General features: G+C 47.0%; 2 protein-coding genes, 2 non-coding genes and 1 pseudogene across 4 annotated transcripts; all 5 read right to left on the bottom strand.

Annotated features, from left to right (window-relative positions):
• Positions 1 to 12,684: 12,684 nt before the first annotated feature.
• On the bottom strand, positions 12,685 to 17,337 carry HSPA8 (heat shock protein family A (Hsp70) member 8). The gene is made up of 9 exons (XM_042905316.1): positions 17,231 to 17,337; positions 16,292 to 16,501; positions 15,754 to 15,959; positions 15,360 to 15,512; positions 14,712 to 15,267; positions 14,289 to 14,491; positions 13,851 to 14,049; positions 13,412 to 13,644; positions 12,685 to 13,109 (listed from the first exon to the last, which is right to left on the bottom strand). The coding sequence occupies exons 2-9, from the start codon at positions 16,494 to 16,496 to the stop codon at positions 12,924 to 12,926; spliced, it is 1,941 nt and encodes a 646-aa protein (XP_042761250.1). The 5' UTR covers positions 16,497 to 16,501; positions 17,231 to 17,337; the 3' UTR covers positions 12,685 to 12,923.
• On the bottom strand, positions 14,134 to 14,219 carry LOC122201585. Its single transcript, XR_006194266.1, has one exon. It is a non-coding gene; the product is annotated as a small nucleolar RNA SNORD14 (small nucleolar RNA).
• On the bottom strand, positions 14,561 to 14,648 carry LOC122201584. Its single transcript, XR_006194265.1, has one exon. It is a non-coding gene; the product is annotated as a small nucleolar RNA SNORD14 (small nucleolar RNA).
• Positions 17,338 to 19,380: 2,043 nt separating the features above from the next.
• Positions 19,381 to 116,817, bottom strand: LOC122199661 (CXADR like membrane protein). The gene is given in 8 exon segments (XM_042904915.1): positions 19,381 to 23,358; positions 23,361 to 23,605; positions 24,184 to 24,325; positions 25,310 to 25,432; positions 25,894 to 26,061; positions 27,039 to 27,240; positions 44,128 to 44,285; positions 116,703 to 116,817. Coding segments are annotated over 8 exon segments (1,122 nt in total). The 5' UTR covers positions 116,734 to 116,817; the 3' UTR covers positions 19,381 to 23,305.
• On the bottom strand, positions 38,257 to 39,370 carry LOC122199662 (annotated as a pseudogene).
• Positions 116,818 to 138,401: the final 21,584 nt, after the last annotated feature.

The raw sequence follows: 138,401 nt of genomic DNA on the forward strand, positions 1-138,401 counted from the left end.
TATAACAGAGCATCCACTCTGCCAGACACGGCAAGGCTCTAAAGGACTTCTAAGTGTAGGTGCTGAATAAAAAGAACATAGAATTTCTCGAGGTGGGTAACCGGAAGTGTATAAAAATGTGATAGAAATTAGCGTCAGTGTGTTGGAGGGCTCAAATGGTCTGCAGGGGCCATCTGCCCTACCCTCAGTGGGGCAGTAGGAGAATGCTGGAATGGGAGTGAGCCACCCCAGTCTGCAGTCTGAGCACGGGTGCTGTGAGTTAACAGCAACACAGAGAAAAGAGTTTCTTTTTTTTTTTTTTTTTTTAATTTTTTTTTTCAACGTTTTTTATTTATTTTTGGGACAGAGAGAGACAGAGCATGAACGGGGGAGGGGCAGAGAGAGAGGGAGACACAGAATCGGAAACAGGCTCCAGGCTCCGAGCCATCAGCCCAGAGCCTGACGCGGGGCTCGAACTCACGGACCGCGAGATCGTGACCTGGCTGAAGTCGGACGCTTAACCGACTGCGCCACCCAGGCGCCCCGAGAAAAGAGTTTCTTAATGGTAGGAGCTCAAGCCAGAAGGCTTGGGTCCAAATCTCAGCTCTGCAATTTACTATCTGTGTGACGTTGGGTAAGTTACGTAACTTCTCTGGATCTCGGAAAAGAGGAAGGAGTAATAGTACCAACCCAAGAACGTTGTTATGGCTTAAAAGAACTGTCTAGGGGCGCCTGGGTGGCTCGGTCGGTTAAGTGTCCGACTTCGGCTCAGGTCATGATCTCGCGGTCTGTGAGTTCGAGCCCCGCGTCGGGCTCTGTGCTGACAGCTCAGAGCCTGGAGCCTGTTTCGGATTCTCTGTCTCCCTCTCTCTCTGCCCCTCCCCTGTTCACGCTCTGTCTCTGTCTCAAAAATAAATAAACGTTAAAAAAAATTTTTTAAAGAACTGTCTAAACTGCCTCACATACAGTAAGTGCTGTATATAATTATTAAATGAAATAGCATACTTTTCAGTGAGCCAGTTTATTTTCTGGGCTTCCATAAATTAACGAGGTGCAATACATAATTCGTAAGGATGCTTCGAGGTCTACCAATTCCGTGATTCCATGCTTTCAGAAATGAAGAGTTAACTGGTAGAATAGGTCGTAGCAAAAGCTTTCTTGATAATAATTAGGTCAGGGTCCAGGGTAAGAAACCAGAAACTAGGGGCGCCTGGATGGCTCAGTCGGTTAAGCATCCGACTTCAGCTCAGGTCATGATCTCACGGTGTGTGGGTCCGAGCCCCACATCGGGCTGTTTGCTGTCAGCGGAGTCCGCTTTGGATCCTCCGTCCCCCTCTCTCTCTCCGCCACTCCCCGTTTGCACACACATGCATGTGCATGCGCACTCTCTCTCTCTCTCAAAAATAAACATTTAAAATTAAAAAAAAAGAATGGTTTTGGAACCAGAGGCAATAACTTAAGAATTGGCACATTAGCTCCCAAACTGCTTCCTGTTACTTCAAGGCAACCACGGAAGCCGGTCCTGACCTCCAGAGTAATACCAGTACGTTCATACTCTTCAACTAGGCAAAAACAGCCATCCCAGCCTCCCCATGCTTTCCTTTTCCAGCCTAACAGAGCCTCTGTGTTGATTTCTCCACGGTGGGCTCCTTAGGACAGGGAGTCTGGGAGGCTCATTTCTGCGCCCCTCTGGAGTCAGCCTAACACCATGACCACACCAGGGGCTTTCTCAGAGTCGATGTGAATTGTCGGATTGTTCTAAACGTTCAGAAATTGGTCTTTGGGGGCGCCCGGGTGGCTCAGTCGGTTAAGCGTCCGACTTTGGCTCAGGTCATGATCTCACGGTTTGTGAATTCAAGCCCCGCGTTGCGCTCTGTGCTGACAGCTCAGAGCCTGGAGCCTGCTTCGGATTCTGTGTCTCCTTCTCTCACTACCTCCTCACCCCCCAAAAATAAATAAAAACATTAAAAACAAAAAACAAAAAAAGAAATTGGTCTTTGTATTGAGCCCAAATCAGCCTGTCCTCAAAGCAAGTGGTTTACCCAATTCGGCAAACCACCTCACCCATCCCAGGCCTCAGTTTCCCTGGTCTGATTACAGTTCAGTCCCACAATCAAGGGAGTGGGTTGAGAGAAAAACACAGAAGGGACTGGTGGGATAATTTGCATGCCCTCTGCACCCTTCCCTCGCTCTTGGCCTAGCTTGTCTTTCCTCCTCAGACTCCTCAGTATTCTAGAGAGCCGGCCAGTAGACATCCTTTATAAGAGTCGTGGGCTGGGCCGCCTGGGTGGCTCAGTCGGTTAAGCATTCAACTCTTGATTTCAGCTGAGGCCATGATCTCATGGTTTCATGAGTTCGAGCCCCACATTGAACTCTGGGCTGACAGCGTGGAACCTGCCTGGGATTCTCTGTCTCCCTCTCTCTCTCTGCCTCCCCCATTCACTCTGTCTCTGTCTCTCTCAAATAAACTTTAAAAAAAAGAGTAGTGGGCTCTGAAGAGGGGTTAACCCTTGGCAAGGTACAGGGGTAGTCTTCTTGTACTGTTCGCAACAGAGCTGGCATAATGCAGGGGAGGGACGTAACCAAACAGGGTCGGGAGTCAGACTGCATGTCACTTCCTGTGTGACCTTGGCCCAAGTAACTTGGGCCTCGCTTACCCAACTGAAAATTAGAGTAAATAATGAACGCAAAGGATTGTTGCTATTCGTGACAAATAATCAATGCTCGGTATGTATTAGCTATTTCCGAGTGCTAGGTACTTGACACGGTGCTAAGTGTCATTTTACTACCCTGTCATTTAAACCTTTACACACCTTGTGACTGGATACATCACACACCCCCACTTTTAGAGGTGAAGAAACTGAAAGTCAAGGGGCCACGCAGACAAAAAGAGGCAGTGCCAGGGTTTTTGAACCGAAGGCCAACTCCAGAATCTGGGCTCAGGGTGGTTCTGCCCCGCACAGGGCACTTGGGAAATCTGTGGGAACATTGTTGATTGTTGCCACGATTGGAGGCTCCACTGGCTTTTAGTGCGTGGAAGAGAGGGGTGCCTAGCATCTTGCAACATTCAAGTCAGTTTTATACGTGGAAGAAATGTCCGCATCCCAAGTGATTCCTGAACGTTTTCCAAATATTCATATAGGTGAAAACAAACGTTCCAGAATTAACTATGTATACAACAATAACATGAAGGATTTTTTGCAGATTTTTACAATTCTTAACGTTTATTTACCTTTGAGAGACAGAATGTGAGCAGGCAAGGGGCAAAGAGAGAGAGGGAGACGCAGAATCCGAAGCAGGCTCCAGGCTCTGAGCTGTCAGCACAGAGCCCAACGCGGGGCTCGAACTCAGGAACCGCGAGATCATGACCTGAGCCAAAGTCGGACGCTTAACCAATCAAGTCACCCAGGTGCACTGATAACCTGAGCCATCAATGCACTGGCCTGAATCCGTGTGGATTTGTAACTTGCTTTCACAAAGTTTCTGCAGGAGTGAGCATCTCACTTCGTCCTTTGCGCCTTCCAGCTTATCTGAACTTGAGCATGAATCTATCGAAACACGGTATCTTATTGCAAGTTGTTTTTCTTTAACTCTCCTTCAGATTTACAATTACCACAGAACGTGTTGGTTATCTGTGAATAGTAGATACGAATCTATGTATCTATGAATACTATCCATGGTGGTAAAGAGGATATTACAAAATCTTTCTTATAGAAACAGAGGTGCGAGCTCTAATAGGGTTGGGAAGCCCGCTGCATTGTGAATACACTTTCTAAAGATGGCTAGGATTTAATTGACCAAGTTTCCATTCAAATCAGGGATCATGCAAGATTGTGCCTTTGTTCATCTCTAGGCCACACCCTGTTCTAAAACAAAACTGTGTCCCTTCGTTCAACAAACAGGCACTGCCAGAAAAAGAGCAGGTAGCAACTACCTCTAAGAGTGGTGTTATTATTCTCTTTTTATTTTATAATTTTTTTTTAACATTTATTTTTGAGACAGTGAGAGACAGAGCATGAACAGGGGAAGGTCAGAGAGAGAGGGAGACACAGAATGGGAAGCAGGCTCCAGGCTCCGAGCTGTCAGCACAGAGCCCGACGCGGGGCTCGAACTCACGGACCGTGAGATCATGACCTGAGCCGAAGTCAGACGCTTAACCGACCGAGCCACCCAGGCGCCCCTCTCTTTTTATTTTAAAGAGTATTTATATATTTAAAAGTATTTTGAGAGGGAAACTTGCTTGAGGCTTTCACAGCTGGGGAAATATGGTATGCAAACCCCAGAGCTCCAATTCTGCCCCATGATTCCAAGAGAGGCAGGGTCGATAGGAGCGGCATATATGAAAATAAAGAAGCCACCATTCCGACCTCAGAGGCTCTCCCCATCCAGGGGGAAGCCAGCCAGGCTTGCAAAACATCTCCCAAATGTGTGAAAAAGGCTATACTAAAGGTGCAAAGCATACAGGGAATTCTGGGTGGGGAAGTCACCAGCCTCGCCTGGGAGAATTCCAGAAAGAGAATATCTCATCTGGCTTTTGAAAAGTGAATAGATCACCAGGTAGAGAAGAAGAAAGAAGCCATTCTAAGCCCCCAAGTCCTGCTTGGAGGATTTGATTCTCTCTTTGCTCTACCAGTCTCCATTCTTTCTGGGAAGCCACATCTTACAACACTCCTTGCTACTTCCAGTCATTTCCTTTAAATGGGGAGACCTATGTTTACTTACGTTAGCCCTCTTCCTCCATCCTGGTCCCTGCAGACGGTTTTGTCATGGATAGATTGCCATGCTCAACAAATTTACCCTTAATATAAGCATAATGCCCAAACCCCCTGTGTTAAATCCAAAGTTGACATCACACTTAATGGTGGAATATTAAACACTTTGTCCTAAGATCAGAAACAAAGCAAGGATGTCTTCTGTCGATGTCATTCTACTCAACATTTTACTGGAGTCCTAATCAAAGCAATAAGGAAAGAAATAGAAGTAAAAGGCATACAGACTGGAAAGGAAGAAATAAACCATCTTTCCTCACAGACAACATGATTGCTTCTGGAAAAAATAATAAAGAACTCCACAAAACCATTACTAGAATTAATAAGTGAATTTAGCAAGTCACACAATACATGGTTAATATTTTAGTTCAATTACATTCCTACAAAGTAGGAGTGATTAATTGGAAAATGAAATTTAAAAACAGTTCTGTTTTGGAGTACCTGGGTGGCTCAGTTGGTTAAGCGTCCGACTTCAGCTCAGGTCATGATCTCGTGGTTCGTGGGTTTGAACCCCGCATCGGACTCTGTGCTGACAGCTCAGAGCCTGGAGTCTGCTTCGGATTTGGTGTCTTCTCCTCTCTCTACCTCTCCTCCTGCTCGTGCTCTGTCTCTGTCTCTCAAAAATAAATAAATGTTAAAAAAAAAAAAAAACAGTTCTGTTTACAGAATTTAAAAATGTAATAAGGAAAATCTAACAAAAGATGGAAACGTTCTTCATTCTAAAATTATAAAACACTGCTGACAGAAACTTAAAAAGAAATAAATATCACACTTTTGGATTGGTGCTCAATACTGTTAAGAGGTCAACTTTACCCAATATAATCTGTAGCGTCATTAAAATCCCAATTATAATTCAAGCTACATTTATGGTAGAAAATGAGTTTGTTCTTAAAAATCTACATGAAAAAGCAAAAGATCTAGAAGGGTCAAAACAAAGTTCGGGAACTCATACATCCTACCTGATTTTAAGACTAACCATAAAGCTATAGTAATCAGACTTAATCAAATACAAACTTAATCAAACCTCACTGTTCCAATTATCTATCACTGTGTAACAAAGCATCCCGAAATAGTGGCTTAAAACAGTAACAATCATTTACTTTGGTCACGAAGCTGGGGATTGACTGGGCTCTGAGTAAAGATGGAGTCAGTTGATGGCCGGGGCTGGATCATATTCAAGCCTTTGTCACTCACGTGTTTGGGGTGCAGACCAGGACCGCTCAACAGCGGGGGCTCTTCTTCCTATGGGTCTTTCTACTCATGGGCCTCACGGGGGTGGGGGGGGGGGGACTTCCTGAGGAGTAGCTGAAGATTCCTACAGTGAGGGTCCCGGGAATCAGGTGACAGCGGCATGGATTTAACAATCTAGACTCGGAAGTTACCCTGAGTTACTTTCTCCGCTTTCTGTCTGTTGGAAGCCAGTCCCCAAAGCCAGCCCATATCCACAGGAAGAGGAATTAGATTCCATACCCTCATGGCAAGGAATGTCAAAAGAAAAGTTGCAAGAAAAAAAAAAATTGCAGACATGTTTTAAAGCCACCACATGGGGGCGCCTGGGTGGCTCAGTCGGTTGAGCGTCCGACTTCGGCTCAGGTCATGATCTCTGAGTCTGTGAGTTCGAGCCCCGCGTCGGGCTGTGTGCTGACAGCTCAGAGCCCAGAGCCTGTTTCAGATTCTGTGTCTCCCTCTCTCTGACCCTCCCCCGTTCATGCTCTGTCTCTCTCTGTCTCAAAAATAAATAAACGTTAAAAAAAAATTTTTTTTTAATAAAAAAATAAATAAATAAATAAATAAAGCCACCGCACGAACCAAACAAGTGAAGAACCTGACATAAAACTCACTTTGGGCCTAAAGAAAAGCATGGTAGAAACAAGAAAGCTTCTGATTAAATGGGAAATGCCACCTAAGACTCAGAACTTTCCTGAGACTTCTGTGGGATTAATCAGCAATGGCAAGTGGGTAAAGCTGACTGGGGGTGGGGGGGGACTTTTCCCCACCTCATACAAAGTGCTGACCTTACTCACCTAGGGGAGGTCCCCAAAATTTCACGTGCCTTCTTTCACATCCAATCCTTTTATTTATTAAGTTTATTTGTTTATTTTTAGAGAGGTGGGTAGGGGCAGAGAAAGGCGGGGGGAGACAGAGAGAATCCCAAGCAGGCTCCACACAGTCAGTGCAGAGCCCAACATGTAGCTCGAACCCACAAACCATGAGATCATGACCTGAGCCGAAATCAAGAGTCAGAGGCTTAACTGACTGAGCCACCCAGGCAACCCACTTCCGGGCCTTTTAAACATGCTGTTCCCACTGATTGGTATGCCCTTCCTCCTTCCTCTATCTCCTAGTCCTTCTTAGGTTTAGTGTAGCATTTGCCCCTCCGGGAAGCCCTCGTTGACCCCCAAGCCTGGGTCAAGGCCCCTTCCGTGGGGTCCCATAATTCCCTGTACTTCTCCCTTTCTCAAGGCCCATTAGTGTCTTGCTGCCTGTTTGGTTATTGGTCCCTTTACTGCAGTTGAAGCTCCCTGAGGGCACAAGGCACGATTTTGTACACCTTCGTATTCACAGCACCCCTGGTAAGGTAGACTACCGACTTTCAGGGAGGGTGTGGCAGATTTCTGAGCTACAACAGGACTCAAAGCCACACAAGGAGGCGGCTGCGGGATCTCTCGCTTTATCCCAAGGTACGGTTCATCACCTCCCTGCACAGGCAAACTAGAAGTGGGCAGAGCAGATCTAACAGCACGATTAGCCAGTCCCTTGGTGTGAACAGCCAACACTACGATCTGCTCAACCGTGGCCTCCCCTCCAGCCTCCCCAAATCAGCCAACTCCCCTTCGCAGCTCCTCTCCGAGAGCAGATCGACCTGCTTCCCACTAAAACCACAGACGCGATAATAGGAGGGGAAAAAAAAGGGTCGAGGTGGGGGGGGGGGGTGCACAATTGGTGGCAAGGACACGAGCATAGATTAATGATGCTGACCTGGTCCTGGCCGCCCCGGCCCGGGCTGGGGAAAGTTCATAGTTGATACCCATTAAAGGGCTTAATGAAATAATTATAATTCGCACCCCAGAGCATCAAAGAAATCAATACGGGGAACTCTGGAGCACTCTGGGGGTGGCACCTCCCTGGCTTCGCAGTTCAGCGCAGCAGGCAGAGCTGGTGGAAGTAAATGCAGTCCACATGGAAGCTGCATTAAAAGAGGGCAGTAATAGATTAAAAGCTGCCGGGATCCTGGCGACAGTCGTCGATATCCTTTATTCCCTACCTCGCTCCAATTCTGCCCCCTCCAGGCACTATTAGCCCAAATCAATGGGCTGTCAATTGACATCACCAGCTCCAGCATTAATGCGAGCTCACAAAAGCAGCCCGCCCTATATTATCACTTCTCTCGCTTCCAAATTACCACATAATGCAGGCCACCGGCAGCCTGTGACATGTTAACACTACACACGATTTGTGCGGATTGGACTAAACGTTTCATGGCTAAAGATTTCATCAGAGACTTGATGACAGAAATAAACTGCTGCCCACGGGGGAAATCGCTGGCAAGAATAGAATTAGGCATTGTTTGGGAATCCGCAGGGATGATGGGCTGGTAAAGGGATTCGAACCCACGACCTGTGAGATCATGACCTGAGCTGAAGTTCGGAGGCTTAACCGATGAACCATCCTGGCACCCCTAAATATATTTTAAAGATCTTCTGGATACCAGTCCTTTATTAGATATATGGTTTGCAAATACGGTCTCCAATTCTGTGGGCTTTTTTCACTTCCTTGATGGTATCCTTTACGCAAGTTAATTTTCAGGAAGTCTTTTTGTGGCTTGTGCTTTTGGGGTCGTATCTAAGAAAACCTTGCCTAACCCAAGTCAAGATTTGGAGCTCTGGGGCTGGCTGCATCCTTTGAATGCCCTGATCTGTGGCCCAGCTCCTTAGAATAGGCCCTATTCCCTCCAAGTTGTGCTGTCTGTCCGCTCATATGGCAAAGACTAGTTGTGCCTCCTCTGCTCACCCAGCCCACCCCCACCTACTGCCCCAACTGCAGGGCAACCTAGAGACATCAGGGGGTCCATCAGGCCAAAGATTCCGACAGTCCCGTTGCTGCCAACTTTCATTTGGCTAGACCTATTCCAGGCTTGACTGATCATTTCCTCCTCTCACCAACTCTAATCCTGGCTCCCAAATTCTGCAAGGAGCCGATCTGTCAGGGGCCTGAGCTCAGCCAGCCAGCCAGCCAGCCACTCACCACTCCAAGACCCATGACCGTGACCACACCCTCAGAAAGCTCAAAGGGAGTACATTCTACCACCAACCCATTGGGTGCCTGTTCTACTCCTTTTTCTTTCACTTGTGCCAAACACTAGAAATATAGGAGTGTGTGAATACTCTTGCATTCTTGGGTTTGAGTCTGGGGGTAGGTGGGAATTCAAGCATTTCATACAAATAGGATTCTCAGGAGGAGTTCAAAATAACACAGAGGCTTAAACTAGGGACAGTGTATCCACTAAGACTACTCTAACCACAGAGATTTAACCCTTTTTCTCCTCCATGGTTTTTTGTTTTGTTTTGTTTTGTTTTTGAGAGAGAAAGTGGGGGAAGGGCAGAGAGGCAGAGAATCCCAAGCTGGTTCTGCCAGCACTGAGCCTGATGCAGGGCCCGATCTCAAGAACTTGAGATCCTGACCTGAGCAGAAATCAAAGAATCAAACACTTTCCCGATGGAGCCACCCAGGCACCCCTCCCTCCCAAGTTTCAAAGTCCTAGATCTAACCACCACCTCCAAACCCCAAGTACTCGGAGACCTCTACTCAAAGCTATAACCCCAACCAGGAAATACTTTACCTAGAACACGAATGTGAATACACGGGGCTTTCTTCCTCAGCACTTGCTATGCTTCGGGTTAGGCAAGACCTGTACTTTCTTCACCTACCCTTTGCAGTTGCTTTCTAAATAGCTACTGCCATCTAGTGGGCAAAGAGGCCCTTACACCCATATGCAGACCCCACCCCACCAATGAAAATTCTGAACTTTTTTCCTACTTATGTTCCACCATCACTCCACGCTACCTTACCAGAATCCAAAAGGCTGTTTTTCCTATGAAAGTAGAGGACCTGGAAAATTACATGTACTCCATAAATATTGTTTGAGCAAAGGACTGTTTGCAAGTATTACCACGCTATTTTGTACTGTTTTAAGTATATAAATATTAATGCTGTTGAAAGTAAATGTCTTGCTGTGGCTTTACAGATAAAAACTACGCCCTCAGTAGTTTAACAATTACTGTTGACTAAAAACTTCAGCTATTGCCAAATACATTTAGCTGAAACCGACATTAACTCTTAAAAAGGTGGAGATGGGAGGAACAGTGCATTTTTTGCTCCCTCTCCCCAGTCCAGTGGGATCCTGTGCAAAATTTAGGAACCAGCCATCAAGCACCATGATGTTACCGCTTATAACCACAACCCCAAATCACCATTAGTAAAATTGCCTTTGCCACCCTATATAGATTTACGAGTGCACAGCTGACCATCCACCCATCCTTCCCCTAGGAGGTTGTTTAAAAAAAGTAGGAAAAGTGGAAGCTACCTGTTAACTCTAAACTGAATGTAAGTGGTAAACACTACCGTTTCTTCCTTAGGTCCACCTTCTCTCCATCTTCTAAGCATTCTTCTTGCCAGAGTTTTCCTGCAAGCATGCCATTTTATACTTTGTTACTTTGGAGTTACCAATTTATCTTCAGTCACTCTCGCCTGCTATCCTACAGACACATAAGGCTGAAACACATTTTTACCAGCTTTTGTATCTATACCCACAAACCAGGTTTCTTGCACAGCAGGAACCTAATTAATCACAAAAACAAAAGTTGATTTGAATCACTGTGCTTCTCAAACGCCCAGACTGCTGACTGCCACTTGCTAAAGACGAATCTCCAACTGAATACCCAAAGCATTGGGGCGGGGTGGGGGGACGACGCTGACCATGAACTCAAATAAAGGCTCAGATGAGGGCGCCTGGGTGCTCAGTCGGTTGAGCGTCTGACTTCGTCTCAGGTCACGATCTCAGTCTGTGGGTTCAGGCCCTGTGTCAGGCTCTGTACTGACAGCTCAGAGCTTGGAGCCTGGAGCCTGCTTCAGATTCTGTCACCCTCTCTCTGCCCCTCCCCCGCTCATGCTCTGTCTCTGTCAAAAATAAAAAGAATGTTTTCAAAAAATGCTCAGATGAATATTGGGACCAAGTTATTAAGTACACAATTGCATGTGTTTTGAGGACCAAGATTATGAAACTCCTTTAAGAAAATATGCTTTCCAGTATGAATCCCAGATGCTCTCTGTTGAAAGGAGCCAGTTTCAGAACTCACCATGGTAATGGAGCAAAAAATACAGGTTTTGGAATAAAGCCGATCATTATTTGAATATTTCGATCTGCTCTCCTACCGTGCAACTTGAAATCAATGCAACTCAATCTGTGTCAACTGTAAACACCACCTTATGCAGATTAATTTTAATTCTAGCAGAGTTAATTTCCACCTTCTCGACAAAGCCCCGTTATTTGCCCTAGCACAGGTATGGCTTCTCCCATTTGCATAAAGGGACTGCCACCACTTTTCAATCTGTTTGTTCCACTGATTATACTACTGTTCCTTTTTGAGATCTCAAGTCAGAGTTTTGTTCCAGTTCATAAAGAATGCAGTAACAAAAAGGGACTGAAACAAGTCCGATTGAGAAACCAAATTATATAAATACTCCACCCTGGGCCTTTCCCAAGGATCACGCATTGCTTTCAAATTTTGGATAAGCTAAGGGAAAATAAATATAAATCACATATGGTACCCCAAGTCTCCTGTAGACTCCCAAGCACTACATGGGCATGGCCATAAATCACTATGTAGTGAAGTCCATGTAGTAATAACCTCATTTAGAGAAAAACTGAAGACTGCTAAACATCTTCACTATACTCACTGAACTAAACGAAGATCATTCTGCAATTACCACTGAAATCCTAATATTAACTGTCATAACAGGGGTCACCCAGGAACCAACAATTCTATAAAGGCAGGGAAAGATGCCAAGCAGATCTTAAAGTTGGACTGTTCCACTGGGAGCATTAAGACCTCGCCAACACACAGGTTTCTCCTAACCTGACCACCAGATGGCAGGTATGTCACCAGGCACTGTGGGGAACAATCCCCTTACCTGTTTCCTTACTTGAGGGTTCTCAGGACAGAGCTATCTATACATTGCACACAAGGACATTTTGGAAATTCCTGGCAGCACTTTTTGGGTAGCCCAACATGTTGGCTAACATTCCTCAAGAACCAAGGCCACGCATGTACAGCTTTGCTCCAAAACCAGGATCACATAAAGGCAATCCAGTTGAGTGGATTTAAGTGGAAATGTAGCAATGTTTGTTCAGCTAAGTCCCTGAAGGTTAATCGGAGTTTAGGTATTAAAGTCAGAATTAGATGCTCATGGTTTGATTCTATGGGTAAATAAACCCTACCCTCCTCAAACTCCACTGCCACCCCCCCTTCAAGTTCCCACCCAGCCAAGGTGAGAAAAAGGAACAGAACCATTATCAAACGTGCTGGCGCAGGGCTTTACAGTTCCACGTGGGTCAGTTTCACATGCTTAATGCTACTTCCGGACTATTTCACTGTTCAGACTGACCATCCAAGCACAAAAACCCCTTCTGATATTTTTAATACTTCCTTCCCATTAACAGTTCTCCCAACACTGAAAAATCTGCAAATTCAAAGTTCACTTACTATTAAATCTCAAACCCCAAATACAACATTAACATGAATTCATTAACCCGAGGCTTCTTTTGAAAGACAGAACTGCCCAAATACTATTTTGTGTGATTTGCAGTTAGCCAAATATCCATCCAGCCCCAAACCAAAAATGCCTGCTGCCCTTGTATAGACTCAAGACAATCATATGGTGCCAATTTTAAATACAGTTTTATTTAAGACATTGCATTTTCCACTTAACAATACAGTGCTTATAAAGTGCAATGTTGTATTTCCTTTCCTTGTGCACATATTCCATATTCAAGTATCAAGAATGCCCAGTTTTATTAACTATAGCAGCTCAACTTCACTGCCATGGAATTTGCTACAAATTTGGGTCCTTCAAATGTTTTGTGTGGAACAATGCTAGACCTATGCTCAGGTTGGCTTAATCAACCTCTTCAATGGTGGGCCCGGAGGAGGCACCACCAGAGGGGGGAGCTCCACCACCAGGGAAGCCTCCAGGCATTCCTCCAGGCATGCCTCCTGCACTCTGGTACAGCTTCGTAATGATGGGATTGCAGACCTTCTCCAGCTCTTTCTGCTGATGCTCGAATTCTTCTTTTTCTGCAGTCTGAAGAAGAAAAAACAATTCTTTACTATAGGTTCCTCAAAGGAGGAAACTTCCTACCAAGTCAACCTGATGTTCCTAAAATGCAAAGACCTACCGTCACATAGGAGTCTTAATTACCAATGTACTCTTGGGTCACTCAGACATCCAAGGAAGGAATCTAAGTTGCCAACACCTGAAGTTCTGGTGGAAACCGCGAATGTATGGACCATTCATCACTGTGACCGATTTGTATCGTAAAATCCCATCTAATCTTGCTGAAACCCCATACCCTCCCCACTCCCAATTTATTAGAAATAACAAACCTGGTTCTTATCCAGCCAGTTGATGATCTCATTACACTTGTCCAGAATCTTCTGTTTGTCCTCATCGTTGATTTTACCCTGAAGCTTTTCATCTTCGACAGTTGCTTTCATATTGAATGCGTAAGATTCAAGGGAATTCTTGGAGGACACCTTGTCTCGCTGCTTCTCATCTTCAGCTTTGTACTTCTCAGCTTCCTGGACCATGCGCTCAATGTCTTCCTTGCTCAAGCGACCTGTGGAAGTTAACTGGTCTTTTAGACAGAACTTTTGACATTGAACCTTCAGTTATCCTGCCAACCTTAACCGTTAATGCTCCAAATCCATTAGAAGCAAGCCCTTGGGTTCAATGCCCTTGGACAGATTTTATAAGATCTATGGTCCCTATGACCCCAGACCCGATCTTTTAAGACAAAGGAAAAAGTGCCAAAGTTGTGCCTACCTTTGTCGTTTGTGATGGTGATCTTATTCTCTTTTCCTGTGCTCTTATCCACAGCAGAGACATTGAGAATGCCATTAGCATCAATATCAAAGGTGACCTCGATCTGAGGAACGCCACGGGGGGCAGGAGGTATGCCTGTGAGTTCAAACTTGCCCAGTAGGTTGTTATCCTTGGTCATGGCACGCTCACCTTCATAAACCTTGGTAGGAAATGAGAATTACTAAGGAGTTGCAAGCATCACAGCGTACCAGTTTACAGACGTTCAGGTCAACCAGGAAAGACCTCGCTCAGACATCCAAGGAAGGAATTGGCCAACACAAGACTTCTGGTGGAAACTACGAATGGTTTTGGAATCGATCATCATAGCAGGACAAGTCTTCCCAAAATCTCATAGGACCTGAAGCATAACTGAATCGGTACCAATACAGTAAAACATACCTGAATGAGCACACCAGGCTGGTTGTCAGAGTAGGTAGTGAAGGTTTGGGTCTGTTTGGTAGGAATGGTAGTATTGCGCTTGATGAGAACAGTCATGACTCCGCCAGCGGTTTCAATGCCGAGAGAAAGGGGAGTGACATCCAACAGCAGCAAATCTTGAACATTTTCAGATTTGTCTCCAGAAAGGATGGCTGCCTGCACAGCTAAAACAAAAACGTTTAATTAAAAAAAAAAATAAAATAAAACCAACCTCGTTACCTAACAAACGTCTATCGCTCAGACATCCAAGGAAGTTAGACCATCATCAGCTTAAGCTTTTGGTGGAAACTACGAATGTTTAAGAATCACTCATCATAGCGAGTCAGCGTGGGGCTTTCAAGACCACCTGTTAGAACCATTTAATTCGAATAGTGGGATTATTACCTGCACCGTAAGCGACAGCCTCATCAGGGTTGATGCTCTTATTCAGTTCCTTCCCATTGAAAAAGTCTTGTAGAAGTTTCTGAATCTTGGGGATACGCGTAGAGCCGCCCACCAAGACAATATCGTGGATCTGAGACTTGTCTAGCTTGGCATCCCGAAGGGCTTTCTCTACAGGGTCCAGCGTGCCACGGAACAGGTCAGCGTTTAATTCTTCAAACCGGGCACGAGTAATAGAGGTATAGAAGTCGATTCCTTCGTATAGAGAATCAATCTCAATACTGGCCTGGGTGCTGGAAGAAAGCGTACGCTTGGCGCGCTCGCAAGCGGTACGGAGGCGACGGACCGCCCTCTTATTCTCACTGATGTCCTTCTTGTGTTTGCGCTTGAACTCCGCAATAAAATGGTTTACCATTCGGTTGTCAAAGTCTTCTCCACCTAAGTGGGTGTCTCCAGCAGTAGATTTGACCTCAAAGATCCCGTCTTCGATAGTGAGGATTGACACATCAAAAGTGCCACCTCCCAAGTCAAAGATCAGCACATTCCTCTCGGCTCCAACCTGCAATTAGAATACAAGGTGATTACTCATCCAAATCTCCAATGGCTCAAGTCAGTCGTTAAACGAATCCCAGCTCCACAAAGGAGACATACCTTTTTGTCTAAGCCGTAAGCGATAGCAGCAGCTGTTGGCTCATTGATGATTCGAAGTACATTAAGACCGGCAATAGTTCCAGCATCTTTGGTAGCCTGACGCTGAGAATCGTTAAAATAGGCAGGTACTGTGACTACAGCATTAGTAACAGTCTAGAAATATAGAAAAAACAAAACCATGTTAGAGATCAGTTCATAAATCCAGCAATACTCCCATCTCCGTCTACTTCTGCGTGTACTGAAGATAGCAATCACATGCTTTCTAAAGATAAGGCAGTCAGATTACTAATGTGTATCCTTCAAGCAAAACCCCATGCATGAATTCATCAGGGAATCTAGTGCATAATGCTGCAACTTCCAGCCACGTGGTCTCTAGGATTAGCAGGCTACTCACCTTCCCAAGGTAAGCCTCTGCGATTTCCTTCATCTTTGTCAAAACCATAGAAGATACTTCCTCTGGATAGAAACTTTTGGTCTCTCCCTTGTATTCTACTTGGACCTTGGGCCTGCCGGCATCATTCACCACCATGAAGGGCCAATGCTTCATATCAGATTGGACAACAGCGTCGTCGAATCTACGTCCAATCAGGCGTTTGGCATCTAAAGAAGTTTATCAGGTCAAGTGTTACATTGCATCTACCAAGTAAGAACCCTAGTACACCATTACTGAAATGTGAAGATCAGAGACCTAGCAACCAAACTTCAGATTAGTCAAATGGACTCAAGTTCTCTCTGGCAGAATTGCTCAGATTTTCTAATCTGGTACCCTATTTTTAGCATTTAAGAGTACAAAATTACCAGGTAAATTCTTAAAAAGGCTTTTCCTATTTTCAAAACTTTCATGGCTACCTCAGATTGATAAACTTTGAACTTTCTCATTCAGTCTACACCACTTAAAACTCAAGGCATGTTGCTCACAATTAACAGCTTACCAAAAACTGTGTTGGTGGGGTTCATTGCAACTTGATTCTTTGCAGCATCACCGATCAATCGTTCGGTGTCAGTAAAGGCGACATAACTTGGGGTGGTTCGGTTTCCCTGATCGTTGGCAATTATTTCCACTTTCCCGTGCTGGAAAACACCCACACAGGAGTAGGTGGTGCCAAGATCAATGCCAACTGCAGGTCCCTTAGACATAGTTGCTGGAAGAAAAAAAAACCCAGGGTTTCCTAAAAAACACCAACACTTGGAAACGCTTCCTGCTCCTCAAGCTATCAGGTATGGACACTTTGGGAAGAAGATTACACTCAGCACCTCCCCCCAAGAAACACTGCCCTTGTCGGAGGAAACCACGCGGGAGGGCCAGAGCGAAAAATGCTGCAAACGGGGTGTTACCGTGCCAACCGCGGGCGAGTCCGGCCCTGAATCAAGCACCTGCCCGGAGGGTCTGCGACAGGAGCACGTGGCCTCGACTCACAGCGCACCCTTCTCCAACCCCACCCCCCACCCCGTGCTCCGGAGCCAACACAATACGGCCTGCGTGGCGTGCTCATAAGCCCCCTCCCCCCCACGTTGGGCCCGTGCCAAAAGCGGCTTCCTCTTTTTGAGAGCCTAGGGAAGGGTCCGCTCCAGGGGGCCGGCTGGACTTCCCGTGCCCCGCAAACGGATGCGGCCCACGCCCAGCCCTCCCCGCGGGCACCGCCCTGACCCCGCGGCGACCATCACGGCCTGCAGCCCACGTCCCGCTTGCCCGCAAGGCCAGGTCCGCCGCCTCCCCGTAAGGAGCGCGCCCCAGGCGGGCAGGGGCCTGGGGGGCCCCCCCACCTACAAGAAAATGATCAGAAGCGTCTGGGCCTCTGCAATCCCGACCAGCCCGGTGGTAGGTTGCACGTTTCTTAGAAACTCCCAAAAGCTCAGAAGACAGGCCTTACCTTCAGGATGGGCCCGGCCCCGCTTGCCAAAGAAACAGCTACCGGGAGAGCTAACGCCGCGTTGAATGAGGCCGGTTTCCGCCCGCCACCCTGTCTCTTATACCCTGCCTCAGAACCTTCCAGAAGGGGCCCACCCCTGCCGGCTGCCCATCATGACTTCCTCGACCAATGGGCACGCGGCCATCTCTGTGAGCCCCAATGACTAAGCCGGCTCTACCCTCGGGCCTCGCCCACTCCCGCCCCCATCCCACCCCACCTCGCGATGACGCACTCACCGCAGCGTTCTGGAACTTTCATTCTCGCCCCCGCTCTCCGAACGGCCCCGGGGAAAGGGAGGGTGGAGCCGTGAGAGCCCGCGCGCGGGAGTCCTCAGTCACCCCAGGCGCGGGGGGCCGGGCCGGTCGGGGGGGGGGGGGGGGGTGCATCCGCTTCTGCGCATGCGCTCCCCGTCAGCGCGGGCGGGAGCGGACGGAAGGAGGTGGAGGAAGAGGGGCGGGCAATTTTGGAACCAGCCAATGACAGCGGCACTAGCCGCAATCTGGATCGACGCGCAACCGGGGGAGGACGCGCGCAGGGCCTGAAGGGAGGGGTCCGGCCCCGGCAGCCCGGGAGCGAAGACGGAAGTGGAGCGAGGACAAAATGGCCGCGAAGGTTGTTGCGCCCCTCCCCCCCTCCGTCCTCGTTCTGTCTTCCTTACCCCCCATTTCGGCGTTGTAGAGGCTCGTTTAGGCCCTCCCGGATTCCACGTTCCTATGTTTCGTATCTAGGGTGCCTTTGGGCTAAGTCGGCCTTCTAGGAATCGGGAGGAATGTTCCCACCCCTGAGTGCTACTAGGGTGTCTTGCCCAGGGACGCACAGATCTGTGGCTGGAGGGAGCCGCCTGGCCCCACTTGGGTGTAGGAAGAGACAGGTTAGCCAGGCCAAGCCTCCAGAACCCTCAGTCACCGTGGCACCTGGAGGCCGGCAGCCCTCGAGGCCGAGGTTGGAGGGGCTCCGGCTTTTCAGAACCTTTAAGGCCGGATGCTGTGCCTGGACCCTCGACAAAATAGGTGGCCAAAGCCGCTTCCCTGACCCCAGACAACTCCGCCACTCCCCACCTCCCGCCAAGAACAGGTTTGGCGTCTCGGCTCTGCCTCTGCATTTGCCCAAGTCCCGCACCTCGCAGTTATTTGTGAAAAAGAAAAACTTAGCCAGGTTTTTCCGTGGAGGAGAATCAGGCATTAGGAACCTGGGTTCCGGTAGCCCCGTGTCCTTGATTTAGACTCTCGGAGCTGCTTTTATTTTCAGTAACATGATGTAATGTCTTTCCTGCCTTGACTTATAAAAAACGAAGCGACAGATCGTTCAGAGGCATCTCGAAAACATTACTAATCGAGTCCACGAAACAGTACTACTTAGAATTAAATTGTGGTGCATGGTGGCAGGTATTTAGGCCTTGTCATTCTAAGAGCCTTTCTCAGTACCTGGAAATGTTTTCCAGTGTGTTCTTTCAAACAGGCAGGGCAGCTGATACTCTTATTTGATAGATAAAGGGGCAGATAGATGAAAAGATTTTTTTAACACTATCTGACACAGTGGTGTGGCCTGAATTAGAAAGACCTTCCAGACAGTGGCTCCAGAAAGGGTGTCACAAGAGTGAGGACACCTTGTCCTTGTCAAAGCCAGTAAAGCCTACAGACGGATTCAAACATACGAAGGAGACATTTTCTTTTCACATTTGCTTTTTCCGGGGCAATGTTGGCTTGAGTACGTGGAGGTATATACTTAATTTCTTCCCACCTCCCAAAATATTAATTTTATATGGTGTTTCGCAGCATATAAAGTGCTTTTATTTGTTATAGCATTCAATCATCAAAACAGTTTTCTGAGATATACATCCGGTATGAGGAGAAAAATGAGGTTCAGTGATGTTACTTGTGGAAGGATTAACAGCTAGCTGAGCTCAAATGGAACTTAGCTCTTTTGATTCCAGGATCTTTGGTCTGTGTTTGTTTTGTTTTTTTATTTTTTTAATGTTTATTTATTATTCAGAGACGGAGCGTGAGTGGGGAGGGGCAGAGAGAGAGGGAGACACAGAATCTGAAACAGGCTCCAGGCCCTGAGCTGTCAGCACAGAGCCTGATGAGGGGCTCGAACTCACAAACCGCAAGATGGCGAGCTGAGCCGAAGTCGGAGGCTTAATGGACTGAGCCACCCAGGTGCCCCTGGTCTGTTTTTTAGTTACACTACAGTGTAATTTTCTTTCTAGAAACACCTATAACTTCAACTCCAGAAAGTGGAAGATGTGTGCTGTGGGAGGCTCCCTTCAATTTTCTTTCGTATCTACAGTCTTCTCCCACTCAACCTATCAAGGACAGTCTCTGAACTATATCCCACATATCACAGTTTTTAACTAACCTCTGAACTACCCACATTTTAACTACTGAACCATTGGAAAATGGAACAAGGGCCAAACCACCTAACAGCAGTGATTAAAGTAGAGTAGATAACCAGTTTCCAGTCATTCAAAAGTACATTGTAGGACTTGAACTATGCTCTTATTACATAGAATGATTCAGAGTTTGTGGATTTAAAGGTCAATAAGATGACTGTCCTGTCTCCACCTCTTTAAATGCACAAGGTTTCAAACACATTCAGGATGGAAAATTAAAGTTTGGGGGCATAGGAACTGCAGTGAAGAAGTCTGAGGGCTTGGGTTTTTGACTGGGGAATGGAGTCCTTAACATATGTGAGCCTGTCACATGTACTAAGTGCTCTGTGTATATCACCTCCTCTAATTCTGTGAACTTTGTTTCAGATTCATTTGAATCTCTTGTATTTACTTCTTTTGAGATTTATTTGAACCCCCAAGTGTGGAGTTCTGTTGGCACTTGACCTTGGCATAAAATATTTGCTTAAGAAATACTATTTATTTTTGGTAAAGTCTTTTAGAGCAGGAACTCTGCCATAACTTGGTATCTGCAGTACTGCTTAGCATCTTGCCTTGTGAGAAAATAGTACTTGGTATATTTGGGACTGAAATCAATAAATAATAGATCCTATGTAGGCTGAGTTCTTCCATCCTTCTTTTGTCAGCAAGCTAATGAACAAATTTCCAGTGCAGGTTATACGAGCTTCACCTTCTACAGTATCACCTTTACTTATTTATTTTTTAATTGCTGATACAGATGCATCTGTAATAAATATTTGGTTTTTGTGATCAAATACAGTCTCAATTACAAGGCAACTTAGAAGTTAAAATATGAACAGTTTAACACCAGAAATGAAGCAAAATTCTCTATCTTTTTGCATGAGCCATTCGGAAAATATTTTTACACAGTGTAACAGCAAGGGCATCAACTTCATTATTTTCCAAATTTCAGTTTGGTTTATATGTTTTATTGAAATGGTTATTCTCTAAACATTCACACCATTCCATCGTTATCTTCTTCCACAAACATTTTTTCCTTCTACCTTTTAGTTATTTTACCATTTTGTTGGTTTCCCATTAAAGGATCAAATGTATTTGACTCGCAGTGTTAATGGAATATGGCTTGAAACCTGTAGTGTCTCAAAACTGTATCTTAAGCCCAGAATTTGCCATGTCTGAACCCAAAAGCCAGACTCCAAGAGAAGTGCACTATCATTGCTAAGACTTGAACATCTTATCTCAGAATTTTCAATTCCTTAGAATTTCTCAGATATTAGGTAGTTATCTGTGATTTTTGTTTTGTAGATTTCCACTATGAATAGATTTCCAAAATAATCTGGATATCCAACTGGTATTTGTCTTTTAATAACTAACAGGTTTAAATAATCTAAATCTCCATATCATGCAAAGGGGACCGATTCCTGCTTTCAAAGGCATAGGCAGGAAACCTTAGGTTCAAAGGTAGAAATAATGATAAGAACAAATTGCTTGTGATGGTACAGCCACAGCCTCCGTAGTGTACTTGTTTGGCTCAGGTACTGTAGGAATAAGAATTCTCAGAATCACATAGCAGAAGTGATATGTTATCACACTACCAGAAGAATAAAAAAGTAGAGTAAGGAAGGGAGTTAATATCTTACAATGAGGCAGTGTTAGTATAAGAAGCATTCCAAATATGCCAGCCTTCTTAAATTAATAGACATTCTTTACATTACTTCCTCAATGTCTCCTATTTCCCCCCTTTTTTTTAAGAGGAAGATAAAACTCAGATTACAATTTTCACCCAGGGATCAACCCCTGTTTCTTAAAGAACCTTAGAAGGAAATGCATTTGCAGTATCTGAGGGCTCTATTGTGAGAAACACAGACGTGAAAAAACAGAGAAATGGGGCAAAATCTCAGATCCACCATTTCTCTTTAAGCATCTGATTCCCATTTTAGAAACCATGCTGTCATCTCCAAATTCCGCACGATTTTTTTCTTCCCTGCAACCTGCTGCCCTTTTAATAATAAATATTTTGCAATACCCACGGTGATCTGGTGACATCTGCACTGGGGTCCTTGCAGGGCGGTTTCAGGCCTACATTCTTACCACATGATCAGACTAACAGAATAGTTGGTCCGTTTTGATTAACAGAACAGTCAAAAGGATTAAAAAGGCAAGTTCTTGTATTGGAGGCTGCCGCTTCCTTTTTATTTTTCACACCTTGTTTTTTCCCCCATGAATCAACTCTTCTGATGGTTATCCTGGTGAATCATTTCTGTTGTTTCCAGGATGGTAACAGTTCAAATGTTAGCAGTCACTCATCCAGCCCTGTCCTGCCACCCACTAGTTATCCTCACCAGCTCTTCCTTAAATATAATTCCCTTTCCTTCCAGCCCACACCTGGACTTCCTCAGAGGCTAGGCTGGGAAATTACTGAAATTCTGTGTCACCCTCTCAGGAGGGAATGGTAATGATGTACTTGCAATGCCATTAGGAAACGGTAATCCTTGATCTTTTTGATAATTTAAGGCTTAGAATTATCAAAAGTCCCAGGTTCACGTCCTTGTCCTAACCTAAAATGAAAACAAATGGAGGAAGCTCCAAGTTTGGTATAATAGTAAACTTCTTTATACCGCTCCTTGACATGTTACGGAATATGAAGAGAAAACCGATCTAAGCTCTCTTTCTAGTCATAGTCAGTCTTGAAATTCTGATTTCATATATTCTCACAAGAGAATGCAAGGATATGTAAGATGATCTTTCAGCATCTCTGAACGAGCTCTTTTTCTCTAGAAGACTTCTGAGAACATTGTCAAATGACACGTAGTGAATGTTTTCTTGCTCCAGAGATATCCAGCAGGAAAGTCCTTAGAGACATCAGATTTGAGGGAAAGTCCACAACTGTTCCAGTATAGATTTCTGATATCTGTCAGTGACCCTCTGAACATGATTAAGGTGGAAAGTTTTTTGCAGTCCCTGGTCACACGTTTTGTTTTCCTCTCTTAGTTCTCTTACTGTTCACTAGAAATAGGGAGATTAGTAGTGGATAGAGTGGGAAAACTGGCACCGCCCGCTAGTTCGGCGCCTTGTGAAATTAACATCCAAACCTTACGGTAAATGAAGTCAGGTCAGAAGAAACGTTACTTCCTTCTTTGAAATTTCTCAGAAGTGATATGCCCAGTACCTGGTGCAGCTAGGTGTAATATAAGGCTGTGGGTTCCCCTTGACTCTGAATAATCACAATAATCCAGTAGATTTGCAGAAATGCATAGAAAATTTATGAACACCACCTCATTTCCCCTTGACTATGGTGAATCAAAGTATTGATACAAAACATTTCCGGTGAGAAGTTTTAAGTGTTCAGTTCCCCTTTCCCCAACTTTTTCCACCACAGGTCCTGGCCAACAAACACACAGAGTTGGACCCCCGCTTTTCCCCACTCTGGTCTCAAGGCACCACGAGATGCCTTTTTGGAGATGAGCAGTTTACATCCTTTTTCTTGTTCAGTGTCCTAGAAAGAAAGTGCTCATTTCAATCCAATCCACGCAATGCTCACCGCTACTTAAATGGCCGGTCATCTGGTTCCAGGGGGTTGTGTGGCTGGTGACTGAGCTTCAATGACTAGAAGAGTCCTAAGATCCTGACTCCTAGGAAAGCATGGGAGTCAAGTCCACTCTAATTCAGACGGTTTGCAAGGCTCTGCTCTGGCTGGGGATCATGCCGGGTGTGGTTCTGCTTTGGTCAGGGTAGCATGGTGGACTTTCTTTGGTTCAGAACCTCTCCCCGCTGGCCCCACCAGGCTGTATGCATGGGTGGCCAGCCCCGGCTGGGGTGCTGCTTCCGTCGACAGTGTCCGCTGGCTGCGTGAGGCACTATTTGCTGTGGAGCGAGTGGAGGAAGAACCAGAGCGTGAGCTTCGAGAGCCTGAGGAAGAGGAGCTAGGTTTCACCAGGCGGGCTTTCGGGGCTTCCGCATCTTCTCTGAAGAGGAAAAAAACCAGCAAAGGTAAACTTTAACACCGGCAAGACTATGATACACCTTCCACTACGGTTGCTTCCTTCTGAGGCTTCCCAATAAATTCCTCAAGCCGTAAACTTCACATTATACCACTGGAAGGCAGCCATTTAGGGGAAGAGGGACTTCCCCAGTCGCTGAGACTTAGCGGTTGACTTAGGCAAATGGATGTTTTGTTAGCCCTGAAGTCAACTCTATTACTCTGGGTGAGTACACACTTACCATTGAGATTGATCTGGGGTTTGTCTACGCAAACCCTTTCACGGCCCATCAGTTAAGCCCATTCCTTATTATAGGCCCTTCATAAGTGGACACGAATCAGAAGTAATGTAAAGTTGATCTTTTAATTACCAGTTGAGGATAGCCAGTTTCACAATAAAGGCAAGGGAAACCAGACTTTCTGTCCCTAGGCTGGAACTCCTTGCCTACCAGAATAATCCTTTTAACAGATTCACGGTTAAGAGCAAATGGGACATTTATGTTCGCTGGTCACTACAGAGCTGGAAAGGAAGCCTAGGACAAGGGATTTTGGAGGGAGGTTTACCGAATTTCATTAGGTCTCTCTTCTTCCTCATATCTCTCTTTGTCTTTCCTTCGGATTAGCAGCCATACCAGGAGGAATGTCAGCAGGGCTCCAGCCACCATGCCTGTCACTGCTCCTGCAATCATGCCGATGCTTTGTACATCTGTTTTCTCAGAAACAAAAGCAGAAGTAAAACCAAACATAAGCTAGGGAACGCATGAACTGAAAAACATAAGCCCCGGGGGTGCCTAGCTGGCTTACTCTTGATTTGAGGACTCTTGATCTTGGGGTCGTGAGTTTGAGCCCCATATAGGGGGTAGAGTTTACTTAAACAAACAAACAAAACCCATAAGTCCTGGGCAGGATGGGTATTTCCAGATCTTTCTATCTTTCGGAGTTTCCCATTTACCCTTGATGTATGACTGTCCTTCTTGGTATTGAAAGGTGGCAGAATATGCCACCCCAAAATATGCCTCTTTGCCATTAGGACTGTTTTAACCTAATTTTTTTTCTTAATGTTTATTTTTGAGAGAGAGAGTACGAGTGGGGGAGGGGCAGAGGCAGAGGGAGACACAGAATCTGAAGCAGGCTTCAGGCTCAGCACAGAGCCTGTCGCGGGGCTCAAACTCACCAACCACAAGACCATGACCTGAGCCAAAGTCGGACACTTAACTGACTGAGCCACCCAGGTGCCCCTAAGCTGATTTTTTTAAAGCAGGCTCCACACCCAGCGTGGTGCTTGAACTCACAACCCTGAGATCAAGAGTCAAGTCCTGTGCTCTACTAACTGAGCCAGCCAGATGCCCCCTTAATCTGATTATTTTTGAGAAACAGACACAGGAGAAGTTCTAAAAACAAAGTACAAGTTCCCCTTTTATAAGGGAAATTTACATTTATAAAGGAAATCTCCCTCCGGTCCCCTCCTGGACATAACACATTTCTTTAGGGAGCTGACAGATTCACACGCTTATAAATACAGTTAGCTACACCAGTCGAATGGTCACTGCAACTACCGAATTTATTTTCACGGTCACCACGTCCTCCCGGAAATAAAGATTTTGGCCTTGACCTTACTCTTACTTGCGATGAAAGGTGCTGTACGCCAAACCACGACGCGACCACAGGAATAAACCGTTTGGATACTTACGCTGTACCGTCACTCGCACCACACAGCTTTCCTTCCCCGCCTCGTTGCCTGCTGTGCACTGGTAGAGCCCAGAGGAGGACATGGTGAGATTCTGCAGCAGAACGCGTCCAGGGTTATCGTAGTCTACACAAGCAGAAGGAACGACTGTAATCCCCTGAGGGACAGGGTCTCTGTATTGTTTGCTTCAGTGCATCATTGACCTAAGATTCTCTAACACAATTTGGTGAGGAGGAGGTGGTAGATTTCTTGGAAGACGGAAAAGGCAAACGTTCTTTTAACGTGTGCGTCCGCCAAGAGTTACAAAGGACTGAACGTGTAAGGGACACCAAACACGATCATTTAGATACAATGGCTACGCAGTATATTTCTTCCTCATTTCTCCTGCCACTTTTAGGTGCCATTTGAGGAGGGAAAGGATGGATTTTTCTCTTTTCCCGTCCCGGTTGACGGATGAAAAGTAGGAGCTCAGGGAGATTTGGCCGTGCATTCAAGGTCACGTGGTGAGTTGCTGACAAACCGGATTTAGGATTCATGGCTAGAGCACCATTCTGTGGTCTCAGCAGACCGATGGGAAGGTGACTTACCAATCCTGGACCTGGGAGGGAGATGCTCATCCTCTCCCTCCTTCTCCCGAACTCGCTGCCAGTCATACACAATGGGCTTTGTGCCAGAGGCTGACTCACACTGCAGAGTCAGGTCACTTCCTTCCGTCAGCTCTCCTTCCAACTCACACTTGGGCTTTGATGGTCTCACTGGCAAAAAGAAAGAAGCTTCAAAGATGGCCACACGCCAGACTCCGTGGAAGAGCTATGTCCTGTTGAGTTGTTTCTCTAGCTGGCCATCATCTGGTCAACTTTTGGGTGGGGATTCAGTAGCCTTTTGCTACCTAACTATGCTTTACACACCACCCCCAGAAATACACGCCCCCTCCATCCCCTGTGTGTGCGTGTGTGCATGCGCACACACACACACACACACACACACACACACACACACAATTCTGGCTGCTTCCAGTGGTGCTGTTGTAATTTCCAGAGGCTCCCTCAGAAACCTCCTCATCACTTCTCAAAGAGGACACTGTTCTTTAATTAGAAATTTTAGGGGTGTCTGGGTGGCTCAGTCGGTTGAGCGTCTGGCTTCAGCTCAGGTCATGATCTCACGGTTTTGACTTCGAGCTCCGCGTCGGGCTCTGTGCTGACAGCTCAGAGCCTGGAGCCTGTTTTGGATACTGTGTCTCCCTCTCTCTCTGCTCCTCCCCTGCTCGTGGTCTGTCTGTCTCTCTCTCAAATAAACATTAAAAAAATTTTTTTAAATAAAAAAAAGAAGAAATTTTAGGAAAGTTGAGTGTGATTTTACTAATACTGAAACAGGGACAGAAGTCTGTTAACTCGGAAGCAATTAAATGGAACTCAGCAGCTCTCGCTGTCAGAAACCAGAAAGGGAGTTGAATCGTACCTGCGAGATTTAAGTTAAATACAAGAACACCACTTCAACGTCAAAGGAGATTTAAATTTTGTAATGCACTACCATGGAAAATTGTGATTCTTCTTTCTCCTTTTATTACGTCTAAAATATAGAACATAAACTGTAGAACATGCACACTTCCTTCCGGAAACTGGACTAGCTGATCTCTGCATGCATGATGCAGGGTATTGAAAAGTTTCATACCCCTATTCCTCACAGAGCCCTTATTACTAAGATACAGGCGTTTACCTTGGTGCTGTCTTACCTAAGACTTTTAAGGTGACGTGGCTCCACACATAGCGCCCTGAATTCTTCACCTTGCAGGTGTACCGGCCCTCATCACTGGGCTTCAGGGGCTCAATCTGCAGGGAAGCATCTCCTGCCAGGAAATTGGAAGCAAAGGCCACTCGGCCCTTCTGTTCCTCAGTCAAGTTACTGTAGACATGATGACTGGAGTAAGTGATCACCTGTGGGACAGACCAAGGCAGGGTCAAGCAATGTGGCCCTCAGCCTTCCTCTCTTGCCGATGTCAAGATGAGGGACGAGGACACTCCTAACCGAACAATGCAGCCAAGACTGGGGCCGATTCTAAGGGTCCGAAAGACCTCTGTTCTGAATGAAGTTAAAAGCACAATATGTTTCTCTAGGCCTTTCTTCTCCTTCCCAAAATAGCAACACTTCATATTTGTGCACGTTTTAATTACAGAGTAGCAACTGTTTCACTAAATTCTCAGAACCATTTCATTTAAAATTTTTTTTAAGGTTTCTTTCTTTCTGAGACAGAGGGAGGGAGACAGAGCAGGAGTGGGGGAGGGGCAGCGAGAGAGGGAGACACAGAATCCGAAGCAGGCTCCAGGCTCTGAGCCGTCAGCACAGAGGCCGACGCGGGGCTCCAACTCACGAACTGTGAGATAGGACCTGAGCCGAAGCTGGCCGCTCAAGCGACTGAGCCACCCAGGTGCCCCAGAACCATTTCATTTTATAGGTAAGGAATTTTAAACTTGAGTTACTTGTTTAATCATGACCACACAGCTAAGGCAAGGAAGGAAGTTAACGCACAATAAATATATCAAGAGCTGGCTGTGAGGAGAACTGGCAGAATGGCATGGGAAGGAGACTTTCTAACTTTTGCATTTCCTACGAACTGCATGCGAGCTGTTCAAAATACACAACACTCAGGGCAGCTGGGTGGCTCAGTCAGTGAAGGTCTGACCTCGGCTCAGGTCATGATCTCGCGGTTCGTGGGTTTGAGCCCCGTGTCGGGCTCTGTGCTGACGGCTCAGAGCCTGGAGCCTGCTCCGGATTCTGCGTGTGTGTCTCTCTCTCTCTCTGCTCCTCTCCCACTCACACACACACACACACACACACACACACACTCTCTCTCTCTCTCTCTCTGCCCCTCCCTCACTTGTGCTGTGTCTCTCTCAAAAATAAACAAACATTAAAACATTTTTTTAAAAAATACACAACACTCCTTGTTCTGGGTGCTTTTACATCTAGCTTATTTCTCACATGATTTTTGCAAGTTAAGTAGTCCTCCTCCTGCCTTATCTGTGGTTTCACTTTCCGTGGTGTCAGTTACCCAAGGTCTGGAAGCAGATGATTGTCCTTCTGACATATTGTCAGAAGGTCAATAGTAGCCTAACACCGTATCACAACGCCTGTGTCGTTCTCCTTGTCCGTCTCATCACAGAGGCACTCTGTCATCTCACATCATCACAAGAAGAAGGGTGAGTATGGGACAATAAGATTTTGAGAGGGGGAGAGAAAAACTACGGTCGTATAACTTTTAAGTCATTTTATTATTAGTTACTTTATTAATGATTGTTAATTTCTTACTCTGCCTTACTTATCAATTAAATGTTATCACAGCTATGTATGTATAGGAAGAAACACAGTGCAGATAGGATTTGGCATTATTCATGATTTCAGGCATCCAGTGGGGGTTTTGGAACACATCCCGCGTGGGTAAGAGGGGGACAGTGTATTCATGATCTCCATTTCACAGACAAGTAGCAGAACCCGGATTTGAACATCACCGTCTAAGGCCATTCAGTCCGTTGTCCCGGTATACCACTTATCTCTCAGCCACTTCCTGTGGCCGTCTCCACTCGTTTCACTGCTCATTAACTGCTTTTCTAGAAAGTTTGGAAATGAAGGAGGAAAAGCGACACTATCAAATCAATCTGTTTTGTTCTTACAAAAGTTTAGAGTCCAGGGGTTCCTGGTTGGCTCAGTCGGTTAAGTGTACAACTCTTGATTTCGGCTCAGGTCATGATCTCACGTTTTGGGAGTTCGAGTCCCACATTGGGCTCTCTGCTGTCAGCACGGAGCCTGCTTGGGATCCTCTGTCCCCCCCGCTTCTCTCTGTCCTACCCCTGGTCACTCTCTCTCTCAAAAATAAATAAACGTTAAAAAAAAAAATCAAAAGTTTAGAGGCCAGCCAAAGGGTTCAGAGGAGTTAAAGAGTAGGAGTCAATGCTTAAAATTCAAGTCTAATACTGAGGACTTCATTGTTTGGCTTTCCTTTGTGGGGGGTGTCACTGACAATTAGTAAAGGGAAGTCGGGTAGAAAAAAAATGACATCCCTTCCTTCCATAAAATACATGTCAGCCATCATGCCTTTGTTTTTCAAGGCAGGGAAACCAAAGTTTAGATCTCTCTAGCAAAAAAAAAAAAAAAAAAAAAGAGTTTTTGTGAAGTTTCATCTGCCTGCATCACAGCCCATAGTTCTTGAATCCTTCCTGGGTTCTGTTCCTCCTTTGTCTCACCCCTGTTAGTCACAAAAACCATACTGATCTAGTCCACCAAGACTTCAAGCTATATAACTTCAGCTTTGCCCTTCCTACCACTCATCAATCATATTCTTAAATTCATTTGATTTTAAATGCGAGCAAACATTTTTTTGGAATGACTGCTTCCCATCAGGTCCGGGGGAGGCTATTCAGATGACTAAAACCCTCTTCCTGTGTTCAAGTGATTTAAAATCTAATGGGATTAACAAGGAGAGAAGTATAAACATAGAAAAAGGATTAATTAACTTGAAATAGTATCAGAGAGAATGTCCCAGAAAAGTTGGAAGCATTCGAGTTAGGCTTTGAAAGATAAGTAGATGAAATAAGAGATAACAGAGGCAGGGCGAAGCGGGCTGCAGGGAGCATTCCAGATACACAGAAGGCACTAAAAACAGGCTTGCAGGCATAGGGGAGTCTCCCAGGCACATTTCTGGCTGCAGCTGTTCAAATTGTTTTGCTCCGCTCAAGCCCTGAACCCGTCCTCCATCACAGGATGCTCTACAATGCATCAAATGCTTTCCTGAAAAGATGTGAAGCCATCCAAGAAAACGTCCATCCGTTCTCTCTCCATTATGTCAAAACCCTTCAGTGGCATCCATGTTACCTTCGCCACCTTTCTGAGAAACGAGTTTTCTCCTTTCTCTGCATACTGTTTTTCATCAGCAAACATGTATTGCGTTCGCATGGCAGGGTACAGGGCCGGGTGCCGGACAACAAGCAGGAATAAGACACCAGAGCCTACCCTGGGGACCTCACGCTCTTGTGGGCGACACATTGGGGAGAAAGAAGTAAGAGAAAAGTAAAGGTAGACCCTGCAACCGATACTAAACTTGAGACATTTTCAGGGTGCCTGGGTGGTTCGGTTGGTTGAGCGTCCGACTCTTGATTTCAGCTCAGGTCATGATCCCAGGGTCATGGGATGGAGCCCTGTGTTGGGCTCCACGCTGAGCGTGGAACGTGCTTAGGATTCTCTCTCTCTCTCTTTCTCTCTCTCCTCTATGCCTCCCCCCCACTCACACGCGCTGTCTCTCTCTCTCTCTCTCTCTAAAATAAAAATAAAAAATAAATAGACTTAAGACATGTTTAGTATTCAATTCCACCCCCTCGTTTCAACCAGCACTACTGTTGTGATCGTTCTCATCTCTCTGTGCCAACACAGTTTGGGGCCCCCGTTTCATATTGCCAGCTGCGTGGCTGCGTCTGTATTTCTGCCCTCTGCAGCCTGTAACATTGTAAATTGGACGCCAAGTTAATACCAATGTAAAACTCACAGGGGCTCTTTTCCAGCTCAAAAGCCTTCAGTGGCTCCCGGCCACCTCTGAATGATGACCGGACTCAGTCTAGAGTCCTCACAGTGACCTCTGCTTTACCTTCCCAATCTCAGCTCCTATTGGCCACCTCCCCTACCTGCATACTGTCAGGTAACATCACCTCCCTTCCGTTAACACAGGTTATGCTTTCTTTGTACTCCATGCCTTTGCCCGCTGCATTTTCCCACACGGAAACTCCCTCTTCTCCATCTCTCCACATAAAGAATTCCCATTCATTCTCTTAAATCCAAAATCAACGTTAACTTCGAGTGACACATTCCCTGTTAATGACACTCAGATTAATGGTCTCTTCTCTTTGCTCTCACCCGCAGCGTTTTTTTGTGTTTTGTTTTGCAGCATTTTTATGCGAGGAGAAATCGTGAAAGACTTTGGTCTCATAGGTTGCTGGATCCCCTTCCTGTAAGGCTGGGTGTCGTCCAGGAGAGCGTTGAGGGCATTCGGGTTTTATGTGTCTGTTGCCCTGAATGGTCTTCGGCTAGGCTGTTTTGCAACTCGGCAGTCCTTTCGTGAATACACAGTCCCTGAAAACAGACTCTGTGCTTGGCCCTGTGCTAGAGAGGATACCAATTCAGAGAACATTGTTTTATGAACGTGTTGAGGACCGGGACGTGCCAAAATACGCCACTTTGCACGTGCCTAAGAATTCATTTCGAATGCTGAAGGCGTTTGAGTTCCTGAAGTTCCTTATCAGACCTAAAAGCAGAGCCTCTCAAAAGAATTTGTCCTAAATCCCCTCCTGAGAGCAACTCTAATCTCTTCGAGGAGACCAGAAATCTGGCACCACACCCCCCACCCGGACAGACAAGGTCACAGACTAGCAGATCTCCCATCTGTTCTTCTGAGGGCCCATTTCTTTTCCTCAGAAGTCATTTGCTTTTCCCTAACTGCCCTCTCTCCTCTTCCCTTTCCCCCACTAAGTTAGGCAGACAGCCGAATTCTAGCCACCCCTTGAGGTTGCTCATCTGTGGGTATTCGCTGCACGCTACATAAATGGTACACAGAAGTTATAAACTTGTTTGTCAGTTTCCCGTTAATCTGTCCCTTGAAATATAAGGGTTGTACATCTGAAATATAAGGGTATGTGTCAATTGCATCTCAGTTAAAACATTTTACACTTTTTAAAGAGAGACAACAAACCAACAAAAATCTTTTGTCAGTCCAATTTCTAGTGCCCCAGCTGGAGATCCTAGGAAGAGAAAGGGGAAAAGATATTCTTTTCCCTCTCCTGCAGTCTTAAAAGACAACTTAGAAAAGAAAAGGGTAAAGGGCACCTGGGTGGCTCAGTTGGTTAAGAGTCTGGCCTTTGGCTCAGGTCATGATCTCGCAGTTCATGAGTTCGAACTCCGCCTCGGCCTGGAGCCCGCTTCCAGCTCTGTGTCTCCCTCTCTCTGCCCCTCCACCACCCCTGCTCACACTCTGTCTCTCTCTCTCCCCAAAATAAATATTAAAAACAAGGGGAAAATTATGACCCTCATATACATAGAAATAGGCCCATGTCGAAGATTTTATTGCACTCGCTAATAAATGATGGAACCAGAAAGATTTTGCAACAGGTTCAAATGAGAATTGGACTAAGATTCATAGTCTCCTTCGGACAAACTTAATTTGCATTTCTACAAACAGGAACCACAGCCATGCAATGGGTAGGAAACAGGGAAATCGCTATGGGCATTCCACGAGTTAATTTGTACTTCTGCAGAAATTAATACGTGAGGAGAATTAGACCCTAATTCATCTCCGGAAAATATGGAGTCTAAGCACGAAGATGATGTCTGGGAGGGACCTTGTATGTGGGAGGTGGAGGCAAGTGTTCCTATTGGGCTGGGGGGGAGCCTCGAAGGGTTAGATTCCTTGAAGACCGCTCCCCTCTGCCCTGCCCCTACTCCCCGACGGCCTCCTCTGTCAGCAGGTGGCTTCACGGTTCAACTCTGCAAATTGAATAAGGTGGTCAAAGTAGACCTTATTGGAAGGAGACAGGACAGTCAATACTTGAGATGTGGAACTAACCTTGGAGCTTTCTAGGAGAAAGAGAGTTCTAAGTGGAGGAAAAAGCCAGTGCAGAGACCCTAAGGCAGAAGAGTGCCTTGACATACTTGAGGACCAGCAGAGAGGTCAGGTAACTGGAGTAAGCCAGGGGAATTGTAAACGACGAAGTCAGGCAGTGGGACCAGATCCTGCGGGGGCGGGGCTCTGGTCCATTGTAAAGATGGTGATGGCTTTCATTTTGTGGAAGTGGGGGGCTATTATAGGATCTTGAGCAGAATAGCATCATGATATGATTTATTTTGAGAATAGGCTGTAGGAGGCCGAGAGTGGAAACAGGAAAACCAGTCAAGAGGCTATTCTAGTAAAGATCCAGGCAATAGATGCACAGCCTCTACGGTGGTAACAGTGGAAGAGACAAGAAGTGATCAGATTCAAAGTGTACTTTGAAGATGAAACCAACTGGATCTCCCAATAAACTAACCCCCTTCTTTAAGCATTTTTTTAATGTTTATTTTATTTTTGAGACAGAGAGAGACAGAGCATGAGTGGGGGAGGGGCAGAGAGAGACACACCCACAGAATCCGAAGCAGGCTCCAGGCTCCGAGCTGTCAGCACAGAGCCCGACGCGGGGCTCAAACTCACGAACCGCGAGATCATAACCTGAGCCGAAGTCGGATGCTTAACCGACTTAGCCACCCAGGCGTCCCGTGACCACCTTATTTAAATGTATATTTGTGGTATGAGAAAAAGAGAGGCGTCCAGGACCACGCTCAGGTGTTTGGCATGAGCCTCTGAAAAGAGAGAACAGCTACTAACCAAGAGAAGAAAGCCAGGGAGAGGAGGTTTGGGGTCAGAGTGTGCACAGTGAGGGGAATCAGGAGTTTGGTTTCAGATACTTGTTAGACTCCCAGAGGAGGCATAGAGTAAGTAAGCAGTTGCATAAAAATGAGTCAGATATTCGGGGTGGGGGGGTAGTCCTGGAGATATACATTTGGGAATTCTAAGCTTGTGGATAGTATTTAAGGCCGTGAGACTGGATAAGATCCTGGAGGGCACGAATCTACAGATTAAGAAAAGAAGGCATAAGGAGGCTATCCAAATGGTGGATATCTAAACACAAAGGTTAAAACTCATTAAAATACCACAGGGTTGGGGGGGCGCCTGGGCGGCTCAGTTGGTTAAGCGTCCGACTCTTGATTTTGGCTCCGGTCATGATCTTGAAGTTTGTGGGATGGAACCCCATTGTGGGGCTCTGTGCTGACAGCGCGGAGCCCGCTTGGGATTCCTTCTGTCTTCTTCTCTGCCCCTCCCTCATTCACACTTTCTCTCTCTCAAAAATAAACAGTTAAAAATAAATAAACAAACAAACTTAAAATACCAACCTCAGAGTAAAATTGATAATGCCATCTCGGATCTTTTTTCGCTGACTATTCAAGTCCAGCCTTTGCTCACCATTTCCAGCCTCACCCCTGGATGAGACCGCCTCTGCCTCCTACCCTCTCTTTCCTAGAGACTCAGTGAGTTGAATCCTGAAACCACCCGCTGAGGCAGGAGGCAGTAGGGGAGTAGGGGCGGGGGGAGCAGCCTCGAAGGGCTTCATTACACTCATTATCATACAAATAGAAGACCTCTCCCTACCCCAGCCTGAACACCTGCCCACAGCCTCCCACAGACACCACAGGGAGGTCACTCCTGAACTTCATCTTCACGCAGGGGAATATTCTGGAAAGTACAGGAAATGCATGACTTCAATCAAATGTGCAGTGTTTACTTCCGGACAAAAGTTTCACCTTGAAGTTCTGCATTCTTTTCAACAGGGAGCTGTAAATTACGGGGGAGGCGACAGAGGGAGAGAAAGGGATTTAGCTTCAGGAATTTGGGGTTTAGATCCTAGCTCTGAAATCTGTCTTGGGCAAGGGGCTTCACCTTTTAAAGTCTAAAAGGTATGAAGCCCTGCACAGTCCATGAGTTCGAGCCCCGTGTCGGGTTCTGTGCTGACGACTCAGAGCCTGGCGCCTGCTTCAGATTCTGTGTCTCCCTCTCTCTCTCTGCCCCTCCCCATGCCACCCTCTGTTTCTCTCTCTCTGAATAAACCTTAAAAATGAATGAATGAATGAATGAATGAATGAATAAATAAAATAAAAAGAAGGTTTGAAGCCCAAGTTTTCTGGAGAAGAATTAAGGTCTAATTTTCTTCATGTATTAAAAGAAAACTACAAAAACAATTCTTAGCTCCACAAGCTTATAGTACTAATTTTAAGAGCAGATATCTGTGGAAGGACCTCGTTCCTTTGCTCACTGACCATTCAGTGACTACACTGTGACAAATTCAGCACTCGGCCCCGGAGTTAGGAAAATATGCATCAGGCCTGGAAACGAAAATCCATCAACATGACGCAATACGTTCGGCCAGGGGGTTGTGTTTTTATTTAACAAACGCGTATGTGGTATTTATTTTGTGCTAGGCACTGTCCTAAATACTTTACAAGTATTAACTCCTCTCATTAAAGAGAAAACCTTGGCAGTGAAACGTTCACGAGATTAAGGAGATTAAGGAAGTGAGTCTCTGAGACAAACTGCTTAGACTTAAGGCCGTTCTTTTGTTTCATAAATACTTAGAGAAGGCCTTCAACGAAGTGGGTACATATATCCCAATCTAAAATGGGGCGGCTGCAGCCTGGTCCTACTCAAGTGGGGCTGTTTTTGTGGGCCCTCCTGTGTTCACTAACTCATTACTGCATTCCCATGGAGACTGGGGATCCCAGGAAGGAGTTCTTAGAGCCAGGCAGAGGTTTCTTTCCTATTCTTATCCCTTAAAATGTGACCAACCTTGTGTGCCAGGCTACAGCCAGTAATGTGGAGAAGAAAGGCAAAAGAAATATAGATAAAATTAAATTTCCTTACAACTTGCAGCTCATTGGGGCATCTTGGTGGCTCAGTTGGTTAAGCATCCGATTTTGGCTCAGGTCACGATCTCACCGTTCAGGAGTTCGAGCCCCACGTTGGGCTCTGTGCTGAGAGCCTGGAGACTGCTTCGGATTCTGTTTCTCCCTCTCTCTCTCTCTCTCTCTCTCTCTCTCCTCTCTCTCTCAAAAATAAATAAACATTGGGGCACTTGGGTGGCTCAACCAGTTAAGTGCCCGACTTTGGCTCAGGTCATGATCTCACCGTTTATGAGTTCAAGCCCCACATTGGGCTCTGTGCTGACAGCTCAGAGCCTGGAGCCTGCCTCAGACTCTGTGTCTCCTCTCTCTCTGCCCCTCCCCTGCTCACACTATGTTTATCTCTCTCAAAAGTAAATATAAAAAGATTTTTTTAATAAATAAAAAAAAAGAGAATCATATTTTTTTAAAAAAAGAAAGGATAGGTTTCTTGGGGGCTAGTGGAAGGAGTGACCATAGAAATGCCAAATCGCTGAGACAATAGCAAGAGGAGGAAATAAGTTAGTGACAGGAAAAAACCTGGAAGGCTGAGATCTTATCTCCTAAGACTGAAAGTTGGGGGCTGATGTTTGGAGTAAGATGGGAATGCCTAACAGGTGCTCAATTAATGTCACTTTCTTTCTGACTTCTTCATATTACCTCATAGGTGCATAATCACTACGAGGAAGTTAGTTTGTACTTCCTAGGAAGAATGAAGAGATTCTAAACCTAGAAACCGGTAAAGCGCTGGGTAATTTTTTTTCTTTTCTTTTTATTTATTTTTGAGAGGGGGGTGGGTAGGGAGAGAGTGCAGGAGCTCAAGCACCAGCAGGGGAGGAGCAGGGAGAGACAGAATCCCAGGTGCTGTCAGCGTGGAGCCCGAAGCGGTCTCCAACTCGTGAGATCATGAGCCGAAATTGAGAGTCAGAGGCTTAACCAACTGAGCCAGCCAGGCACCCCAAGAGCTGGGTAATTTTTATGAATTTTGGGGTTTTGTGGGCTTTGGGAAGTTGGTGAACCTTTACACATAGCAGGTACATACAACCGAAGCGTAAGTTTCATGAACTAGCTTTTCCAGTCGGTGGTAAAAAAAAAAAAAAAAAAAAAAAAAAAAAAAAAGTCTGCTCACTTAGAATCCACTACAGGGCCTTGATTTTGAAAACCTTAGCCCCAGGGCTGCACCAGGGCACAGTGATTGAGAGTGAGCTGGCTGGAAATTCCACCGGTTTACATCCAAATGGGAGCCCCGCCACTTAGAGCTATGTGATGGGGGTCAGTTAATCAACCTTTCCAAACCTTTAGTTCCTCAATTGTAAAACAGGAATAAGCTACTTCATTGGGCTTTTGTGGCAATGAGAGAATAAGCGCTCACAATTACTTTCATTAGTCTGATTCTGGGTTTACGAAAGCCCCTAAGGTTTCCAAAATTGTCCAGCCCGGTACCCAAACAACATTGGTCATTCCATACATTTGTATATTAAAGCTTCCCTAGCTGAAAGCCTCCATTTGTTTTTCCATCACCTGTGTGCCCTATGGACCAAAGCTTAGCCCTCTGAATGTGGCACCTAAGGCCAGTACAGCCACCTCATCTTTGGTCCCTGTCCTCACCTCTCTGAAGAGCCTAGTCCCCAAATTCGATGTCCCTTGATTCTGGAACAACACCCTCAGATGTGTCTTTGTCTCAGATCATGCAGTCTTCTTCTTTTGAAATGCTTCTCTTTTATTTTTGCCTACACGACACCTACAGGCCTCAAGATCAAGCTCAAGGGCCAGCTTCTGTGTATTCTAGCCTTTCCTGGCTCCCTGTGTAGAATCACTGACTTCCTCCAGCAAGCCTCAGCCCTTTGAGCAAATCTCCACCATAGCACTTAGTACATTCAGGTAGGGCTGACTCCTGAGAACTTTTCTCTCCTTTCCCCCAAATCCTGCCCCATTATTATTATTATTATTATTATTATTTTAGAAGATTTTATTTTTAAGTAATCTCTACACCCAACATGGGACTTGAACTCACAACCCCAAGATCAAGAGTCACATGCTCTACCGACTAAGCCAGCCAAGAGCGCCCCCTCCCCCCGCCCCGTCCCATTAATTAATGAAAGAAAAAAAGAGGTGGGGAGACAACCAAGGTAAGTAGTTAACATCTTTGGAAAGCAGACATTATACAACTCCGTAATAATCTGACTATAATTAAATAACCATGACCTAATATAAGCATTTTACACTCATTTATGACACAGGTTGGGGATCAGTTACAGCCTTGCAGTTTGTCTCCATTTTTTCAGACACACATTTAATCTTAGATACTTGTGTCTCTTTGTTTTGTTGTGTGATTTTTTTTTTTTTTTAGTTTAAAATAGTTTTATAAGGATATGTTATAACATACGACTGTTCACGCCACCAAATTTTGATCATAGAGCTTATTTTGTTTGGCAGCAGCGGGCAGGTTTCCAAATAGTCATCATTTTTCTCTGGTCTGCACAGACGTCTTCTCATTAGCTGCCTTCTGCTTTTGTTGCATTATCTCAGAGTCCCTCGGCTTTCCCTGAGAGGTAGTCAAGCTATCCTCTTTTTGATGAGGGAGCCTAAGGCCAGCTGACACCCCGCAACCCCCTTGCCCCGCCCCAGGTGGGACCTGTGTGACATTCCTCAGGCACTCCAGGCAGCCCAAGAACAAAGGAAAGAGAAAAACCAATGGTTGACTGATAGAGATCACAGTTAGCCAGGATAGGAGTCTCCCATCACTTTACAAAAGTCTTAGTAAATTACAAGAAAAAAGCAATCTTATCAATAGCCTAATCTCCAGAAACCCATAGACTCAGTTTCCCGGAGCCCCAACATCACCCTCCCCTCCATAGTGCCGCGGGGAACAAAGGCAAGAAAAAAAATGGTAAATAAAATTAAGTTTCTTTAGAACCTGCAGCCCACTGACAAATACTTGAGACAGGCAGAGTAAAACATTCCTCCAGGAACTCTCAGTCTTAATGTTAATGCCTCACTGGAGGGAAGATAACTTTAGTTCAACAATAACAAGGCCTCCGCAGTCCTCTTTAGCATATGAAAGTCGTTTGGGGAACCTCCCTTTGGCCTTTACCTCCCCCGACTCCACGGGTCCTGTCCCCGTGCTTTAATAAAACCACCTTCTCGCCCCAAAGACCTCTCAGGAGTTCTTTCCTGGCCATCGGCACCAGACCACCGCCCACCAGTCCAAAACCACATCATTTTCTTTTTCCCTTGCTAATTTCCTGGGGTTTCTTCATGTTTTTCTGGCGGGCAAGTTCTCGCTAATTTCCGAGGGCCATGCAGACCCCGGACCGAGCCCGGAAGAGAGCTACTGGGGAGAGAGTCGCGGCCTCCCAGCTCGCTCAGCGAGGCTGTCGGTCATGCCCACCCGCAGCTCTTGAAGGCTAAGCCCCCAGGGGCGCCCTCTGCAGGGCAGACACCTCTGCTCCTCCCACAGCCCCGCCCGCCGAGGCCCTGCTTTGTTGTGGTTTTAATTCTAGGAAACCCAGAGCTGAGGCTGAGTCCTTGTTCCAGGTGTGACGGGAGAACAGTGCGCATACATTTCAATCCTTTTGCAAACAGACCACAAATGAAGTACATGAATTGCAGCTGCTGTGGGGCTGTTTGTCTTCTGACATTCCTGGTGGACCCGTTCCCGGCGCATTTTTGAGAGGAGGAGGACGGTTTGTTAGGACCTGATGGAACAGATGGAGCAGCTCAGCTTTCTAGCAGGGGCTCTGCTGCGCCAGGGCCCCGCGCAGTAATCGTGCAACTGCCTTGAACGGAAATGGACGTAGGCCCCTCTCTGTGGTTTTGATGAGGGTTTTTCCTGTTCGGTATCAAAGAAAAGGGGCAGAGGGAGAAAGGATGTGCCAGAGAGGTCTGGCAGGGGAATGAGAACATCCCTGTCCTAATTTCTTCGTCTGAAAAATAGAGGGGAAAGGTCTCCATTGTGTGTCCATTGTGTGTGTGGGGGGGAGGTGGTCACTCCGACTTTGGAAATGAACTATGTGCCCATCCCTAGAACCAGGAGGAAAGCTCCAGAGTTCTAGCGGCCACGCTACCCACCTGGACTGAAATTCAAATATTCCCCAAACTGCCTACCCACCCCCAAGCGTTTCCGGCACCTCTGAGCATCCTAGAGAAAAGGGGTGGAGCCAATTCGGCTCAGATTGAAACGCAAAGCTAAACTTGGGGTCTAGGTCATTGGCTAGCCTACCTTAGGCACCACCTCCGTTCCAGCCCCTCCCGGATTTTTTTCCCCACCCTCACTCTGATTCCGGACATGGTGCCAAATTTACCCGCTACATTTTTATTATGCCCATCGTGATATTCCAACTACCCATGGCTATAGTTTAAGCCCTTATTGTATAGCTTGAAATTGTTCAACTGACCTTGCTTCCATTCGAGTCTGCTTTAAATCAGTGCGGCGCTGCGCGGGGCCGTAGTGATCATCTGAGATGGATATATGTCCCTTTCACTCCTAAAATCCTTCCAGAAACTCCATGACATCATAGAAAAGGATCTGAGCTCCCTAGCATGGTACACAAGACCTTTTTCACGTTCTGGTCCTGCAACCTCTGCGTGCTTACGTTTTGAGCTCCGCCTGTGCTAGCTGCTTACTTTACCATTTCCCACAATATTGCAGCCTTTGCGTCTGTGCTCTTGGGAGATCCTCAGGGCAGTGCCTTCTATCAACAGTCAGATCAGCTGTGACTTCTTATAGGGAGCTGCCCTTGGCCTTTCCCCCTCCTCCAACTAATTGTGGCCAGTGGCTCCTCCTTTATGTACATCTAGAACGCTCTGCTTCTATCATGATCTATGTCAAATTGTCTCTTTACACATTTATCTCTTCAACCACCTCCTTCATGACAGAGTATGTGTATAGTGGGAACCCAGGGTTTATTCAATTTAACCTAAATTGCTTTTTGAACTTTTAGAACGTTCAACAGTGCCAGGCTTGTTCCAGCATTAATTAGGGCCTTGGCATAATTCGCTCTGTCTGGAACAATTTTCTTCCCACATTCTCCTGATTTCCCACATAGCATGTATTATAACTTCAAATTATTTATGAAGGGAACATAGCTAGCAGTTAACAGCCCAGGTACTGACATCACAGTGCCTCATTTCAAACTGCAAGATGGGTGAACTTCTGCATTTTTCTCACTGTGTGTTTGTAGGTGCACATGCTGTATGTTGTTCCTTTCTTTTTTGCAAAATAGGACTAGTAATCCTGGTTTCGAGGATTAAGTTAAATGAGATCATATGTGCTAAACAGACTTGAACCTGGCAAGTAGCTAATAGTGCTCTCTGCTTAAAAAAATTTTTTTTGTTTGTTTTAAATTATGGAATGGCTGCATTGTAAGCCCCATGAAGGCAGGGACTTGGACATCTTCTTCAGTATTGTAACCCAGTGTCTACCATGGCATACGGTAGGTGCTAAATAAATCCATGTAATCTGAATGACTGAATAAATGATTGATTCTTACTTTGGACTATGATAGGAAAAGACAGGATTCAGTAGGCAGAGAGGGAAAGGATAGGACCTGAGGTCCCTGGGGGGCTGGGGGCGGTTGGGGTGGGGAAGCACATATTTTGGAACACGGCTGTGAGTGTCTGACCACAGCAAACTCCCCTGGGCCTAAAGTTCCTCTTCAGACTATAACTGACACCAGGGCGCCTGGGTGGCCCAGTCGGTTAAGCGCCCGACTTTGGTTCAGGTCATGATCTCGCGGTGTGTGAGTTCAAGCCCCGCGTCGGGCTCTGTGCTGACAGCTCAGAGCCTGGAACCTGCTTCCAATTCTGTGTCTCCCTCTCTCTCTGTTCTTCCCCTGCTCACGCTCTGTCTCTCTCCCAGAAATAAATAAACATTAAAAAATTAAAAAATTAAAAAAAAAAAGAACGTCAGAGACACCACCCACCCCCCTCAGGATTCCCTCAGGAATTTGATAAAAGATCTAACTAAAATAAGTAGTCATGAAACATATGACCCACAAGGAATGATATGGCCATAGACCACCCCTCATACAGTGCAGTGGTGGCCATCGGGAATGGACAACCCAGCACCTAGAGCTTATTGAGCCAGTAAGGGTGTGACCTGAGAGGGAACGAGTGGCAACCAGCACCCTACAAAACAAGGACCCTTGTCTATGGTCGCAGGCATTCACACTTTGAAATGCCCCCTCTCTGGAAAGAGAGCTTCCATACTATTCTTACTCTCTGATTTTCCAGTCTAATAAACTTCTGCCTGCTGCTCATTCTGCCTCCACCTCTTCATTCTTCCAAGTGGTGAGACAATGAATCCCAGATATTGAGGGAAAAAATCCTGCGACAGGAGTATGAATTGAAGACAAGTAGGGAACTGTCCCTGCTTAAAACGTCTCTAAAAGCCCTGCTTGAATCAACAATTAACTTCTAAGCCTTATATTCACTTGGCTACATAAACATGCAACCTTTCTTTTTCTTTAAATGAAAACTCATGGCTAAAAAGTTAGACGAGCGGAGTTTTTTATTTTTTTAATTTTTATTAGCAGACATGGCTCTTATTTGCTTCATGCAGAACTGAGACTATCATGTCTATGATTGACTAAGACCCTGTTGGAATCAATATGCTCAGGTTAAGGTGACCTTGCTCTCCAGAGAACAGAGAGACTCAGGACGATGTACTATGAGAACAAAATGACAAAGTGATGTAGGAGCTAAAATCCAACAGTTACCTTGGATTTTTTTTTTTTTTTTTTTTAGTGAAAATCTTAGCTTTGGGGCACCTGGGTGGCTCAGTCAGTTGAGCATCAAACTCTTGATTTCAGCTCAGATTATGATCCCAGGGTCACGGAATCGAGCCCCGTTGTGGGACTCTGCTGAGTGCTCCCTCTGCCCTTCTCCCCTGCTTGCAGGCTCTCTCTCTCTTAAAAAAAAAAAAAAAAAAAAAAAATTTCTTTAAGAGTGCCTGGGTGGCTCAGTAGGTTAAGGGTCCGGCTGCTTATGCTCAGGTCATGATCTCATGGCTCCTGTGTTTGAGCCCAGGGTCGGGCTCCGTGCTGACAGCTCAGAGCCTGGAGCCTGCTTCGGATTCTATGTCTCCCTCTCTGCCCCTCCCCTGCTCTCACGTGTGTGTGTGTGTGTGTGTGTGTGTGTGTGTGTGTGTGTGTGAGTGCGCACGTGCACTCTCTCTCAAAAATAAATATTAAAAAATTTATAAAAAATAATAAAAACCTTAGCTTCCCCCAGCACAAACCATGGTATGAAATCAGCGGTATAGACAGAGGAGAAGAAAGGACACCTTTCACTTTTTAGTAGGGCAAGAGGTAAATTTCTGAAAAGGACAAAAAGTCTAAAAAGTCAGCTTCCCTGGTATTTTGTGTGATGTTTTTAAATCACAAAAATTTCGACCAACAGATTTTTATTTATTTATTTATTCTAGATTTCGTTTTTTAAGCAATCTTTACACCCAATGCGGGGCTCAATGTCACAACCCCGAGATCAAGAGTTGCACACTTCACCAATGGAGCCAGCCCAGGTGGCCCTCAACCCAAAGAATTTTTAAAAGTCAGTGGGTAAATGGAATAGGAAGAGTTACGCTAGAAAAGCCAGGTGGAGGAAAGGTACAGAGGCTGAATGCAGCCAAGTCAGACAGGATAATACAGTAGCTAACTTAGTTCTCGCTCGGTAGAGACCAGCCCAGCGGATCATTGGGAGCAAAGCACTCACTACAAGCTCTGTTGACACTGCCCCAAAAGCACAGAAACACCAACGGACCTCCCATCCTGAGCACCGAAGACCCAGGGTCAGTTCCTTCATTCTTCCGACTCCAGAACCCATATCAATTCTTCTGCTGGCCAATTATTGAAGCGTTAACATTTTCAGTCCCGTCCTGCATCGTATGTGGTTTGTCGTATTATATACAATCTCTGAGCTTGCGAGTCATGGCTTTGTGCAAAACTTAAATGTAGGCAGGTGGTAATGGTTTCAGAGGATGGGGAGGAGCAGGCTTCCTAGTATAGATTTGGGGTTCTGGCCACTTGGCTAGGGAGTCAAGCTACCGTATCTTAGCTCCCTTCTTAGGAAAGACACTAATACTGCAGATTCCCTCCTCGGGCAAATGATAGGTGGCTTCCTAGGAGTGTTTGCTTGCCCAAAGAGCACAGACTCTCTTAAGACCCAAATACCTTTTCTTATTTATAATGTTTGTATCTGAAGTCTTTCAACTATAAGCCAGATGGAAGAAACAGAAAACTGGAGGACTGAGGGAAGGCGACTGTAGGAGGGTGGGGAGGGGAGCCGGGGGAGGCGAGGGGTCTGGCCAGTTGCACACTCACCACTTTTTGGTTCCCTTCGTTGTCGGTGAGCAGCCATTCGATATCCAGCGTGTCTTTTTCCGGAAGCCCCAGTTGATGGTGACAGGGCAAGGTGACCCTTTCCTCTGCCACTCTCTTGATCTCAGTGTGAGTCCCCAAGGTTCCAGCATAGTAGGACACTGGAAAAGAAGAGCCTCTAGTGAGTAATGCAGAAACTGGGTAGCAACGTATAGGAAGCAAATATTACAAATAATAATTATTGGATGTTCCTGCAGGCAAGGGGCAAATCAAGGTGTCCGAAGAACCCTAGACCAGAAGCACCGGAAATCCTGGAATCGGACAGTGGTTCCTCCATTAACTGAATTCATTGTATCTTCCATGGCCCCCCAGATTACACTCTTACCTACCTTATTGGTTTTTTATGAGTGACGAAATGACTCAGGTCAACAACTGTGTGATCTGAACCTTCTCTCCCTTACCAGCAGAGGCTTCCTTAAGAACAGAGACCGAGGGAGAAAGGCAGGGGTTGGCATCCTCCCCAGAACAGGCTCTAGGTACCACTTTCCCTCCTTGAGCCATCTTAGAGACAGGCGATCCCCCCACAGACCTACAGGGAGTGCAGGATGCCTCAGAGAATAAGTGGGCTCTTATAGGCAGTTACTACTTCCTTTAGGGACACGCATTCTCTTAACCCCAACTTCTGTCTTCCATTCTTTATAGTTTCACACCACATGGCTTCAAAATGTAGAGGCAACCCTTCCTATCCAAAGTGAAATTCCAAGTTCCCACATTTGGATCCCGTCCCTCCACCCATCCGGTATCCCTTTGGCCACCGGGATTTCGGTTCCATTTTTGACTTTCTTTACCTCTAATTTTCATCTTTTTAAAAATATTTTTTAAGTGTTTATTTATTTTTAAGAGAGACAGAACGTGAGCGGGGAAGGGGCAGAGAGAGAGGGAGACACAGAGTCCAAAGCAGGCTCCAGGCTCTGAGCTGTCAGCCCAGAGTCCGATGCGGGGCTTGAACTCATGAGCTGTGAGATTATGACCTGAGCCGAGGTTGGACGCCTAACCGACCGAGCCACCCAGGCGCCCCTAATTTTCATCTTGTTCCAGGAACGGTATTCCATCAGCAACTTCGGGTTCCAAAGCTCACCTTCTTTCCTTCCTATTAATCTCAGACATTGTTGGCCATTAAATCCACAGAATTAAAGAACTTCCCCTGGACTCTAGGTGTGATGTGTCTGGCGTTAAGGTGGGCTGTAAGGTCCTCCTTTGTCTCCTTACACAGTGACCAAGAAGCTCAGCGTGAAAATGGTCTCTTTCTCTTTCTAGTCACTTACAATGTCCCCGTGCCTCATTCACAATGTAACAGAATCATACAACCTCTGAGTTGCAATAGCCCCCAGCGTCAGGGTTTCTACGAAGTCCCCTTTCCCGGGGAGAACTCACTCTGCCAGTTCAGAGAGTTTTAAGCACTAAGCATCAAGGATCATGACTTAACGGAAGCACGTAAGCTACCTTTTTTATTCTGTGTTCATTTCCCAAGATAGATTAGCAGTAACTCTGTGGGAAGGAAAAGAGCCTGAAAGAAGGAAGAAGGGGGCAGGAGAGACTGTAGTTCCCTCTCCGGGGAGGCAGACTGGTTTGAGGTGGCGGGGCGGGACCCCCAGAGGCATCCACCCTGGAGAAGCAGCAGGTGGATTCCCAAGCTCGGAGGCAAAGAAAGGAGACCACAGAAACCCATTGGGCCTAAGAAGGGGCCTTCAGAACCAACGGGATAAGCCCCTTCCGGAGTCTTACTGACGCTCCCAGTAAGGTTTCTGTTCTTTCTGTTTAGAACTTAAACCGCGTTGAGGGTGGCCGCGGTTTTGTGAGCCCTTTGTGTGCCTTGGCTGAACGCTGAGCCCTCAACCCCATGAAGAAAGCGTTGTTATCCGCCTCTAGGGATGAAACAGGAAGAGGAGCTCAGCACTTTGCTCAAGATCACGCCGCTAAAGGTGCCAGATCGGGGGCTCAACCCCAGATCTGTCTCGCGGCAAAGCTCACGCCCTGACGGCCATTCTGTGCCGCGTCCGCCCTGTGTCGTATGCGGCTTCCCGGACACCCGGTTCTCCCATTAGCCTCTAGGCTCCTTGAGGTTAGGTACCATCCACCGCTACGTTCTTAATGCACTCGGCTCAGGGTCTCTCACATCGCAGGTGCTCACTAAATAGTTGTTGGACTGACTCAGATTTAACCTGTGTACTCCTTTCACCCTGAGCGAACTGAGGCCCAGGGATAAAGGAGTCGCCCTGAGGTCCTACAAATCACTTAAAGGCAGAAATAGCCCATACAAAACCCATCCTCCCCCTGTCCCGGGAAAGCACACTTCCTATAGAGCAGCAGGGAGATTAGCCCAAGAAGGACTTCCGCCTTCTCCCCCTGCTCACTTTCCCCTGAACACAACAGTGATCAAATGAAACCAGCATCCCACACCCCTGGCAAAGCTAGAGAACCCAGCACCGATCTGGTGCATACAGTAGGCACTCTACGTTAAATACAGGCCAAGAAACAACCAGGCAAGTTGCCGATTGGAGCCACTAGAGGGACTCAAAGGCTCAGATTTGGTTGCTGTCCCCAAAGGAAAGGAACAAAGCGGAGGGTGGTGTACTTCACCAGAGTGCCAAGTTCTATTTATACCATATCCAGAATTAAATACAGCAGGGCAGGGAGGGGGCCAGCCAGCGGATACAAATGACTCCACCAAGGCAGGGAATCTCAGACTTCAGGGGTTCGCTGGGATCCCTGCAAATTTCCCAAATTGCTCCTTCTGTGCTCCCCCCACCCCTCCCCTGTGGCCGATGGCCTGAACACACAGGTGCCTGGGCTCTATTTATAATTCTCAGGCTTGGCAGTGTGTAAGGGGACGGCCAAGCATGTGTCTGTCCACTGCCTGGTGGGTGAGTGGGAAAAGCCAGCCGTGGGCTCCCGGGCATCGAAGGTTTCATCTTCATCGAGAAAGACTGTAGGAGGGGCACCTGGGTGGCTCAGTCGGTTAAGCGTCCGACTTCGGCTCAGGTCATGATCTCACGGTCCGTGGGTTCGAGCCCCGCGTCGGGCTCTGTGCTGACGGCTCAGAGCCTGGAGCCTGTTTCGGATTCTGTGTCTCCCTCTCTCTCTCTCTCTCTCTCTCTGTTCCTCCCCTGCTCACACTTTGTGTGTGTGTGTGTCTCTCTCTCAAAAATAAACATTAAGAAAAAATTATAAGTCTTAAAAAAAAAAAAAAAAGAAAGACCTTAAGAGATCATCAAAACTTAACTTAGGAGGAAACCACAACCCAGAGAATTGAAATGTTAAGTCACAGAGTTAGCGGCAGAACTGGTAGTAGGAAGATACAGCTGATCTGGAACAAAGCAGGGTTAGGGACATCCGTGCCCCTCGCAGTCCAAAATCCACGTATAACTTTTGCCTCCCCCAAAACTTAACCGCTAGCCGCCTACCATTGACGGAAATCTTTACCGACAACACAATCATTTAACACATAGTCTACATGTTATGCGTATTATACGCTATATTCTTGCAATAAAGTCAGCCGGGGAAAAAGAAAACACTAAGAAAATCACAGAGAAAACACTTGCACACTACTGCACTGTCAGAAATCCACATATAAGTGGATCCACACGATTCAAACCGGTGTTGTTCAAGGGTCAACGGAAGTCTCCACTGGGTGTCTGGGACACTCGTGGTATTGGTGGCGGGGAGGTGCTGGAAGGTAGCAGGGGTGCAAATCCTCTCTGTGTGCCCGTGCAAGAGGCAGTCATGGAAGCCTTGGGCTCTCCCTGAGGGAAGGCTTCTGCGTGCAACTCAGGCACTTACCACAGGACCTTTGGGAGCCTGAGCTTGGGAGAATTAGCCTCTCTGAACCTCAGTGTTCTCATCTGCAAAATGGGAATTAACCAAGACACTGGAGGTAAGGCACCCAGCAGTGTGATGGCACATGGGAGTCTCCCCCCCCCCAAAACGTCAGTTGCCTTCCCCTACTTTCCTCTACTAGAAGGAGGATTTTTGTTTTCTCTTTGTTTTTAATGTTTATTTATTTTTGAGAGAGAGGGCACAAGCGGGAGAGGGGTAGAGAGACAGAGAGGGAGACAGAGAATCCAAAGCAGGCTCCAGGGTCTGAGCTTTCAGTGCAGGGCCCGATGTGGGGCTAGAACTCGTGAACTGTGAGACCCTGACCTGAGCCGAAGTCAGACGCTTAACTGACTGAGCCACCCAGGTCCTCCAGGATTTCTGTTTTATCTTTTCCTCAGATGATGGCTGCCCACCTTTGGCTAAGATGAGTTTAAGGTTTTATTCTCTAACGGGCATTTATATTTACTAAAGATTCTCTTTAAAAAAATTTTTTTTTAATTTTATTTATTTATGAGAGATAGAGACAGCACGAGTGGGCAAGGGGCAGAGAGCAAGGGAGACACAGAATCCGAAGCAGGCTCCAGGCTCTGAACTGTTAGCACAGAGCCCGACGTGGGGCTCGAACTCACAAACCATGAGATCACAACCTGAGCTGAAGTCGGATACTTAACCGACTGAGCCACCCAGGCGCCCCCTAAAGATTCTCTTGAACCTCCTTTAAAGAGATGGGGCAGGGGTAACGTTTGGTTTTCCAGCATAAATACTTTTATATAACTGAGGGACATAAGATATCTGTTTCGAAGGTAAATCCGCTGAAGAGATAATAGTAAATTTTAAAAAGGAGGTTTCTATAACCAGTTGACTGTTCCATTCACACGAAAACAGACGGAATCTGAGCCTTTAACCACTTTTATGCTCAGAGAGCCAGCATCGTTTCTGCTGTCAGGTAGACAGATGTCTTGGACGATCCATTCAAGCAGGTTCATGCAGTCCAACCACACGAAGCCTATATTCCTCACACGCTTGTGTCCCATCACATGTGGAGGCCATATTTCTGGATCAAACCAATGACATACAGACAACTCTGTCAGCTTGGGCAGACGCGGCAAGAGCAAGAACTTGGCGAACTTTCTCGAAGGGCTCTTCTAGCGCTGCTCGTACCCATCTTGCTCTCGCGGATTCAAGGAGGCAAAAGACCAGGAGAGCTTTTCACAGCAACCAGGATGCTGCATTTAAAGTATCTACTTCTCTCTTATTTCCCTAACGGAGAATTCTTCAGTTTCTCAAGTACTCCCTGATGCCCACGGGGTGCAAGGTGCCCTAGGACCTCATGGTTAAGTCTGCACGCTCACTCCCCGCCAAGGATGGGCCCTCCAGCACTTGTCGTCGACACAGGCACCCAAGGCTCCCTGGTGCCTCCACCTAGGAGAGGCCACAGTGATTGGTGCACAGGTCAACGATAGATAGGTGCTTTTTTTTGGTAAGACTTGAGCTATTTACCAGGCTGTGTAGACACGCAGTTTGCAAGTAACAAAGTTAGAGAGCGGCAGTTAGAGTCACTCCCTGATGTCGGGTACAGGAGCTGTGACCTCACCCCGTTCCATGTACAGTGGGGCCCCCACCAATGGGCTTCTGGGGTGGGTAACGCCTCCTTCCACTAGGGATCGTGTTTTTCTCAATGGGCCTGTTCGCTTACCTGAACGGGAAGAGAATTTTCTTGTATTTCCCTTCACATGTTCCAGAAAGCCTCATGAGAATCAAAATCATCAAATGTCCGTCAGGAAAATAAAAAGGACTTGGGATATTTTTAAATCAACTTCTCTTGTGTTATAGATCCAGAAACCGAGGCTCAGAGAGAAGTGACTCACCCAAAGGCCTCCTGATTTCTAGACTAATGACATACATACAATTCTGTGTGTGTGTGTGTGTGTGTGTGTGTGTGTGTGTGTGTGTGTGTGTTTGCAGGCATGCGCCTTCCTGGCTGTTTCTGGAACACTATGTACAATTCAAGAGACTGCATGATGTAATAGAAAGAGCATAAACTTTGGAGTCAGATCAACAGGGACTTAAACAGTACCCATAAGTCCAATTAATTTCCTGACCACTCCACGTCATTTTTCCTCCCTGCGAAACGAGAAGAAAAACATCAACCCGGAAAGACTGTTGTAGGATTATATATGATGTATGTAAAGTGCCTAGCACAGATACACGGTGTACAGTAACCAGTCACACATGGTAATTATTATTATTCATAATTCTACAACTGTACTTCAAAAGGCAAGAAAAACCAGAAGAACATGCTGAGGAGATAAAGCAGGATGGCGAGGAGTTTGGAAGTCATTTTGCTGGATAACTGTTAGTATTTGGCCGTATTTGCTTTGTCTCTCTCTCTCTATATGTGTATTTTTTGCTGCACTGGTTGAAAGTAAGTCGCAGATAGCAGAACATTTAACCTCTAAATGTTTCAGCAAGCACCTCTGAAAACTAAGGGCATTCTCGGGGCGCCTAGGTGGCTCAGTTGGTTAAGCGTCCGGCTCTTGATTTCGGCTCGGGTCGTGATCTCATGGTTTGTGAGTTCAAGCCCTGAGTCAGGTGCTGCACTGCCATCATGGAGCCTGCTTGGGATTCTCTCTCTCTCTCTGCCCCTCCCCAGCTTGCACACACACTCACTCTCTAAATAAACACCAAAAAAAAAAAAAAAAAAAAAAAAAAACCAACGAAGGGCATTCTTCTACACAGCAATAATATCACACCTAAGAAAGTTAATAATACTATATGGAAGCTCATTTATTTTTTTTAAGGTTTTTTTATTTTTAAGTAATCTCTTCTACACCCAACATGGGGCTCAAACTTACAACCCCGCGATGAAGTCACGTGCTCTACTGATTGTGCCAGCCAGGCGCCCCTGGAAGATCGTTTCTGACAAGAGTGGGTGAAGGAGGCTCTGGTGATAAGTGGGATTGAGATAGTTCTGGAAAGACAGACATGCTTCTCCTGCGCAGCCCAGAAGTGGTGTAGGGGCAACTTGAACAGAATGCAGCATGGTCTTCTCCTGTCCCCTCCTTCAAGCTCCCTCACTGACAACTAGAGAAGTCTCTCTTCTATATATTTTGCCTTCCCAACCTACTCCCAGTTCCACCCCAGAATCTCTTGGGCCATTTCCCTTTATGAGGTCTTCGGAAAAGGAAAACCACATTCACTGTGACCTACTAAGCAACTGATATGCTCTCGTGTCTTCTCAAACACAAACATATATTTGATATTTAGAGAAAGCCTACAGCCAACTCAGTGAGGCTTGTGGGTCATCAGTGGAATTTCAGGCATCTGAAAGTGCGGGTGACTTCTTACTTGTGTCCCCCCAGAGGCGACTGTTTGTTCTTGAAGTCCCTAAAATTCGTGGTGTGCGTGTGCAAGGACCCAGGTGGCAGCCTGAGAGGTGGCTCGGGTCAGGGGGCCAGATATTGAACTTCCTCCCCCTCTCCCGTCTGTGGGTTGGTTTGGGGGATGAAAAGAGAGAAAGGGAGAAGGAAGAGGAAGGAAGAGGGAACAGGAAGATGGAGTGGGGGAGGGGTGAGTGAAGAAGGAGCCTAAGAGCCTGAGCTAGTGGGGGAAGGTCAGAGGAAGAGGGGAACGGAGAGCCTCACACTACAGAAGGCAATTGAAGACATCTTCAGACTAAACACAGATGGATTAAAAGTGATCGCCTCCCTTGGGGCGCCTGGGTGGCTCAGTCGGTTGAGCGTCCGACTCTTGATTTCAGCTCGGGTCATGATCCCAGGGTTGTGGGATCCAGCCCCACACTGGGCTCCACACTGAGTGTAAAGCCTGCTTAAGATTTTCTCTCTCTCCCTCTGCCCCTCTCCCCTGCTCATGTGCTTTCTCTCTCTCTAAAATAAAATAAAATAAAATAAAATAAAATAAAATAAAATAAAATAAAATGATATATAATTATCTTGGGGCACCTGGGTGGCTCAGTCGGTTAAGCATCTGGCTCTTGGTTTTGGCTCAGGTCATGATCTCATGGCCATGAGTCTGCTTGAGACTCTCTCTCTCTCCCCCTCTCTCTCTCTCTCTCTGTCTCTTTCTCGTGCGTGTGCGTGCTCGGCACCCGCTCCCCTGCTCCGCTCTCTCTCTCTCAAATAATAAATTTAAAAAAGATATATAATTATCTTGCTAGCTGGGATCCTGAGCCAAAAGTGAGATGACATTTAATAGAGACAAATGTTAGAAGTTACAGCTAGACGCAAGCCCAGAGCAGGAAGGCCAGGGGACCTGGGTGGCTACAAGATTTATAGTGACCACCAGTGTGATATGGCTGCGGAGAAAACTGACAAGAGTCTGGGCTGCATTAACAGAGGTCTGAGGTCCCAAATATGGGGTGGCATACTTCCATCGTATTCGATGCTAGCCAGAGGAGGGGGTCTGAAAAACATATCCAGTGAGTAAGGGTTGACACAATTATAGGGGAAAACTTAGGAAGATGGGAGGCTAAGGGACCGCGTAGTACCTACCTTCCAACATTTAAAAGGCTGCAAAACAAGTATTGTTACTTGTCGGGTGTTCTTCTAGAAGGTAGGATTGGGTCCAGATGGCATAATAGCTTGGACCATAAAATGATAGACTGGGAGATCTCCAACACCTCTTTCCAGTTCTCAAATGATATGGTTTTCTTACAAAAGACTTATCCCATTTCAGCTTCCTATGTTGACAGACTTTCTAACAGTCCTGTCTGACAGGAGAATGAGCTGTATCATTTGTTTGTTTGTTTGTTTACTTATGTGTGTTTATTTATTTTTGAGAGACAGAGAGAACGAGTGGGGGAGGGGCAGAGAGAGAGAGAGACAGAGAGAGAGAGAATTCCAAGCAGGCTCTGCACTGTCAGCACAGAGCCAGATGCAGGGCTCAAATTCACTAACCGTGAGATCGCGACCTGAGCCAAAACCAAGAGTCAGACGATTCACCAACTGAGCCCCCCAGGCACCCCCCTTATTTCGTGGATTTTCCATTACCGGCATCATTCAAGTTGGGGATGCGTCAGGGGCTATAAGAGGGATCCTTATACATGGATGTTGAATCAACATCAAAGTCCTTTCTAACTATAATATTGTATGAAGTATTAATTGATACATTAATATCCAAGGCATTGTCCTAGCTGAATGGGATGCAAAGTATAAGATAAAATGTATCCTATTGTCAGTATAGTGTGTTTTGTCACCATCAATCATCTCTTATGCAATTTACACAAATGATCTAGTTTGGTTTCATTGTTATCATTGCTTTTAAAGATTGTTGAGGTGCTTTTTGAAAGAATTCAAGGGAACTGACCCGGGCAGTTACATTTCTTTCCTATCTGTGGACGTTTAAATCCACAAGGGGGCAGAATTTACTTAGAGAGGCTTAGCCATGCCTCCTCTTTAATGCAGTTCTTCTATTAGCAAGAAGGATGATAATTGACAAAGAATTATAGATGACCTTGGATTTAAGCTTGATAAGCACTTTGTTGCCACTTGTGATTATATACTAAATTTCAAACGATGCACATTTAGTTTTCAAGGGCAACAGGAATCAGAAAATATGGTCAGACGTTTGAGAGGAACCTTATCAAGGAAAGAGAAGCATATACTATTTTAGTAGCTTAAGTTCACGATTTTAACTTTTTCCAACTGAAATGGATGTTTACCTTGAGATCAAAAACCTTATTTTACTTGTAGAATTTATTATGAAGCAAATCGATTACTCAGGCGCTGTGAAGTATTGTTTTAGCAGAGAGTCAATAAGAAAAGACAAAGGGAAGGAACAAAAATCCATCACAGATGGCTTAGAAGGACTGAGGAATCAGCAAAAGAAATCTCAAGGTCTTTTCAGTCTTGAAGTATAGTCTTTGTTCTAGGCCGGCACCGTACTGAATTACAAAATCCTGGAATGTCCTGGCTATACGTAATCCACAATCTCAAGTTTGGGAAGGGCTGCAGAAGGTCATTGTCTTGCCTTCCGGACAATCTCATATTTAAAACCAGTCTGCTGAAACGTATCAAATAGTTCATGTTCCCTTATTATCATTGAGAATCTGAAATCGTAGCAAAACTGTTCCAAGATATTGATATCTGTTAGGATCAAATTTTTTAGTATTGTACAATCAGGAGATGCTTAGGGATATTGACTTCTATGTCGTAGGATAATCAGCGATACTGACTTCTATGGAATGTCCTTAAACAAACACCTTATCCTCAATGCTTCAGATTCTGGGTGCCCCAAAAAGAAACATTGACAAAATGGTGGGTAACCAGAGGGGAGTAGCTAGAAGTTCACCTTTGCTGGACGAATATGAGTGGCATTCCTGCTACCCTACTAGATGCTGCTGGAAACAAAGATCAATGTCATTGTCTTTTGTCTATAAAGAGATCACGATAATAAAGAAACAAAACAGGTATTCAACAAACCCAGTTCAGGACGGTGTGTGATCAATATCAACGTGACGGTCAGGAAGTGGTAAGGGAATTAAGAAGAGGAAGATCACCAAGGTGATCAGGGATGGCTTCATAGAAGAGGAAGTATTTCACCTGGGCCTTGAAGGATTATTAGTGAATGTGCTGCCGAAGGGAGCACTGGACCCTGAAGAACAGATTGGAATTTTAGCAGTGATAACTGAGGGGATGGCATTCCAAAGACTGAAAATGGCAGCCTGACTGCTTAGGAAACCAGTTGCAAAGCTGACCTCAGTACTTGACAGATTGGAACATCACCGTGGACCCTTGGTCTTGACAAGTTCCCACAGAATGGGCAGTAATATCACATAAACGGCATGTGAGCTGTGTCACAGTCCTACAGACTGGGGGTTGACTTTGTTGACTGTGCAAGAGTTTTATCCTGATACCTCTAGCAACAATTGTCAGAGAAAGGATACTGACCTGGTCCACAGGGATCAATCACCCTGCTGCTCAGAAATACACTTGTTATCCCTCGGAATTCTGTTCTTGGAAACACGCTAGTCCATTTTCCATACACGTATTCGTTTTTGTGCATGTAGGAAAATCTGTGCAGAGAACCCTACAAGCATGTCTGTGTCCGTACACAGATCAGACAAGAATGTGAGCCTTTTGATTCTGAGATTCTGAGAACTAGATCCCTCACTAACCTATTTCATCGACATGTCTATTTATAGCCTCTGTCTCATTTCAAATGCTAAGTCTCTTTCTAAGTCTAAATCTTTTATTACCTTCGGCAGAGATTTGAACAGAGGGAGGAAATTAAAAACAGACACGGTCTTACAGTTGAGAATGCAATAGTCAGTTGTTAGGGATTCATGGCAATAGAAAATTGAGATTACGCTGATAAAAATCCACTGATAAATTAAAGCAGCAATTCAGCCATTATCTATCCCATCTACCTTCCTATAAAAACTAATAACAAAGAGAAGATGATCTTCAAAGAGAAGATCTCTTTCTCCCTCAGTCACCTTCTCTAGGGATAGAGAGGAGAGTCATGAAACTTTGAAAATGAATAAAGAAAAAATGTCAACCAAAATGGAGTTGGGAAGTTCTGAAGGGACGTGCTTATGCAGGTACCACTCCTCAAAACTTACTTTACATACCCCAGCAGGAAGAAGGAAGGTTTTCTTTTTGCCCGGCAACAACTCAGCTAATGAGAACCACTGCAACTCAGCCAATGAGAAGTCACCAAAACCCCAAATTCTTGCTCTGGTCCAATGGACTTTCATTTAAAACAGCCCCTCCCAACTTCCTCCTTTCCTCTAGAAAAGAATATTCTTCTCCTTTGTTGTCTGGACTTGCCTATGGTTCACCATGCTTTGCATGTCCCAAACTGCAATTCCTCTGCTATTCCTTGATTAACTCATCTTGCTGATAAACTCACTGGTTATTTTCTTTTCAAGGTTCACAAAACAAACAAAAAGAATCAAAAAAGCTGTATTTTCTACTCACAGGCAAATCATTTCCTACATGAGACAAAATGATAGATAATACACATTCGCCATCCAGTATATTTTAAAACCCCTCTATGGAAACATTTCTTAACAATAACTAGCAATTTTTGAATGCTTATTATGGGCAAGGCATTGTGCTACTTGATTTCTATTCATTTCCATTTTAAAAAAATTTGTAATGTTTATTCATTTTTGAGAGAGAGACAGAGACAGAGCATGAACGGGGGAGGGACAGAGAGAAAGGGAGACACAGAATCCTAAGCAGGCTCCAGGCTCTGAGCTGTCAGCACAGAGCCCGGCACGGGGCTTGAACCCACGGACTGTGAGATCATGACCTGAGCCGAAGTCAGACGCTTAACTGACTGAGCCACCCAGGCACCCCTATTCGTTTCCATTTTTAATCTTCTCAACAATCCTGTAAGGTAAGCACTAACTATTATTACCCACACTCTACAGACAAAGACACTGAAATGCAGAGAGATGACTTTGTCCAAGATCACAAAGTTAGTAAGGACTGGTGCCACAGTTCAAACCCAGCCATTTTAACTCTAACATCCATACCCTTAATGGTATATTATACTGCCTCCCAGGATATATATGTAACAAAAATTTTATTGATCGAGTGTCACGCTAGCATTCTTATGAGTTCCCTCAAAGTTTTTCTTCATCTTTTCTACTCTTGGCCACATACAGAATTGCTTCTCAATATCTCTCTACTTATGCTCCCATTTTTTGCATATATAAAAATTCACACTCTTCTTTACTGTTATTTGGAATAGATTAAATACTGTGATTACAGGGGCGCCTGGGTGGCGCAGTCGGTTAAGCGTCTGACTTCAGCCAGGTCACGATCTCGCGGTCTGTGAGTTCGAGCCCCGCGTCAGGCTCTGGGCTGATGGCTCGGAACCTGGAGCCTGTTTCCGATTCTGTGTCTCCCTCTCTCTCTGCCCCTCCCCCATTCATGCTCTGTCTCTCTCCGTCCCAAAAATAAATTAAAAACGTGGAAAAAAAAAATTTAAATACTGTGATTACACAATGGCAGTTTAGAGGACACTTTTAAGAAACTAGATATGAATATAACGCTGATCAAAAGAAGACAGACACAAAACAGTATATACTACGTCATTCTATTTACATAAGTACAAAAACAGAAAGAATTAGTCTATACTGTCGGAATTCCAAAGAGTGGTTACTCAGAGGAAGAGATGATGAGTAGAAGGGAACGTAGGGAGGCTTCTAAGGTGCTGACTATGTTCTATTTCTTTTCTTTTCTTTTTTTTAGTTTATTTATTTATTTTGAGAGACAGAGAGAGAGAGAGAGAGAGAGAGAGAGCATGCATGCATAACTGGGGGAAGGGCAGAGAGAGAGAATCCCCAACAGGCTCTGGGCCATTAGTGTGGAGCCCTATCTGGGGCTCAAACTCACAAACGGTGAGTTTGGCTCATGACTTGAGCCAAAATCAAGAGCTGGACCCTTAACCAACTGAGCCTCCCAGGTGCCCCTGTTCTATTTCTTGATTTGGGTGCCTGTTGGGGCATGTTCATTTTGTGAAATTTGTCAAGCTGTATACTTACAGGTTGTGCATTTTATGTATTACACTTTTTACTAATCATCTATTGCTGCATAACAAACTCTTCTAAACTCTGCAGCTCAAAACAACCAACATATCTTATCTCGGAGTGTCTGGGAGGCAGGAATCCGGGCAGAGCTCAGCTGGGCAGCTCTGGACTCTCATGAGGTGGAATCAAACTGCTGGATGGGGCTGTGGTCTGATCTGAAGGCTCACCTGAGGCACAGAGAATCCACCTGTCAGCTTACCATGTGGTTGGTGGCAGGTCTCAGCCACCACGTGGGCCTCTCCACAGGGCTATATCACCACATGGCAGCTGGCTTCCCTCGGCGTGAGGGATCCAAGAGGGAGCACAAAACAGTGCCTAAGATGGAAACTCAGAGGAGACATTTGTTGCCATATTCTATTTGTTATAAGCAATCAAATCATTCCAGCCCACATTCAAGGAGAGGGGACCAGCAGGAGGCAGGAATCATTAGGGACAATCTTAGAGGCTGCCTACTACCCAACTTAATAAAAGCTTTAAAAATTATACAATAACTTCCTCTACCTCTCCACTCACAATGATAATCATTGTCTTATAGACTTAAAAAGTGCTTTAACCATTCATTAATGTTTTGGTAATCACAACATCCCTTAAGAGTGAGTGATGACATGAATTTTTCATTCTGTTTTATGGAAATACAATAATAAGTTTGATATTACCACTTTTATATTTGCATAGCACTGTTCAGATTTCACAGTTCTTCCCCACATGTATTTTCAGTTTTGCTCTGCAGAATGAGTGGGAATTATAGCTTAGCGTTAGTTTATCTGAAAGTACTATGAAAATTACAAAAACGTTTTATAATATTAATAGTAACTAGCATTTATTGAGCGCTTACTATATACCAGTTACTGTATGCTAAGGAATATTTACGTATGTATACATATGGTGTGTGTGTGTGTGTGTGTGTGTGTGTGTGTGTATACTTAATCATTCACTTAATCATTTAACCCTATGAGGCAGGGTTTTGCCTCATTTTACAGAACAAAACCGGAGACTCAGAAAGGCTACTAATTTGCTAAGACTCCAGAGCTAATAATATCTAGAGCCAAAATTCCAACCTAAAGATTCTGATGCCAGACTTCCTATGCTCTACAAAGAAGGTAAACTATAATCTTCATATCACTCTGATAATACATTTTCCTGGAATTATGTCATGGGATTTTTTTTTTTTTAGATAGAGTGAGTGAGCAAGGGGCAGAGAGAGGGAGAGAGAGAGAGAGAATTCCACGAGGGGCAGGGAGAGAGAGAGAGAGAGAGAGAGAGAGAGAGAGAGAGAAGTGGAGCTCACCCCAAGCAGGGCTCGTCCTCATCCCACGTGGGACTCGAACTCATGAACCATGAGATTATGACCTGAGCCAAAGTCAGATGCTTAACTGACTGAGCCACGTAGGTGCCCCTATCATGGGAAAATTTTTATAAAAGTTGTGCCATCCTGATCTTGGTGTGTGTTTGGGGGCAGAGGGGCAGAACTGTCTTCAGAGATTATGGCAGGTAGAATGCGAAAGACAGTAATTCCCCGTATGGTGTTTGTATCCAACATTAAAGACTATTTTAATCCTTCTCCGAGAGGCTGATGCTACCGAGCTGTGATCATTCAGGTAAAGTGCTTGGAATACATTCTTACTAACATATTCATAAAAAGTTGACCATATTCATCATACTATTCACTTAGCACCAACTCTTTCTAAAGGGCTTAAAAATAATTAGTGTATTAGATAAGCTCTTAAGGACTGCAGTGAGCTTTAATATTCTTCTTACGTCAAGTGTATGAGCAGAATTGTAATCAGGTATAGCTCACGCTTCACAGGAAACATAGAGTTTCTCTTCTTCCAGAGACAGATAATGGCAATTAAAAATCTGGACGTTGATCTGTATGCTACTTAATGATGGTATGCAGATAAATCAACTACAGCAGACAGCAGCTTCTCACATTAAGGTGGCAAGAATAGATCCAGAATTGCGATCTGGCTCCCTGCACTCAGGATATATCCCTGAAGAACATGTCAGTTCTCTGCAAGGGAGGATTCGTAATGCCAAGTAATTTCCCCTAACTTTGCTCTCTTCCTGTTACTCACCCACACCCAGATGACTCACATGGCCGCTTCTTGCTCATTTATTCATTCATTCCCTCATGTATTTATTCAAATGGCCTAATGATGAGTCTTGGCTTTGGCGCGCCCAAGAACTGTCTTCCAGATGATCTTCGAATCAGCAGTGCAAACAGGTTCCGGTTGACCTCCCTTTCCCCCTGCCCCCTGACCAGGTGTATTTCACGCTTACGCGGGAGAGGACTGGTGAAGAACAAGACGTCACCCAAGTGCTTTATAACTTAAGATGGGTGGCTTCCAAATCCAGGTCATTATTAGGACCACGTAAAAAAGCTTTTAAAAAACTTATTGGGATAATATAATATAAGCGTATGGTAAACAAACAGAACAAAATGGCATATGGTGAAGAGTCAGCCTCTTGCCCGCACCCGGGTCTCAGTTTCCCTCCTATAGGTAACACTTGTCAGTTCCTGTGCATTCTGTGTCTCATGCTTGATTCACGGTTCGGCTGGGTATAGAATGTTAGGCTGGATAGGATTCTCACTCAAATTTCAGAAGGCATGGCTCCATGGACTTCCAGCTTCCCAGGGTTACTGTTGAGAAATCTGATGCCAAATTTAATTCCCATCTTTTGTAAGTGACCTCTTTTTTCTGAAAGTTTTTAGGGTCTTATCTTCATTCCCAGAATGAAGATGGGTGCCCAGATGGGTGTTTGTTTGCAAGTCTCTTGTTCTGTTCATTTCAGTCTGAAAGCCTATTTTATTTAAATGTCAGGAAATGTTATTATACTATTTAAAAATAATTCCTTCCAGAGCGCTGGGTAGCTCAGTCAGCTGGGCATCCGACTCTTGATTTCAACTCAGGTCATGATCTCATGGTTTGTGGGCCCGAGCCCTGCATTGGGCTCCATGCTGACAACCTACGGAGACTGCTTGGGATTCTGTCTCTCTCCCGCTCTCTCTGCCCCCTCCCCTTCCCCCCGCATGTGCCCATGCTCTCTCTTTCAAAAATAGATAAATAAATAAATAAACAAACAAAGAATAATTCCTTTCATTTTATTTTCTTCCCGTTTGTATATATATGTGTTATATTGATCCTGGATTGATCCTCTATTTTTCATGTTTTTCTCATGGTTTTTGATTGAGTTTTTCCAAGAATTTTTTTCAAAGGCTCTCTCAGGGGACGTTATAAATACGGTAGTTGTTAAAATCAGGGATTCAATATATTTAGTATACACGCCTTTCTGGGTGTATGACCTTTGACACTTCCCTTACCTCTCTGTGCCTCAGCTGTCTCATATATAAAATGGAGGGGAAATAATGGTACCCAACTCATAGGCATTAAATGAGGAATAAAGGAATGCTATGCTGGTAAAGTTAGCTTTCATACAAGCCTGGTACATAGTAAATTTTCAATAAAAACTGCTATTATTATTATTATTATTATTAATCTGTTCCTTTTGCAAAACATCGTACAATATCTTCCCTTATGTCTCCGAGGATATTAATCACAGGGTTCCCTGCAAAATCTCTGTTTCTATTTGTTTTCCTCTTACTTTTCGCAAATGGCTTTGTACGGTGGGTTTCTCTGTAGCTTTTTTTTTTTTCACAGTGGCCTTCCCAAATGTCAGCGTCTGTAGGCTTCTTCTCGGAAGCTGTTCTCTTTCTCCGGAGGAGAATTCTTAAATCACCCATCTGTCAGTGGGAGGTGGGCAGTGGCCCATGATCTCTGAGCTGGGTGAGGAAAGGGGTTGGGGAGTCCAATTTGAAATGCAAATCAAACAGCCTCAGAGAGAAGGCCTCTCAAACTCCCTTCTCCTGTGGGATGGGGGAGGAGCTGGGCCGTTCCATGGAACGTCCAGCAGGAGAACCTGAGATCTTTTTTAAACAGATTTTCACCTGACTCCCCAGCTTTAAGACCATGTCTCTGCTCCGCGTTTTGCTGTATCTGTGGCGCCTCCAGTTCCTGAGACTTTTCGCGAACTGGCTCCCCATCCATAAGCAATGGGGGCTCAGCTTTACTAGATTTAGAAGACTCTGTCTTTAACCTGGTCGATACCGCATTTGGGGGAAAAAATATTCATTGTTTGAGATGGGACACAAGAAAAAGATCCCTCTTGAGGTTCCACCTTGAAAAGAAAAAGACAGTGTTTGCACACAGCCGCAAGACAGCCCCGTTTTTGTGCAGCTCACCCGCACACAGTGGGCGTGCACACACACGCACAGACACGGTTCACCGCGTCCGTTTTGACGTTAAGAACCGGGGCTTGTTCAAGTCACAGGTGCCCCCACGTTACACAAGGAGGCGGTTGAATTGCACGTGCACCGCGAGAAAGTGAAAATAAACAAGAAAACAAATATGGCAAGCCCCATGTCCGGGTGTAGAGATTACTTAAAAATCAAATTAAAAAAAAAAAGCAGCCTTGAAAAAAAACAAAAGAAACAAATACAGCAAATACAGGTGCTTGGCATTCAGAACTCGGCCCAAAGCTAACACTTAGGAATTGTCATTAAAGGGGTTTTCACTCCTTACAAAAAGGCCCTCGTTGCATATTTTAAAATTGCAAGATCCCAGAGAATTTGGCAAGTCAGTTGTCTCTCCTGCATCTGCTTCGCTTCACCCAAACATTTGTCAGCCTTTCTTTCTCCTTTGTTTCCTCCCTCATTCTCTTGTCCTGGTGGATTTATATCCATTTTAGTCCTTCACTTTCATCTCAATGGGATTCGGGGAGCAGAGAAACACAACGGTGTTCCATCGACCACATGACCTCAAACATCAGTAAGTGATTTGGGTGGGGGCAGGTATCGTCTTCGATACTGCCCTGATTTTTTTTTAACTTTTTTTTTTATTTAATTATCGTTTTTGGGAGAGAGAGAGGGAGAGACAGAGCGTGAGTGGGGGAGGGGCAGAGAGAGAGAGGGCGACACAGGGTCGGAAGCAGGCTCCAGGCTTTGAGCTGTCAGCACAGAGCCTGATGGGAGGCTCCGACTCATGAGCCGTGAGATCATGATCTGAGTTGAAGTTGGACGCTTAACCGACCGAGCCACCCAGGCGTCCCTATTGTCTTCAATACTGTAGACACTTTCTTTTCACCGTTTTTGAGAATAACTCAAGGCTTGATAGTATCTGTGGCTTTTTACCCTCCCTCTTCCTCTGTCCAACAGGCAGTCATCTTGGCAGGGCTATGTCCCTCCTCTGGGATCCTGCCATGGAACCCTGTGCCCTTTGGGGTCGTTCTTTGAGAACAGAAGTGCTTATTCTTGTACTTGGGATGTGCGCATCGGGACAGGGTGGTCACGCTCCTGCCAGAAAGCATTTCTGCTGGAACAGCCTTTGCTCAGCATGATAGAAGAGGGAAAGGAAGCTGCTGCTTCCCAGCGCATTCTGTCTCTTCTCCATAAGATCTTGCCTGAGAGAAGGGCACAGAAAAATGTGAGAGCAAGTCTCGTCTGGAATGAGAAAACCGTGAGTCCTTTTGCTAATCTTGATTTAGGAAATGCACAGAGAAAAGGTGTGCGGGAATTTTGTGAATGTCTTCCTTTCCTTTCCTTTCCTTTCCTTCCCTTCCCTACCCTTTCCTTTCTTCCTTCCTTCCCTCCTTCCTTCCTTCCCTCCCTCCCTCATTCCTTCCTTCCTTCCTTCCTTCCTTCCTTCCTTCCTTCCTTCCTTCCATCCTTCTTTCCCTTCTTCCTCCCTTCCCTTCTGTTCACCAGGCATGTTGCATTTAAGCTATTTTGGTCAGACTGGGGGAAAACGCGTCAAGGTTCTCAGACCACATGAAGGAAGTGCAGAAATCCTGGGGACGAAGTCACCATGCTCAGCATAAATGAAACCCTGTTCTGCCAGACAGAGTTCCTGCCTGTACCCTCCTCTCTTCTGCTGTGTCTGCAACTTGGAAACCCTACCAGAGACTGAGGCCTTCTCAGGACACATGTTTGTTGAACTCTTTCGTTTTCTCTGTGGTCTTTAAAAGCCACTGTGGTTTTTAGTCCTGGAATCAGCTTTTCTGGGCATGATACGTTGGCCTCCAGCTGTGACCTTTCTGGGGCCATGAACTCTAACAGGACTCTAGCAGAGATCTGAAGATTCTCGTTAATGAGTTGGTGGCAAACCCCGTGAGGAGCTGCGGGGGACGGGCAGGCAGACTTCGGTGACTACCAGCTCCTGTAGCGACCAGTGAACCAACCACGTGACCAGGTACCCCTTCCCAGCCTTGCACGGGAATGCCGTGGAAGACAACGGGAGTAGGGTTAACATGGGAGTCCCGGTTCCGTCCTCACGGAGCGTCCAGTAAAGTGCTTAGATGAAAGAATCAAAGAATATCACAAGACAGCACAAAATTGGTACAACCTGGAAAGCCACAGGAACTCAGAGGAGATGGCAGCCTGTGGATGATGAAATCAGTGAAGGATATGAAACTTCCAGTGTGAAAGATCCGAGCATTTCACTGGGCGGGGTGGGTGACAGGGTGAAGGGATTTGGCCAAGCCAGAGAGGCAGGAATGAGTGCTGGACGTTCGAGCAGGAGTGGATTCATCACTCAAGGTTGCAGAGAGGAAGGAGTGAGTCATCTGAGGTGAGATTTACGAGAGGGAAGCTTCTAGAAAAACACTGTTTGAATTGGCCCCTCGAGAACAGCTCTAATTTGTTGTTGTTGTTATTTTTAGTTGAACAACTGTCTCTGTTTTTATGTACAATTCTCCCAGCTCACTGGTTAACCACGGTTTGGGATTAAATCAGAGGCAAGTGGAGACTTATTTTTGCCACCCCCCCCCCAACTTTCTTAAATTCCCACACTTTTGGTGGACCGTGCTGTCCAGGTGAGTGAATGGAGATGAAAAGGGACAAGGCTCTATCTCGAAAACTCAGCAGACAGGCCTATGTGGCAGCAGAGGACTGAAGTGCCAATATGACTGGGCTGTGTCTCTGAAATAATCCAACAGCCACCTGTCCACGTCACCTTTTAAAATATCTGGTCAGGGGGCACCTGGGTGGTTCAGTCGGTTGGGTGTCCAGCTCTTGATTTTGGCTCAGGTCATGATCTCTTGGTTCGTGAGACTGAGCCCTGCATCGGGCTCTTCACTGAGCATGGATCCTGCTTGGGATTCTCTCTCTCCCTCTCTCTCTGCCCCTCTCCTGCTTACGCTCTCCACCCACCCGCCTCAAAGAAAACAAAAAAACAAAAACCATTTACAGTATCTGGTCAGGGGGCGCCTGGGTGGCTCAGTCAGTTAAGCTCCCGACTCTTGATATCAGCTCAGGTCATGATCTCACGGTTCATGAGATCAAGCCTCAGGTTGGGCTCTGTGTTGACGATGCGGAGCCTGCTTGGGATTCTCTGTCTCTCTCCCTCTCTCCCTGCCCCTCCCCTACTTGTGAGTGTGCACGCTGTCTCTCTCTCTCTTTCTTTCTCTCTCTCAAAATAAATAAACATTAAAAACATTCAGGGCATCTGGGCAGCTCAGTGGTTAAGCATCTGACTTCAGCTCAGGTCATGATTTCCCAGTTCGTGGGTTCGAGCCCCACGTCAGACTCTGTGCTGACAGCTCAGAGCCTGGAGCCTGCTTCGGATTCTGTGACTCCCTCTCTCTCTCTGCCCCTCCCCTACTCGTGCTCTGTCTCTGTCTCTCTCTCTCTCAAAAATAAATAAACTTTAAAAAAAATAAAATAAAAACATTAAAAAAAAGAATATCTGGTCAGATTACGTCATTTCATGGCCATCATTCATTCATTTATTTTTTTATATGAAATTGATTGTCAAATTGGTTTCCATACAACATCCAGTGCTCATCCCAACAGATGCCCTCCTCAGTGCCCATCACCCACTTTCCCCTCTCCCCCATCCCCGCATCAACCCTCAGTTTATTCTCAGTTTGTAAGAGTCTCTTATGGTTTGCCTCCTTCCCTCTCTTTTTTTTTTTCCTTCCCCTTCCCCATGGTCTTCTGTTATGTTTCTCAGGATCCACATAAGAGTGAAAACATATGGTATCTGTCTTTCTCTGTATGGCTTATTTCACTTAGCATCACACTCTCCAGTTCCATCCACGTTGCTACAAAAGGCCATATTTCATTCTTTTTCATTGCCAAGTAGTATTCCATTGTGTATATAGACCACAATTTCTTTATCCATTCATCAGTTGATGGACATTTAGGCTCTTTCCATCATTTGGCTATTGTGGAGAGTGCTGCTATAAACATTGGGGTACCAGTGCCCCTATGCATCAGCACTCCTGTATCCCTTGGATAAATTGCATTTAATAAACACTTCCTGCGCATCTGCTAAGTGTCAGACACTGAGATTGCTGGGGATATAGCAGTGAGAAAAATGGGTGTTCTCCTTATTTTGTACTTCTCAAACAAATATGCTCATCTCCCTGGGGGACATGGGCAGTATGACAGGGCCACAAAAGCTGTAGAATAATCACGTAATCAGTATTTTCGGGGAAGCTCGTGGTGAGCGATTGAAAACAAGGACCTGTATTTTTTTAAAAATATGAGAACACAAAATTCATATGCAGTTTTAAGCTAAAGCAAGACTTTAAAGAAATGCCCTTGTGGCAGGTTATTCTGGGCTGTGTTGCCAAGTCCCCCGGGGTACACATGTAGGTTCCTTCCTCTGCCTTTAGGCGTACTTGGGGGGAAAGTCTGCAAAGCATTGCCTTCCTTAACTGCCTCCGATGGCCTCACCTTGGGTCTACAGGATCAAGGGGAAACTCCTTTGTGAGCATTCAACGTTCTATATCTGTAAGAGTGGTCCTGAGCCACTTTGCTGAGAACTCACTCTCCCTGCTTCCTAGACCCCCCTCCCACGGCAGGAGTGAGCACGCCCTAAACAGACAATTACTGAGCACCTATTCAGTACCCACCAGCCTCTGTAAAAGTATTAATGAGTTCATTCCTTATCTATCCAGTCATGAATTAAATATTTACCAGCTTTCTACTACTGAGCCAGGTTTATGAAGATAATAGTAAGGAAAACAGAGTTAGTCTCTCCCCTAATGAAGCTTATAATTGTCTAAAGAAGACTCACAAGAATAAAAGAAAAATAATTATAAGTATCTAATTATGTTTAATGTGATAAATTAATATGATTAAGTAATTAGATCAAATCTGTAAATGTGATAAATGTTATACAGGAAAAACATGGGAAGCTATAAACCTATACTTTCATCATGAAATATATTTGATTTCATAATATCCTACACAGCTAAATAATTTTTGAGTACAGTAGAATTCTTCCTTTTTAAACTTTTCCTTCACCTATTCAAGCTCTTTTTGAACCGTATTGTTAGACTTTTCCACCTTTTGAGATAATGACTTCTTTTCCGTATTGGTAATTAAGACTGCTCGGACAGGGAAGGGGGTATTAAGGGGACAATCTCTTTCACATTTAAAAACCAGAGATAGGGGCATCTGGCTGGCTCAGTCGGTAGAGCATGTGACTCTTGATCTTGGGGTTGCAGGTTCGAGCCCCACGTTGGGTGTAGAGATTACTTAAAAATAAAATCTCTAAAAAAACCCAAACAAACAGAGCTAGCTCTTCTGGAGGAATGACAGCAATTCTACACAAAATCTTTCAGAAACCAGAGAAGGAAGGAACACTTCCCACCACATTTTATCAACATTACTCTGATTCCAAAACCCAGATAAAGATATCACACACACACACACACACACACACACACACACACACACACACACACAAATCTCACACACAAAAACCACAGACCATGTGAACATGTATGCGATCATTTCTTAACAAAATCAGATCAAGTAACAAATACAAAAAATAATGAATCAGACCAAGTAGGTTTTATCCTCAGAATGTAAGGTTAGTTCAACATTAAAAAAAAAAAAAAAATCATTGTGGGTTGCCTGGGCAGCTCAGTCAGTTAAGCATCCAACTTCAACTCGAGTCATGGTCTCACGGTTGGGTTGGTGAGATCACTTTGGATCCTCTGTCTCCCTCTTTCTGCCCCTCACACACACACACACACACACACACACACACACACACACGCATGCTCTCTCTCCCTCTCTCTCTCTCTCAAAAATAAACATTTTTTAAAAATCAATGTAATTACCCATATTTATAGAAAGAGAGAGAAGCAATATCATTTAAGCAGATCAAGAAAAAGAACATAATAAATTCAACACCCATTCATGAATTAAAAAAAAATTCTCAGCAAACCTGGAAGAAGAGGAACTTCTTAAAAAACAAAACTGAAATAGAACTCCCAGTAAAAAAAAAATTGGCAGACTAATTTAAAATGTAATCATCAGTGATCTTTTTATTTTTTTTTTTTTAACGTTTATTTATTTTTGAGACAGAGAGAGACAGAGCATGAACAGGGGAGGGGCAGAGAGAGAGGGAGACACAGAATCCGAAACAGGCTCCAGGCTCTGAGCGGTCAGCACAGAGCCCGACGCGGGGCTCGAACTCACGGACCGTGAGATCATGACCTGAGCCGAAGTCGGATGCTTAACCGACTGAGCCACCCAGGCGCCCCACCAGTGATCTTTTTAAAAATCAAGTCATAAACTGTATAGATGTGGGAAGAACCCTGTGGAGCCCCTATGCTCATCATAATAGTTGTACCTATTTTATAGAGAGGCTGTAAGTATAAAAAGATAGTGCTCACTGAGCTAATTTTATTGAGCACTTGCTAAGCGCTCAGGGAACACTATCTTTTTATACTTACAGCCACCCTATAGAATAGGTACAACTTTTATTCTAATTTTACGGACAATGAAACCGAGGCTTGGAGAAATCAGGTAAAATTCCTAAGGAAATATGACTCACAAATGGCACAGCCCAGTACTTGAAACTAAGGACTGGGGGCTTAACCACTGTCCTCACAACGTCTAGCCACTTTGCCTTACAGAGTAGGTGACTGAGTGTCAGGTCACACCGATGCAAGTTAATGGCAAGACTGGGACAGGAACCCGGGCCTTCTGACCTCCGGGGCGCCGTTTTTTTCCAGAAACTATGTGCTCCTTTCACATCGAATCCTTCCCCCCTCACTCCTCCTTTTCACCAAAACACACATTTTGCCTCCATGGAAGCTCTAGGCCCAAAATACTAGAGAAATAAATATAATTTAGAGAACCAAGGATTGAATTTCATCTCCTACTCTGTTCGCAGTGGAAACCACTAAGCCACAGACAGGAAGCCGCCCACATTCAGAAAAGAACAGGCTGAGGCAGGATCGGGTGGGAGCCTCCCTTCCTAGGAATGCACACGGTGAGAAAGCACATGTGTTAAAAAGAAAAGGAAGTTAAGAAAGTTAGAGGCGGGGATAGAGAATACTGGATGGTATTTACCTTCTAGAAATGTGAAGCTCTGGGGCCCGAACAGGGAAACCCCAAATGTGTAAGTGCCTCAAGAGGCCTGGGACTGGCCTTTTGGTGACAAAGATCAGTTCCCATCCCAGCGGCTTACTCACATGTTACCTAGAACAGCCTGAGAGGTGCTGGGAAGTGACCCCCCGGGGCAAGGAGGCTCAGGTGTTTTGACCTGCGCTCTGGAAAGCTTTGGCAGTGTTACAAAGGAAGAAAAACACCCTTGCAATCCGAGCAATGAGAGTCAAGAAGAACAACGGTGTGGGCTGGATGGTGTCTGAGCAGATCAGGAGGGAAAGAACAAGGTCAGCACACTTTCTTTTACACACGGTGGAAAGCCCCTAAGTGACACTCTCACCTTCCCTGGCAGGCACCCAATGTGACCAACGTCATACCCGTGTCTTCTGCACGAGCCGGGAATGTACAGCAAGCATTCTGAATGATGAGGGTTGAGCTTCTGAAAATGGTTGGGGGGTAGAAAAGTAGTTCACGGGTCAGAAAACAGTTCAAAGATCTAAAACTTGGTTGAGGGGCGCCCGGGTGGCTCTGACGGTTAAGCCGTCCGACTCCTGGTTTCAGTTCGGGTCATGATCTCGCGGTTTGTGGGTTCGAGCCCAGTGCTGAACTCTGTGCTGGCAGTGCAGAGTCTGCTGGGATCCTCTCTCTCTCTCCTTCCTCTCTGCCCCTCCGCCCCCCTCAAAATAAATAAATAAACTTAAAAAATGTATAAAAAAGAAAACTTGGTTGGAAGTTGCTTCTGAACACCATCATGGTCTCTCCACGGGGGTGTGATAAGTCACACCCAACTGAAAAGGTGTGCTAAGACCCAAAAACTCTTTGTTTTTCTTCCCTAAATGGATTTCAAAAATAATAGACATCATTCCAAAATAGGATCTAGATGATTGTTTTTCCTTCCCTCAAACCGCATTTGGTTCGAGTTCTTTGTTCTCCTCCCTCAGATATAAAGGGTACAGAAGAAATTCCACTTGCCCTGTCAGTTCCATTAACAAATATTTCCTGGTAGCCACAGAGGTTAGGCAACAAACAGGGAAAAGAATATTTGGAGTCTTGGAGGGAATATTGCACTCCTCTTAGCTTAATTTTATGTATTTAAGATTAGGAGCAAAGCAAAACAAACAGACGATAACAACAAAATAAGCCCCAAATTTACTTCTCCAAAGTCTCAAAATAGTAGGTTTAAAGACAGCATGGAGAACGGTCACCTAAGTGGGCTTGGGTCCAAAAGGAGTCCTTAAGTATGATCCCCCTCCCCCCCTTTTTTTTTCCCTTACGTAGATCCTTCACTTTAATAAATCTGGTTTTATTGTCCATAAATTGCCTAACAATAGTCCTGATTTCGCTGGTCTATTGTAAGGATTAATCACAGGAAAGCTGGGTTTAAAGCACACAGTATGAAATCTACCTTAGCTATTATAACAAGGAGTACAAAAGTGGAAAGAAAGGAATAATCCTAGTGAGAGGGAGGACGTAGAGGCAAGAAACCTCTCAGGAAGCAGCAGAACCAACCCTAAAGATGGAAACAGGGCCTCTAGTTTCCCGACCAAACTGCAGAAAGACAGGATTTCTATCTTCCTTCAGGCTGACTGAGCCCCACACAGACACAGGCCAGTAAGTGCGCAGCAGCCCTTATTCAGGCATTTGGGAAAGGAATGATTGCTTTGGGGAACTGTCAAACACAATTACTGTATGATCCCACTTAAGTGTGGAACAGGGGAAGCCGTTTGGAGGGTGGATGTGGAGAAAACGATTTCTTTAATAAGTCACCACAGTGTTTCCCACTTCTCTGCACTATGACATTGTAATTGCACCCAAAGGAATTCCAGAGTTGTTGGATGACCCGGAGAAATGCTCAGGGAAAGATGAGAAATTTCCAGGGACTTTAGTAGAGAATTGACAGGAGCTAGGGACTGGAAATTAACTGGAAAAGTAGATGGGGCCAGACCAGGAAGAGTTTGCGCGACATACTAAGGAGATGAGAATTTCTCCTTGAAGCATGGGCAACCGGGAGCCAGAGGAATTGCAGGCAAGGGTGTCTCATGTCCACATTGACACTCTAGCATGACAGCTCTGTTCGCAGTGTGACAAATTAACTGCAAAGAAGGGGCCTGGATCACGGGGGCCAACTGCAATCAATCTGAGAGCAGCAATAAACAAACGAACTGTTTTTGATCCTGGGAAAATTTTCCCTTTTCCTTATTCACCTCAAGAATAACAACACGTTGGGCGCCTGGCTGGCTCAGTCCAAAGAGCATGCAAAACTTGATCTCAGGGTCGTGAGTTCAAGCCCCACATTGGGCGTGGAACCTACTTAAAAAAGAAAAAAAAAGAGAGAGAGAGAGAGAAGCATACCAAAATACTCAAGAAAGGTGCCAAACATGATTGCAATGTTCGTGCTGATGTTCTGAGAAAGTAAGGTAGTTCTGTGAAAATGGCAATCCTGATTTGTGGAGTGCAAACGATAGGCACGAATGGCCAAGGCTAAGGGGAGACAGGTTTTTTTTTTCTTAATGTGTTTTTATTTTTGAGAGAGAAGACAGAGCGTTAGCGGGGGAGGGGCAGAGAGAGAGGGAGACACAGAATCCAAAGCAGGCTCCGGACTCTGAGCGGTCAGCACACAGCCTGATGCGGGGCTTGAACCCATGAACCTTGAGATCGTGACCTGAGCCGCAGACAGACGCTTAATGACTGAGTCACCCAGTAGCCCCTAGATCATTACTTTTAAGCAACACTTCTGAAATCTAGGCCCAAAGTGTAACTTTCTCATAACCTGCCTTAAGTGGAATCTCACGTATGGGCTGGCCAACAGCCCTCAGTTTTTAGGAATGGCAAGCTGCCCACACTGACTGACAGGGTCTGTCCGCATTCCAAACTGGGCGAGAGCAAACCTCCCCTGTCCAGTTCCTGGAATCCCACAGAAGTTTCCATGCAGCCCTTCTTTTCTAGAAAACCAAATTAATCTTCCACCTTTGAAAGCTTGAATTTCCCCTACAAACCGCTTTCAAATTCAGAAGAAACCGGTGCGAAGCAGGGGAGTGGGTGGGTGGAGGGAGTGAGAGGAGAAAAGGCCCGTGAAGCCTGCGGGGTCCCAGAGGGGAGATGGCCATCTCCCTAAGAATGAACCACGTCACCAGAAGCTGCGCTGGGGACGTGTGCTCGCTGTTTGCTTTGGCCAGCGCTGGCTGAGAGGTCGCAGGGTTACTTCTCCCCAGGGACCCTGAGCAGGGCCCCAGGCAGCCCCAGCTCCCCCAGCACGCTGCCTGCAGCCTGCAGCCCTCGCCTGGGGCTGCCCTACCATTTCCGGAATGTCCTAGAAAGGGGAAGCCCGCCAGCCCCAAGGGGCCCAGCTCTGAGCAAACAAAGAACTCAGAGGGCCTCCCGAGCTGCTGGGCTTTACGGGGGTGGGCTGGGCGGAAGGCGCAGGGCTGGGGATTGAAACCACATGGGCTGGAGGGTTCGAGAATGCCTCAGACCCCACCAGGCTTTGGGGTGGAGGAGGTGGCAGGCTGTGAGGCCTTTTCTGACTCCAGTCTCCCTCTGGAGGGCCCTGGACCACCAGTGTCCCCGCAGAAAAAGCACTACTGTAGCTGGCTTTTTCTTTTTTCTTGTCCCCCTTAATTTAGTGAAAAGTCATTCCTCACCTCCCACCCCCGAATAACAGAAAATGACCAGAAACCCCAAGGCCTGGGGCCTCTGACTCCGAGCCCCGTCTCCTGGATTTTTCTACTTATAGGAGGTTTCCCAACTCCCTCCGGTAAGACAGCAAGAAGGGCTGGATTTGGGGGTGAAGGTCCGGGGCCGGTATGTATATCAAAGTAGTGTAAGAGACACATTAATCCTTTTTCAATGTAAAACTTCACAGGCGCCTGGGTGGCTCAGTCAGTTGAGCCTTCGACTTCAGCTCAGGTCAAGATCTCGTGGTCCATGAGTTCGAGCCCCGAGTCGGGCTCTGGGCTGATGGCTCGGAAGCCTGCTTCCGATTCTGTGTCTCCCTCTCTCTCTGACCCTCCCCCGTTCATGCTCTGTCTCTCTCTGTCTCAAAAATAAATAAATGTTAAAAAAAAAAAATTAAAAAAAAAAACTTCGAAGAATTACAAGACTAATACAGAAATATATTCTCTCATTCTCCTCAACCCTCCTCCCCTCCCCCATGTAATTCCTGGTAGCGATTTTATAAATGCTCTTCTAAAGTTTCCTCTCTGTAGTTTATACGTACATGCATGTGTACATATACATAGAAAACTCCGTTTCATGTAGAACAAAATGAGATTTGTGTTGTGTGTACGGTTTGCCATTTATTTTCACTAGGCTTTGAAAGTTGTTTCATGCCAGACTATAGAGATCAAACTTTTGTTCCCAAATTGGATTTATAATTATAAAAAGTGGGGAACAAGCAAGAGAGAGGGATTAGTTATAGTAACTTACCAGCAGTTTTTTTTTAACTTAAAAAAATTTTTTTTTTACCTTTATTTATTTTTAAGAGACACAGCACAAGTGGGGTGGGGCAGAGAGAGAAGGAGACACAGCATCCAAAGCAGGCTCCAGGCTGCGAGCTGTCAGCACAGAGCCCGACGCGGGGCTCGAACCCACAGACGGAGAGATCATGACCTGAGCCAAAGTCGGACGCTCAACCACCTGAGCCACCCAGGTGGCCCTCAGCAGTTGTGACCTATAGGCCAAATCTAGTAACACTTTTCCTGTCCCTGCCCCTGCTCCCCCTTCTGTATGACCCGGAATTAAAAATTAAGAATGGTTTAGGACATCTAGGTGGCTCAGTTGGTTGAGCGTCAGACTTTTGGTTTCAACTCAGTTCACAATCTCACAGTTGGGGCCCTGAAACAGGCTTAGCGCTGACACCGGGGAGCCTGCCTGAGATCCTCTCTCTCTCTCTCTCTCTCTCTCTGCCCCTCCCCCGCTCACACACACTCTCTCTCAAAATAAATAAACTTTTTAAAAAGTTAAAAAAAAAAGTTAAAAAAAAGAATTTGTTTTTACACTTTTAAATGGCGGAAATACAAAAAAAGAATAATGTTCTTTGTCACACGAGAATGATACGAAATTCAAATTCAGTGTCCATAAATCCAATTCATTGGAACACAGAGCTACATGTATTCGTGTCTCATCACCCACGGCTGCCTTCACGCTACAGCTGAGTATTTGCAACAGAAATTGCAGGGCCTACAAAGCTTAAAATGTTTAGTCTCTGGTCCTTTACGGAAATATGTGGCAAACTTCTGAGCTGTAGAACAGTTTTCGACTTAGGAGGAACCACCTTGGATGGGAGATTTCAAAAGGCTATTGTATTCTTAGAAATAAAAAAAAGGGGTGCCTGGCTGGCTCAGTCGGTGGAGTATGCGACTCTGAATCTCGGGGTCGTGAGTTCGAGCCCCCGTGTGGGGGGCGGACCCTGCTTAAAAATAAAATCTTAAAACAAAATCAAACATACAACGGAAGAAAGAGGACCGGGCTGTGCGCTAGGGGCCTGGGTTTGAGAGCCGGTGATGTTGTCCTACCTGCAGGAAGGAACTCAGTTTTGTCTCTTTATGGCTGAGTGTCCATATCTGTAATACTGAGGGGTTAGACTGGATCTCGAAGCACCCTTTCAGTGATAACACTTTAAGATTCTAACTCTGTAATTCTTACATTCGCTGCGGCTGGCCAGCCATATGTCAGAAGATGGGCTGTCATTAGTTGGAGAGAGAGAACCCTCTAGATTAGCCTGTGGGGCGGTGGTTGGTGCCTCCACCGTCCCGCCATCTGTTGCTTCGCTACCCTGCTGCCCCGCCTCCCCCAACCTTTGCTAAAAGGCTTCCTCTCGGACAAGTCTAGACCAGAGTTTTTCAACTTTGGTTTGGTTTCGCTTTTTTCAACAAGTCAGCACTGGTGACATTTTGGGCCAGATAATTGTTTGTGGGAGCTGCCCTGTGCTTTATGGGATATATAGCAGCATCCCTGGCCTCTGTGCACTCGCTCTATGACCCCTCCTCCCCCATCAGGTTGCAACAATCGAAAGTGTCTTCAGACATGGCCAGATGGTTCCCGGCAAACAAAATGGCCCCCGTTGGAGAATCACCGCTCTCTAGGGTCTCTTTCTAAGCCTGGCTCAAGCTACCAGATTCTGGTTCACAGTGGGCTCCTCCATCTGTAATGTAAGGCGTTTACCCTGTATTGTAATTCAGCACTTGAGCAGAAAAAATTAATTACTGAGTTAATTTACATAGTTTTTCATAAAGTGGTTCATATTGGTTTGGGTTCATCATTTGCAGTGTGCCGATTTCACCCCCCAAAGCGTAATGAATGTGTTCGGTAAGACAGGGACGGTGTTTTGTAACTTCTTTGATTTCGCATGAGTGCCCACAAAGACTTCAATAGTACTTTTTCACACAAATATTCTCCTCTCCACTGTGGCCCAGCAGGACAGCTCTCTGTCAGAGCCAGAGAGAATTAAGTGGATCTGGTCAAAGTTCTTCAGGTGGGACCTTGATCCTGGAGGTCAGGGGTGGGATAAGGGAGGCAATGGGAGATCCAAAAGTCTAGGTGCTTCCCTTACGGGTACTCAGATGATCTTAAAGTTGAAATGTGAGCCGAAGATTAAAGAGCCATCTTTAGGGAAGTTTCCATGGCATCTGGCAGAGGAGACAAAGGAACCTATAGTAAGTGGCTTTGACCTCCGAATCCCACAGTCAAAACACTAAGTGGGAGGAGGGGGAAATGAAAGTTGTGGGGTTTCTGTTGTAAAATCACCTAGGAAAAGTTGTGGTTGAGGCTCCTGGGTGGATAGGATTTCTGAAAATAGTCAGTCTGCTGTTGGACAGGAGTTCACGATTTCTTAGCTCCAAGCCAAAGTCCTACCTCTCATCTCTGGTGTCTCTTGGGTACGTCCAGGGAGGGACACATCAAGAACCCAGTGAAGGTTCCTGACAACCTATTCCCTGGGCCAATCCTCTCCTGTGTGATGGCACTCCAGAGTTCTGGGGGGGGGTCCTATTTCTAGCCCTACTCCCCAAATTTTTAGCAAGCTGCTTAAGGGCAGGATCCTTATCACTGTCCCTATTTGGTGGAAGGAACAGTGGCCAATGGAATCAGAACACATGGACCTTAGTCCCCTACAAGCTGAGTGACTATTCCTGATCATTTTCCCTGACCCTCACTGCTCATCTCTGATAAGTAGGGATATTGCCATTGTGGTGGATAGACCCTAAGGGGGCCCCCCTAATCCCTACCTCCTGGTATTCATGCTTTTGTGTAATCACTGGCCCTTGAATGTGGGTGGGACCTATAGCTAGCTTCTAACCGATAGAACATGGCCAAGGAGATGGGCTGTCACTCCCATGATCACATCAAATTATAGGCTCCCACCTAGCAGACTGGAGTTAGAAGCACTCCTGCTGGCCTTGAAGAAGCAAGCTGGCATGCTGTCTGCCTATGGAAAGCGCCACATGACAGGGGACTATAGGTGGTCACTGACAGCAAGCTAGCAAAAGACAGAAACTTTCAGTCCTACAACCACAAGAAACCGAATGCTACCAGCCGCCATGTGAATGGAGAAGCCCATCCTTCCTCAGTTGAGCCCCCAGATGAGAACCCAGCCCTGGCCAACACCTTGGATGTAGCCTTGAGAGGCTCTAAGCAGAGGAGTTAGTTAAACCACGTCTGGACTCCTGGCCCACAGAAATTGTGATAATAAACGTGTGTTGTTTTCAGCTGCTAAATTTGTGGTACTTTGTTACATAGCGATAGGTAGTTAATACACCCGCCCCTTTGGTCTGTGTGTAAAGGATCTGTAATCTGCAGGGTACGACATACTCACAGCCCAACATCTAGCATAGGGTCAGACACATCACACTCTCGATAGCTCTTTGTGGATGATGATATTCTTGGTCAAACAAGGTTAAAATGAGCATCAAAGTTGAGTATCATGACAGAAAAGACTGTGACAAGACGTGACACGACAGAAAAGCAACAGATTGTGGGTCTTTTGAAAGGTGCAGGGGAGTTCTTCACCTTGAATATTTGTAGGCAGATTGCACGTGGACCTCGGGTTGCCAGCTGGCGGATCCCTTTTTACCCCATCTCTCCGACTGCACGGAGTCTGCCCCCATTCCAGTGCCTGTGCGGCGGGGCCCTGACCGTGGCTGTTGTCCCTCAGACGTACAAGGCTCTAGCAAACTTGGTTTGGGCCAAGTGCAGGGAGCTCCAGCTACCTCAGTTTCTCCCACTCATTACCTTCGTGCGGGGCCAAGTGCACAAGACCACTCGTGGGAGGGGCTTTCCGGCATACCTCCCCAGCACTATTGCCTCTCCATCCCAACAGCGATGCTTCCAGTTCCATCAGTTAGACAGCCATTCATAAAGGTTTACCAATCTGTAGGACACCTGAAGTAGTACCTGGCACATAAGTGCTACCTAAATGTTAGCTGTTATGTCTAGGGTTGCAGAGATTTTCGGTAGCTTTCAGAGCTGGCGTTGGACCAGGGCTGTCTGACCTCAGAGCTCCTGCTATTTTCCACTGCACCACGGCGTCGCAGATTTGCGTGAACTCTGCACGAAGGCACGTGGATGGAATCTGAATAGAAAGGGACAGAGCATCAGTGATCTGACATGCCGGCAGCTTAAAGCTTGGCATGCAAGGATATGCCTGCTTTTGGTAAGAGAAAGGAGGGAAAAGGAAGCCCCATCATAGGATCATCCTAAATTTACACGTTCATAAAATGCATTGGGTTCCTGTTCTAATTTCCGTCCGTCACACAACAGATACAGATTGTCTCTTGACTTAGCCTGTGGGTGGGAAGGATTTTGATGCCTAGGATTCTTCCCTTGGACAGTGGGGATCTTTACCCCCAGGATTCAGACCTTCTAAAAGATGAACAGATCACGCATCGAAGGACTCCAAGTCTAAAATTTTTTTTTTTTAACGTTTATTTATTTTTGAGACAGAGAGAGAGACAGAGCATGAACGGGGGAGGAGCAGAGAGAGAGGGAGACACAGAATCGGAAGCAGGCTCCAGGCTCTGAGCCATCAGCCCAGAGCCCGACGCGGGGCTCGAACTCACGGACCGCGAGATCGCAAGATCGTGACCTGAGCCGAAGTCGGACGCCCAACCGACTGAGCCACCCAGGCGCCCCGGGACTCCGAGTCTAAATGCTAGATCCCCGAAACCTTCCGCCCTCACCCCATCTGTATCTCCCTGGCATTTACAGTGGGAAGAGAGTCAACCAGTGTGGTCCTGGTTCTGGTCAGTACTAAACATTTTTTTAAATTAGCAAGACTTGTCCTTCACTAACTCACTGCCTCTGTTCTGTTGCATAGAGGCTGAGGTCTAGGGTGTCCACCCGATGTCTTGGCTTCTTGCTGAAGCATAAGTAGCACGTTAAGGGCTACTTCTACCCTATCGTGGCTGTACCCCCACAGAGCACTTGTTCACTGCTTTGTAAGGCAAGGGTTATATTCTGTTTCCTGTATAATCAAAGCATGTGCTCAAGCAAGGGGAATTGGGCTAGGATGTGGTGACGGATGGGCCAGATATCAGGGGCAGGTGCCTAGATGATCACCAGAAGACATGGCTGTGAAGAATATGCCACAGCATGTGGCTCTGAAAAGTCCACCGAGCCTTGGTGAGAAGGCATTGTTGTTGTTGTTGTTGTTGTTGTTGTTGTTGTTTAATTTTTTTTTAATGTTTATTTCTGAGAGACAGACAGAGAGAGAGAGAGAGAGAGAGGCAGAGAGAAAGGAGACACAAAATCCGAAGCAGGCTCCAGGCTCCAAGCTGTCAGCACAGAGCCCGACGTGGGGCTCGACCTCATGAACTGTGAGATCATGACGTGAGCCAAAGTCGGACGCTTAACCGACTGGGCCACCCAGGGGCCCCATGTTGTTGCTTTCTTGTTTGTTTGTTTTATAATGTTTATTTATTTATTTTGAGACAGGGAAAAAGTGAGAGAGAGCATGCGTGCGATTGGGGTAAGGGCAGAGAGAGGGAGAGAGAATCCCAAGCAGGCTCCATGCTGCCAGTGCAGAGCCCGACACGGGGCTTGACCTTATGAACCAGGAGATTATGACCGGAGCCAAAACCAAGAGTTGGACGCTCAACCAACTGAGCCACCCAGGTGCCCCAGGAAGGTGTCGTTTCACATCTGGAAATGTTAGCGTTTGCTTTGGCGGCATGTAGACGAACTTCTGGAAATCTTAGCACTTCTGCCGCATGCATGAGAATGGGATTTGCTCAGGGTAGTAAGAGCGTAGGAGAAACTCAACACGAATCAGCAAGACATCGCTCTTCCACAAAGAGAATAGATTCCTGGGAGGCAGGGCGGTCTGGTGCCCGTCTTGGTAATTTTCACAAAACTTGCTTATTGAAACAAACTGACTTAGGAGCCCCGGATTACAGTCCTATCCTAAGGGGAAGAAAAGAACAGCAGGCCCACTGATTCTAGCCCATGCAGGCTTCTTGATAAACACGCTGAGAGGAGAACGAGTTGCTCTGATGTATTGGGGTCCTTCCACCTGATCTCACCACGTTCCTTTTACAGCCAGACTTGTCCACTCACCAGGGGGCCTTCCACGTGCCACACAGACACACAGTGTGGGGACGGCAGCAGGAAGCAGGACAGGAGAGCATCCGGGAGCTTAGGGGAAAGGACCTCTCCGGCACTAATGGGGAAGGCCATGGAGAAGAAACCACTGGTTTCTGCCTAGAAACCTGTTCTATGAAATCAGTTATTTCGTGTCGTCTGTCCCACTTCCCCGGCAATTCTGTGCGATCGAGTCCACAAGCTTTATGAAGTCCACTCTGTGCATAAGAAAGCAGGCTAATTCTGTACAAGAAAGGCCACGGCTGCCTGCAGTGACCCGGTGGTCAAAACCACTTAGTTGAAGTTTCTTGGGCTTTGTAGAGTTCTCTCTTAGGTTGGATTTACCTGCCTGCATATGAGGCTGTCCTGGGGACACCTGTGAAGTCTCCAACCCTTGTCCTGAAGGTCTTTCCCCTCTGCTTTTCATGCTCTTTTCCTCCCCTATGCTCATGTCCCACTTACTCTCGCTCATTCATTCATTCATTCATTCACTCAACAGGTGTTTACTGAGTTTCTAACCCCTGAAGAATTTTTACTAGGTACTGGATATACAACGATGGAGAAAAGACTGTCACCTCCCTGGAGGAACTCACAGTCTGGGAGGGGACAGATATATGCACACACAGTTACGGTACAACATACCAAGGGTCTGTAAGGGGCACGTGCGGACATACCTGCGCTTTTGTTCTCCCTGCTCCTATGTCCAAAGCCGGGAAAGAATCCAAAAGATTAAGTCGTGCCGAGATCCTGAAGTCCGATGAGACCCAAATACGCTAACCCCTCCCAGAGGCATTTTTTGCTTATTTCCCAGCGTTTTCATTTCTCGCCCGTTTACTGATCAAAACCAGCACAGTATGTCTGTTTAAAGTGTTCCGGGTCTAGTACCGCTCCTCTAACTCAGGCTGTCACCACCGCACTCCTCTTCTTTCTAATAACTCCCAGCCCCCTGCTCCCCGTCTGCAAGGGGCTCCTCACACACAGCCTGTCAGACTAATTCGCTTGGAGTGAATTCTGATCGCGGCCCTCTCATCTGCTGGTCAAGCAATTTAAACTCCCTCCACCTCGATCTCCGAAATGTATACAGTGGTTATGATGATGCCCTGCTGATCCTGTTACGTATTTGTGGCGAAGAACTGGGACGACGTTTGTGAAAAATCTTAACGGGTGTAAGGAGAGATCCCGCCTATGTTATTCTTGTTGTCATTTTACCAGCCAAGTTCAGGGCCCTGCATGGGAGAAAGTCTATCCACAGCCCAACCCTTCACTCTCAAGTTGTAGGCCACTGTCTCAGGCTCGTCCCTCCTCGTATCTAACAAAACGAATGCTCCAATCTTACAGGATTGGTCTAATCCACATCGCCCGTGTGCGTCTTCTTAGCACCCCATCTGCACCATTTTCCAGGCGATTCCTTCTGCCTGAAACGTCCTCTCCTCCTCCCCTGTTAACCTCCACTCTACCCTCATCTGAATCATATCTCCTTTCCTTTTTAGCTGGTTCAGTTTTCACGCTTCAGGATAGGCTCCTTTCAAACCACACTGGCTCATGGCAATTTCCCCATCCCCTGAGCTCCTTCCCATAATACCACACACCTGGCAGGTAGCACGGCAGCCATGTGGATAGATTTGTATCACTTTTCAATGGGTGTGAATAGTTTCCTCCTCTAAACACCCCTTGCACGGGTTGAGTTATGTCCACCCTCCGTCCCCCCCAACTTATGAATGTTGAAATCCTAACCCACAGTACCTCAGAATGTGAAGGTATTTGGAAATAAGGTCTTTAAAGGGGAATTAAGTTAAAAGGAGATCATTAATGTGGGTCCTAAGCCAATCTGACCAATGTCCTTACAGAGGAGATGAGGACACAAACAGGTACAGAAGGAAGACTATAGGAAGACACCAGAAGACAACCATCCACATCCCTGCGGACACCGTGATCTTGGACTTCCAACCTTCAGCACGGTGAGAATGAATTTCTGTGGTTTAAGTCACCCAATCTGTGGTACTTTGTTATGATGGCAAAGCGATACCACGCTGAAAGGCCGCCATTTTCTAATTTTCTCCAGAGCTCAAATAAGGGAAACATTTGCCAAGGACCTTGTCATTTTTTTTCTCACTTGGCTCCGTATCCACCCCCCCCAACCCGTATCTTTTCATATGGTGTATCATATACGTCCCACGCGGGCTGTAAATTACTAAAAGTCAGGGCCATGTTGTCTATTACACATACTCAGTAGAGCCCAGTAAGGGACTTTGAGCACAGAGGTTGTATAAGAAATGCCTGAAGGGGGAAGCATGTTGGAAAAGCTTTTCAGCCACTGGGCTGATACAGACTGCCCTCAAAGGAAGTTTGTTGAGGACACTCGTTCTTTTTTCTAAAGGTTTTTCTCCAGGAAAGGAACTCTTGTGATGAAACGCATCTGGCTGAGAGCATACAGAGCAATGACATTAAATGTAATTGACATTAAAGCATCTCCCTGGACTGCGGTTGACGGAGCTCCCAGGCTTCAGGGCTCGGGTTGCACCAAGCACTGACATTCAAGCTTGCCCATCGTCTGGAACACTGAATTCTTCTCCTTTCCCCAGGCACGGAACGGCCTCCAGGGGGTTGAGCAAATAAGAGCTTCAGCTACTTTCTCTTTACGGAGAAAGGTGCAGCTCAAAACTTTTATCTGATCGAGTTCCTTTTTTCTCCTGCCAGCTTCTCCTTTGAGTCCTGTTGCCTGGACCACATAAATCCCCAGAGATGTAACTCCCCCAATTAAGATTTTGGCAGAAGTATGGAAAATACAAACCCTGTTTTCGTGCCCTTGAATAAAGCAGAGGCAGGCTGGAACATTCAAAAGGAACCCGACTAGGGACTAACAGGGAAGGGGACAATAGACACGGAGCAGAAAAACATTTACAAACATTTGTTCTTAAACAATTGGCCCAATTCGCTTGCTCACAGGCACCGTTCTTTCCACCTCTAGGCTGAGTAAATTCCTCTTTAATTCTTTGGCTTTTCTTCCTTTGTTTTTTTTTTGTTTGTTTGTTTTGGTTTCTTTTCAGAGAAGATGTTGGGATTAGACATCTGTCATATACTGACCTTCTGACCAAATGGTGGGTTGATGGCCTGCCCCGGGGTGAATACAGAGCCCCCGTAATTCTCAGCTCTCATTCTCCATGGCAGCAAGACAGAGCATGGCTGAATCATGCTGTCACCCCCTGCTCCATGCAGGTAGGGTCAAAGATGATCTCCTTGCCCCCTCTCCTGACTTGACTTCTATGTGTTAGTGAGAAGCTAGCTTCTCTTTGTGATTGGAGTGTGGGCCAGCGAACTTGAAGACACAGAACTAGCTCCCCACCTTAAAGCTCTAAATAGCTCTAGAAGTTATCGACACATCAGCTAATGGGACAGCCCTTCAAGGAGGCCACATGGGCAATGGCCTGTTCTATGATACTTATGGGCCTCTCTCCATTTGGGGGGTTGGGGGTCTTGCCTATTTGTGCTATCCATGCAGCTGGGGCCTTGCAAAGGTGGATGTTTTATTCCAGAGTTCTATAATGTTAGACTGAGGGAGACCTTGGATCTCTTATTATGTCCAACATCATGAAATATGGCACAGCACATGAAATAGATAGGGTGACTATTTAGAGTTCAGGGATGGTCACTGGCTTGGAATCAGGAGGTCCAGGTTTGAGCCCTAGATCTATTACTAACTAATCTGAATGAACTTGGATAAATTCCTTCATCTTTCTAAGCCTCTAAAGTAACGATTGCTTTGATTTTCACTGAAATTATCCCAACTCAAGGTGGAAGCACGGATGGTCTTTCACTGATCAGAAGTTCTGATGAGCAGTTATATAGGCTTTAATGAATATACCGGGAAATGAAACATGCAGTTAATGACATTTGTTTGGGGATCAAAGATCTATCTTCCTTCCTTCCTTCCTCCTTCCCCTGTCTTTCTTTCTCTTTTCTTTTTTCCTTTCCTTTCTTTTCTCTTTTCTTTTCTTTTCTTATCTCTTTCTTTTTCTCTCTCTCTTTCTTTCTCTCTCTCTTTCTTTCTTTCTATCTCTACACCCAACGTGGGACTCCAACTTACAACCCTGAGATCAAGAGTCGCATGCTCTACCGACTGAGCCGGGCAGGTGCCCCTGGGATCAAAAGTATTTCAAAATATAGGGCTCATTGAGAGAAAAATCAGAAGAGCCTTGGGGGTTAAAAAAGTGGGGACTGTTCGACTAGATGCTATGGAAATCCCTCTAGTTCTGACAATTTGGAATTCTTGTCTTGTGTTGTCATCCTATAGAAGTCGTCATTGTACAGACTGGAGAAGGTTGGGGAGGGAAGGAGTATTTACTTGATGAGCACTACTTGTGACACAGCACGTCTGTTCTCTCATTTAACACAACCATCCTGAGGAAGGTGTGATTATCCTATTGATGGAGAAACAGACGCAGAGAGGGTTAGCGTGTGCACAGCTTACAACTTGGACCGCACTCTTTAGGGGACACCAGGCATCAGGGCATGAGGACCACAAAGCAATACGTGGGAGAGACCCACATGGGGAGGAACCAAGGCCTCCTGCCCACAGCCAGCACCCTCTAAATACGCCACCTTGGAAGCTGTCGTAGATTGAATGTGTCTCCTCCATTATTATCATGTTGATGCCCTAACCCCCAATGTGGCTCCATTGAAAGACGCGGCCTCCGAGAAAAACAAGTATCGTATGATTTCACTCATCTGTGCAATTTAAGAAACACAACAGATGAACAGAGGGGAAGGGAAGGAAAAAGAAGGTAAAAACGGAGAGGGAGGCAAACCGTAGGAGAGTCTTCAATACGGAGAACAAAGTGGTGGTTGCTGGAGGGGCGGTGGGTGGGGGATGGGCTAACTGGGGGATGGGCATGAAGGAGGGCACTCGTTGGGATGAGCACTGGGTGCCACATGGAAGTGATGAATCCCCGGGTTCTACTCCTGAAGACGAGGCCACATACTGTTTGTTAACTAACTGGAATGAAAATAAATAAATAAATACATTTAATTAAAAAAAAAAAAAAAAGATGGGGCCTCTAAGCAAGTAATTGAGGTCAAATGAGGTCAAAAGGGTGGGGCCCTAATCTGGTAGGATTATTGTCCTCATACAAAGAGACACCAGGGAGAGTGCCTCCCCTCCCCTCCCCCGCCGTGCTGGCCCCTGCACCCGTCCACCAAGAAAAGGCCACGTAAGAACACAGTGGGAAGGTTGCTGTCCACAAGGAAGAGAGTCCCCTAGGAAACCGAATTTGCCAACACCTTGATCGTGGGCTCTTAGCCACCAGACCTGTGAGAACACAACCGCTGGCAAAGCTACTGGGCCCGTGATATTTTTCTTACGGCGGGCCAGTCAGACTAATACGGACAACCAGATCCTTCGGCCCTGCCGAGGCTGCAGATGACCAGCCCCAGCCTGACTGCAGACTCGGGAGCAATCGCGGGCCAGAGCCGTCTAGCTAACCTCTTCTGAATCCCTGCCCCACAGAGACGGTGAAACAATCAGTGGTTGTAGTTTTAAGCCCCTAACGTGGGGAGTGGGTCACTGGTTTCGCGGCGAGAGATACTTGACGCCAGGGGACAGGGAGGGGGCCCTATTTATCCCCAGGGCATTTTGCATAGCAGCAGGAAGGAAGCAGCAGTCGTGGATGGGGCTTTACTTGTGGGATGGGGCCCAGCTCTGCTCTGTCCTGCAGGCAAAAAGCTCATACGATGCTTCCTTCTTTCAGCTCTGCAAAATGGTGGAGAGATGCTTAGCTGTGCTCGGGTCCGCAGAGGAACATCTCCCTAATGATGCTTCCTTCTCCCTAAAAAGATTTGCTGAGCATTCCTCAGCCCTGCTTGTGGCTCCAGGGAACCCCCCCCCCCCCCCCCCGCCGACACACACACACACAAGAATATCACCAATTGGACGCTTTCTTTCCAGAACTCTTTTACCTTGCTAATAAATTGTTTGGTTAGTGTTTCTATTGAACGCTGAGGCTTATGACCACAGTAACGTTTAACAGTTTGAGAAGCGGCAACACTGAGGGATATACATTCAGTCCTGGGAGAATGGAGGAATCGTGGGGGTTAAACACCTGGGACCGATTTATTGGCGGACTCCGAGAAGAACTTGGAGAGGTGACTGCCACCGTTGCAGAATTTTCCGAGTGGGTTTAGGACATCAGGCCTAACCTTAAACGATCCCCGTTTAGAATGTCAGAGCTACAGTACCTTAGAAATCACCAGGACCTTAGAAATCAACTTCTTTCTTTATGCCGCAAGTAAAGAAGAAACGAAGGCCCAGGGGCTCAGTGCCCTGCCCACGTGTCAAGTGTCGTGCAGGTAGATGATTCGGCAGGGGCTGGAGCTCTGGCCTTGGCATTTGAAGTGCAGGCTGTTCTAAGTGCCTCCAGGGCTCCCTCCAGAGGAGAGTGTGGAACTATCACCCTCTCCTGTACCAGCACTGTACCACACCCCTCTCTGTGGTCACGCATTTTCTTCCTGCTCCTTCCTACCTGGTCCCATCTGCACAAAACCCAGAGCCCCATGTCGGGCTTTGTGCTGACAGCTCAGAGTCTGGAGCCTGCTTGGGATACTGTGTCTCCTTCTCTCTCTGCCCCTCCCTTGCTTGTGTTCTCTCTCTCTCTCTCTCAAAACTAAACATAAAAAAAAGGCACTCCTAGTTATTTTCTCGTATAAGTTCTGCTGCTGGGTATATCATTTTAGTTGTGCAAAAAACCCACAAAGCCAGTAGACTACCCAAATATTTACAGTCCGTGTGATCAAAGTTTGTTCAATTGTTGACCTCACATTGTGTTGTGGTAAATACGGGGGCTCTGGAGCTAGACGGACCTGGATTTAAAATCTGCATTATCCCTTCTGGGTGATGGACCTGGCCAAGTTACTTGGCCCCTCTGAGCCCCGGGTTGTTTTCATTTACCAAATATGGTGGTTGTTAGTGCCCAGGTCGCAGGTGGTTATGAGGGTATTAAATAAGATCATCCCATAAAGGACTTCTCAGTGTGGTGCAGAGAAAATGTTCAGTGGATATTAGCTATACTTTTTCTATCTTGTATCTAATACCTTAGCCCCCTTTATGTGCCAGGAATTGTGCTAGGCACTGGGGATTCCAATATAAGAGACAATAATTTTCTCAAGAAGTTCAGGAAGTAGTTCCTATCTAGGCTTGGCTCTAAGACCTTTGGAAAATGTGGGAAAGACCAATGATCTGTCAACACACTAAAGAAACGAATGTATTTAAATATGGATGTGTGTGTGTTATTTTTAAAGATGATTAAGACAGTGTCTGAAAAGCTCAGCAAAAAGCCAGTATCTCCTGGGAGCCATTTAACAGCTATTTTCAGTGAGAAGATAAATATCAGGCTGTGAACTTTCCAGAACGTGCTCATTCACGATTACCTGCAGGCCACTATGAAGACAGAGCTGCTGTCCCCACCCTGGGCGAGCCTGGGCATGAAGGGAAGGAGGGGGGAGAAACAGGTCCAGTGGGTGAGAAGGGTGAGTACTGTCCCCTAGGGTCTGTTCAGGTTCCCCATGCACCTACAGGCAACAAGTGATGCCCCAAGCAGGTGTGGGAATCATCTGAGTGTGCATAACGTCTGAACGAGAACATGAGAATACGTGGCTTGCTGAACGGAGTCAATAGATGTTGAAAAGCCGTGTGCTGCATGGGTTACAATTTCTGTTAGCTTTGCTGCTTCAGTCTCAACTATCTCACACTTAACAGAATAGGGATGGTCAACTGACTTTTGGAAGGCAGTGAGGTAAGTGCTGTTCCGGTGGAGACGCCAAGCTGTGCCGGGGGCCACATGGGGGAGGGAGCGGCACCCTGGACCTGACGAAGTGTGGGAACACCCACAGGACAGCTGTGATGCCCTGCGTCTACAAGGAATGGCGTTTTCCATAATTCTCTGCAAATACTCTCAGTTGAGTCATAACTGTTGCCTAATAAAGTTCTTTTTAGGGCACCTGGGTGGCTCAGTTGGTTAAGCGTCCGACTCTTGATCTTGGCTCAGGTCATGATCTCACAGTTTGTGAGTTTGAGTCCCATGTCAGGCTCTGCACTGACAGGGCGGGGCCTGCTTGGGATTCTCGCTTTCTCTCTCTGCCCTTCCCCCACTCATGCATGTGCCGGCTGTCTCTCTCAAAATAAATAAATAAACTAAGGGGCGCCTGCGTGGCTCAGTCAGTTGAACATCCCACTTCAGCTCACGTCATGATCTCACGGTTCATGAGTTCGAGCCCCGTATTAGGCTCTTTGCTGTCAGCATGGAGCCTGCTTTGGATCCTCTGTCCCCACCCTCCTCTCTGCCCCTCCCTTGCTCACACATGTTCTCGCTCTTTCTCTCTCAAAAATAAACATTAAGAAATCTTGCCGTTTGCGACTACGTGGACGGAACTGGAGGGTATTATGCTAAGCGAAATTAGTCAGAGAAAGGCAAATATCATATGACTTCGCTCATGTGAGGACTTTAAGACAGAGAACAGATGAACATAAGGAAGGGAAGCAAAAATAATATAAAAACAGGGAGGGGGACAAAACACAAGAGACTCTTTAAATATGGAGAACAAACAGAGGGTTGCTGGAGGGGTTGTGGGAGGGGGGAGGGGCTAAGTGGGTAGGGAGCATTAGGGAATCTACTCCTGAAATCATTGTTGCACTAGATGCTAACTAACTTGGATGTAAATTTAAAAAAAATAATAAATTAAATTTAAAAATAAAATAAAATAAAATAAAATAAACATCCAAAAAATAAAATAAATAAATAAATGAACTTTAAAAACCGATCTTTTCCGTTTCTAGTCCAAAAGGGAAGAAACGAGGAACTCCGTGCCCAGCCCTGGGCTCTGCCTGATGGAATCTGCCGGAGAAGTAGTCTAATAAGACTTGGTCTCCGAGTGCAAGTGACTTATAATCCATGTGGGGAGGGAGAGCTAAGATAGATGGAGTAAATAATTTTACCCATTAAGGGGGTGCCTGAGTGGCTCAGTCAGTTGAGCGTCTGACTTCGGCTCAGGTCATGATCTTGCGGCTAGTGAGTTCGAGCCCCGCGTCGGGCTCTGTGCTGACAGCTCAGAGCCTGGAGCCTGTTTCAGATTCTGTGTCTCCCTCTCTCTCTGACCCTCCCCCATTCATACTCTGTCTCTCTCTCTGTCTCAAAAATAAATAAATGTTAAAAAAAATTTTTTTTTTAAATTTTACCCATTAAGTATTTCTCAAGCTCCTGCTGTGCCTGCCTGAGCTGTGATTTCTCTTCCTCACAGCCAGAACGGCTGGACCTCACCTCTAGGGCAGTGGTCCTCCAAGAGCCATTTTCAAACAGCGTCAGCATCATCCGCCAACCTGTTACAAATGCAAATTGTCGGTCCCCTCCCGCAGTCCCTGGGGTGGGGCAGGTGCTCTGTGTGTTAACAAGCCCTCAGGTGCATATGACATGTGCAGGCACTCAAGTTTGGGAACCATCGGATTCAACAGGCCTGGTTGGTGTGGGAGGCCAGAGAACTGCTTGTCCGGGGCAGCTCCTGGAAGGGCTCGAGCTCACCCTGCATCCTGAAGCTGAGCAGGACCCCAAAGAGCCGTGGGAGGACCTCTGAGGGGACAGACGAGCCAAAGGGCCGGAAACAGGAAGGAATGGAAAGCGTAAAGCCAGTAACCTGCTCTTGACTCAGCCCTGAAGAAGGCATCCCACTAGTCACTTCACAAATGATTCCTGAGTGTCTACCCTTGCAGCTGATTATTTATGATTGATAACTCACCAATTTCCAAAAAGGATTCAAGGGGATTTACAGTGTCGCAACACGTCTAACACAGGGGCATAGATAATGCAAGTAGGACAGAGTCCCACTAAAAGAACTGGGAAATAGATCTTTCAGGCACCGGGGATGGATTAACTGAGGGCTTGCTGGGAGCAAGGCCCTGCAAGAGATGCTGTGGGGTTTGCGGAGAGATGAAGGAACGCACAAGGGAAAAGGCACACAAATAACCGTATTTGGGCAAAGAGCTGTGCGGGTTTGAGATGTTTCCAGCTGCGGAAGAGGGTGCCCAGGCCTCGAAGGAAGGAGAGGGTTTGGGTGCTGAGATTAGGGCCATGGTTGGGCCTGGGAAGGAGCATCAGCGGAAAGAACAGTGTCCACAAAGTCCCCAAGGCAAGAAGCCTACCCTACCCACCTACCACGGGTAGGGTAAACCAATGGGAACCATGGGATCTCTCACACCAAAAAAGCTGAGGCTCTTACAGGATCTCAACTTCCGTTAGAGACATTTGCATCCAGTGTGCTGGTCAGTGGGGAGTCACCGGAGGCGTTACAGCAGGAGAGTAACGTGAAGGAAGTTGCATTTTAGGAAGCTGAATTTAGCAGAAGAGTGTAGGATGGGGCAGAAGCAGGGAGTCCAGGAAGGGAGGTCACTGAGGAGCTGGGGTCTCAGCTGTAGAGGAGGAAGGATGGCCTGAGCTGCGGCAGCAGGAGCGTAAGGAAGAGAGGGAGTTGAAAGAAAGGCTTTGGAGTTATAATGGACAGCTTGCTACTCAAAGTGTGGTCCTGGGACCAGCAGCACCAGCATCGACTGGGAGCTTATTAGAAATGTGGGGCCTTAGGCCCCACCCAGATCCTTACTGAGTCAGAATCTGCATTAAAATTTTTTAATGTTTATTTATTTATTTATTTTGCGGGGGGGGGGGGAGAGAGAGAGAGAGAGAGAGAGAGAGAGAGAGAGAGAACGCCAAGCAGGCTCCACGCTGTCAGCACAGAGCCCAATATGGGGTTCAGATTCACAACCCATGAGATCATGACCTGAGCCAAAACCAAGAGTCGGATGCTTAACCGACTGAGTCACCCAGGCGCCCCCAGAATCTGTCCCAGAATTTTAACAAGAACCCTGGGCGGTCTATATTCACAGTAAAGTCAGAGAAGCATTGTTCCTCAGCCCAGACAGCTTACTGACCAAAAGTAGGGAGTAGAGAAAGGAGATTCTAAGGTAGTGTCAGATGTTTTGAGGGTTAGATCATAAAGAGTAGGGGGCAGAGTCAGAATAAGTTTGTGCTGAGGCGGAGAAGACCCGACTGATGGTCAGCTTGTGGGTTCAGAAGCCTATAGTAAGAGGGATATGCTGGGAGCCAGAATGTTCGTTTTAATTTTTGTATCTTTACTTCGAGTCCAAACTGTATGGTGTAGCCACTTAAATCATATTATGTACCACCGCTTCTGTAAAATGGAAAAATGACGATATTACCCAGATTTTATAGGGGAAAAAATCCAAATTAAGTCACCAAACATTTGCCAACACTAATGATAATAGTGTTGATAACAACATATATTACCGTTTGTTGAGTGCTTGCTCTGTTCTAGATAAAGTACTAAATAATTTACTTCTATGTAAATCCGTAAGAACAGGCCTGCCCCAAACTGCCTTTTTTGTTGTAAATTTTTGTACCATATAGTTTATCTACTTATTTGTCTATCTCCCCCCCCCCACCCAAAAAAAAAACCTCTTTGGTTTCCCAGTACTAAATATAAGGTCTTACACTAAACTCGATTTTTTGGGTTTTGTTTCAATGAATGGAAAACCAATGGAGGGAGAGTAACTACCTGTACAGTGCTTTAAACATCATGCTGTTTGCACACACATGATGTTTTGTTTATGTATCTACCTCACATAGGCAGAGACACCTTTCATCATTCTGTTCCCAGTAGTGAACCCAGCATCAGGCATATAGTAAGTGCTCAATAAATTTGGACGAATGAATGATCTTGTAGTTTGCACTCAAAGGTTTTCGGAATGTGATAATCGACTCCTAAAGTTAGTAAAAGGGACCCCGGAATCCCCAGGACTGAAGCAACCAAAGAATGTTGTAACATAATCAAGTACGTTTTCATTTGGCCAAAGAACGGATGTCAAAACCAAAGAGTCGCTATCTCTATGAAGTTCTAGACAAAAGAAACAGAAAAGTGAGGTTTGGACGGTGTCATTCTACCCTGTGCAGGGAACAGCCTGTTCTTCTAATGAAAACAGACACCTCTTCAAGCTGGAGACGGCTTGTCCAGTTACACCAGCCGGATGGAAGGATCCTTCTAGTTACCACAGCATCCCCTGGTCTGTAATCCACCCTCCTGAGGACCTGGCCCCGCGGGAGTGTTCTAAACAAGTAACCAATCTTGGTATAGGCTGCTAAAACCAGCCTGACAGAGTAGAAAGAAGTTTGGATCCCAGCTCCATCACTGCCAAGTCTGAAACCTTGAGCAAGTTCCCTGACTTCCATGAGTGTTCGTTTCTTCATCTGTAAAAGAAGAATGAAACTAACTTCCCAAGGTTATGAACGTTAAGCAACAAAACAGTGTAGGGGCGCCCGAGTGGCTCAGTCGTTGAGCGTCTGACTTCGGCTCAGGTCATGATCTTGCAGTTGACGAGATCGAGCCCCACGTGGGGCTCTGTGCTGACAGCTCAGAGCCTGGACCCTGCTTCGGATCCTGTGTCTCCCTCTCTCTCTGGCCCTCCCCCACTCATGCTCTGTCTCTCTTTGTCTCTCAAAAATAAATAAACCTTAGAAAAAAAATTTAAAAAAATAGTGTAGATAAAACCCAGTGTCTAGAACCTAACAAAATAACCATCAATGCTCCTGTCCATCCCTGCTTCTGATCATCCTCCCCCACCCCCACCCTCGGATATCCCTCTGATGGTTAACAGGGACATATTATTATTCTGCATTCCTGCAGGTGGATGCAGGCCCATGGTGACCACCATGGCCTCAGCAGCAGCAAGCCTGTCTTCATACCCTTATTTGCAGTTTCCGGACTTCCTAGCAATTCCTCCAGCTGACTTTAGGGCCAGTGTTCTTCTCGCCCAACCCCAAGTCTGTAGGACCAGTTCCAGACCCTCTTTTTTACCCTTTCATCCTCCTGGGCACCTAAAGAGCATGAGGTCTACCTAGAACACATGGAATCTAGTGCGCTCTCCCCAAGCAGAGACCACGGAAGTCCCGACGATGCCAAGGGCAGAACTGGCCACAGGTCAACAACCAGACTGGACTGTGGGTGCTGTAAGCCACCTTTCCCTTTTCCAAGCTCTGTGAAAGATCTGCTACTTCCAATGAGCAGAAAAGGGTCTTGAGGTAATCTCAAGGGAACAAACAAAAGAAAAATTCAGGGGCATAGGAATGGAATCCCCCACCACAAGGCCATATGGGCTTGTCTTACATCAAAAGTCCACTAAAACCTCTTTTGATTGGTGGCCCTGATCTTTCCATTCGTTCCACCTTCCAACCTCCTTCTGGCACTGGCTTGTTCTTACCCCGCGAGCCTGAAGGGGGAGCCGCCGAGCCCAAATTCTGGGAAATCAGTGGTGTTCGGAGGTAGGGAAGTTTCTAGTAGCTACGGCCTGCCTCCCCTGTGCCAGGTGCCTTTCCTCCAACTTCATCACTTTTGCCCAACCCCAGGGCTACACCCTCTTGAGAAGGATTGACTATAAATGGTCATCAGGGGGAAGCGGCCAGAATGCCAAGAGCTATAAGCCCGACAGAGCTTGTGTATCAGCCTGACAGCTTCAATAGCCCAGAGTCTGCATGGAATCCCAAACAGCCCTTGTTTCTTCCTCCCCAACCACAGGCTGCCTGCCTGCCTCCTTGGCCTTGTTTAAACAAGAGACAGCAGGCTGCGTTTGGACGAGAAGGCTGGTGACCGTTCCTCAGTGCTGGAGAGCAGGTCAGCAAGTCACTGCTCAGACTGAACATGAATTGCTTTCCTGCTTTGGGGGTCTTCCCGGATTCTAGAAAGTGGGGGGCGGAGGAGTTTTATCATTTGAGAAGTCTGCTGCCAGAGGTGAGGCATGACCGTGAGCAGGGTCAATTGTCGGGGACTGCACGTACTAATAATTACAGCAAACGTGACTGAATGCCAGGCCTGGCATTAGGCACACAGAGTGCTCGCCTGGCCCTTGGCACGTAGTAAGTACTCAGTAAGTGACAGCCATTACCAGCAACCATCTTGTAGACCATCCTACAAAAAGATCACCTTTCTTTCTCCTTTGTTTTTTGGCAGCTCAGGATGCAGACACTCAGAGAAGTTCAAAGACTTATTCAAGCCTCCATGGCCAGCAAGTCAGAAAGATGGAGTGCAGAGCCAGGCCGATTTGGTTGCAGAGATCATTCTGTGCCCCCTATACCGTGGTGGCAAGGAGATGACCACGGATTATGGTCCCAGCTCTGATTATTCCCTCCCCATGCCCCTCCTACATCCTCATTCTGGGCTTGTAGTAGGAGTTGAAATCAGTGACCTCCGAGGATCCTTCCAATATGACGTGCCGTGACTTGGGATTGCCAGTCTTGGGGAAAGGGGGAGCTCCTCCCTGGCTGAGAAATCTGCCTCCTTCTCTAAGAGAAAGCTGTCACAGATGAGGACAGATGATGGAGTTTCCCAAGAAGAAATGAAGAGCTTGGGCTCTCTTATCAGGCCGTAGGGAAGACAGGCTACCTGGGGTGAAGGACGCTTCGGAGAGCAGAATGCCTGTTCTTGAGCTGACTGAGGCCACCAGGCCACCAAGGTGGCCAAAGGAAGTGGGACCGGAGAAACCTTTTCCAAACAACCCGAGCTGGAAATCTACATTTGGAAATCTACCGCGGTCATTTCCTCTTTCCACTTTATCCACTGCCCTCCCCTAGTCCACTGAGGGATCCATGGCTTTCCATCACAGAGGAGCTGCAGAGGGCGGGGTCATGTATCTGGCCAGGGCAGTGCTGTGGCATCGCACCCCAAAGCCGGGGCCAGGGTACTCCAGCTTCGGCCAGAAGCACCGGAGGACAGCCACCCACACCAGACTCTCCCCCCCCCCCCCCCCCCATACATCGGGATTCAACTGGCTTCGTTTTGTGGCTTTTCTCTGAAAGTCCTTTCCTTCCAGTCTTGGAAACAACTGTGGTAGCGGGCTGGTTACTGGGAGTCTGAGGACCCTTGGGGCTGCTTTACTCCCCACCACTTCGACTGTGCTGCAGTGCCCCCCGTGAGGGGGATGGGCAGCCAGTCAGTACCCTTCCCAACTCTGCCCTTCCCCAATAGAAATTCACCTCCTCCGAAAGCCCTCTGAGACTTCAGCACTGTACCCAACAGCACAGCCTTCTGGCCCCACCCCCTCTGCGGAATTTACAAGGTTCACATGCTATTGATTATGTTCTCATGTATATTTCTCTGAGGTTGGTGCTGTGTCTCAGGTTTCTAATTTTTGTTTCCTTCTCTATTTTGTCGACCCATTAGATCAGGAGGACTTTAGGAACAAAAAGCCCTGAGTCTCCTCACCTCCCTCTGTCCTGAGTTTTGCAGCATCCAATCTGGGCTCCGCACAGGGCTCCGCCGTGCGGGTTCATGCAGGGTATGTGGGTACCATGCAGCGGGTTCACTCTGCCCTCATGTCTCCAGGATCGGGGCATAGGAGAGGGCAGTGGGGAAATACCTGATCTTTAGAGACCCTGGCCCAACATAAGGGGGGGGGGGAGGAGGAGGGGCAGAACAGGGCTGGTTCTCCCAAAGCCCAAATGGCCAAGCGTCTATTGTTGCCCCCCTGAAAATGAGCTGTCGGGCCCCTGCTGGGGAATAGCCTCACGGAGCTGGGCTTCCCAGAGGCAGCTGGGCTCAGAGGGTCCAGGAGGAGGTGCAAAGAGGGAGAGATGCTGCCTTGGCTGTGAGGGCCTCCGGGACTCCCAGGGGAATCCACAGTCCTCATATATATTTATGTGACTGCAGATGCTAATGAGGGCTGTGGAGCCAAAGCCCTACTGGGCTTCGGGAGCAAACGCCTTACTCGCAACAGTCTCCTTTGTCTGCGGGGCGTTAGGTTCAAATTGCAGATGTGGGTTTGGAAGTGCAGCTGAACGTGGAAAACTGCCCAGGCCTAGAGCTGAATCATAGTGGGCCCTGGGAGAAAGCAGAGTTTCCAACTGCGTTGCCTTGGACGATACACTGAAACCCAGGTCCGGCTGAGGTCACCTTGTCTACCTTCCGGGCTCCCAGAAGGGCAGTGCCCAACTCCTCTTAGGGAGATTTTCACCCCATTCTGAAGGCATCACCCACCCCACCCCCCATCACTCGTCTAGTCCAGTGACAGCAACCTGTGGAAGTTCCTCCTTTTGGCTAACTTAAATCTGGCTGCAATGAAGCCTGCTTTTTCTTGCTGCTTCCAGGGAAGTCAGGCCACAGCCATCTTATAGAGACTACCTACTTGGCCTGGGAACTCCCTGCTGCTTCGTCTGTCCCAGCTCAACCACCAGGTTTGGTTTTGTTTTTTACCTACCCATCCCTGGGCACCTACAGACAGATGAGTCTCAGACTCCATTCTCCCAGTCGTATGGTCCTATGTGGGGACAGAGGCAGGGGGAGGGAGCAAGAGACATAAAGATGCATTTATTACAACAAATTGTATTTGCGCAAATGGCGCTATGGGCAAAGTCTCTGGGAGCAGAGCCAACAGCAACCAGCTCTGCTTGGAACTGAGGGGTAAGATTTCGCAAAGGGGCTCACCTCTGATTTTGGCTATAAAGGTCAAGTAAGACTTTCCCAGGTAAAAAAGGAAGGGAAACGGTGTTTGTTTGTTTGTTTGTTTGTTTAGAGAGAGCACTAGAGAAAGAGTGAGCGTGCGTGGGGGAGTGGGGCAGAGGGAAAGAGACAGAGGCAGAGAGAGAGAGAGAGAGAGAGAGAGAGAGAGAGAATCTCAAACAGGCTCCATGCTTAGCATGGAGCTCTACTTGGGGCTCAATCCCACGACCCTGGGATTACAACCTGAGTGGAAATCAAGAGTCGGACTCTCACCCGACTGAGCCATCCAGGTGCCCCAGGAGGGGAAAGGGTGTTGTAAGCAGAGGGAAGACCGTGCATGAAGGCTGGAAGATCTAAAAGGGTCTGCCCCATGCGGAACAGCAAATCACATGAAGGAGCTTGAACCCTGTCTTCTAGTCTAGAGGCAACAGGCAGCTGAAGCCTGTGCTAAGCCAAGGGGTATTAACCCTGGTCAGCTTTGAGTCATAGAAGGGAACCCTGGAGACAGTACAGGCTGGGCTGGGGAGGGAGCGGGAGAGGAGGAAGGGCCCCTGGGAGCCTCCTGTCTTTTTCCAGCAAAAGAGAAAGCCATTTCAGGAGGGGTGGCCCTTAGATATTTAAGCCATTATTGAAGCAACATTTAAAAATAAAAGTTATACCTACTTATTATACAAAAGTTGGCCAATAAGGACAAAATAATGAGGAAAATAACTATCACCAGTAAAACTTCCTTACAGCCTTTTCTCGGTGCCTTTACATGAGTGCAAAGTAGCGACTGTACCGTATGTCCCGTTCTGTTGTGTTTTCATTAGTCAACATGATATCGTAAGCGTTACCCAAGTCATGAAAATTCTTTGTTATGTCTTGCTAACAGCATTCTATTCGATTGTACAGATTCACGAACATAATTTACTTACCCATGATCCTATCTGGGGACACTTAGTTTGTGCTAGTGTTTTTACTGCAGTAAACATTTTTGGACATAAACTTGGTACATTCTGTTTATCTCTTCAGCACAGGTTCCCAACAATGGCCAAGACTATGAGTATTTTTAAAATTCCTGAGGCAGAGGCGCCTGGCTGCCTCAGTTGGCTGAGCGTGCAACTCTCGATCTCGGGGTTGTGAGTTCGAGCCTCACGTTGGGTGGAGAGATTACTTAAAAATAAAATCTTAAAATTCCTGAAGCAGACTTCGAAACTATTCCTTAAAGTAGTTTGTGCTACATGTACCCCAATGTTTATAGCGGCACTTTCAACAACAGCCAAATTATGAAAGGAGCCTAAATGTCCATCCAGCCAAAGTGATGAATGGATAAAGATGTGGTTTGTATATACAACGGAATACTACTTGGCAATGAGAAAGAATGAAATCATGCCATTTGCAGCAACATGGATGGAACTGGAAGGTATTATGCTGAGTGAAATAAGTCACTCAGAGAAGGACAGATATCATATGTTTTCACTCATATGTGGATCTTGAGAAACTTAACAGAAGACCATGGGGGAAGGGAAGGGGAAAAAAATAGTTACAAAGACAGAGGGAGGGAGGCAAACCACAAGAGACTCTTAAACACAGAGAACAAACTGAGGGTGGATGGGGGGTTTGGGGGAGAGGGGAAAAGGGGTGATGGGCATTGAGGAGGGTGCTTATTGGGATGAGCACTGGGTGTTGTATGTATGCAATGAATCACGGGAATCTACCCCCCAAACCAAGAGCTCACTGTATACACCATATATTAGCCAACTTGACAATAAATGATATTAAAATAAATAAATAAATAAATAAAATAAATACATACATAAATAAATAAAATGACAAAAATAAATAAATTTCAATTTTTGGTTAAAAATAAATAAAATAGTTTGTGCTAACTGTACCCCACTAATCGTAGATGAGCCTTCCTGGAGGGACTTTCTGAAAGCATCATACTCTTCCTCTTCACCGTTCTGATGACACCTTTTCAGGGTGCAGAACATGTCACCCCTGAATACCCTTGGGTCCAGACCAGGAGCCTCTCTCTCCTCTTTATCATTGCCTCAAAGCTAACACCCTCTTTCCCAGATTCCCCAGAATAATGGCCAGTAACAGCAGATATGGTTTGCCTTGATCTCTTAGAAAGAACTCATTTCTGGGATGGGACAGCAGGTCTAGGATTATCCCAAAGTGAGCCACGTGTCACTAATGCTCGAAAGATCAGCGCTGGCATTAGTCAGAGCACAGAACTGCTTTTCATGTGGCTGAAGCCACTGCAGAGCCTGATTTCTGGGAGATTCCCTGGTTCTGTCCTGTTACTGCTAAAGTATTTTTATGCTAGTCAGACCACAAACTTGCTCATGTTTGTAAAGCAGTCTTGGATGAATATATTCATGGACGCATGCAGATGTGAGCTGACACGTCTCTTTGTGCATGCCAGATGGAAGTCTGTGCCTAATAACCACAAGGGAATGACTGCACAGTGCCTGGCTCCCGACAGACATTTTAATGTATATGATCTCATCTCGAGAGTTGGTGTGGTTAGGGAAAAGAGCACAGGCTTTGCAACAAGATATGTAGAGGGTGGTGACTTTGGCCAAGTTCCTCCGTCTCTAAGCGCCTTGCCTTCCTCCTTTGTGAAATGGGAGTTGTGTCCCCATTTGGCAGATAAGGAAACTGAGCCTCAGTGACAAGTGACATAGCTGATAGAAAAATGGAGCTCTCTGGGGCTCCCTACCTCCCTATCGATCTTAAAATTCCAGCTCCCTACGTCTAAACTTCTGCGAACCTTAAGCTTTCTACCTGATGGAGAGGCCAGGACTTACCTTCTTACACTTACTTAAATGCGTTTCTTACTACGATATGCTTCCTCATATCGCCCTCCAAATCCAGTTCGTTGGGAACAGGAGAGAATTTGAACATTTTTTTTTCCATGTGTAATAGGAAGTTCTGACTATGGCCTTCTTTCTTATTCAGGGAAACAAGATGGTCCAGAGGAAGGGACAACACAAGCAAGGGTCATCTGGACTTAAATCATCCTGAATTCTGGCTCCTCTCCCACCTGGATACTAAAGCTCTGTCTCCCGAAATGTAATATTTCTCAGCTAAGCCTGACATTGGGTCTCCTTGAGCTGATTTATTAAGCTTTGGAAAAATAAATAACAGAGTCTCCCACTTGCTTCCTTCTTTTGAAGACGTGTTTGGTCTCTGGGGAGGCTTTGCAGTGGATGACCCCGCTGGCCTGTTCATTTTCTGAAGAAGGCCCTTCTGTCTAGAGGCAGCATCCTAACATGCTTTATCTTCTCTTTCTATTTCAGGGCCCATGGATTTCCTTTAATCTCGAAATTAAGAAACACTTCGGTTTTGTTTTTTTTTTAATGGTTGTTTAGGGTTATTTAATTCATACCCTGTGACTCAATCCAGCATTCTTTCCACTGGCCAAAGCCATCTGGTTTGTGTTCATTGTGAAACATGATAATGGGATATTAAGTTTTTGAAAGTTCAGGCAGGAAAAGGGAGTGGGGGAGGCTCTATCTTACAAAAGTGGTAGCATTTCCTTCATTTTTCAAGACCCGCAAATGTAGTTGGAAGTACGTTAGCTTTGGCTGGATTGTGATTCACTTGGGCCATTGCATTTGTCAATAGAGACTCCAAACTCGTGAGTCTCAGTTTCAAGTGGAATCGGAACTCGGGGTGTCCCTCTAGCAAAGACGCTTCGGAGGAAGATGTTGGTCACCTGGATCCTGCATAAGAAGCTGGTCTGAAGGATCACATCCTGGCCTCCAGATCAGGTGCAAACTTTAAGGTTCATAGAAAGTTTGATTCCTAGGGCTGTGAGTTACCTCAAAGAAGTTTTCTCATCTGGTGATTTTTTTTTCCCCCTTTCCCTTCCTTTAAAAAAAAAAAGTTTATGTATTTATTTATTTAAGTAACCTCTACACCCAATGTGGGGCTCGAACCCTCCACCCCAAGATCAAGAGTTACACATTTCTCCAACGGAGCCGGCCAGGCGCCCCTCATTGATTTTCTAAGTCTGGGGCATAAACTAGCACGCTGGAACATGAAGACATTTTCATAGCTTCCTAGAGAAGAAAAAATATCCATGATGGAATATGAATGGCGTAAAATGAAATAAGAGTAAAACTCTTAAATCGCGCCCAGCATAGAGTTAGCACTCAGTACGTGTTAGTTGTTGTAGACAGAGGGTTGTTCTTGTGTGGTTGTCTTTTTGCCTTTTTGCTATTATTGTTGTTGAAATGCCATTTCCTTTTAGGAATAATTTTAACAGCATGCCGGTGGTTTGTATTTTTGTTGAATATCTGTAGTCAGCAATATTTGAAAAGTGGGCCCCACATTTATTTGGTCCCTGAAACCTAAAAGTCCGAGAAATACTGATTTAGGCATGCCTATACTTCAGATCAAATTCAGTCTAACCCATAAATGAATTCCTTTTCGAGTGACCTAACGGAAACTTAACCGCTCGGGCCATTCCACGTTGGCCCACAGGGAATGGACGTCTCTGGACAAGGAATTAGAGCGGTGATCCATGAACTCTACTGCTCTATAGACTTCCTTCCAAGGTTGAGATTGAGCAAATGGGACCCCAGTTGCTGAGCCCCACACCCCCTTGCTGAGAACCGTTCTCTACCCTTCTACTACCTCTTCTCCTGGGTCACTAGCACCTGCTGGAACCACTGGAGGCAGGAGCTGTGTCTCCCTCAAGAGATAGCCTCACCAGTGACAGCAGTCAGTTTCCTTCTGTGAGCCAAGCCTGTCAGGCCAAGCCTCACCTTTGCTGAGAATTAACAGTGTATGTGAAGAAGACAGAGCACGTATCTCCTTGGCTCTATTTATATCACACGAGTGAGAATCCTCATTTTGGGTGTAATACTTCATGTGTGACGTCTGGTGTGAGAGGCGCCAAGGTAACGTTCGTTCAGCTCTGAGTCCTAGACAAGCCACTGCAGAGCAATACCGCTGTTCCTGGAGGTTTAGGACAGGTGCATCCTTCATTCATTTGTTCAACAAGTATGGTTGTGTACCATGGGTCAGACACCACAGGGGATGCGAAAACGATCAAATCAGGATCATGCCTTCAGAGAGCTTACAGTGAAAGAAGATGTGCGTGTGAACAATTACGTTTCAGAAGGTAGAAGGTGCTTGCTGACATAACGGAAAGTTGATGGCAGTTTAGAGCAGACAGAGATGACCTCGACTGGGGAGAATGAGAACGCTCTTAGGATACAGACGGTATTCAGGCCATTTCAGTCATCCTAGAGTAAGCCCTTTGCGTTCAGAGCCCTTCACTGGGAATCCTCACTACTTAGGGTATTTTGCTCCCTTTGATGCAGTATGTATTGGGGGTGGGGGTTCAGGAGACAAGGACATAGGCTGGGAAGATGGGAGGTGGACACTGACCCTGCGGCTCCTGTCTTCTGGGTGTCCTCTTGGAGATTCCGGTGGGTCATCTCATTCTTGCTGAATTGAGAACCCTGAAATTTGAGGCTTTATCGGGAAGACCAGCCCCGCTGGATTCCATTTTACTAAATTCTTCAACCCCAAGAACTTGACGGTTAACTTATTCTTGAACCCAAGTGGGAAGTACATGGGAATCTGGAGAAGCCAAACTGGGCTGCACATGCGAGTCTAGATCAAAATAAATCAGAAAACTACAAGGTAGCATGGAAATCTAAGAGGCTAAAGGGTCCTACCCCACCATCGGGATCATCTGGGTCAACACCTTCCCCAAGGCTTTCTAGGGACTGGAGATGGGTTTTCATCTTCCCTGGGTCCTTCTCCTGCCCACCCTCACAGTGAAGATCAGAATCTCAAAAATTCATTACTAGGGCTGTTATCCTTGTGGATTTGTGACACATATTTAAAATATCTTGATTATGGGGGCACTTGGGTGGCTTAGTCGGTTGAGCATCTGACTCTTGATTTCGGCCCAGGTCATGATCTCACGGTTCCTGGCATTTAGCCTGCATCGGGCTCTGTGCTGACAGAGTGGAGCTTGCTTGGGATTGTCTTTCAAAATAATATGTGTGTTATATATATATATACGTATATATATATATTATGGTGGCAGTTTAATGGTCATATACATATATACATATATATATATATATTGATTATGGTGGCAGTTTAATGGTCATATACACAAAATTAAATAAATAAATAAATAAATAAATAAATAAATAAATAAATAAATATCTTGGTTATGGTAATAGTTTCATGGACATACATCCACGCCAAAACATAACAAACCATACATTTTAAATATGCATGGTATGTTGTATTTCGGTTATATCGCCATCATTGATGCTGGTTTTTTTTTTAAGTACTTAGAATTGATGTCAAATAACCTCCCCAGACCAATGCCTTCAATAACTCAAGACCCCACCCCCCTGCATAGATCAGGCTCCCCTGTTTTGTGCGAAGTCTGTCCGTAGGGGAGGCCATGCATGCCAACACAATACAGAAAGTTACAATGGGAGGGCAGCCAGATTTGCGTCACTTCCCACTCGGATCCCCACTGTCCTCATTCCATCCAGCGTTCTCCCTCATGTTCACAGTCCAGGAGACCCACGCTCAAATCCTGGCTTGCCGTCACTTACTGATTGAGTGCCACTGAACAAGTTACTTCTCTGGGTTTCAGCATTCCGTCCATCTATAACATGGAGACCTCTTAGGGCTCCTACGGAGATTAATTCAGTCTACATATTGTGTGCCTGGCACATCTCATGGCTTCAGTCAATGATGGTGAGCCCGACTATTACGAAAACTAGGGGAAATCGTTCAAGGAAACTGGAGGGTTTGGTTCCAAAAGAGAAGAGCAGGATGGGAGACATACATGAAAGCAACTTCCCTCATTTATTCACAGGGCTTTGGGGGCAGAAAGAAGATATGTGGGGATACTGTGGTAGAAAGGACATTGTCCGTGCAGCCTATTGGCTGTGCATCTTGGGACGAGTTGCTTAACCTCCTCCCTCCGAGCCTCAGTTTCTGTATTTGTAAAATGGGGATTGAGACTACATACTTCAAGGCGTGGTTATTGGCCTGAGGTGACACACATATGAAAATATCTAGCACAGCACCCATCATAAAGTGGAGGATCCTTGGGACCCCGGGTGGCTCAGTAGGGTAAGCGTCCGGCTGTTGCTTTTGGCTCGGGTCATGACCTCACGGTTCGTGAGTCTGAGCTTCGCGTCAGGCTCTGTGCTGACAGTGCAGAGCCTGCTTGGGATCCTCTCTCTCCCTCTCTCTCTGCCCCTCCCCACCCCTCTCAAAATAAATAAATAAGCTTTTTTTTTTTTTTTTTAATGGAGGGTCCTTTACTTGCAAGGCAACTGTGGCAACTAATCTTTGTAGCCTCGGTTGGGGGCAGTTCCCAGGAAGGGTGACTCCAGCTCAGAGTAGAATGTCCTTCCCGGTAGTAAGAGCCGTCTCAGAGTGGAAGCATTTGTAAGTAGTGACTTCCTGTTGTTTGCTCCAATGGAGGACACAGGATCATCTTTGCAATCTCTAATTCAGGTGGCTATATTCCTGCAAACAGTCTTCCTGCAAACACTTCCTGTCCGTACCAAACACTTGGGCATTTTATGACAGTCTGTCCAACATCTTTCACCATTTCCTTCTCCTCGGCCGGTCTGGTCCCCCCACCAGACTTTGATGCGTGGGGTCTTGGGTCACGAACGGGTCCTTCTCTACCCTCGGAACCAAGCACAGAGGGTTGCTTCACGATGGAAATCGGTTATCGTCTTTTAAAATCCACCCACACCCAAGCCCTTCGAGATCCCAGGGAAAACGACCAGCCGAGAAGAAACTGTTACAAAACCGACCGACCTGGGTCACAGGCATCTCCCTTTATTACGACAGAGGTGACGGTTTGATTTCTTGGTGTCAGGGTGGGACGAGCATCACGGCAGAAATCAGCTTTGCCCGAAACCGCTCTCACTGAACGGATGAACACATTCATCTCCCCGCCTGCCTGTCACCCCGTCCCTGGGGCGGCCCTTATTTCAGAGTCCCTACTGGCCGTGTGATTTGGAAGAGAGGGAAAGTTGACAAATGTGGGTTATGCTTCTTTTAGTCCGAGGCCGCGCTGCCAGCCCAGAAATACGAATGTCTTTTCCTACCTTGCCCGGTGCCTGCGATTTTAACGTCTTGACGGTCAGGCTGCAGGGCCCGGAGACGAGCAGAAGATAACGGGCCAGCACCGTCACGGAAAGGCCTGGAACCAAGGCGTTGACCCCGGTTTGCTTTGAGAAGAGCCAAGGTCTAGAGAAGCTGTTGGGACCTAGCAGGAGCTGGCAACCGCATCCTCTCCCGGAGTACAGGTTCAATCACTTCTTGTTTGCAAAGCTGGGTTCAGCTCTTGTGACAAGGAGCCAGGCACCAAACGGGGGGAAAAAAACGCATGGGTTCGGAATACCGCTTTTACAGCCTCATTATTCCTTCAATAACTAACCACCGAGGGTGGGTCTGCTCTTTGCCACGCGTAGCTCTGTTGTATGTTAAGTGCCCCCCTGTGCTTTCATTTCAGGTGTTTGAGTCCCCGGCCCCGGGGGGGAGCTTAGCCCGCTGCCACTTCATTGCATGAAGTCTGGGTAATTGGCTGCTCACTACGGACAGTGCCAGCCTCTCCCGAGTCGAAGGGAGGGTGAGTCCAAGGAACTTCAGAGCCTTAGTAAGAACATCATCGTTTCACAGACGGAGAAGCTGAACCCTGGATCATGTCACGCCGAGACAGCATCAAGACACTCTCCCACTTTGCACGCACCCCAGTTGGGTCACACATGGGACCCCTGACTTCCTTCTTCCTCAGCCTATAAGCCTTGTGTGTCTAACGCACATCAGCTGAGGTCACGGCCAAGCTTTTCCCAGGTCAGACAATTCAGGTCCGAATCTGCCATTTCCCCAACTCCTGTCAAAGGTGTCTTAGATCCTGCTCTATGTAGCTTCTCAGATGTTTCTTTTCTTTCCTTCTTTCCTTCTTTCTTTCTTTCTTTCTTTCTTTTTCTTTTTTTTTAACGTTTATTTATTTTTGAGACAGAGAGAGACACAGCATGAGCAGGGGAGGGGCAGAGAGAGAGGAAGACACAGAATCCGAAGCAGGCTCCAGGCTCCGAGCTGTCAGCACAGAGCCCGACGCGGGGCTCGAACTCATGAGCCGCGAGATCATGACCTGAGCCGAAGTCGGAAGCTCAACCGACAGAACCACCCAGGCGCCCCATTTCTCAGATGTTTCTTATGTTCAGTGGGGATCCCGCACAGACCTTGCAGCGTCTGGCTCAGTGGGGCCTGAGATTCTGCCTGTCTAACCAGCTCCCTGTGATACCGCTGCTGCTGATGTGAGGACCACACTTTGAGTAGCCGGATGGTTGACCAGCAGAACGGTCTTCCCGGGACGGTTGTGGTTTCAGCGCTGAAAATCCTGTGTGTCCACACCCTGAGAAACCCCGCGATCCTGGGCAAATCAGCGTGGTCCGTCACCGCACATACGAAATCTCAAACCTCCCCAGAGAGGAGAGCAGCCATACCGGGCAAGGATCTTTCATTCAGCGCACACTCAGCGAGCTTCCGGGACAACAGACGACAGGGTGGGGGCAGGGAAGAGGCCAGCTCAGGCCCGTGGGATGCTGCTGCCACTCCTAAGGGGGCTCCAGCTCGTGTGGAGAAGTGGCACAAGCAATGATTCGGGGGCCAGGAGAACTGGCTTCTCGTTCTGGCTCTGCTACTAACTGGGGGACATCCCTTAACCTCTCTGATCCCTCTTCTATAAAATGGAAGCTGCCACTACCTGCCTCACCATGCTGTCATGAAGAGCTAATGTATGCAGAAAAGCACTGAGCCTGGAAATAAAATAAAATAAAATGTAAAAATATCGCTAAAATCCCACCCCTGTTTTCGGTGTTCATCGGCCAATGAGCGTTTCTTCTGCTCGCCCTGCCTCGGTGACACTGGGCTAGTTAGTGAGGTGCTGGGTAAATCCGCCAAGGCAGAGGAGAAAGGAAGAGAAAGAGGAATTTTAACTCCGTGTGCCCAAGGACGAGCCATTCACCTCCAGAGGGCCAGGGAATGAGTCGGTCAGCATGGCTGGGCTGGCCTTCTCCACTAATGAGGCTAAAAGTTCAGATTAGGCCGGAAGGGAAAGCCTCAGGTTTCCCAAATTATTACAGCACATGGAACATGAAAAATAAGTCCCCAACGTGTAAAAGGGCTGACGACTATAGGCTCCCCACCAACCGGGCGGAAAGCAGAGGGTTTTCAGGGTGTCTGGCCACTTCCCACCTATGCATCTGCTCACTGCACAGCCCTGACCATCCCCTTACAAAGAGAGGGTGTAGTCCTGTTCCAGGAACGACCAACGGTGGTTGGCCTCCTGGGGGGGTAGGGTTTCCAGGCACGCTGGACGGGCTGCTCTATCTGGAAATCTTTCCACCATCTTCTGTTTTGTGCCTAAGATCACCATTTCCTCCTCGGGGTCTTTCTGATGATGAAGAATCCTCATTAAAGATACTCTAGGAAGGGACACCTGGGTGGCTCAGTCGATGAAGCATCTGACTCCTGATTTTTGGCTCGGGGCATGATTTCGCAGTTCCTGAGTTCCAGCCCCGCATCGGGCTCTGCTGCTGACAGCATCGAGCCAGCCTGGGATTCTCTCTCCCTCTCTCTCTGCCCCTCCCCTGCTCACCCTCTCCCAGACCCCTCTCTCTCAAAATAAATAAACTTAAAAAAAAAAAAAAAAAAAAGATGCTCTAGGAAGAGATCAGCTTTTTATTTTTGTAAGCTTATACTTTATATTCATCAACTTTTTCATTCATAAGTTTGTTATTTATTATTTATTTTTAAATGTTTATTTTAAGAGAGACAGAGTACTAGTGGGGGAGGGGCAGAGGGAGAGGGAGACACAGAATCCGAAGCAGGTGCCAGGCTCTGAACTGTCAGCACAGAGCCCTACGCGGGGCTCGAGCCCACGAACAGTGAGATCATGACCTGAGCCGAAATCAAGAGCTGGAGGTTTAACCGACTAAGCCACCCAGGCTCCCCACTCTGTTTTCTTTCTCTCTCTCTCTCTCTCTCTCTCTCTCTCTCTCTCTCTCTCTCTCTCTGTGCATGTGTCTGTTTCTGTCTCTCCCCGTGTATCTCATCTCTCTCTGTGTGTTTCTGTGTACGTGGTGTCTGTGTCTCTCTCTCATTTGGTGCCAGATCTGACAGCAGGGCATACTGGGCCCAATGAGAGACTGAAAGAGCGAGGAGAAGGTCAGGTTAACGTGGCAGGCGTGTGAGGGACTAGATTCCTCAGGGCTGGGGAAGCGGCAGGACTCCGGGAACAGGGAGGGAGAGGCAGTGGAGCGGAGAGGGTGGTTGTGGAGAGGTGGCCCCGTTTCTGCCTCTTCTCCTTTGAGGAGAGAGAGGGTAAGGCGGGAGCCTGTTGTGCTTGGCCGTTGGCCGAAGCAGCCTGGGGGGATGAAACTCCACCAGAGGGAAGCAGATGGAGAGCAGGCCTCGGCTGGACACCCAGACCCTACCTGCCTGGCCCAAGGATGCATTCGGAGTGGGAATTCTAGGTCTGCAGAAATCTGGGACGCTCTGCTCAGCCCCGTTCAGGGGAGAGGGCTGTCACACTCTCTGTTGTTCAGGTCAGTGGAAAAAACAGACATTTTCCTTCTCACCTTGAGGTTTTCCTGTCCTCCCAAATTTAAAAAGGAAATATAACTCAACACATCTTGAATGTGGGTGCTGGGCGTGCTGCAGTCTAATTCTGGTCAGGACGAAAGACAGCCTGGAAAGTGGGTGGACAAAGGGCTGACACTTCCTTCGGAGGCCACATCCTCAGAGGCCAGGCACACCTTGGTCCCTGAGTGGCCTCCCGTCTGGGCGTCACAACACGGAGGTTACCCACCTGTCTCTTTATTCCCGTCTCCCCTGGATCATTGCTGAAGCAGGAGGCAAACCCAGCTCCAGTCCGTATGACAGAACACCTGACCCCTTGTCTCACTTTGCTGACCTATAAAGTGGGATACTGGGGGCGCCTGGGTGGCTCAGTCGGTTAAGAGTCTGTCTCTTGATTTCAGCTCAGGTCATGATCTCATGGCTCATGAGTCCGAGCCCTGTGTCGGGCTCTGTACTGGCGGTGTGGAGCCTCCTTGGGATTCTCTCTTTTTCTCTTTCTTTCTCTCTTTCTGCCCCTCCCTTGCTCACATACTCTGTCAAACTAAAAACTAAACACGAAAAAATAAGAATAATAAAATGGGGATAATAATATCTGCCTCACAGCTTGTTAGGAGGATCCAAGAAACCACTCGTATGGAAGTCCCTAGCACAATGCCTAGTACGTAGTTGATGCTCAATAAGACACCACCTGACGGCGAATGCAGAAATGAGGCACCCAGTGTCTGCCCGGCGGGGGCAGCCCACGTTGGCACAGGCATTCGGGAGCACGTAGCGGCGAGGACAGAGCCTGGGGAAAGAGGGGCTTCGCGCTGAGCTACTGTCTCAGCAACCTGCACACAGGGTGCCAGGTGGGGTAAGGAAGGGCACCTCTTGCCCAGGGTTACGTGACGCAAACATTACTCTCCCAGGGCGGCTGCACGCAGTTAGCGGGGGGCACAGATGGGGTCTGTGCACCTGTTGGGGTCCCGGAGCAGGGACTCATTCCCCAGAGGACATCTGGGGACTTGTCTGCATGGGGGAGGAGCAGCAGTGGCCGGAGCTCCACAGGCTGGCCCTGCCGGCCCGGTGTCAGCTGACTTCAAGCAGAATATACCCACATCGGCCAAATCCCCATGGGCCGACCCTCCCCCAGCAAGGACAGTCACGGTCATCACCACGGCCATTGGATTCCTTTGTCCCAAGCAGGGCGCTGAGATTCTTTATATGCACGACCTCGGGTAACTGTCTACAAACCTGTGACATCGTCACTAGGTGCGCTGGCCGGGGAGAAAAGTAAGGGCAGGAAGGTGAGGGTCACGTGATGGGGAGGTGGCCGAGCAGGGCTTCAAAGCTGGGGTCTGAGGAGCCCGGGGCCCTGGCTCTTACTGAAGTCGCCGCACTGCTGGTCCTTCCATGCTTCCCCCGCTCTTCCCTTGAAGAGTGATTGGAAATAATTGGAACTGTCACTGGAAGTAATGAGAAGTGACAGAGGCTGGGTTAGAGGCTTACTGCTCCCAGTCTGAACGATCCCGACAAAGCCCAGCCTAAATTTAAACAATGAAGTCACAAGGCAATTTCCCCCCCTCTGAGATCTGATTGCCCCGCCCTCCAACCAGAAAAGTAAGACTATGACGGGAGCCGAGTCTCTGCTCAATACAATGGATTTCTCTTGGAACAAAAAGTCCTTCTTGGCTTGATCCTATGTGCTTTCCATGTGGACAAATACCAATTACAGCCGTGGGTGAACAGACCTCTGCTCTTAATCACGAGATCCAAATTCATCGATGTATTTCTTTCTCTTTTTCTTTCCTTTTTTTTTTTTTTTTTCTAACATCCCCCGAAGGATGAGGCAATAGAGGCAGCTAGGGAGCTGGCAGGCTGTGATGAAGGATGAGACCATAATCTTCAATAGGCAAGGACATCAGGAAGTTCAATCCCTCCAGGAAGCACCTGGCCGAATGCCAAGGACACACACCACTTAAGTATCCTTTCTGATGATGATGGGGGGGATCCATCACACCCCCCACCCACCCCCGAGCTGTTTATTTAGCACCAACCTCAGGATGTGTTAGTGCTGTGAAAGACAGCTGGCCCAGTCCCTGAAGACCTACACGAGAAGAAATACCCTCTTTCCACAAGACAGCTCATAATAAAGTTCCTTTCCTCCTTGGGACTCCTAGAAATCTTGGTACTTTCCTCGACAAGAGCGCTTTCATATATCGGTAATTCCTCGTTTATGCCTATTTCGCCCCCACTGGCCTGAGTTCTTAGGCGGTGGAAACCGTGGCTTTCTCATATCCCGGGGTCTGAGAGCCTACTACGGGACCTGAATCCACGAGGTGCCTCCCTTCTACCTCCCTCGCTGTGTCACTTCAGAAAAACCTCCAAAATCCCCCCACTGGCTGGGGAGCCATTCTGAAGATCGTTGCCCATTTTCTCTTCCCCGCTTCCCCGTGGGCGCAAGGGAGACTGCTTTCTCCCCTGCCTCCTACTGAAACAAAGCAGCTTTCAGTCTTATCACTCCCAGACTCTGGCTGATGCGGGACACACAGGGATCCAACGGACGGCCACTAACAAAATAAAGGTTGTTTGATTTCAGCATTCCTTCCCATTTTGATCTATATGGTGCCAAAGGAAATAAGCTTTTGTTTTTCTGGAATCCAGATACTTAGGAAGTTCAGATAACCAGATTTTTTGTTTGTTTGTTTTTTGGTACAGTCTGCATTCTTTTTTGGAAGGGGAGGCAAAGAAGTCAAAACTGCTGAAAACAGGGATTTAACTAGAAAAGCCACACATAGGGCGAGTCATACCCAATCATTCACCTTCACCACCCATAGCCACAGGACCGTGTGCTAAAGACGATAGTTCACGAATCTGACCCCGAAGCAGGGCAAGGTCTCTTGAATACTAACTACCTCGATATTAATTTGAAAAACCTTGGATAACTAACTACAAGAGTCTTCTGCTTAATCAGAAGAGCTAGTAATCCATGTGAGACATACACAGGAATGCTAAATCATAAACAATAGTCATATTAACCCAACCCACACAAGCCAGATTAACCATTTGGATGGAATAGGGGAAGGGGGTAAGTGATAAATGTCCTAACTGTATTTTCCACCATAGGGTTTGTCCTCTGGCATCCTGTAAATGAAGCCTCTGCTTCTTGGTAATATATTCTTGATTCTAGAATATTTCTGTCCCTCCTGGTAAATGAAAAGCAAATGGTCTCTGGAATCTGAAGTGCTGGGTTGCTATCTGGCTCAACTATTTACTAACAGGGTAGGCTTGAGAAACTTACTTGAATTCTCTAAGCCTCAGTTTATTTATCTGTAAAATGGCGTAATAATGACATTTGCCCTCAAAGAGTGATTTAGGGATGAGGTAAAGTATGTTAATAAACTTTGTAAATTGCTCAACCTTGTACGATTGTTAGACCTGAATTCTACTGTCATGATAATCTTACCCTTATAATCCTCTCTCAGGTACTACAAGTAACCTAATAATATACAGTTCATATCTCGAAACCTAACCACAAGTTCAAAACCGCGCAAGGAACCCGTTAAGCCACACACTTAATAGATCACTTTATTATATGTGAATTACACCTTATTTTTAATGCTTAATGCTTGCAAATAGTTTCACACAATAGACCCTCTATGCAGAAGTTTACTCTGGTGTCCACGCCGGGGGCTGTTTTGTAGGTAACTCTGTTTAGGGTGAGGTCATGTAGGTGATTATTTGAGTTACTAACCTTCTGGGGCATAGGATTCTAACCACCCATCCTGACCTTGAATGACCTTCCCTCCCTCGTTAACAGTGCCACAGTGCACTTCTATGGTGAAGTCTCTACTGCTCTCTTCGCATTAGGCAGAATGCCCTTCTGGATTTATAATCATATGCAACCAACTGCCATGAGTGGACAGTGCGTGAAAAAAATCAGAAACGCATGCCAACACCCATGTGTTCCCAAACCCCAACCGCATTTAGACCAGCCAGCAAATTCTCAGAATTAAAAAAAAAAAAAAACCACAGAGAATGTTAATGATGTACAGAAACTTAGAGATAACCTTAGTCTAATGATCTCACATCACAGAAGAAGAAACTGAGGTTCAAAGTGGTAGAATTCACCCAGAATAACCTGGCAGAATTATGAAGGCGCCAGAGCTACTGGTTTTCCAATCTATTCCTTGTAAACACACACACACACACACACACACACACACACACACACACACACCCTCTTTGGGACTATGGGTATAATTCTCTTTTTCTGAACACACCAGACATTCTACAAGGCACTGCAGAAGTTTCCAGGATTTCCACTTATGATGGCTAAATTGGAATGTTACGACATCTGCCCTATTTTTCAGGCAATTTCTCAACACAAAAACCAATGCCAATTAATCAGCACGTAGCACATTTCACTGAAGCATCCGAAGCGCAGTTGTGATCTTGGAGCTTAACTACATGAGCTGAAAAGGAAGGAGAGACCTTTTCTATTTCAAGAATGTGTGATAGAACAGATTATGGAATCAGGATTCCAGTCTTGGCCTTTCTATGAAGCTAGCTGTTTGACTTCAGCTGAGTCTTTCTGAACTCTGGTTCCTCCTTCACCATAAGAAAAGGAGTAGGTTTAGATCAAGGATTTACTCGGTCCCGAGGAAGGGCATTAGGACGTCCACGAATCCCTAGAGGTTACAGGCAAAATTCAACGTATATACGCCTTTTTCTAAGAAATGGTTTCATGGGTTTCATCCGATTCTCAGTGGGGTCTGCAATTCCACAATTCTGTGTATATTTTTTTTTCAAGTGGTACTAGTCCCATTTGCATGAATGGACAAGAAAGCACAAAGGCAAAGCTGAGTTAAAACTGGGCTCCTCACAATTGTGTCCTTCCACAGTCAGAGTGACCATCCTCCAATCTTTCACCTCTCTTGACCTTGAATGTTCCAAAAATCCAACTCTCTTAACAAACGGTCCACAGCTTTTAGTCTACGCAAGGTACTGAAAGTGGTACATGGATAAAGGAGACGCTGGACCTGCCTGCGTGGAGCTTACGCTCTCACCGGGGCAAAGACAAGCCTCCGGATCACTATCATGCCAAGCAGCCTCACAGACTACTGTGATCCAAAAGAAGGAAAGTGTATCCTGTTGGGGGAAATCATGGAAGGGCATATGGAGGAAGCGGTATTGGGGGTGAGATGTGCGGGGTGAACAAGATTTTGATCTGCTGGGGTAGGGGGAGAATAAGAGGGCATCTCTGGTGGAGGGATTCTCATAGGCCAGAAGAATAGAAACAGAAAGAAGCATGGGGCTTGTGTAGGGCACAGGAAATAATCCAGATTCCCTGTAGAGCTGCCTGGGGTGGGAGGAGAGGGGTTGTGAATGACATTGTGTAAAATCTTCGAATGAGAATGGTGTTGGTACTCAATGTTATAAGCAATGGAGATTTCCAAAGGTTTATGGACGAAGGGAGTAAAATCATAGAATTCTAGGAATTCTGAATGAAAGATCTCTTTACCCCTGTTTTAGGGACAAGAGAGTCAGAACAAGAACCCAGAGAGCTTGCCAGATTCCTAAGTCCAAATTCTTTGCATTATACCAGCTGCCTCACGAGGTCCCTCTGGTAGCAGTGTGTAGGGTGGAGAAGGAAGAGTTCAGGCAGGAGACCAATATGGCAGCCATTACAGGAGTCCAAGTGAGAATTTAAGGTGGAATAAAGAGAACCTGAGCATCAGGGGAGGGAGGCAGTCAGAGCAGGGGCTGGGGCTGGGGGAGGCCATGAAATATCCCTTTTCTCTCCTCCACGAAGCTCAGAGCACTACGTGTTCATTCACATCAGAGGGGTGTGGCATTTGATTTCACTCACCGGCAGGTCCAGAGTCAACCGGTCCATCCTTGCTCAGCTTATGAACTCTTAGCCCTCCCAACTCCCCTTCAGTGCTGTGCATTCTCTAGAGAAAAGAGGCCAGAAATCACGCCGGCAGTGATCATAAGCAGCCCTGGAACTGTTCCTTTAAGGGACCGGTAGACGATTTTAGGATTCAGGCAACTCTGAGGGTTTTCTTTCTGGCTTTGCTAGAGTGCCAGGCATACCATGGCTCAAAACCACTTAGCAAATGAGGTTCATCCAGCCCACAGGAGTGCTTCCCTGGGGGCTTCTGACCCATGCAGGAATGTCTGGCATAGAGGGGTCCCTTCCAGTGTTTTTCCCTTCAGTGGCCGGTCTCTGGATCACCAGCATCACCTCAGGTCTGTTGCTTTGTCCCCTGCCCAGACCCGTCAGCTCATCAGCTCTGTGACGGGCTCATCTTTCTTGAACTGGGATGTCAGGAGTCTGAGTACGTCTGACCAAGAACATAGGTGTGACAAAAGCTGGATAGTGTGAATGGCAAACATCCAGTTGTGCAGAATGCTAAGTCTATAGTCTACTTTTTCCCTTCTACGTTGGCCTTTCATTTGCACCAGTTTTATAAAGACAGAACCAACAAGGGAATCATGAGAAGCAGCTTCTAGGAGAAAGAAAGTCTCAACCCAACAGATTATTTTCTTGCCAGAGGAACGGCCACACGTAACAGGCGTGCAGTAAAGAGGGGACAGTGAATCAGTGACATCTTTTTGATGCTTGTCTTATCAGTTCCTCTTTCTCATGAACCAAGAGGATGACGATCCTCGAGGCCAGCCAGTTGATTTCAACGGACCACGTGGGACAGTCACTTTTCACTTTCCACCGTAAACCGTGCCCAAACAGTGCTGGTATGGAGCAGGTGTTCAGACAGGCTTAGCTTAGTTTTCTCTCCCTTCCCCAGACTCCTCACTGGCAGACTCGCTCTGACACCTCAGGCTTCATGACGAGGGCTAAACTGGATTTCGCTACAAACAACACCTTCAAGTCCTTCTGTCGCGAAAGAAGGCTGTACTCACTGCGGTTTAGCAAGCCACCTCTTGAGGCAAACAACCTACATTCAAGCCCCATCTCCGTAAGTTCACTACGAGCTTACAGCCTCAAGCAAGTTCTCTGACCTCTTTACACCTTGATTTCCATTAAAACGGGGATAATGACAGTGGGTAGCCAATAAGATTGGTGTGAAGGATAAATGAGTTAACAAGGTGGTGCATATCAAGCACGCGGGGTAAGTACTTAAAGAACTCCAGCTGCTTTTCATAAGGGAGCTCTGAAGTTTGAGTCTACTGAACATCTGGTGATTCATAGCTTCGGGCTAGGGGCCAGTAAAGGGGACCAAGGTGCCATCCAGATACACCAGCTGTGCACCGAAGCAGCACTGCAAGACTCGGCCAAGTATCAAGGACAACACAGTGGTTCCCCACCTGCCCTACTTGAGCAATAGTTTAGGCTAATCCACCTTCTTTATTCCTCTAACCTGGGTGATTATTGGCCCGAGGCTGGCCTCCAAAGGCCTGCACGTGGCCTCCTGGGTTTGTACGTTTAAAAACAAAAGAGAGGGGCGCCTGGGTGGCTCAAGTCCATGCAGTGTCTGACTTCGGCTCAGGTCATGATCTCAGTCCGTGAGTTCGAGCCCCGCGTCGGGCTCTGTGCTGACGGCTCAGAGCCCGGAGCCTTCTTTGGATTCTGTGTCTCCCTCTCTCTCTGCCCCTCCCCTGCTCATGCTCTGTCTCTGTCTCAAAAATAAACAAAAACATTAAAAAAAATTTTTTTAAACAAAAGAGAGACAGAGAGCTCTAGCCATCTGAGTCAGGGTGGCTGTTTTGTGCCTCTTCACTTCGGTTTGGGTTTGGTTTTTCTATTTCTAGACATCAGGCCCTGTCGCCCTCCGGTGTTTCAGGCTGTCGGAGCTACGTGGGGATTTAGGAACCATCTAATGGGCTTGTTTCGGAGCCAAGGAAACCGAAGCCCTGGGTAGTGAGTAAAGTTGCTCGAGATCACCCAGCTAGTCAGCTCAAAGTCAGGACTCGTTCTGTCGGGAGGTCCGGTGTCCCAGGCCGCGCGCGCTCTACCAAACCCAGCTGGGTTCGGTTTCCTGAACCCTGGCTAACTTTTCTGTCCTGTCCCCAGGGATCCCCACCTTCCCTGGTGCACACCACGACTTTTCTTCAGCTCAGCTCCTGCCTGCCCCTGGCGCCTCAGACACTCCTGGTCTTCCTGTCCGCTCTTGCCCACACACATCCTTGATGGGAACTGTCCTGCCCTGTCCTGCAAACCTGACTGCTTCCAGCCCAAGTGCGTCTGCGCCTTAGGGCCTGTGAGGTTTCAGGAGCCCGGCCTGGGTGACATCCAGATGGACACCGGGAAAGCTCTTCTTTGCCCCAGAACCTGTTCCTCTCTGTTCTTCTCTTCCCACTCCATTTTCCTCTGTCTTCCCGACTCTCTGTCGCTCAATCTCCCTCCGTCTTCCTCCTCTGCTTCCTATCCCCCCTTCTCCTCTTTTCTCTCTAGCTCCCAGCCCGGTCCCCTTGTCCCTCTTCTCTCCCTCCGTCCTCACTTTCCCGTTCCTGGTCCCGCCTGCGCTCTGCCCCTTTCCCTCTCCTCCTTTTCGTCCCCGCACCCTCCCCCGTCTCTTCCTCCACTCCCTTCCTCTCACCCTTCCACACATCTGTTTCTAATCTGAGCCCTCGAGGCGCCCGTTTGAAACAAAAAAGCTCCCCCCACCCTCAGGAACCTGGCACAAAAATTCCTGAATAAACCTTCCTCCCTCCTCCGATCCTCCCGCGTCCCCAGATACTCCTGAAACTGACCACCAGCCCTCCCCCCCCCAACCCTCCGCATCAGACGGTTCACGCCCAAAGTCCCCCCGGAGACGCGCCCCCCCCCGCCCCCCGCCCCCGGCCCCCAGCCCGCTCCCGGGCCCAGATGTGCGAGCCGCTGGCGATGGCCGACCGGGCGGGTCTCCGCGGCCAGATGTGTGCCCCCGCCCCCCAACCCCGCGCGGCGAGCGGGGACCCGGGCGCCCGCGCTCCCCGGGGGCCGCGGGGACGGCCTTGCGGAGCTGGCCCGCGCTCGCGAGCACTCACCTAGGCAGAGGAGGAGGAGGAGGAGGCTCATCCCGACGCCCCGGGCGCGGGCGCTCCCGCGCTCAGCCGCTGCTGGGCTCCGGGCCGGCGGGGCGCAGCCGACGGACCTCGGGCGAGCCGGGCGCGGCGCCTCGGGGTGCGCGCGGGGCGGCCGCAGCCATGTGCCGGCGCGGGAGCCGTCCCCGCGCCCGGTCCCCGCGCCCCCCGCCACCCCCCCGGCGCCGAGGGGCAGCTCGCGCCCGGACGGGAGCGGGGACCAGGGTCGGGGAGGACAGGGCCAGGCGGGAAGACGCTACCGCTCCGCCGAACACTTTTCCCTGTTAGGAAAGAAAAAAGAAGTGAAGAAAGGGGGGTGGGGGGGAAGAGTGAGCTGGAACCACATGGTCGCCTCCCACCGGCAGCCCCTCCCTCGCCCGCGCCCCCCCCCCTCCGCCCCGCGCCCCCCCCCCCTCCGCCCCGCGCCCGCCCTCGCGCAGCCGGGCCCGCCGCCGGGGCCGGGAGGGCAGGGGGCCGGGCCGCACCGACCCGCGCGGGGGATCGGCTGAGGCCTGGCCGCGCGTCTCCGGCTCCGTTCTCACTTTGTGCCTCTCTCCACTTCTCCCTGGCATCTCGTTTTCTCGCCCCCACTCACCCTCTGTGCTTCCAACTCTCTCCCTCATCTGCCCTCCCTCCCGCCACCGTCTCTCTCTCTCTCTCTCTTCATTTCTCTCCCATTTACATTCTTCTGGCCGCTCCCCTCTCACCTCCTCCCTCCTCTCCCTTCTTCCCTCGCTCCTTCTCTCCTCTGCTCGGCCCTCCCTGTCTGGCTGCGTCGTAGGAAAGCGCAGGCTGACCATAAGGACGGTTAGGCGTGGAAGGGACTGCGACGGTCCGGCAGCCCTCCGCTGGCTGCTCCCTGCCTGCTTGGGAACCCCAGCCACCCTTCGCCTGGCCCTCCCTTGGCCTTTCGCATTCGCGCTCTCTCTCTCTCTCTTTCTGCTGTCAGTATTTACAGCAGCCCATCCTCAGATCCCCCCGGGGGAGGGGGCCGTCCAGACCTCAGTGGAACTGGTCCATTAGGAAGCACTGCACGTGGCTCTGGCCCAAATAGGCATCACTCCCTTTCAGAAAGAAAAGGCAGAAGGCGTGCAATTCCCTCCTGCCAGGGCCAGGCTCCTGGGCCCCAGGGACCCGCCTGCCGGCCAGTGGCACAGGTGGGAGCTGGCCTAAGGGAGGGAGAGGTCTGCCCTAGAGGGCCCTGGAGCATAGAGGATACTAGAGGAAAGGGCAGTAGGGGCCGCGCTCGGGTCTCCACTGCCTGGAGCACGAGGTGTGGTACACGCCCCTCCTGGGCTCTGGGAAACCGTGGAAATGCACTCTCTAGTCCCCAGACTCTGGATGTTCCTGGAGCAGTGACTTCTCTTTCAGCCACATTGAGGCATGAGGACCTGCTCGTCTCCAGCCTCACCGGTGTCTATGAGTGAGAGTTGGGCCCCGCCCCCCGCCCCACGCTGAGAAGTTGGGGATGCTTTCGAAGAGATGAACCCCTCCAGGCCTATTAGGCTTGCCTGATCGCACATTTGCCCCATTTTTCCAGGCCTCTCTCTAGGAGTCTTAGATCCCAGGAGCTGTATAGTACCCTCTAGTCTTCCTGGTCCTAAGGAAAACCAACCCATTTCATAGACGAGGAAAGCAGAGGCTTGGAGAGGTAGGGGACTATCACCACGTCGCTCAGAAGGGAGGGTCAAGGCAGGGGCTGTCGTGGCGGCTTTGGGATCAGCTGTAAGTTCCTTTAGAATGCCAATGTTTATCTGTGTTGTCTCTGCTTCTTCAGTAACTATTCATCTACTGTGCACCAGGTGCGTTTTTTAGGGTGAGGACACAAAGTGAGTAGAACTTGGTTATTGACATTTTTTCAATATTTGGAACTAACGTCAGGGCACCGACTACAGACCAGGAATTATGTTAATTATTTAACATTTGTCTTTGCATTTAATTCTTAGAGCAATGCTAAGAGATAGGCGTTTTTAAAAAAAAATGTTTATTTGCTTTTGAGAGAGAGAGAGAGCAAGTGTGAGTGGGGAAGGGGTGGAGAGACAGAGAGAGAGAGAGACAGAGAGACAGAGAGAGAGAATCCTAAGCAGGCTCCATGCCATCAGTGCAGAGCCCCACGGGGGGCTTGATCTCACAAATGAGATCATGACCTGAGGGGAAAGCAAGAGTTGGACGCTTACCTGACTGAGCCACCCAGGTGCCAGGAAGAGGCATTTTTAACTCCATCTTAATGATGAGGAAACCAGAAACTAGAGAGATTAATATTATGCCTCATATCACAAAATATTAAAACCTCTCTCTTTTATTAATATTCTAACTTAATATTCTTTTTTTTTTTTAATGTTTGTTTATTTTTGAGAGAGATAGAGACAGAGCATGAGAGGGGGAGGGGCAGAGGGAGAGGGAGACCAGAATCCAAAGCAGGCTCCGGGCTCTGGGCTGTCAGCACAGAGCCCGACGCGGGGCCCGAACTCACAAACTGTGAGATCGTGACCTGAACTGAAGTCGGACGCTCAACCGACTGAGCCACCCAGGCGCCCCTCTAATTTAATAATCTAAAATATTATTATTTTATATTATAGAAGATTTAAAAGCTCTCTGACTCTGAGTAGTTTTACCTTCCATTTTATACTTCTGGTTCAATAGGAGAAATCAAAATATTCACAACTATAATTCACATGGGAATGTGTTGAAACAAGGTTTATTCTTAAAGGCTGACAAAGGTGAGAGGGAAAATAGAGAAGGTGGCTTTTTGTTATTTCTGCTTTAAAATTTTATTTAGTATTTGGAATAATTTCAGGCTTACAGAAAAGTTGCGAGAACAGCACAAAGAATTCTTGGGTACCCTTCACCCAGATTCCTCCTTTTTATTTCTTTCTAAGGGAGGTATTTTTGCAAAGGTTTTAAAGCCCCATTTCTAATCCCCCTACCACTGTGGCCTTTCTCCTGAACCTTGTGACACCATTTATTGCTTAAGGGCTGGTGTGCACAGGACAGATGTGTGTGGGTGTAAGCATGCGTGTGTTTAAACCTACATTGCTCAAGCTGGAAGGTAACAAGACTTCACTCCAAGACATGAGTCATCAGCAAAGGAAATGGATCGCCTGGGCTGAGATTAGGTCATAAACACTCGGTTTTCCCAGGTCCAAAGTCTTATAACCAGTAGATATTTGGCATATGTTCCTTGGAAAGAGGCTTTGTGTCCCTGAAGATGACTGTCCCTTTACCTGAAGGCTCTTGTCTACTATCCCACATCTGTGGGCCCCAAGTGGACAGTGCCTTGGGATGGTTCATAACTCAGCAGCCCATTGCGTACCTATGCCATAGCCCACGCTGGCCCAGCTGGGTGCCATGGGAATCGAAAGAGCTATGTGGCAGTCCTTACCCTAAATGGACCTCTCCGTCCCGTGGGAGAGGAAAAGTCAACATGTGAACTGTTTCAGCAACAATATGAGAAAGCTATGTAGTTAAGTGCCTGAATAAATTACCCTGACAGTAAGAAACACTGGGCATTCCAAGAAAGGAGGGAGCACAGTAGGCTGGGTGGTGGCGAAGTTTCCCTGGGAGAACAACGCTGGAGTCAAGCCTTGGGGGATGATGAATAGAATAGAATTTCATTAGATGAGAAGACCTGAGGAGGACCATGGGGGGGGGGAACATTTCTAGACAATGACGCAGAGGTAGAGTTTGGTGTACTGGGGGGGGGGGGGGTATTAAATGAAATGAAATACATGAAAGGAAAAACCGAAGGACAAGCGAAGTCCCCTGGAACAGATAGCCTGAAGCAAAAATGGTGGAGTCCTGAATGCGAGGCAAAGGATTCTGGAAACGATTCTGTGGCTTCTCCAGACTCACTGACAAAACTTTTAGCAGAGGGGACTTTGATGAGAACCATATTTTAGGAAACAGATATTGGCAGCTTTTGCCCAGAGGTGATCCCAATGACGGCCAAGGGTGGAGGGTTTCTGCACCCCCTTTCCTATCCATCAGGCTCCCTCCCCCATGCATTATGGTGACAGCTAACATTTTCTCAGTGTTTTCTTCTTCTTTTTTTAATGTTTATTTATTTATTTTGAGAGAGAGAGAGAGGCAGGGAGTGGGGAAGGGTCAGAGAGAGGGAGAGAGAGAATCCCAAGCAGGCTCCGCACTGTCAGCACCGACCGGATGTGGGGCTTGAACCCACGAACCAAGAGATCAGGACCTGAGCTGAACACAAGAGTCGGATGCTTAACCGACTGAGCCACCCAGGTGCCCAGCTCAGTATCTTCTAAAGTGATAACACATGCAGTTTCAAGACAAGTCCCTTATCCTCCCCACTCAATGGGGGAGCCAAGAGCACCACCCTACGTTTCTTTTGTGCAGGAATTTTAATTTTTTTTAAAGCTTATTTATTTGTTTTGAGAGAGAGCGCGCGTGCGCAAGCATGCATGTGCGAAGGGCAGAGAAAGAGGGAAAGAATCCCAAGCAGCCTCCCTCCGAGTTATCAGTGCCCGACACCAGGCTCAAACTCGGATCCACTCAGGAACTGAACCATGAGATCATGATTTGGGGCTGAAATAAAGAGTCGGATGCTTAACGGACTGAGCCACCCAGGCGCCCCTGTACGGGAATTTTAGAACCACCACAGGGTGCATGAAAACATTAAACGAAAAACCTGAAGCAGAGAAACTGATCAGGACTTGTTGCATCACATGGGGAGATCACATGAGGGTTGTGAAACAAGCAAGGAAGATACTTGGAAGAGAGATTACACAGGTCATAGCCAATGGTCATCGTAGTGGGGGGGGGGGATGAAAGAGACACCAAAAATAAGTATAAGTGATCTCATATATTGTTATATATGCTAAGATTAATAACATTTATTTACTGACCTCCTAGTCAATTCCAGGGCTTAGAAACATCATCAATAAGCCCCACAATACCATATTATAATGAGGACAATAAGGTTCGGAGAGATTAAATCAATTGCTTATAGTTCTATGTAAACAACTGAGGCAGGACGTAAAGTCAGAAGACTGAAAGCCCTTATACCTCACTGTCTTTTGATGATACCACTAACGAACTAGGGAAGTCAAGTAAGTTAACTTATCAGGAAGGGAAAGATACATTTGAGACATGGTAACTTTCAGGGGATGGTAAACCATCATTTGTCATCCATCTATCCATCCATCCGTGCATCCATCCATTTTTTCTAGTTTTTCCTTTCAATCAGCAATTCAGTGGAAAATCAATGGAAATTCAGTGGAAAATCAATGGTGAACAAAGCCAAAGTTGCCCTTGCCCTCCAGATGTTTATGGTGAGTTAAGGAGGATGGATAATTTAAGCAGTCACGATGGGCAATGAGAAGTAATGTGAACGGGAAAGTGCACAGCACCATGGGGCTGATGGCAGGACCCTGCACGGAGCGGAGGAGCCATCCAGGGAGACCTCCCCGGGGCGGGAGAAAGCCCTGTAAACATAGGGGGCGGGGAACAAAGTGACGAAGCTCTTCGTGACTTCGAGTAGGTCATCTGGCTTCACCGAGCCTTCCTTTCCTCTTTCCCCAACACTGTTCCGAGGAAGAAATGAGATTCTGAAGAAAGTGCCTACCACAGTGTAACCCACAGGAGACTCAGTAAATATTTGTTCCGACAAGGTAAGTTGAGTTCATAGGATCCCATTCCCCGCAGTAAAAAGGAGCCAACTTCTGTCTCATTTCCTTTTTCTACTAAAATAAGGTTATCTTTTAATGTTCTTTCCTGTCTCGCAAGGATGCTTCTTGACCTGGCTCTTCAGTGTGCTGGTTCTTTTTCTGGCTGAACAGTACAAGGCCACGGCTGGCTTGCAGGGTCATGACTGGAGGCTGTGTCTAGGGATCCCTGTGAGCTAATGGGGGCCAAGGAATAAGGAGTTCTTCCAAAGGTAGAGAAAGCAGCTCTTTTCCACCCAGAGGGCCCGGGAGTGGGGGAGAAGTGCCAATTGCCGCGCCCTGCTCTGTCCCACCCTGTGAGAGGACAGTCCCCAACTTTGATCCATGTGGCCAGCTGAGAAGGCAGGATGCACAGACCTGTCCCTCGACCCCATTGGGGTTTGGAGGGGGCCAGTGGGAGAATCAAGAGCCAAGATGAAACACAGAGGTGTATGTAGCTGCTGAGCCGAAGGATGTACAGTCAGAATCTTTACTGCCCCTTCTTCCCAGAGGTCAGCAAGATCTGGGGGTCCCTGGCTTTTCCCTACATCCTACTTTCAATTTCTGCTAAACTCACACCCTCAGAGAGGCAGTTTAGACTTTGGAGGAAAACTGGCTGATTTTATTTTTCAGGGTGCCTGGGTGGCTCAGTCGGTTAAGTGTCCAATTCTTGGTTTCGGCTCAGGTCATGATCTCACAGTTCATGGGTTCGAGCCCCCCATCGGGCTCTGTGCTGACAGTGCAGAGCCTGCTTGGGAGTCTCTCTCTCTCCCTCTCTCTCTGTCCCTCTTACACTTGTGCTGTCTTTGTCTCTCTCAAAGTAAATAAGTAAACTTAAATTAAAAAAAAAAAAAACAGTTTTATTTTTAAGTAATCTCTCCACCCAACACAGGGCTCAAACTTAGAACCTTGAGATCAAGAGTCACACGGTCTACCGACTAAGCTAGCCAGGAGCCAAAGACAGGCTGGTTTGAGATTCTCGCTAGGCTCCTTACTGTGGCCAACTTGGGCAAGTTTCCTAACCTCTCTCAGCCTCCCCTATTTCAGCTGTAAGATGTCTCTTGGGGTTGATCAGAAGATCATGTGAAAGCACCTGACACAGGGCACATGGGTGGTCGGGAAGAGTTAAGCTCCCTTCTCTGTTCTCTCTTTATGAATGCCACAGCAAGCGCCCTGACGCCAGTCCACGTGGTAACTGGATCTCTGCATGCTCCTTTCACCCCTCGGAGACTGGGAGGACAGAATCTCCTCCCTTGAAGGGTGAAGTCTTATAGCTTCCCTGGAAACACACAGCAAAAGGAGAAATGAAAGCATCAGTAGCTTTCTCCCTCACCTCATTCCCCACCTCTGAGTTGAGATCGACGCCGGAAGGTTTTTCTTTGGTTAATGATACTCAGAATTAGGGGCACCTGGGTGGCTCGGCTGGTTAAGTGTCCGGCTCTTGATTTCCGCTCCGGTAACGATCTCACGGTTCGTGGATTCAAGCCCCACAAGGAGCTTCATGCTAGCAGCGTGGAGCCTGCTTGGGATTTGAGATTCTCGCTCTCCTTGTCTCTCTCTGCCCTTCTTCTGCTTGTGCTCTCTCTCTCTCAAAATAAGTAAATAAAAACTTAAAAAATTTTTAATATTTATTTTAGAGAGAGACAGCGTGAGCAGGGGAGGGGCAGAGTGAGAGAAAGAGGAAGGCACAGAATCCAAAGCAGGCTCCAAGCTCTGAGCTGTCAGCACAGAGCCCGGCGCGGGGCTCAAACTCATGAACCGTGAGATCATGACCTGATTGGTTAAACCCAGCCGCTTAACCGATTGAGCCACCCAGGCGCTCCGACAAATAAAAACTTAAAAAAAATAATAATACTCAGAATTACCCACAACACCAACTGTCCTAAGGAAACCAAATGGGAGAGGAATAAGATTAAGCACTAAATTTCAGATGGTCGGATCTAAAGGAGTATTAGGGGCCACTCATCAAACTTGATTATTTTACGGAAAGGACACAAGCTCAGAGAGGAACAGCACCTCGTCTAGGGCCACACAGCTAAGCTGGTGGCATGGCAGTTATGAGAGCCCTAGTCTGATTCCTAGTCCAGCGTCTCATGCAGGCCTGCTGTGGTCCCCTGGGTAACCAGACCCATGCCTGGCTTCATCCTGCAGCCCAACAGAGACCTGGGTGATTTTTCCGAGAACGCTCCAGCATGTTTCCCTCTGTGACATGTAAACACATCGCAGAGAATGCAAACTGCCCAACCAGAAGACAGAAATAATTCATATCTTTCCGGCTGGGGAGCAGTGACTTGCTGTCCCCAGCTAGCATGAACTCTCGTGTCCTTTTCATTCATTCAGGCCTGAAAGCCGTGTTCCAGCCTGAAAGCCTGCATTAGTTCCCCCTCTGGGCAGCTGCTGTCTCCACTATCAAGCTGGATGGGTCCTTCGAGTTCCTTTCAGTTGAACTTCCTCATTTTGCAGACTTAGCCCCAGACAGGGCATGTGCTGTCTCGGGGGTCACAACTCAAGTCAGAGGCAGAGCCAAGTTTGAGACCAGTTACCTAGCGACCAGCCCCCTTCTCCTTCCAGCTGTGTGCAAATTAGCTTACAGCCTCTTCCTGAACAGTCAGGAATGAGAACAGAAAAATCCATGGTGGCAGAAACAGGTGTGATAGGGCTCAGGGAGGAGCTGGGACACTTTTCTTTCTTTTTTTCTTTTTTGCTTGCTTGCTTTCTTGCTTGCTTTCTCCCTCTCTCTTTTCTTTCTCTTTCTTTTTTCTTTTTCTTTCTTTCTTCCTTTCTTTCTTTCTTTCTTTCTTTCTTTCTTTCTTTCTTTCTACAAATGGATGAGGCTGTCAAAACCACAGCATAAAACTCAAGACAACATATGCAAAGCCTGAACAGGCCACTAGGGTCCTGTGGGGAACGTGTATTTTTGTGGGCTGAGATGCTGAGAGCTGTCAACAGCTGCTTGCAGCTGCTCTGTGGCAAGACTCATGTGTGTGGTGGCCAGGCCGAGGAGACAGGAGGGGAGGAGACACATTTCCCACCTTCCCAGCTACCACGCACGACACAAACTTGGGTCGTGGTCATGCAGCCTCTTGCATTGTCTGGCATCTGTCCCGACTATACTATTCCCAGGAGCAGGGGTGAGGAACAGGCCAGCTGCGGTCTGAAACCGCTGTGTGAGAGGCAGTGGAGGGTAGGGGACGGAGCCCGGCGAGTGACATCAGGAGAGCAGGATTGTATACTACCCGGCACCGGCACGCACCGAGTTACCGTGAGCGAATTGTTTAACCTCAGGCTTTTGTCTGAAGAAAACAGGGATGCTAGTGCTTTGCGAACTCTAAGTTCTTTACGGATGCGAGGTAAGGATTGTTAAGAGTGTAAATTTTAGGAAATGGAATGACCTAAGTTGAGTTGGTCATTCTTCTCTGGGCCCCCTCTTTCTCAGCTGGAGCAGAGAATCGATCAGTCCAGGGGTGTTTAGTGTCTACCCATGATAGACACAGAAGCAGCAGAACCCGGGCTCGGGACTCAGGGTAGCTCTTCCCCTCTGGCTTCCCCGAGGATGTGCTGAGCACAAAGACAAGTTTGGGTGAGTCTGGTCCCTGGATCGCCCAGCCCCAGTCTCAACACAACTCTACCATAGAGAGAACTGAAAAAAACCTGAAACCTTTCCAGGGCCTGCCTTGCTCCGGGGAAGTCCATGTGACGTCGTTCCGGCCAACGTGTCAGGAGTAAGAGAAGTTTGGTAAGGAGTTTTTGGTAAATATTTGCTTTATGCTATGTGTAAGCCAGAAATGGATTTTGCCTGTAAAGAACATCCAGTTTTAAGGGGGAGCGTATAATGTGTGTGTATGTGTGTGTATGTGTGTGTAAGTAATCTCTACACCCCACATGGGGCTCGAACTTACAACCTGGAGGTCAGGAGTGACATGCTCTACTGACTCAGCCAGCCAGGTGCCCCTAATGTGTTCTTAAATAACCACAAACCTAAGATAAGCCTTTGGCCTAAAACAGGCATAGTCAAGTGCTGTAGAATTTAAAAGGAGGACACTATTGGGGCGCCTGGGTGGCGCAGTCGGTTAAGCGTCCGACTTCAGCCAGGTCACGATCTCGCGGTCCGTGAGTTCGAGCCCCACGTCAGGCTCTGGGCTGATGGCTCGGAGCCTGGAGCCTGTTTCCGATTCTGTGTCTCCCTCTCTCTCTGCCCCTCCCCCGTTCATGCTCTGTCTCTCTCTGTCCCAAAAATAAATAAAAACGTTGAAAAAAAAAATTTTTAAAGGAGGACACTATTATTTCATCCTGTGTAGTCATCAGGGACTGCTTCATGGAGGAGGTGGCATTTGAGATGGATAGAACTTGAACAAGCAAGGTCGGGAGAATCAGACACGTTTCCCAGCGACAGACTCGCCAGCCCCAAACTTCCCCACTATTCTGAGCCACGTTGTAGGTAATCTAACTGTTCTCGCCAGGTGGAAAAATTATAACTGCAGACATAATCAGATATTACATCTTGTACTCACAGAGCACTTTCTTCAGAGTCCTTTAAAGATACCGTCTGAGGCACCTAGGCGGCTCAGTCGGTTGAGCGTCCGACTTCGGCTCAGGTCATGATCTCGCGGTTCGTGAGTTCGAGCCCCGCGTCGGGCTCTGTGCTGACAGCTCAAGAGCCTGGAGCCTGCTTCGGATTCTGTGTCTCCCTCTCTCTCTGCCCCTCCCCTGCTCATGCTCTGTCTCTCTCTCTCTCTCAGAAATAAACATTAAAAAAAATTTAAAGATACAATCAAACTCATCCGTCTATAGTGGGCAGGGGTGGATAAACAATAAAGAAGGGGGCTCACAGGGACGCCTGGGTGGCTTGGTCGGTTAAGCGTCCAACTTCGGCTCAGGTCATGATCTCACGGTCCGTGAGTTCAAGCCCCGCGTCGGGCTCTGTGCTGACAGCTCAGAGCCTGGAGCCTGTTTCAGATTCTGTGTCTCCCTCTCTCTCTGCCCCTCCCCTGTTCATGCTCTGTCTCTCTCTGTCTCAAAAAAATAAATAAATAAATAAACGTTAAAAAGAAAAAAAAGAAGAAGGGGGCTCACAGACATGAAGGGAGGTCTTGAGATTCTAGAGCTGTTTGGAAGGAGAGCCTGCTGATCAGCCTTGATACAATCTGAGGCACCTGGGCTTGGCCACATCAGCCTTCATGGAACCTTCCACCTTCATCTTTATCCACGTAGATGCACAGCCTCCCCTGCGTGTGCACTCACACATACCCTCTAGTTATGGCGGTGGGAGGGCTTTATCCAGTATGCATCATCTAACGAATTCCCATGCATAGTGAAGGTACATGAACTTTCTACAAGCAAGCTCTGTGCTTGGGGTTGGTTCGTTATCTCTAACAGCAATTCATGGATGAGCCCAAGTAATTCAAGTGCTTTCCCTGGTGACCAGTGAATGCTTTTGTGAGATTCCTGGCTGAGCTTAGGGCTGGCATGTCAAATAGAAGCTGACCTGGTTTCCCAGGGACCGTTCTTCAACCCCTCCGAAAAAGCTAACCTGGACAACCACGTGTGGAAAAATCTCCATCCATACATTCAATAGGATGGCTCGTGTAAAACAAACAAACAAGGCCCAGAAAGTAATAAGTGATGATGAGGATGTGGAGAGATTAAGACCCTTGGGGACCCTAGTTGGGAATATAAAATGGTGCAGCTGTTGCGGAAAACGGTATGGTGATCCCTCAAAAAATTAAACATAGAATTACCATACGGCCCAGCGATTCCACGTCTGGATATATTCCCAAAAGAACTGAAGGCAGGGACCCAAAGAGGTACTTGGACGCCCACGTTCATAACAGCATCGTTTACAATAGCCAAAAGGCAGAAACAACGCAGGCGCTCACTGACAGATGAACATATAAACAAAATGTGGCATACCCGTACAACGGAGTATTATTCAGCCTTTAAAAGGAAGGAAATTCTGTCCCGTGCTACCACATGGATGAACATTAAGGACACTATGCTAAGTGACATAAGCCAGTCACAAAAGGACAAATATTGTATGATTCCACTTATATGAAGGACGTAGAGTGGTCAAATTCAGACAGAAAGGAGAACAAGACTTTCCAGGGGGCTGGGGGCAGGAGGGAATGGTGTTTAATGGGTACAGCATTTCAGCTTTGCAAGACGAAAGGATTTCTGGAGATGGGTGGTGGTGGTGGTGGCCTAATGATTTGAACGCACTTACTGCCACTGAATTGTACACTTAAAAAATGGCTAAGATGATAAATTTAACGTTACATGCATTTGACCACAGTAAGAAAAATTTTTCCTCTACAACGTCGGTTCCTTTTTAAAAAATCTACTCCTAGGAGAGCCTGGGTGGCTCAGTCGGTTAGGCATCCGACTTCAGCTCAGGTCATGATCTCGCAGTTTGTGAGTTCAAGTCCAGCATTAGGCTCTGTGCGGACAGCTCGGAGCCTGGAGCCTGCTTTGGATTCTGTGTCCCCCTAGCTCTCTGCCCCTCCCCCACTAGCACTCTGTCTCTTTCATAAATAAATAAATACATAAAAATTTTTAAAATCTACTCCTAAATGGTCCAGCTCAGCCGTGACCTAGTCTACCTTTTGGAGATCATTAATAGAACTCAAATCGCTAAGTCTTGAGTCAGAAAGCCCACATTCAAATCTCGATTCTACTGCTTGTTAGCTGTTTGATCTTGTTCTTATTGAGCCTCAATTTCCTGGTCTTCGGTCAAATATAAGATCAATTTGGACTGTTTCCTCAGGCAGATGTGAAGATCCAATGAGATAATTTATGCATATGGTGAGCAAACTGCAGAACACGAAACAAACATGAGAGATTTTTTTTCCGGAGAACAATGAGGTTCTCTCTGGGGCCTACTGCAATATTTTCCAACTTTTCTTGCCAAAAAGTTCCTTCGATCACACCTAAATTCCTTCTAATCCAGCTTCAGCCAGCTTGGACCTAACCTTTCCATTGGGACATCTCCAAATTCCTGGTTTAGAGATCCTTCCATCTGGCGGGTGTCAAAGAGGACAGTAGGAACCATTAACAGAACCATTTGGAACCGGTAACTTTTGGGGCCGGAGGACAGAAGTCTTCTCCAGGTCCGATTTGGCTTGCAAATTCTTGGCTGTCATAGCAACCCCAAAAGCAAAGGAGGACTGTTTCGCATCATTTTTGACAGCAGCCTGGGCTGGGACTGCACTCAGGTTGGCCCAAGTAAACAGCGTTCAGTGGTAACCACTCTGTGCCCCTCTCTCTGGGCCGAGGGGTGGGGGGAGGCAGGGAGCCGGCCAGCCTCAAGCCCTCTGGCCGCACTGCTTCCCTCCTGGTGTCACCCAGCTCCCCATCTGCTTCTCATCTCCCAGCGGCTTGGCCAGATCCAGAGTGGGGAGGGGTTTCCGGAAGAGGCCCACCTGGGAGATGAAATTAACGCCACCACGGGAGCAACGACAGCACCTTGCGTCAAGATGTAGGAGGATGACTTGGGGAGGAGGTGGTCGATGGCATTTTCACGGTGTTTCAAGCGTCCCCGTTAATTTCACAGTTGACCTCGGCTGCCCCCACTCCAGTGTTTGCAACCGGGCCCATTTGTCTCTAGGGCTGATCTAAAAATGTTGAAGATCTTAAAAAAGAAAAAAAAAAAAAAGTAACCGGCTTCACAATATGAAAAGAAAGCATGAAAACAAAATTAAGCTACCTCACTAAATCTACAAAGACGTTATTATGCCATTTTAATGGTTACATTTATCACGCGATTTTTACCTACCCAGAGAACAATTCACAGGCTAGTTTTTCCTCATGGGCACAATTCCTGAGTGGGTACGATAACTGCCGAGGAATCATTGTTAGGCCAAATTAGAGAAATAAAACCATAGGGGTGCCTGGGTGGCTCAGTTGGTTGAGCGGCCGACTTCGGCTCAGGTCATGATCTCGCGGTCCGGGAGTTCGAGCCCGGGAGTCGGGCTCTGTGCTGACAGCTCAGAGCCCGGAGCCTGTTTCAGATTCTGTGTCTCCCTCTCTCTGACCCTCCCCCGTTCATGCTCTGTCTCTCTCTGTCTCAAAAGTAAATAAATGTTAAAAAAAAAAAAAAGTAAAATTATAAAAAATACTGCAAGATTTTTGTAGTTAAAAAAGTTAGATTTGCGGTATGTTTTAATATGCTTCATAGAAAGTGGTCTGAGGTTCTAAAAGGCTTATGGAGGCCTCGAAATGTTCCTGCTTATTGCTTATAAGTTGATTTCTTTTTCCTTTCTCTTTCTCTTATTCTTGTTTCTTTCCTTCTTCCTCCTTCTCTCCCTCCTCCTTTCCCTTTCTTTTCCCCTTCCCTTCCCTTCCCTTCCTCCTTTCCTTCCCTTCCCTTCCTCCTTCCTTCCTCCCTTCCTTCCTCTTTTCTTTCTCCTCTTTTCTTTCTTCCTCCTCTTTTCTTTCTTCCTTTCTACCACAGAGCACAGTACTATTGCTCCCTGATAGCGAAGCAGTATGAAATCGTACAGAGGATCTATGAACTCAGCTTGTGTTCTCATCGTAGGAACCTGGACACATTGCTACCTGCCCGGTCCTCTGCTACCGTGTATCCACTTACAAACCAGTAACCATTGCTTCTAAGACTTCTTGCGCCAGTTAGACTAAAGCGTTGGACAAAATTAAGTTGTTCTTAATACCGATATAAACACCCACCCCATTTCGCTCGTCATCACCAAACAGTAATATGTCTTCTAGCCACTGGAGTATCCCTCCTCTAAGATGCGGAGAAGCCATGTCTGTGTTTCTAGTTCTTTCTGTATTCAGGCAAGTGTGGTATCCTGTCCAAAAGTCAGTGTTAAACCTATTTGATTATCATGTTTCTCCTCTCCGTGGGTGATGTTCAAAATTACTGTGCACGTGTCAACTAATTCTGGAGACTTTCTGTCGTGTTCAGGATCATCTCTTTAGGTGCTGGATCATGCGGGGGGCTCAGGGGCCTCTCAGAGGAGGATTCAGGGAAGCTGGGGGACTCCAAGGAGCCTAGACAGTAATTGCTGAAATTTGTCAATGTGGAACAGTGCAGAAGATGTACTCTTAGAATAGAAATATTCCAATGTTGGGGCGCCTGGGTGGCTCAGTCGGTTAAGCATCCGACTTCGGCTCAGATCATGATCTCACAGTCTGTGGGTTCAAGCCCCGCATCGGGCTCTGTGCTGACAGCTCAGAGCCTGGAGCCTGCTTCCGATTCTGTGTCTCCCTCTCTCTCTGTCCCTCCCCTGCTCATGCTCTGTCTCTCTCTGTCGCAAAAATAAATAAAAACATTAAAAAAAATTAAAAAAAAAAGAAATATTCCAATGTTTAGGAAGGAGCATCCCAACTGAATATCAGCCTTCCTCACCCCATCGTAATCCATTATTAATTTCTGCATTTATTCTGTCTGTCAACACTTAATTTTTGACCTGCTTCTTGTGCAAAGCAACAGGTTAGACACAATGGGGGATATTAAGAAGAATAAAGAAACATGCCCTAAGGAAACAGCTGGTCTAGTAAGAGAGCTATGGCATATGAACAAATGGCCTCAGTGAGGACAGTGCATGAAAAATGTCATAAGAAAAGTATACTTGACTTGGGGGTCAAGAGCACGAAGTCACATCGGGCTAGAGAGATCATGGAAGACTTCACAGAGAAGGTAACTTCTGAGCTGGGGCCTTGAAGGATGGGTAGCATTACAATATATGAATGAGAAAGACATGGCCAGGGCAGAGAGGCTCAGAGGAGGTGGAATAGAATTTTGGAGGGTCCACAAGTGGTGACATTTGGGGTGCATAAGACACTTGTGGGTACAGGTTGCCCAATGGGGTGGCATTGGGCCAAATCACTGGGAAAATGTCTAGGCTTTACTCAGTAGGCACAGGAAGCTGTTAGTTTTTGACCCAGGGAGCAACATAGTCCTCACGAAGTTTGATCAGATTCACATGTATACACCTTAAAGGAAGGCAGTGGGATTGGAAATGGTTGAGGAGAGCGGGTAGAGTGCGCTGGGACCAACTGGGGATGGAAAGTTCGCCTTCAAGGCATTGAGTGTCCCAGGTGAGAGGTAAAGAGGGCTGAGCTGGGACAGAGGCAGTATGTCTAAGGAAGACATGACGAGTCTCAACCTGTGAATTGACAGTCATGAGATGTGGTGATTGATTAGAAGAGCAGGAGTATGGGAAGGGAGAGAGAGAAATCAATTGCAACGTTGGTCTCAAGCCAGGACAACAAGAAGAGTTACCATTCTTCTTTTTTTAATGTTTACTTATTTTGAGAGAGAGAGAGAGAGAGAGAGAGAGAGAATGAGGGGGAAGGGGCAGAGAGAGGGAGAGAGAGAGAGAGAATCCCAAGCAGGCTTCGCATGTCAGCACAGAGCCCAACACAGGGCTCGAACTCTCGAACCGTGAGATCATGACCTGAGCCGTCAAGAGTCGGACGTTCAACCAACTGAGCCACCCAGGCGCCCCAAGAAGAATTACCATCTAAGATCAGAAAGAAACACAGAAGCCAGGAGAAGGAGCTGCTTGAGAGGAGGACCCAGTGAATGCATTTACGTTGAGCTTGAGTAATGAAAAGGACACCCTGTTGGGATGTGCGCTGGTCTTCTAGCTTCAACGTGGATTATTAGTTATCTACACCAGGAGGGACCCGAGCTGCCCCCTGGGGCAAGATTGCTAACAGACAGTGAAAACTAATGAGCAAACAGGGTGGTTAAGGACACTGAGATCTCTGGGCACCATCAGGGCAAACGGGAAGGCCAGAGGGTGGGGCACGGTGGAACGGCAGGTTGAACCAAACTTTCAGAGTTGAAATCTTCTAGATCAGACTTTCCAGTATAGCAACTTGATGCTAAGTCCTGGTGCAGGGGTTCCCTCACCCGGCGATACAGCAGAGTCACAGGAGAGCTTTTAGTAGGACATATTCTTGTGATCCCCACCCCCCACCCCGGATTCCAGTTCTCAGGCGTTAGTCTGGTGGGATTAACGGCTCTCATCTCTGCTTAGCCTGGGTCCTGGTTGGTTGCCGCAGAGCTGATCCTGTAGGTGAGAACCTGATGTTCCTGGTCTCCTCCTCCTCTTCCCCTTCCTCGTCCTTCTGAGTGGAGAGAAGACAGCCACATCGAGGGTCTGGTCCTCAGGTTGGCAAGAGTTCTGCAGAGAGGTGAAGGTGAGCATCCTGCCAGGGAGCCCTCGGCAGAGAAGTGATAGCGATGTCCTGGCTGTGGACCGACCACCAAAGGGCAGAGCGGAAAGAAGAAGAAAACTGGGTACAAGCACTGTGCGTCCTGCTGGGTGCCGATTCCCTCACACCGCCTTGCTTCTCGAAGAAAGTCTAAGCTCCATGAGGGCGAGAGTTTCTTAAAAATCTCTATGGCACATTTCCAACCTAAAAAAGAAGAAGAGAGAGGGTAGTGTGATGTGCCCCCATAGCTCCTCTGATCTCCTATTTTGCAATCCAACAGCTCTGGTGATAAGAATAGTCCCTGAGGATGGGAAGGAGGGATCAAGGAAGAATCGTCAGTTTACCCTAATTCCTCTTTTAGACACAGAGGCCGTCATAAACGTTGCTCTTTCAAAATGCCACCAAGTCTCCGAGCAACATCTACAGACTCTAACAAAAAGAAATACACAAGAAGCTCTTGTTAGACCAGTTAGAATCAGAAGGGCTGCAATCTGAGTTTACGAGTGTACTTTCTGCATTCAGCAGCCTGGTCCGAATGATAAATAAATGATAATTCTGCTCCGGAGGGCAAGGCTCTGGAGGGCAGAAATATGTGCATGGTTCAAGGGGCTCAGGGCAGTAGGCAGGAGCTAGTGAGCCTGGGTGGTCTCCAACTGGAAGACTGAAAAAAATTGTTTTCATGTTTTATTTAGTTTTGAGAGAGAGCGCGCACAAGCAGGGGAAGGGCAGAGAGAGAGGGAGACAGAGGATCCGAAGCGGGCTCCATGCTGACAGCAGTGAGCCCGATGTGGGGCTCGAACTCATGAACCGTGACATCATGACCTGAGCCGGAGTCCGAAGTTCAACAGACTGAGCCACCCAGGTGCCCCATCAGCTGGAAGATTTTCCCTCCGCTACTCTTCCCTCTCATGGAAATCTCTCTGTTCTAAGGCCACTGCACACCCCTCCCCTAGCCTGCCCCTTCTGCAGCCCCACTTCCATACCCAATTATGGAAAAACTAAACTGAGCAAAAGAATTTGGGGAAAACTCAAGTATTCATAAATCCCCTTAAACCCGTTAGTCTTCTGGGGATCGGGAGTGGGAGAGGCTGGAGACTCATGGCTGGTGGAAATATATGCAAAGGAAAAGGGCTGCGGAAAAGGCTGGAAGGAACTGTGGCTGCAGAGGGAAGCTACTGCAGAGGGCGTGTCCTCTTTCAGATGCCATCCAAGGAGTTCCGGTCCCCCGGGTGCTGAAAGGGCCCCAGTCAAGTGTGGAAGCTTCTGGCAGTGACTTGATCACCAAGATGTCATGAACAATATCACAGTAAGCTGCTAACATTATGGTGCCTTTTATTCATTTAGTTTAAATGTTCATTTATTTTGAGAGAGAGAGAGAGAGGGAGGGTGTGCACGCACAGGGGAGGGGCGCGGAGAGAGGGAGAGAGAGAATCCCAAGGAGGCTCTGCTCAGCACGAAATCATGACCTTAGCCCAAATCAAGAGTCAGACACTTAACTGACTGAGCCACCCAGGCGCCCCTATGGTGCCTTCAGGATGGGATACTTAAGCCTCTTGCGTTATGGGAACCACAGAATAAATATGGGACATCTTGTGGGAATTCAAATTTACCAAAGATTTTTTTTTTTTTTTGGTGGTGGTGGGGGGACCATTATTTTTCATATTGAAATAATCTTGGATATCTGACGGAATAGCATGTAAAACTTTCATGAATTTATGAAGCTACACACAAGAATTAAAGTGTCCCCTCCAAATGAATCAATCAATGAGTGAATGAAGTGTCCCAATTGTCGAGGTCTTTTTGGAGAGTTGTTTTCTTCCTTCTGCCTTCAGGGCTATTAGGGGAAAGTTTTGACAGGCACTGCCCAGACGTTTCACGGGACAGGTGAGTTACCACGAGTTTGCGGGTGTCTGTCCATCTGACGCGTCTGTTCGCATCTCCTGCCAGCCTGTGAAGTTGGCGGTTTTGGGGTCTCCAGGGATGTTCTCACCCTTTCCTCTCTCCGAGCCTTTGTTCAAACTGTCACTTACGTCTGCACAAGCTCTCGCTTCTTGACAGCCACATCCCATTCTCTTCCTCTCCTCATAATGCAGTCCAAGGCCCTTTTGTCCAGGAGCCCTTCTCCAAGTTAAGAGAATCGGCGCTCAGAAGAGAATCTGTTAGGGAATGAACAAATCACGGGGACCTAAGGTACAGCACCGGGAACACAGTCAACGGTCCCGTGACGGCGTTGTGCGGTGACAGGCAGTAGCTGCACTCGGGGTGAGCGTGACACAGACTCGGTGAATCGCTGCGTGGCACGTATACGTCCATCAGTCCATCAATCAAAATTCAAAAAAATAAATCGAATGAGAAAGAGAGGAGCTGAAGGAAGGGCCAGGCTGCAACGCCAAAAACGATTCTGCTACTAAATATTTGCCTCGTTTGGTACACGACTTTACAGTGTTTCCAACTGTCAGAGGCATGTCTTATTTAGAAATCATTACGGGGCGCCTGGCTGGCTTCATCAGTTAAGAGTCAGACTCTTGCTCTCAGCTCAGGTCTTGATCTCCGGGTCGTGAGTTCAAGCTCCACGTTGGGCTCTGCTGGCCTTGGAGCCCACTTAACAGCAACAACAAAAAGAAATCACGACAACCCTAAGAAGTATAGAGGTCAAGGCTTTTTTTTATTAATAATTTTTTAATATTGATTAAATATTACAATAATATTTTGCATACATCAGGTTAAATAAAACCTATTATTTTGGGGTCCACCTGACGTCGGCTCAGGTCGTGATCTCGCGGTTCGTGGGTTCGAGCCCCGCGTCTGGCTCTGTGCTGACAGCCCAGAGCCTGAAGCTGGCTCTGGATTCTGTGTCTCTCTCTCTGACCCTCCCCGCTCTCTCTCTCTTTCTCTCAAAACTAAATAAACATTAAAAAATTTTTAATAAAAATATACTTTTTATTTTACTTATTATTTATTTGAAAGAGAGAGAGGGTGCAAGTGAACAAGGGGCAGAGAGAGAGAGAAGCCAGGCTCACCCGAACCAGGGCTCGTGTTCACCCAATGTGGGACTCGAACTAACAAACTGTGAGATAATGACGTGAGCCAAAGTCAGATGCTTAATGACTGAGCCTCCAGGTGCACAAATAAAATATATTATTATTTTCACTGTTTTACCTCATTTAATGTGACTACTAGAATTTTTTTTAATGTTTATTTTTGAGAAAGAGAGAGAGAGAGAGTGTGTGTGTGTGTGTGTGTGTGCGCACGAGTGGGATGGGGGCAGAGAGACAGAGGGACAGAGGATCCAAAGCAGGCTCTGCGCTGACAGCAATGAGCCCGATGTGGGACTCGAACTCAGAAATCCCGAGATCATGACCTGAGCCAAAGTCAGATGCTCAACTGACTGAGCTACCCAGGCACCCCAAGGATTATTTTTATCCTCATCTACAAGTCAGGCAAGGAAGCTTTACAGACTTTAAGTAACTTGCCCACGATGACACCACTGTTAAGGGGTTCTTTCCACTCTGTTATGAAAAATGATCCAAAATTTGGAAATAAAGCAAGAGGGTGACTGTGTGTCCTCTAATGTCATCGTGGGGCATTGTTTAAAAGCTCTCCCAGGGTTTATGTAGTTCTTCTGGCCGGGCTAGCTTCCTGGGTTGCAATCTGCACAGTCACCCAGAACCCTGCACGTTAAACCACTAACTTGGTTTAATGCTCTCCTATTGCTGTCGTGACATTCTTCATAATTTTTGAACACGGGGCCCTGAATTTTTATTTGCGCTGCGCCCAGCAAATTAGTCAGTCTCTAGGAGAATAAACTGATGTTTGATTTTGTTATTCACAACTAATTCAGGGCTCAGGCTCTGCGAAGTTACATGTTACTTTGTGGATGGGAGTCCAACCCGTAACATGTATCTATCTGTAGAGGTACAAATAATTTCTGTCCTTTGGAAAAGATAACTCATGCTTTTATTCCCTTCCCCCTCCAAAGCCCCCGTGGAACATTAATTAGATTTGTCTCTAATTAAAAAAAAAAACACACTAATTTTGGTGAGCCTGTCCCTATGGGTTATATAAACCCCACTTCCTCGGCTGCTCTTGGGGTCAGTGTTTCCACCTCACCGATGCCTTCGTGTTTTTAAGTATTTTGTGAATTACACGTTGACAACTCCATACTCCAAGCTCCTTCCATTATATCATGCAACCAAAGTCACTCTTTGCTCTGCACTCTGCTGGCCAGGAACACACCCTGAATTCTTTTTGTGCATTTTGGGTGCACCTGTTAATTTCTGTCCTGTCACCCTTTCTATCCCATCAATTCTTTTAAGCTTGTATTTGCCTTTTTTTTTTTTTTTTAATAGATGATGTATTCACTTGGTTCAAATTCAAAAAGTGAAAAGGGTAAGGGGGTCCTGGCTGACTCAGTTGGTTGTGTCTGACTTCGGGTCAGGTCATGATCTCACGGTTTGTGGGTTCAAGCCCCTATTGGGCTCATCGTTGACAGTGCAGTGCCTGCTTGGAATTCTCTCTCTGCCCTCCTCCCCTGCTTGCACTCTCTCTCTCAAAAATAAACTTTAGAAAAAAGTTCAAAAGGGTGTATAGGAAACATTTTACCTCCTACACTATCCCAGACACCCAGTTTTCCTCTCCAAAGACAACTTCTATAACTTCCAGTGTTATTTTCTACATATATCATCCAATGTGTTTATACATATTATCTGTTTGTTTTTAATTTTTTTTAATATATATTTTTGATAGAGAGAGTGCGAGCAGGGGAAGGGCAGAGAGAGAGGGAGATACAGAATCCAAAGGAGGCTCCAGGCTCTGA

Source organism: Panthera leo, chromosome D1 (assembly GCF_018350215.1).
Source record: "Panthera leo isolate Ple1 chromosome D1, P.leo_Ple1_pat1.1, whole genome shotgun sequence".
NCBI lineage: Eukaryota > Metazoa > Chordata > Mammalia > Carnivora > Felidae > Panthera > Panthera leo.

Coding starts and splice junctions, on each gene's coding strand:
- HSPA8 (XM_042905316.1), bottom strand. CDS start 16,496: ATGTCTAAGGGACCTGCAGTTGGCATTGATCTTGGCACCACCTACTCC. Junction 15,513..15,753: donor CAGAGGCTTACCTTGGGAAG/GTGAGTAGCCTG, acceptor CTATATTTCTAG/ACTGTTACTAATGCTGTAGT. Junction 14,492..14,711: donor GGCTGTCGCTTACGGTGCAG/GTAATAATCCCA, acceptor TTTTTGTTTTAG/CTGTGCAGGCAGCCATCCTT.